The 113,765-nt window shown below is 51.2% G+C and overlaps 4 protein-coding genes across 16 annotated transcripts; 2 read left to right on the top strand and 2 right to left on the bottom strand.

The window, feature by feature from the left end:
* The first annotated feature begins 353 nt into the window (after window positions 1-353).
* RUSC2 (RUN and SH3 domain containing 2) lies at window positions 354-53,778 on the top strand. 11 transcript variants are annotated; one of them, XM_085213219.1, is made up of 14 exons: window positions 354-438; window positions 20,535-20,640; window positions 32,923-32,992; window positions 37,215-39,292; window positions 41,180-41,962; window positions 42,452-42,652; window positions 43,823-43,966; window positions 44,962-45,038; window positions 47,599-47,773; window positions 48,158-48,263; window positions 49,275-49,321; window positions 50,813-51,785; window positions 52,072-52,242; window positions 52,418-53,778. In XM_085213219.1, the coding sequence occupies exons 4-14, from the start codon at window positions 37,321-37,323 to the stop codon at window positions 52,596-52,598; spliced, it is 4,830 nt and encodes a 1,609-aa protein (XP_085069345.1). In that variant the 5' UTR covers window positions 354-438; window positions 20,535-20,640; window positions 32,923-32,992; window positions 37,215-37,320; the 3' UTR covers window positions 52,599-53,778. The 11 variants fall into 11 exon arrangements, with proteins under 11 accessions (XP_085069345.1, XP_085069341.1, XP_085069346.1 ...); XM_085213218.1 differs by lacking the exon at window positions 354-438 and adding an exon at window positions 5,769-6,131; XM_085213216.1 differs by lacking the exon at window positions 354-438 and adding an exon at window positions 8,292-8,631.
* A 2,899-nt stretch (window positions 53,779-56,677) lies between these two features.
* LOC100551284 (uncharacterized) lies at window positions 56,678-95,318 on the top strand. 2 transcript variants are annotated; one of them, XM_085213359.1, is made up of 38 exons: window positions 56,678-56,869; window positions 59,527-59,769; window positions 62,817-63,050; window positions 63,463-63,705; window positions 66,754-66,987; window positions 67,400-67,642; window positions 70,690-70,923; window positions 71,336-71,578; window positions 74,626-74,859; window positions 75,272-75,514; window positions 78,562-78,795; window positions 79,208-79,450; window positions 80,105-80,338; window positions 82,827-83,063; window positions 83,878-84,168; window positions 84,540-84,637; window positions 85,302-85,488; window positions 85,571-85,673; window positions 85,982-86,228; window positions 86,374-86,413; window positions 86,980-87,085; window positions 87,236-87,303; window positions 87,548-87,690; window positions 87,825-87,912; window positions 88,194-88,264; window positions 88,355-88,391; window positions 89,114-89,211; window positions 89,371-89,487; window positions 90,508-90,665; window positions 90,741-90,876; window positions 91,576-91,725; window positions 91,883-91,982; window positions 92,702-92,781; window positions 93,165-93,299; window positions 93,656-93,781; window positions 94,194-94,351; window positions 94,595-94,730; window positions 95,120-95,318. In XM_085213359.1, the coding sequence occupies exons 1-38, from the start codon at window positions 56,767-56,769 to the stop codon at window positions 95,192-95,194; spliced, it is 6,150 nt and encodes a 2,049-aa protein (XP_085069485.1). In that variant the 5' UTR covers window positions 56,678-56,766; the 3' UTR covers window positions 95,195-95,318. The 2 variants fall into 2 exon arrangements, with proteins under 2 accessions (XP_085069485.1, XP_085069486.1); XM_085213360.1 differs by lacking the exon at window positions 59,527-59,769.
* Window positions 95,319-96,692: 1,374 nt separating this feature from the next.
* LOC104917176 (uncharacterized) lies at window positions 96,693-101,970 on the bottom strand. Of its 2 annotated transcripts, XM_085213361.1 has the most exons (10): window positions 101,723-101,970; window positions 100,831-101,073; window positions 99,994-100,284; window positions 99,525-99,622; window positions 98,674-98,860; window positions 98,489-98,591; window positions 97,801-98,047; window positions 97,616-97,655; window positions 96,943-97,048; window positions 96,693-96,857 (listed from the first exon to the last, which is right to left on the bottom strand). In XM_085213361.1, the coding sequence occupies exons 1-10, from the start codon at window positions 101,832-101,834 to the stop codon at window positions 96,815-96,817; spliced, it is 1,470 nt and encodes a 489-aa protein (XP_085069487.1). In that variant the 5' UTR covers window positions 101,835-101,970; the 3' UTR covers window positions 96,693-96,814. The 2 variants fall into 2 exon arrangements, with proteins under 2 accessions (XP_085069487.1, XP_085069488.1); XM_085213362.1 differs by lacking the exon at window positions 100,831-101,073 and having other exon boundaries at window positions 101,723-101,967.
* A 4,796-nt stretch (window positions 101,971-106,766) lies between these two features.
* LOC146542129 (uncharacterized) lies at window positions 106,767-113,479 on the bottom strand. The gene is made up of 11 exons (XM_085213489.1): window positions 113,305-113,479; window positions 111,441-111,677; window positions 110,897-111,163; window positions 110,386-110,622; window positions 109,632-109,922; window positions 109,452-109,549; window positions 109,141-109,333; window positions 107,993-108,095; window positions 107,571-107,617; window positions 107,368-107,439; window positions 106,767-107,221 (listed from the first exon to the last, which is right to left on the bottom strand). The coding sequence occupies exons 1-11, from the start codon at window positions 113,426-113,428 to the stop codon at window positions 107,100-107,102; spliced, it is 1,791 nt and encodes a 596-aa protein (XP_085069615.1). The 5' UTR covers window positions 113,429-113,479; the 3' UTR covers window positions 106,767-107,099.
* Between the last annotated feature and the right edge of the window lie 286 nt (window positions 113,480-113,765).

The following is a 113,765-nucleotide window of genomic DNA, read 5'->3' on the forward strand; positions in this document are numbered from 1 at the left end:
TAGGGAACCTGCTTTGGCAGGGGGGTTGGTCTCAATGATCTCTAGAGGTCCCTTCCAGCCCCTACAATTCTGTGATTCTGTGATACATGGAAGTGACATTTGGGTATGGGAAACTACCAGGAAAGAAAGTAAGCTGCATCTGACCACTCTGAGCAGCACAGTGCTAGGAAAAGCCGTGCAGGAGGTGGTTGTGCCGGAGCTTCAACTCTTCAATTTCCTCGACCTCCTCTAAGGATGCTCTCACCAGGCGTCCGTTCGACTCAGCCGCTCCTGTCAGAGCTTCGCCCACCTCCCCTCCGCACGGCGATCCACCGCCGCCGGGCTGCCCGGGGGAGGACCCCGGTGCGGGGGGCGGGCCGGACGGGCGGGGCGGGCCGTGGGGAGGACAGCGGTGAGGCTCCGCCTCGGCGCCCGGCTGTACACAGCGGCGCCGGTTCGGTAAGTGAGGAGGGGCGGTGGGCGGCAGGGGGAGAGCGGGGCGGTGGGGATGCTACGCGTGTGTGCCGGTGCCCGTAGAAAATGCTGACCTCCTTCTCGCCAGCGCCTGCTGGAGGCTGTTGCAATCCTCGCTGCGGCACAGGCGTGGAGGAATGTCCGAAAAGCGCTGATGGTGAACGGGGAAGCCCTGCGGGAATGATGGGCTGTGGCTCGAGCACGGACAGTGTTCTGCTCGGGGTCCGGCGCGGTGTCGTGACCTGCTGTGCAGCGTGCTTTCTGAAAGAGATGGCGGATGGGCATTCAGCCTTTTACGGAGCTCTTCTGTTCGATAGATACACGGAAAATTATTCCCTGGCTTTTTATTATTATTATTATTATTATTATTACTATGACACTATTCCATAATACAGTGGTCTGAACGGTGAGTTCTGTTGTAACACCTCCATACTTCCTGGCCCATCGCACAGCAGTTTTGGGGTCAGGAATAATTAGGCTTTGATGCTAACTATTGAAAATGGGAAAAAGAGCAGCCTCTGCCGCAGCAGATTGGTTGTGTTAGGGTATCTGGGGGTGTTTTATGTAACTCCCTGCACGTGCCTGGTGGCTGTCACCTCATCCATGTGCAGCCACACGAGGCTCTTCCAGTGACCTGTAGGCTGGCAGTCATTAATCATAAGCAGCTCCTGCGGCACAGGAGGCTGCTGGAGCACCACGTGTTGGCCCTAGGTTCTCTAACAGATGTGACTCTCAGCAAGGTCTGTGCAAGATAGGAGCCCTGTGCATTGTGACCCATGATAACTCCCAGCTGGGAACAAGGACAGGCACATAGGTGACTGTTTGGATACCTTTGGGCAGAGACCCTGCCCCTTCAGACCACTGATAAAACTTCATCCTAAAATCCTCCTGTGCCATCTGGAAGGCTTCCTCTTCTGATGACTGACTTTTTATTTTTTTTCCCCTTAGTGTGTTCACAGCACATTTTCTCTTGTTGTTGTGCCAGCATTATCCTTTTGCTTCAGCAGTTTTGTTTGTCTCCTGTGATATATTTAGAGAGCAATCCTATCCGCTCTCTGCCTACATTTGGCTAGGCTAAACAAGCCAGGCTCTTAAGTTTCTTCTTGTTTGATAGGTTTTCTGTTTCCCCCAGGCTCATTATGCACCTGTTCATTTGAGTTTATCATTTTTAAATGTGGATGAACAGATTTTTTTTTCTTCTGTGTGATGCTCTTGTCACCAGTGCCTGTATTATAGTGCTGATGGTTCACTGCCTTGTCTAGGTGGCATTTGCTTTTCTTAAGGCTGCGTCATCTCTGCAATTCCTTATGCACTGACAGAGACTGCTTTTCCAAACTTTGTTGTCAATATGCAGTTGTCCAGTTCTGTCCTTGCAGCCCAGCTATCAGCCTGGCAAACTAATGCCTCAGAACTTTGGGTGAATGAAGCTTGAAAATATGCCTTTCTGTCAACACAGACTTTCTGAATAGATATAAATCTTCCTATTTTGTCTTTGTAAATGTGTTGTTTACTGCAACGGGAAGAAAATTTTCTACAGTCCGTGCTGGTGCCTGTGTGGGGAGTCCTTGCCTGGGGCACAGCAGTAAAGAAACTGCCATTTGGGACAGCCTTCTGGTATGCAGGACTGGCTGCTTTGATCCCTATGTTACATTTCTGTGCACCAACTCCCCTGAGTACCCAGCATCCAAAGTTCCTTCATGTTTGTGTGAATCTATGGTAGGAGCTAAATAAATATTTCTTCTCTTACCACCTCATGCCTGATAACATGGGAGGGTGCTGAAGTCATCACAGTGTCAGTCTGTGCAAGCTTTAAACTGGTGTTTTTCTTGTCCTTAGGGGCATGTTTTCTCTGCAAGGGCTGTCAGGGGCTTCTTACTGCATCTCCTTTCCTTCCACCTTCTGTAAGCATGCTGGAGAGCTGCCATTCCTTCTCATGAAGACAAGTTCCTAGGCCTCAGCCTCCTGCCTGGGAGCCACCTCTACCCTTATTTCAGTAGTCAGGACTGTGTTTCTGAATGAGTGGAGGTGGTCCAGGGCTCAGAAGAAAGGTACAGAGCTTTTCTGACCGGGCTCCATCCGAGAACTGCTGCTCAGTTTTTCCAAAGCTAGCCTGCTGCTGCCCTACTTACTATAATTCGCTCTAAAGCAGAGGATGTTTTTCTCCACCTGGTGCTGGGAAGGAGCATCCTCTCTCCTGTGGCTCTCAGCAGGAAGGGCAGTGCTTCTGATAACCCCTGTGTCCCTGTCCAGCTGCTCGCACAGCACTGAGCCTTCAGCCAGGCTCTGGGGCTGTAAACGCTTCCAGCCTCTTCCACTCCCTCCGCCCTCCCAGCGTCATGAGACGCTTAGGAAAATCAGAGCATGGCCAGGCTTCCTCTGAATTAGGAAAACATGCCTTCCTACTGTTGCCTTTTAGTGGGCAGTCTGTGAGTTGTGTTAACAGGAGGCGCCTGGCTTTTGTACATTACAAACAACCCCATTTCCCTCCCCTAAAGTTGAGATTTTGGCTGGCGATCCTGGGGTTGTTGCCCCTTTCTGCATCCTCATATTGAGGATCAGCAGAAGCTGCGACCAGAAAAATGCAGAGCAAGATCATGCCGGGAGTCAGGAGCTGCCCTGAATTTTAGCCTTCCGTCAGCCCAAGTCTCCTAGTTCACATGCTGCAGAAAGACTGCCACGCAAGGTCCCCATTTGGTGGCCTTTCATGGGCAGTGGGTTTGCATCCTTTGGGCCTTGGGCAACATTTAAAACTGCTTCAGCAGCTTCCTTACCTGCTGGCTGCCTCAGAAACCTCTAAGCCATGCATAAGGGAGCACTGAATATTCAAAAGGTGTAAGCCTTGTCTGCAGTTGCCCAATATTTTGCCTGCAGTTCTGCTTCTGGTTCAGTTTTTGCTGTGGCAGCAGATGCTGTCTGACAGTGTTTGCTGTGCAGGGTGCCTGGCTTCCTATGTTTTCTCTGCAGCAGCAGCGTGGTCATGCTGCATATTGAGAGGGCTGGTGGAGCAGTTGGCTGGGCAGCGTGCAATGCGCAGTATGTCTGCTCTGATTTTAAGTGTGCTAGAAAATGTAACATCCAAGGCTGTTCACAGGGGTTATGGATTATGAAAACCTCCCATTAATCTCTTTGCTGGGATGGCAATATTTTATATGAGTGCTTCTTTCACCCTTTTATTGCTCCATCAAGCTGCTGTGTGGCATGGGTAGCTCTGAGCTCAATGAAATGAAGTTATCGTGCATAGCTGCAACTGCCTGATGATGTTCCCATGTGGTTAGCTCTGCTGAGGCTGGGCCAGGCACCAGGTCCTGCTGCTTTGCCAGCTCGACTTGCAGTGCTTTGGGGTAAAGTTGGCTGGGAGGAGTTCTGCTCACTCTGACTCTCCCAGATGTTGAGAGAGGCTGAACGTCTGCCTCACGCAGCCTGCCTTCTACTGAACACTTAATTCCCTGCTCTTTGCCAAAGAACATGTATACAAGGGTGTTTCCTGAGGACAGATTACTGTAGCTCTGTTCTGGAACATGAAGCCTGGTGGGGTTCTACTTGTGACAGCTGTTCACCTAAGCCCACAGTTTCTCCCCCCACTTCTCATTTTTGTATGTGTGTGCCTGGACTGGGAGCCTTGGTTTCCATGAGTAACATCTGTTATGCCCCACATTGGTATTTTCTGAAGTCTTATGCTAGACTCTGTGCTTCCTATGGAGTGCTCAGTGGAGGATATCCAAGCTTTCAGCTGTGAACAAATGCCCTGCTGACACTTGTATTTGACTGGGCCAGGCTATGAAGTTTTTTGTTGAACACTGCCTTTGGATGCTGTCAACTTGTCTGCTAATTCAGATGCTTTATCAGAGGAAGGGCAGTGCCTGTCTGTGCCCTTTCTGTCACTGAGAGAAGGCAGAAGCAAATGATGTGGATGTATGAAGAGTTTTCTGGCTGTGCTGCTGGTGGAATTCGTGGTGGCTTTGGCTGGAAGGGAGCATGGTAACACAGGCAGCCTTTGCGTGGGTCCCAGTTTGCGCTGCAGCACAGCAATGCTTTTCCCATGGAAGGGGCTTGAATAGATTTGTTAACACTGTCTCAGCCCAGCCAAGCTGATGTCTGCAGAGCAGTGTTTCTCCATGAGGAGCTGTGTCTCAGCAGGGAGATGTAGCACGCCATCATAATGCAGCTGCCTTGGTTTCCTCCCTCCCTTCCTCCTCCCCCAGGAGGGACCTCACGCCACACATTCTCTTATTTTTTTTTTTAAAGCAGATCTGAAAGCGCTTGCAGAAGGAGAATGGTGCAGGCACAGCAGTGCAGAGTGCCAGGCACAGCTGTGCCTGTTGCAGACAGCATACAGCCAGCAGGGTGAGATGTGCAGTGCCAGATATCTGCTCCTACCTCTACTCCTCTTGGCTCATGATAAGGAGCTGATTTATGTCATTCTATGATTCTATGATTCCGTGTCCCAATGGAACAAAATCTGGATGCTTCAAGCCTCCTCATCATGCAAGTGTGGGTGTTTGAGTTATCCAACCAAATATCTAGCTGTGCAGAAGGGCAAATTTTAGGCTTGCACTGTGAATTCCTCCATCCTTTACAGGTTTTCTGTTATAATTTCCTCCACTTTCTAAGCAGTAAATATCTGCATTTTCCCTCCGCTGAGAACTGGGAAGAGCTGGATCTGCACTGCCTGGAAAAGTGTATTTGCTGATTGTAGATTGCCTTAGATGCTCCTATTAGGAGCTGCAGCAGGAGTCATTGTTATTTGCTGCTCACACCACTTGTCAAACCAATGGGTTTTCCTGGAGCTGGCTGAGGCTGTAGCAAAAGCAACCAGACAGTAATGCCATGTGATTTTTGTCTGCCATTCAGGTTGTTGCAGGTAGATTCTTAACTGTGGAAACCCGAGTCAGGCATCTCAGCAAGACAGACATTTTGGGACCACCTAGCTTGGAACTGAGTCATAGTGTAACGTCTGTGTCATTCCCATGTTGCACTGAACACCAGTTTACGCACTCATGAGCTCCAATGTTTTGTGCCTCTTTCAGCAGGGCAAATAAAGAATTTAAAGACCCTGTAGCACTGCCCAGTTCCCTGCTCCCTGCTGAGGAAAAAAAAAAAAAGAAAGAAAAAGCCTCTTGGCAGCCTCAAGCTGTTTTTAAACGAGACAAATGCCTCGGGTGCCTGTCTGCCAGAGCCTCCAGCTTGCACATCGAGTCCCTTTTTAGCATGCTTCTCCATGCATCTATATCTGGCTCTGGCTTCTTGCTCAGGGAACGTGACCTCATCATTGTTTTGGTATTTCCAGTGATTCAGCCCCGGTCCAGGGCAGGGAGGAGTCGTTCCTGGTGCGGACGGACGGGTGTTTGTGCGTTGCTGGAATTCCAGCATGGTGCAGCCCCAGCCCTTCCGCTGTCTTGACAGCTCTCCTGCAACCCTTAGCTGATGCACTGCATTCCTGCCTGGCAGATGGCCTGGGCACAGCTGGGAGAGGGACATGAGCTCCTGTGTTGGGGGCTGGTAGGGATCACCATCTTTGCAGCGTACCTGCCTTGGTGAGGGTGAAACAGAGAGCAGTGTGCCTGGGGAAGCCACAAGGATCTCTGTTTTATGGGTGGAAAATGCACAATGCTTATTACTATTGCCAGACCGTCAGCGTCTCTTAAGGACCTGAACTTCACCACAGCTTCAAAAAATTGGTGAGCATAATGATGCTTGTTTCACAAGTGGGGGAACTGAGGCAAGGGGCTGGGTGCTGGGCTGCTGGAGGTTATTTAAACCTAACTTGGGGAAGTGATGCTGATGCTGCTTGTCATCTCTTGTATTGGCTGAGTTTTCCACTGAGTGTGGACAGCAGGTCAGGCAAATTTTTTAGAAGGGCAGTAAAGCTGGTGAGGGGTCTGGAGCACAGTCTTATGGGGAGCAGCTGAGGGACCTAGGATTGTTCAGTCTGCAGAACAGGAGGCTCAGGAGAGACCTTATTGCTCTCCACAACTACCAGACAGGAGGTTGTGGTGAGCTGGGGGTCAGCCTCTTCTCCCAGGCAACTTGCAATAGGGCTAGAGGGAATGGCCTCAAGTTATGTCAGGGGAGATTCAGGAGAGATGTTGGGAAATACTTCTGTGAAAGAGTGGTCAGGTGCTGGAACGAGCTGCCCAAGGAGGTGATGGAGTCACCATCCCCAGAGGTGTTCAAGAAACATTTAGATGTTGTACTAAGGCACATGGTTTAGTGGGGAAACGGTGGTGGTAGGTAGACAGTTGGACTGCATGATTTTAGAGATCTTTTCCAACCTTGACGACTCTATGATTTGAAGTTGAATGGTGCTTCTAAAGCAAGACAAGGCCAGACTGTACACACATCTTCTGTTGTTACCACTTTCTTGCATCTCTCCAAGTGTAGTCAAGCATAGGGGACAGCTGCAGTTGGGATTCCTCAGCCAAATTCAGTGCTCATAGTCGGTTGGGGATGCTGTAGGGCTCTCTCTTGTGCCATGGGAAGATTGCAGTTGCTGCAGATGGGCTAAGCTTTACTGCAGCCATGATATGAATGCTCTCAGCTGCCTTATTTGAGCCTGGGTGGCTGTGAGTAGTTTTAAAGCTGTTCGGGATCATCTGGTGTTAGCTACCCCTGACTGAGGCCAGCTGGGCTGCAGAAGTCCAGCAGAGTTGAAGATATGACTTCTGTATTGTCTTGCTTCATAGTGAACCAGTCTGTCAACATGCAGAAATAAATTGCGAAGGCTCATCATGCTGGGAGAAGCAACTCCTGTTTGGAGCCCATATTGATGAACAGGGCTTTGGAGACTTAAGTTCTGGACAGATTTTGTCCCAGACAGATCTGAGGACTGGCACCTGGCATAATATTTTACTGTTGTTACATTGGGAAGTTTTCTCTTTGTTTTCGTACCCAAAGGCTAGGAGAGCTCATCCTGAACTCAGTTGTGAGGTGAGGGAAAATTTCTGCTCAGTGGAGGGAAAAAGCACAGAGCACTTTCACCTTCCTCACTGCAGCCTGAGGAAAGGGTATCAGCAGATGCTAGGAGTGTCTACAGCACAGAAGTCATTTGTTACCAAACTCTGTGAACTCCTTGTTCTTTGTCAGTGCTCTCCCAGGTCACTTATGCGAGCTGTATGCCTGTCTGGCACCAGGCATAATGAAAATAGGCCATGCTTGCCGTCATATGTATCCTGTAACAGCTCCTCAACCTCTCGATGAGATTTTTTCAGTGTTAGTTTAACGGGCAACGTCCAGAATGTGCTCAGTCTCTCTACTGCTGGTTCCAGCTGTGTGGGCAAAGCCCTCAAACCCTTCAACACAGTGCTTCTTTGCTGAACAAATCGCTATAGCCCTCTTTCCTTACTTGGTGTAAATCGAAGTGTGATCCAGTTGATATCCTGAGATGGGAGGGAAGCAGGAGGTGCCAGAGGTGGAGAACTGAAGGAAGATGACAAATCCCACTGACTACAGAGTCTGTGTGCATGTGGAGTGGCACTGAGAGTGGTCTGCTGGTCCTACATAAGGATGGAGCAGTGCTTTCCTTCCCAGCTATGATGGGCTGCTGAAACTCTATACACCAGAGAAGACGTAGGTCTGGTGTGTCTTATGTAGGTGGAAAATTACTTAGATCCAAGTTGCCTGGCATTGAAAGAGCTGCTGTGGAGCATGGAGGTGGGGTCCCCTTGCTCAGGGCTGCTTTGCTCCACGGCAGGCAGCTGCCCAACCACCCAGCTGCAGGAGCGCAGTCCCATCACAGTGCCTTCTTTCTGAGCTTGCTCTAAATGGCTTTCTGTAACATGAGCTGCATTTCTGCCATAGTCCCCTCCAGAGTGCATCTGTATTTACAGTGGGGCTTTCATTAGCAATCTGGCCCTTGCACTGCCAGCAGCCCACAGCTCTTGCTCGTCTCTCCTGCCCACACACTTGGTGAGCAGCCTGGCACTGCTGTCCCCAAGAAACCCCCAAGCCAGCTCCCATCTGGAAGAAGCACCGTGTCATTGTGCCCTGATATTCTACAGCAACAGGAGAGCTGCCTGCAGAGACCCTCACAGCCAGGCTTGCTGATTTCCTGATTTGCTTCAGGTTATCACCAGCTCTTCGTGCTGCATTCCTCCTGCTGCTCTCATGCAGTTGCTGCTTTGCCTGACTCCCAGCTGCTGCGCTCTGAGCCCACAATCTGGAGAGATTGTATCTGTCAAGGTAGGAGCTCATCCCTTCTGTTTGTTGTGCTAAAAGTGATGTGACCAGTCCTGCCCCATCTGTAGGGTGTGCTTCAATTCATAGCACCTGTCTGGTTTTATTCTCTGTTCGGTGGCTATGATGAACACGTAGCACGCTGCTACATGGAAAGGAAATGCATGTCTCTATTTTATTTTACCTGATATACTAGGAAATCGGCTCTGGCTCCCTTCTCCTCCAGCCTGGTGCTATGATACTCCAGAGCTCATTTCTCTTCTCTGCTCCTGTACAGCATCCTCTGCATTTTCTACAAGTCATGTGGTATCACTGCTTTCTCCAAATGACAGCAGGGTCACTTTGAAAGTAGAGGGCAATCAGAATGTAGAAGGAAAGGGAGGAGGAGAAGGAACTCACAGAAGGCAAAAATCAAGAAAGTTCAGTAGGCACAGAAGTGGTGTGAGAGAAGGCATCCTTACCCTAGCAGATGCAGGGAAGATATTCCGAATAGTCTCAAAAGGCTGTTGTTTTTTCTTCCTTCAGCCCCTCAGGACAAGCTGTTTTGCTGTGGTAGGGCTTGAGGCTGTTGTTGTCCATGTGGTGGAGGACAGTCAGCTTGTTGGTCTGGTGCCCTCTCCCCAGCCATCCTTGCTGGCATTTAGTGTCCACCACTGTACTCCTTCATTGGGGGTCACCAAAGAACTGTTTCTCTACAGGAGCCCGGGATAGAAAAAAATGGGAGGGCAACATTTTCTTCTGTCCTGGATGTATCTGAGTACAGCTGTTCCCTTTTTTATCTTCAAGGCAGCTGATGTGTGCCTACCAGTATGTGCACAAGTCATTCATCTTCCCCATAGCCCTTGTACCTGGGCTTCCATACCATCTTGGGGAGAGTCTCCTAGAGAGGATAGACTAAGTTTTCAGGCCTCTGCAGGCAGTGCTTTCCTTCTGAGAACTGATCCGAAGAACAGACCCTGTTTTATGGCCCCTAGCATCTGCAGTTCTTGAGCACTGAAGAAAGAAGAGGGTCCTCCTCAGCACACCCCACCCTGCTGCCAGTGGTGTATAAATAGTGCCCACAGCATACTATTTTGGGGACAAGCTCTTCCCAGGATTCATCCAAAGAGTTATGTGAACAAATGTTAAAAATAACGCTGAGCCCTGCCCAAATGCTGGCGTCGGCTCAGGCAGAGTGCTGGGGGCTCCTGACTGGGGGCTGCAGGATGGGGTCCAGAGGGCCTTCCAGTGCTTTCTGCCTTGCTAACCACAGAAAACCCTGACCATCAGCAGATCTGCTGGTCACCAAGAAGATGTGGGGCTTTCACTTCTATTTAGGTTATTTGCGCCTGAGCTTTCTCTGCACATTCTGACCATTATCTCTGGCCCGATAGGAGGTATGCAAGATGCCAGGAGGGCTTCGCCTGCTGCCAGCTCCCTGCCACTGGACAGATCTGATGCCCTCCAAAAAGTCTTCTGCTGTAGCAAGAGCATGTGTGGAAATGCTGGCTCTAGAGTTAGTTTATCCTGAGTTGGTTATGGAAAACGTGCAGATTTAATAATATCTATGATGGATTAATGCCTACTGCTCCAGACATCCTTGCTAACCGTATAATCACAAATGTATCTTTTAATGATGTGGTTGGTGGCTATATCTAAAAAACCCACTGCAGACTGGGATACATGTTCCTTGGGCAGCCAGCATAGTCTGCACCTTCCTGCTGAGGAGCTAGAAGCTGTAGTTTGTTGTCCTCAGGCCTGTTGCTGGTCAGATCCTATACCAGGTGTGTAATTCTTCTGCTCTTGTGCTGCTGGAGCATTGGCCTCTGCTGTTTTCAGGCAATGGGCCAGAGTGGCAGACCCCACTGTGCCACTGTATATGGATCCCAGAGCTCGCTTAGGAACGCTTCTTTAAGCATCTTGTGCTCAGCGAAGCACCGTCAGAAGAAGTCAGAGATGCTGCATCATGTCTATTCTTCTGCTCTAATATGAGAGGTAGAAGTTACCCTCTGTGGGACTGCAGCCATCATTGCTGTTATGTGGCTTAATGCGTGGAGCTCTGCATACAGAAAGAGGAAAAGAGCTGAGTTGTCTCCTGGCTGCAAGCTTAGGGCTTAGTACTTGGGCTTATCTATTGGCTCTGAGTTGAAGGCAGTAGTGTCATGGACAGGAGTGATCGTGCTTCTGTTTCAGATACTGGGGTTCAGAACTACAGCATCAATCCCTCTTGAAAGCTCCTTGGCCTTCACTGCTGCACGTCCAAATGTATCTGTGCTAGTTTTGTCTTTGTAGGGGAATGGTCAGACATGCCTGTAGTCTCCGAGTACTTTCCTTTCTGAGGGGCTTGGTTTATATTAAACTAATATGGAAAATTGCTATGAAAGCAGTGGGCGTGCAAAAACTGCTGAGAAGATCATTGCTCCTGGGCCCTCCATGCTTCACCTCCTCCAATATGGAAACGCTAGCACTGGCAGATGTTCCCAGGAATGGGGTACAATGTTATAACATGGTGGCTGGGAGTTTTCCGTTGCACTCATAACTGGTGAGAGTACAGCAGATGCTCATGTTCTGGTTTTGACTGTATTATCTACCTTCTGCAGCTCTCACTTGCCATCTTCCTTTTCTGGCCATTTAGCTGCGCTTCTCTTTTCTTTACTGTGTGTTGAAAGCCTCTTGCTGAAATTATGCACAGTTTGGACTATTTTCTTAAGTGCATATTGAAACTACAGGCTTCAGAATTGTCTGGATACACACAGAGATTAAAAACACATTTCTGTTTTTTCATGTATTGTGAGGGAAAATAACCTTTCTGGGCAGCCAGTCCTTCATCAGGGACTTCTTGCTCCTCTGCCATGTCCAGCCAACATATGAAATCTCTGAATCATCATCACTGATGTTTATTATTAGGCCTGGGTCAAGGCTCTGTGATGAAGCTCCTGAGGGCTCTTTCAGGTCTCTTTCCACTCTGGTATGCTCTTGGTCTCATAGCTGGAATGCATCTGGGATGCATGGAGACACATGATTTTGTTTGCCATCTTTAAGCACCTCTTTGCTATCTGTGCCAGAGCCTCACTCCATGGCTTCCAACATGGATACTTCCACTTTTCTGAAGTGCTGAGATTTATCCACAGAGAACATCACAAAGCATTGTGCCCTGCCTGTTCAGTCTGTCTCACTTTAGGATTGAGACCCATTTCAGTCTGTCCAAAGCAGCCTAATCTTGATGTGTTTCTCAGGAGTCTCCTGTGACCAGGTCACGGGCAGTGTGTGTGCCTAGGCGTTGCCTCCACTAACTTTTGCTTTCTATTTTAAAGAACATATCAGGGTTTCCTCCCAAATACAAGTCTCTTTTACCACCCAGTATTTCCTTTGCTATGGGACTCTTTCCATTCTGAGCGGAATTTTTGTGCAGTGTGTGGAAAGTTTCTTCCCAGTTTTGGCTCTACGTGATGGGTAAAATGAGTCTGTGGAGGAGGTAGACCTCGCACAGTTGGCCACACTGCAGCCAAATGCTGCAGATTGGACTCTTCCTCCTGATTTAGCATATACCTGTAAGCACACAAAACCACAGGGTTGTTTAGTATTGGGCTGACCTGACATGGAGTCCTGTGGTACAGCTTGTTGACTGTCCAGTGCAGCCTGCTCTCTTAGATGGGAAGAGGTCATAATCACCAAAGAGAAAGTGAGGAGAGTTATCAGCTCTGGTCATGGGTCATCTTCAACAGGACAACAAGTTCATGAGGAAAGCTAATCCAACCAGTGAATTAGCTACTGGATCTGCTGGCATGGGATGCCTTTATCTGGTCCATCTTCACTTGTGGAGTTGCTGCATCTTTCCAGAAGTAAATTTCTGTTTCTCCAGGGATTCTGCCTGAGTAAACTGATCTGGGCTTTTAATCCTGCATTAGAGGCTTCCTCTTTCTCTGAGTCAAATAGAAATCATACAAGAATAAATCCTCCAGATGCAAGTCCATCTCCCTAACATGGCATAGTTGATTCAGGCAGTGCCATTCTTCATGTTTCTTTGTTTCATCTCTCGAGAACCTCCCAGTGATTGGAATATTATTGCTGCATCCCGTATACTTTCAGCCCAATCTTTTCTCTTCTTCAGTGTATCCTGATGTCATGGCACACTGGATTGGCCAAGATCCTAAGATGGACATTTCTTTGTCAGAGAACCCAGGAAAATAAATTATTTCCAATTTGTCATACTAAGTGCCTGCAAAAACTGTCAGGAACGCATGCCTCTAAATAAGTAAAGCAAAGAGCTTCTGAGACATACAGCGCCAAGCTGTAATAAGTTGTAATAAGAAAACTGTGCTTATCTTCTGACTGCTGTGGTGTTCTGGGTTGGGTTTTTTTGTTTGCTTGTTTTTTGTAAAATAATAAATGTTTTATCTGTAATACCTGCTGTTTGACCTAAACTTGCCTAAGGGGCAGCCCCTATTCTTGTTGCCCTGGGATATGGAGCATGGCTTATTAACTTCTTCTTGGCAGCAGCCTTTTATGCATTTCAGAACTGCCTTTTTGTATCCTGTAGTTTTCTACAGACGACTTAACTGCTTGCTTTGCATTTTACTTCTTTTATTCATTATCCTGCTGTCTTTGCACCTTCTACAGTTTGTCCATATCTTTGCCAGACTGATACAGAGCTGGGGCACATACCAGTGTAGGGTAGAGAGGAAGGATTACTCCATGCCTTGCATATGTCATGTACTCATACAGCCCTACATACTGTTTGTCTACTTCAAAGCAAAATGCCACTATTACTCAAGTTCAGCCTGTGATCTATGGTAACCACAAATCCCTTCTTAATGAGCAGGTCATGCATGATGATTATGGGTGAGGATGTGCCGGCTGTGCTGCGTAAGGTGTCATGGTAATGGTTATAATTTATGTTAATTTGCTGTTTATGTGTTGACCTTACCCTTCAGCTAACAGTATTGGTACCATGGTACAGATAAAAAGACATACACTCTGTTTCAGATCCAGTGGGTATGATGCACAAGAGGTAGATGGAGGTCTGCAGGATTTAGCTGCAAGCCTGCAATATGTAGACTTTTTAGCATATGTTTTCAGTAGCACTCTGTTTGCAGATCTGTTCCCTCTCTCCTTTACAACATTTCAAAGTACTGGTGAACAGCCTTTGAATATACCTTCCATGGTCTCTTTTAATCAGAAGGTGGTTTGCAAAAGCCAGCAGTTACTTAGAGATTGTTTTGCTTGCCGCTAAAACATAGCAGTCTGGGGCAGGTAACACTGCAGAACAGCACTGCACCTTCAGTTTGGGTGGGAAATGTACAAACTTAGGACAAAAAGCAGTATAACCAACCATAATTAGTATCATGCGTCTGTAATAAATCAGCTAGTGGTTATGTGCTCCCCGGGTTCTGTGGTAAGGGTGGGAAGTTCTGAGAATGGGGAGATCTGCCGGCAAGCTTTGTGTTGAGCTGGCAGCTCTGATTGCGTCTTTTGCTGTAGCTCTGAGCAGCAATAGCAGAGAAGTGCCTAGGCATGCGCAGAGGGAGGTGAGTGTGGGTTTTCTGTGTGAAGCCGAGAGCATTCTTTGTGCTTGCTGTTGCCTTGGAAAACTGGAATATTTATGACTCAGTACTAAAAGAGGCTTTTTCCATTCTTGGATGTGGCCTCTTCCTGCATCCAACAGGGTTGTTTTTCTCCTTTCCTGCTTGCCATGCTGCATCCCACCCATTTATAGTCTCTGAGCTGACTTGTTTGCAGTACAGTCACCCTCACTTGGAGTCATCCCCTGTGGAGGGAAGAGAATGTCACTTCAGTTTACATCACAGGAACCAGAAGCAGTCACCTTTCTCCAGCAATGCCCGCTGTGTACACAGCTTAATATGGTTGTGCTCAGTATGTAGACAGTGAACCATCTTAGAACTGCACAGATTCAGCTCAGCCTTGTAACTCCTCAGCTGCACAGTTGGAAATAATACCATTTTAATTTGATGTCAGGATACAGACCAATGTATGCAGCAGAAGTGAGGCTACCAAATTCCCCAGCTTCAACATGTGATGTAGTATGGCAGCTTAAGGTCTTCCTCATGGTACTGAGAAAGTACTAGGTTACATTGAAAATGTACTATTTAAAATTCATAAGGTATATTTTACTGTAGAAACAATTGTTCTTATTTTTGAAAATTGATTCTAACAGAAGTCAATCCACTAACACCTTCATATCTGTGGTTCCCAGGGCTGCTCAGAACAAGCAATTGATTGCCAGATATGAAAATATATATGTTTTTGTAACAATACTCTTTATAGTTCCTTTTGTCAATGCTTTCATTGGTCAGAATTCATATTCCACTCAGTGTATCATGAATACTTGAGTGCTTGAAGAAAGAGGGTTGCTGTTACAGCTCGGCTCCTGCTTCAGACACTTTGAAATCTCCAGGCTGCTTCAGTTACATCCAAGCTTTGCTTTAATCCAAGGTTTACAGTCTAGCTTTATGAGCTTTGTTTATCGGATTGAAGCTGAGACTTCAGACAACAATTCAGGAGCAGCTCTACTGTTTCCCTGCCCTGATTTCCCTCTGTCTAAAAATGTTCACCTATTTCCTTGTGCTTCTGCATGGGGATTCCTGTGTATCAGGGCTGAAAGACGGACACTGGCATTCTTGAATCAATTCTTCCTCCTTCAGCTTTCAGAGAGATTTGTACCTCCCTCTTGCTCCAGAGTCCTTTGTGTAAGATGTTGATAGCAGCCATTTCCTGGAAGAACAGTATGAACATCCTGGATTTTTGGCCTGGAAGGGACTGGAGACAGACAAGCTGATTGTGGGCTGGGTTTGGATTTCCGTAGCCATCTCAGTATTGTTATGTGGAACTCAGCCCAGCCCTGTGGGAGCCATGCCAGAACTAGCCCTGTCTGGTAGTTGTGACTTTTTATGGAGCTTGTGACTACCTCTGTGACTGGGCAGTAAAGCATCAGCCACTAGCAATATGAAGGGTTTGACCTTAAAACAAAAAAGACAAAAATCGCTTTAGTAACTTGGATGAAGGATCCACCTTAGCCCAGTATTTATTTACAAAGAGGTTGCAGGTTGTCAGCTAGGCAAGCAGACAGGGTATCTTCTTTTTCTGTTTTTTTTTTTTTTTTCTTTTTTTTGGGGGGGGGGGGGGAGAGAGGTGAGGGAGACAGTAGGATTTGATAAGTCTGTTGTATTTTGTCAGTTTGGTTACCTGAAATGCATCCCTCAAGTGCTTGCCGTGCCTCCCACTGAATCTGTGTGGAATTTTCCATAATTCCCTTTGCTGAGAGGTAAGGAGCAGCACATAGGCTAAAGGGAGATTAACAAGAATGTTGAATGGGGATCTGCTGGTCTGAACGGAAGTTGCTGGTAGGACGTAGCCTTTCATTACATGAGATAATGCTCTGGGCTCTGGAAAGTAATATTGCTGATGTTTCCTAAGGACAAAAAGCCAAGAAGGATCATCAATTCAAAGGCCGTTTAGGGCTATTCAGCAGAAAAGGCTTTGAAGTCCTTAAGGAATAATACAGATGAGAACTGGATAGTTCAAATTAGATGACTGTGTGCATGAGAAATAAGCAAAAAGTTCAGCTTTGTCTGGGAGCTCCCTGGGGAAAGTAAGGGAAGCAAAGGAAAATCCAGGGCCTGTCAGTGATGTGGAGGATAACTGAGAGCATCAGTAAAAAGGTACATGTTATCTATTGTGACATATTGGATAAAATATTTTTAGCAGCAATTGGGGAATCTTGGGGGTTTAAGGCATGGTGATGGCTGGCTTGGAAGACTGTCTGTATTTCTAGTCACTCTCTGAAGGATGTATTCAAAATGGGTCATGTCCACAGAAGGGTTACTGGTATGATCAAAGAGATGGAGAGCCTGCCTCGTGCTAAGTGATTAAAGAACTCAGATGATGTAACTTTAAACACAGACTGGATAAATAGTGACATTAAAGACCATTTTTGGAACAGGAGTGAATTGGGATGAGCTATGCATGGATAAAGATAAGCTGTAAATTCAGAGAAGATTCTTAAACATCAGAGTAATGAAGTTGGGAATTAATTCTGTTAGAAAATAGCTAGTATCAAGAGATGTCTATTTCTGAGAGTAAAAACCAACAGCAGTTTTCTCATTCCGAGCCACCTTCTTGTTTGCCTGGGTTTGCTAAGCCCTAAAGAAACTAGTACTGCTATTCTGGGCCATAGGCAGTGCTTGTTGGGGCAGGATGACCATGGGGTTCCTGATGAAGCCTGCTGTTAGAAACGTGTCTGCAGCCTGCATGGCCTCGCAGGCTCTTGTGTCTGTCCTTGGACATGCTCCAAAGGCAGGCTTAGTGGGAATCAATAGATGACCCTCTGGGGAGAATGTGGGGACTGAGGGCAGGCAATAGCACAACATTACCATGTGTGTTCCTCAATCTGGTTGAAGTTTTGACCTCTCATTTGAGAACTCCTATGTTCCCACTTCCCAGCAAATAAAAAAGTTGTCAGGTACGGATTGGTAATGATCAACCAGTATTGATTTCTGTGTATTCATGAGGGATGTTGATTGACCTTGAAAGCTGGAGTTTGCAGGCATGGGGAATGTTTTGTTTTTTTTTCTTCTTGTTGAGAACATTTATAAATTTTGCAGCACCTCCTTCTTTCCTATTAGTCTTTGTATCCTGGTCCTCTTTGCTCCCACAGAGCAGAAGCATACTATTGGCTTTGCTGTGACCAGCATCCCTGAAAGAGCCTGTGCTGGATGGGTTGCTTTGTCTTGGGAACTCAGATTTCTGCCTTGAGCAATCACTGAGCAAGGTAGAAAGTCCACTCCTGAATTGTCCGCCAACTGGAAAGATGTGGTAGTATCTGTCATTCCTGTGTCTGTGCTATAAGCAGGGCTATAACGATCCAAAAGATGTGGCCTAGGCATGTCCTCACTGCATCACCCACCGATAGCTAGGCAGAGACACAGGTGCACTGGAAGCAATAAGGGTAGACTCAACAACCATCCTTTAGCAGAAGGAGGCAGGCAGCTCCCTTTGCTGGATTATACTAATGTGCTGCTGTGGCCCTGGGGCTGTTGGTGTGTGGCAAGGGTGGGCAGGTTGTGCACAATGCCTGGTGTGATGAAAACCTTTTTCCTGACCGGCGTGTGGTATCACAGCTGCAGCGCAGGTGGCCAGCTGGGCTGTGGGTCTGGGCTGTTTCCACTTCACTGATCAGAGCAGATTTGCAGCACATTGGTGGGAGGCTTGGGCTCTTTGTGTTGATTTTGCTGTATAATTGCAGTGAAAGCGGGAAGGTTTCAGCCAGCCTTAGCAGCCAGTGCCGATAGAGCACCTAAAGGCAGAAGAAAGTAATGCTGCCAAGATAGAATAGAATTAGGAAGCTTTTTACCACCAAGCTATACAGCGTGATACTGGTCTCCTGGCTCACAGGCCAGGCAGAAGGGAGCCAGGTTATGGTGGGGACAAGCATGTCCTGTCCTACCATCTCCCTCCCCTCTCCTCCCCGAGGAGCACAGCCACCAGCCTGCACTGTCCCCATTCCCAGCGCCAGCCACGCTCCCCTTCCCACACTGACTCATCTCTGTGATCAGAGAGCAGTCATCTCCTAGAATACAATCCTCCAGAAAGAGCTTTCTTCTTCCTCGCTAGTGCCTGTACTGTCTTGCCATCTACAAAGCTGCAGGACAGCCTGTCAGTGGTAGAGAGGAGCAGGTCCAGGCAGGGAGATGCACCAAAGGGCCCTTCATCACAGCAGTGAAGGCTGTGTGAGTCTGTGAAAGGCTGAGTAACGCACCAGGGAGGATGACATGCATGTCAGCATTGGGGTGCGGATGTGCTGAAAAGCGTTTTTTCCAAAGGAGCCCTTTGCCTGCTGCAGAACAGCACCACACTCCACCTGCACCAGGATGTGGGTCTGGTTCGTGTCAGTGAAGCAGTTAACACAGTGGTGGGGACAAGGAGGCAGCAGCTTGTGCCTCCTCCCTCAGTGCTGGCAAGGCCTGTGGAGGGTTGAGAGGGCACCGACATAGTTTCCATTCTCCTCTCTGCTGTGGGAATGAGTCTCCTGGGTAACAAGCGTGCCTTGTTCTGCTTCAAGCTGGCGGCTGGGCCTGGCTGCCTCCTCCCCCCATGTTTTGCTAGCCTGCGGTCTGTCCCTGTGCCCTACATCATCTCTTGGGCTCATCGCTGTTGCTTGAAGGGGCTCAGGTGGCAGTGTGAGGGCTGAGAGTGGGCTGGGAAGCGTGATAAGGTGCCTTGCATGGAGCAGCAGCCCCAGGCCTCGAGGAGGATCCAGCTATGGTGCTGTGGCCTCACGGGCTGTCCTGGGGGTGAGTAGCACCCGTAGGGCTGGAGCTGGCCCCCAGCGTTTGCACTATCCTGGTGGGGATAGGCACTGGGCTTTCAGTCAGAGATCTAGCTTGAATGTTACCTAAGTAGCTGTTTTAAAGGGTTCTGGTGTTCAGGGATCCAAGATCAACAGGCAGCTGCTTCCAGTAATAGTTCCTAACAGGCCTTTCTGGCATAGCTTTTTTGTGTGCCTCTCCAGACTGAGAAGCTTTTGCAAAGTGCTGTGCTCCCTTGCTTTATTTATTTGGTTGTTCCTTTGAGCGTGTCATGGTGTAGAGCAAAAATACTCAGCCATGTGATGATTCTTTGTTTCTTTGCCCTGTGTATCCGTGTTTACCTCTTCTCTGATTTGCCCAGTCCTCCTGGAAGCCTCAGTTTCAGAGGTGGGTTTTGGCTTGCAGATGTGGAGCTTCTTGCTCCATGAGGCCTTGGTTCACAGCACGGTATTTCTGGGAGCAGTGATGGCAGCAGCCCTCTGGGCAGGGGTAAATGGATGCAGTGGGCTGTTGTCCTTGCAGGATGGCTGTCTCAGGGAACCACTCCAGTGCTGCAAACACCAACCTTGGGACAGCTGTGAACATAGCTGTGGACCAGGTGGTTGTGCCCAGACTGAGACAAATATAAAACAAAACACACAACAAACAAAAAAAAGCACGAATTACTGCACTGAGGAAGGAGAGAGCTCAGGGTGAAAAGAAATGATGAAAAAAATCCCCCTATATTTTCCTAGGATAACGGAAGAGCCTGGCTTTTTGTAGGTGGCAATCCTTTGTTTCAGGAAGGAGGATCTGCTGTGGATTGTTTTGTACGTGTGCATGGGTTTGGCCCAGGTTATGGCCAGCACTGTAATCACAAGCTTGGGTCTTTGAGATTCCCCATGACAGGTGAACTGCAGAATCCATGTCATTGTGTGCAGTTCAACACTGACTGACATGCTTGTGGCTGCATCTCACTCTCAGGCTGGCTGTATTTGGGGGCACTGTATAGATGCTGTTGATGAATCTCTTTAGTACAAATCACTACAGAAATGTAAAAGAAGCTTCAAGAAGCTTCTTGTTGTTTTCCTGATTATTCTGTTTCCTCCCAGCCTCCTCCGGCTGTGCATTACTTTGCAGATAAATGTTTTTTCTTCAATGGCTCTCTCTGCCATGATCAACGGTGGGAACGCGTTACTCCAGTGCCCTTTGCTTTCCTTTACAAAACCAGACAAAATCAATCAGTTACAACATCTGAGACCCAAGCTCATCACAGAATAAGGTGCTGCAGCTCTATCCTATGATGTAGTTACTCATCTTTATGCTTTTCTTCATACTATCTTCCTGATTTCCCGATTCCTGTAAAAATCAATCCTCCATCTTCCAGCCTGATTTGTTCTCTCCCTTTCTCTCTTTCTTTGCTCCCTCCCATCTCCTGCCTTGTCTGAGGTCCCGCAGGGACTGGTTGCAAGCCGGAGCAGCTCTGCTGTGGGCATGCTTGCTCCTTCACACGCAGCAACGTCACAGCAGCAGCAGCAGAAGCATTGGAGATGTGATTGCGCAGACCCTCTGCATTGCCAGGGATGCAGCTGTGAATAAAAAAAATTGATTCTGTGTTTCCCACAGCATCCTGGTGAGAGAGCACAGAGCCTGCTGGAATCAGTGTGTTCAGCATTGCCGGAGCAGAGCATGTGCAGGGAGCGGAGACAGGCAGCAGAGGATCTGCAGAAAGGTGAGATGGAGAAATTAGTGGGGTGAGTGTTTGCCCTACTGTTGGATTTCAGTCCGTTCACTGTCCTGCAAAACGGCTGGCTTGTTTTTGCAGAGACTGCCAGCTTCCCAGTGAAGCTTAAAGATTTTATGACTGCTTTATCTGCTCAGAGACTGCATTGCTTTGGGGCTGTTGTGATTATAATTGATGCAAGAAAGTGAAGAGGCTGGTACTGCTGTGCAGAATGCGTGTTTGTCCATTGTGGCTAGGAAATAACGATTGTCATGTCTGGGGCTGGTTGAGCAGAGGCGAGCTTGCCTTGACAGAGCTTTCTTGGTGCAATCGCACAGCTCTCCATTGTGTCTGCCATGACAGCCGAGCCCACACGGATTGTTGTGATCCCACGAGCTGTCACACTCTCTGTCCATCCCCAGTGGTGATGCTGCTATGCCGCTCAAAAGCTGTTTTGACAGGCAGCGCTTCCATAAAAAGACAAACAAAGGACAAGGCAGAGGAAGGACTGTTGTCATTATGGCTTTTGGCTTTTACCGTTTTTATTTTTATTTTTTTAACACTAGTAATGCCTGAAAAAGCACAGGCCATTAGGATAAAATACTGTGGCAGGTAAAGCTTTGTTGCTGTGCAAAATGATGCACTGGGATCTGTGCAGACTGGAGTCCTTTGTGTCGCCAAGGGTGTGTCTGTGCTGGCTATGTAAATGAATGCTTTCTCCCTGCCTCTTTCTGTAGATTAGATGAGAAAGGTTATTTCATAATGGAGGAATTACTATTTTTAATTACTGGGATGAGTGGTCCAGGCTGGGTACCAGTTACCAGAGCTTAATTACATGCTCCTGTTATAACCAAATCCCTCTTTTCCCCCCTCCCTGCTTTCCTTCTTCTTCCCTCCCCCATCCCCTGCACAAATCCTTCCATCAAACTGCTGCCGCAAATGCAAAAGGAGAAGAGCTTGAACAAAGAGAAGGATGTATATCAGAAAGACAATGGTGAGAATGACAGAGATAACAATAAAGGAAAAATATAAAATAGTGGGATTTAGATATTTGTGATGCATTGATGTGACTGCAGACAAATGTATACATGGGAGCTTAGTAATGTTAAGTAAATAAGCAAACAGTGGCGCTATGGAAAATGCTGAGAATGTGTGGTTGCAGTTGTAGGTATCAGAGGAATGTGATCTTAATGGAGCCCTACCTCCTGGTGCTGCTAATGAGTGAGCTTGGCATGTCCGACCTCTTCACAAAACCCTTCTGCAGTGTGCCAGCTTGGCAGCTGCCTGGGGGCAACTGAGCATTGAAATAAGTTGAAGATAGCTCAGATAAAGCATGTCTAGGCATGTTAAGAACCACAGGACGATAGAAGTGAAGTGGTGAGAATCTGGCATGGCTATAGAGGAATCTTGAAGCAGAAGAGGCAGATGTGAGGAACATTACAGAGCTAGAAGAATAGAGAATTGAGGGTCAGAAACCAGTGGTAGAGGTCACAGGGAAGGATATGTGGGTTGTCATGGTTAGGGAGTGTAAATATGTGGTTGGTAATATCATTCTCCAGCCTCTCTCCCTGTGTTCCCTGAGATGGTCAGTGCATCATGAATCCCCCGCAGCTTTGCTGAGATTAGGCGCAATCCTCCGCACAGCCTTTTGTACAGCACTTGTCTGAAGGAACCATTTTGCTGCTGTGGTTTCTAGGCAGTTGCTCCCTTTCCATCCCCGTGGAGCGGCAAGGCTCTTCAGCCTCCAGCCTTTAGTACTCAGTGGAGAAGATGCACCCCGATTTACAGTTTAGACTACTAGGTGTGAAGTGTGGGATTTCATGGTGCAAAATGAATTCTGCTCACAGCTCTGTGACGATGTCCTGGAAGTGCTATAGGTCTTCCTTAACTGCTGTTCCTTCTCACCCCTGCCTGAAACCTTGCCTTATGATTTGGGAGCAGAATAGGCTCCCACAGAAGAGTGCTGGGGGCAAGGACAACATGTGTGCATTTGTAGATGCATCATGGTCCAGAGTTCAGGTTGTGATACAGAATATATGTATGCAGCATACGCGTACTTGTGTTGTAGAAGAAAATTTGTGTATGGTGTGTTTACAGTGTTTATCTAACAATAAAAATGTGATGCTGCATTCTTTGCTACATGGAAGGGAATGCTCCTCAAGATACACACGATGTGCCTAGCTGGAAGGTGTCACACTTACAGTAACATCTGTTAAGCAGTGAGAGTGCACAGAGATTATCTGTCTTGAGATGGCTTGAGCCTAAAAGATGGGCAAGAGCTTCTAGTGATTGGAGCTAGCTGAACGGATTCACAGCAGGGAGATCAGGTTGCTGTTGTGTGCCTCCTCTACTGCCTAGATGCAAAATGCTGGGATGAAGTATAGTTGGATCCAAGGCATCTGGACCTGCATTGCAGAATGTGCAGGTGCTTAGGAGTGTATGCGGTAGACTTGGAAATGGCCAGCTCCATTGTTGCCTGTCAGTGTGTCTGGGGCTTTAACAGCAATCAAGAAACGATTTCTCTGTCCCAGAGATGGCTTTAGTCCCAGTCTGCTGTTCCTGGTGAGCTCACTCTGGTGTTGTACCTGATAACCAAATGTTGACACACCTCTGGCAAACCAATATTGTGTTTTGCCCCGTTTTTCATTTATTTCCCAGTTTCATTAATGTTTTCCAATTTTTTTTGGAATGCCTTCTGTATTGTGTTTGAAGGGCAGGTTGATTGATCTCAGGTGGGTCAGTTCCCTTCCTCTTTCAGAACAGGTAAGGCTTACCTTGATTATTTTCCAGGGACGCAGATTTGACTCATTCCTCTTTTTCCTCATGGGTATTTTTGTTGAAAGCCCTGTTGTCAGTGGTGGTCATGTGATGATTCCTCATTGTTCTGGGATCAAGAATATTTTGTCCTCTGACTGGAGTGCCTTTGTCTGCTCAAATTTGTTTCCACTTCAAATGATTATTTCCTTTTCTGTGCCCTTTTTTCCTTGTATTGTCAACATGTCATTGACACAGCTTTCATATTCTTCTTCATGCCAAAACAGTATCAAAGACGATGTTTCTACTGAGCTCTAATATAATTCTCAGTGTGTTTATTCATTCCGTTTGGTCAGGAACCCTGCTAATTTCCTCACCTTGCTTGGTGATTCCAGGTGTTTTTCAATTATGATGTATGATCAAAGTCTTTCCTGCAGTACTTCTCTGAGCTCTTTGCTGGTTATGGTTTTATAACTGTTTTTCCTGATATGCAAAAGATCTGCTAATTACAAATAAAATTTAAAAAGAAAAAAAAATAAGATTTCATTACAGAGCTATTTGCTTTTTACCCTTCTGTTGGATGTAAACTGGACAAGCTTAAGATATTTAGTCCAAAGTTATAGGTTCTGGGGTGTAATTCATCTTAATAGGCAAGGTGCTGATGGACCTGAGCACAAATTAAACCCAAGAAAAGCAAACAAAATGTGAGAGATGTGATTTCTATGGGTAGGTGAGACACTGATCTGAGGAAGAGATGCCTCCCTGTCAGCCTTGGACATACTTGCATGAGAAAATTTTGTCCCCAGACTTGTGGAAGCCCTTAAAATCCATCTGGAAATAAGAAAGCTCACTTATCTGCTACGTTTGCTACTTTGTGCAAAGAGTCCTGATGGGGGCAAAGAGCTTGTGGCAGTCTGGTCTGTAGATCCAAATGAGCCAGAAGGTTGCACCATTCCAGAGCTGTGCAAAAGGCTTCAGGATAAGGCTTGAAGGAGCTGAGAGAACTGGTCTGGCAAGGGGTGAAATTTATAGTAATGATCAGCTATCAGTTACAGCTGCACTGGCAACTGGTCTTAGGGATTTATCATGTTGTCTGATGAGCAGGTTCCCTGCATGCCCCAGCATTCATCTGAAAGTTGGTTAGTCTCCAAAATGAAAGTAACAGGCTGTCAAAATGGCTCTGGTCCCTGATTCTGCTCCAGTTGTATCTCTTAATGAAGATTATTTTAGTGTTCATTTTCTGAAAGAAGTGGTGCACACTTCTTTCAGGGCCAGGGCACACTTGTTAAAAGGAGAGCAAGAGCAGGTCTATTCATAAACTCTTTCTTTCCCCACCACCATTGTGTTGTAGCCTCAGAAACACATAGATAATGTATTTTCTATATCCATCTGACACATGCAAATATTTCTTGCTGGACAAGGCTGCTGGTGGTTCAGCAGTAGTGACAGTCATGCTGCAGGGTTTTTTTTTCCCATGACATTCACATCAAGAAACTGCAGTGGAGGCCAGGCACTGTGCTTAGTACTCATTCTCGATAAGTGATGGGAAACCAGCACTACCACCAGGCCATCCCTCTCTCTCCAGCACAAGATACTCTCTGGAAGCAGAGACTGAGCGTCACTGCCATTTTGCACTCTGTGCGCTGGTGGCACAGCTATCACAGAGTGGTGGGAGCTCACAGGTCTTTCTGTCAAGAGGGGATTTGCTCCTCTGTAAATTATAGGGAAAAAAAAATCAGAACCTGTAGGGAAAATCTTAGCAAATATGCAGCAGATTTTTGCCCAGTACTTCCCTGGGACCTGCCATTACCTCAGGCTAGCATGTACTCTGTTCTTGAGGAAAGAATGGAACACGTGGACAGGAGGTGGGCGTTGGGCTGGGAGAGTCTGCTTTCTTGCTGGTTCTCAATTGCAAGAGACTCCTCTGTGCATCTGTGGCTCTCTTTATTCAGCAGCATTCCTTCATTCTGGTACCAGTTAAATCAAACAGTAGCAGGATTTTTTATTTTATTTATGTATTTATTTATTTTGCAAGAAGTCAAGTTATCATGTGATGTTTGAGCTAATGAGCTGCTCAACCATGATGCGATCAACCCAGAAGAAAAGTTCTTGTGCTTCTAAATGTTGTCTAACACAGACTGTCATTCAATGAGGTCATTTCTCTGCTTCCTTTGGCCCTCATGGAAGCATGCTTCCTGAAGGGAGCTAGGAGTCTTTTCTTCCTACATAGTTAGACTAGCCATATCAATTTGTTTTAACTGCTTCCTGTTTATCAGGGCCCCTTCTTTTGGTCTCTCTGGGTTCCCATGGCAAAGAGCAGGGATTTGCCACGTTTTCTGTTTACCTCAAATAGTGTAGTTGTCCTCACAGATGTCCTTCTCTGCAGGGAGAATGGCCTATCTGCACCACTGTTAGTGCAATTTGCTGTTCTTAGTAGTTAGACTTTTTCCAGTGCCTGCTTGCAGTGCATTTTTCCCTGTAGACCAATGCTAGGATCTTTCCCAAGTGGTACAGTCAGCAGTCGTCCTATGCAAAGGTCCCACAGAGCTGTAAATTTCTGGTCCTAAGACACTGCTAGCAGGCACTGAGCATCTTCCCTGGCTTTGCCTAGTTCCTTCTTGTGGTCCGTGGCTATAGTGACACATCTACCCCGAGGTTTGGCTTGCTGTGGTTGTACTGTCCTTCACCACTTGTTAGCATGTGAATAGCTGTAGTCACTTTTGAGGGATGTATTTTGCCTGGATGTAACTTATCGTGAGCAGTGACTGTAGCTTGACCCTTCAGAAGGACAGCAAATGGATTTCAGCATGCATCTGCACTCTGACATTTTCTGTAGCCAGCAAATTGTTCTTTCATCTACCTTCAGTGTCATCTTACTTAACCTACTGCTAAAACTTATCCTCCAGCTGCAGATCTTGGTGTTTGAAATGGCCACTGAGGAGAGCATCTTCCTCACCCAGATGTCTCCTCTGTGCCTCCGTTCCATGTTGTTTGCCTCATTTTCATTTCTGCAAACACTATTTATAATTACTGTAGTAATAACACTCTGAAAGTGGTGATTACTTCTTGTTACTGTAAGCCTGACAGCCTTCTTGTTCCCATTTGCTTTCCTTCTTTGTTTCCTTTCTTCTCTGCCTTTCAGAGAGGACTGGGGGAGAAGAAAGGCGAGACTTCACAAACACAGAGACCTTGCATTCCTTGAAATCTCAGCTCTCAGTACAGTAGAACTAGACAGTTTGTGGCACAATAACAGAGGAGGAAGAAGGGAACTGTCGGAAACAGCTATGTCCCAGCTGACTAGCAGCAGACATGAGGGTAGTTAAGACACAAAGGTGGCAACACTCATCGTATGTTGTTCAGTGTGCTTTTCACCGTATCTTATTGAGTCACCAATAGTAGTCAGTAATGTACTGAGTTATCTATTCTCTCTATTTCGGCTGGTGACTGCACAATCCTTGCAGACCCTAAGGAGAGCAACTGTCCTCTACCAGGCTTTGTGCTACTGACACGATTTGGTACTGCAAGGTGGAGAAATACTTTCATATGAAGCAATGTATTTGTACTTGTCCTGGAGTTACAGAAGGGTGATTTCCCTCTTTAACAGAGGATATTCCACAGACAGTGTTTTGATCTCCTGCCTTGTTGAGTGTTTCCCCCTTGGCAGAAATTGAGGTTGAAAAGGAAGCACTACAAAAACCTCTTGACCTGCTGATAAAAAGCAAAAGGAGCAAGCTACCAGACCTCCCTGGTTAAATAAGGCAAATTCACCAGACAGTATTTCTTTCAGCACAGACATGAGCTGAGGACCCAGTTCTCTCTCCAGGGCCCACAAGGAGAATTTGTATGAAGATAAGCAAAATTTCCCACACACCTACTCCAACAGTCTGTGGGCAAAACCCCACAAACTACAGACAGAAATGAAACTCCTTTCCTCAGAGAAAACCTGCAGAAAAAAAAGTGCCCTTGTTTCTTGTAGGCAAGTCTTTTTGTAAGCCTTGAGTTTTTGAGCTTGATGCTAACTTAAATAAGTGTGTATAAAGCTGTAACGTAATAGTCACAAAAATACACTTTGACAGGTTCCAAATGATCTGGCATTAAACTACAGAAAGTACTTGGAAGTAACACTGGTCATGAGAAATCTTATTTGTGAACAGCTGTATTTTAACATTAGGGTACATAAGGTAGAAATGGAAAGTTATGGTACAGTGTTTTTTAGTGTTGCTATGTAAAGCGGAGGACATCTCACTATTGACTTGGAAAGTGTGTGTAATTAGTCACCCCAGCTCAGAGTGATGACTGCAGGCTTGGAGAGAAATGAGAAACTTACCAGAAACCTGCACAAAGTCCTGGAAAATTCTCATAAAAGGAATAAAAAAATTCTCATAAAAGGAAGAAACTGGAATTATTGTATCAAATGAGAAAATGCAGAGTTCATTATAAGAAAAGATGAATCTTACAGAGAAGGAAGATAATGATTTATGTGCTGCCCAGCTTGCAACATGGAAATATTCCAGGGAGTTAAGGAAAATTATTTGAAATTAATAATAGAAATAATTTTCATGTATACTGTGATTAACTAGCCCATGAATCTTGCTGTTAAACTTCAAAGCCCAGCAATATTCCCTTGTTTGTGAATAACAAGACTACCTAGTTTATTTATAATACGTGCTCAAGAGAGAGGTTGCTGAGTTTTGAAACCTGGATGACTTGAAGCCCATCTCATTGTGAGGGTTCAACTGAGACAAGTTCTTTCTCACTGCTTGTTGTAGATGCTTCTTCTTTGACATCTGGTACAGAAACGACACAGCAGCTTCAAGAAAAATTTTCAAAAGTGAGCATGTCCTGTCTGGAAAGGTTTGGGAGCCTACAGTCTTGAGGTGTCTCCTTCGCCCTCTTGAGTGTCCTTGAAGTGGTTTAAAACAGAGTAATCAACTCTGATGCATCCCTAGGAACTCCAAACTGCTCCTCCAGTACAGCACCAAGGATTGTCCCTGTTTACTCTCCTTTTTCTCCAGAAGAGTATGTCTGTGCATCCTCTGCAGCCCAGCTTGACTTTCCTTAGCAGAAGACCTTGGTTAATCTAGGGTTATCAGATTTAGTTCATTAGACCCTTAATGCTCTGTTGAGCCCAATCATTCCAAGCCAAATTAGCACATGAGCTGTCTTCTAGAGTGTTATCTTAAAATAAATGTCTGACTCATGGCAGCTGATAGCTGTCTGTCCTGGCTGGAGCTTTACGTGCCGTGTTTGGTTTGTGTTGCCAGTCCCTGTAAGGGATAAGTTTCTTCTCTCAGAAGAAAAGTATGTGTAATCATTATTTGTGACTGGTCTGCTTCGTAAGTATTTTATGAAGGTCTGGCTTGCCTTTTATTAGTTCCATGGAAAATATTCTCTTACATAAATTAATGCTGTGGTTTCATCCAGATCCTCTGAGTTCTGCCTCATCCTTTGCAAATGAACATACAAGTATAGGGAGACCAGTGTCTGGTCAGAGGAAGTCTGAATAGTTTGGGATTGCTCAGAGGGGTGACAAATGCAAAAAATGTCACGCTCTCCTTGTCCTAAACAAGTATAAATAATGAAGATAAATGTTGGTATGCTCAAAAGAACTAACAGATAGCAACGGCTATGCTGTGTAATTAGCTGTGAAGATCACTAGTTCAGGACATTACAGGGCCCAAAGGTTGCAAGAGTTCAGAAAAAAATCAGGTGTTATCAGAGATGTCAACATGCAGCATTATGATTGTATAAGTACCCAGCTGTCTATGGAAAGGTTATGAAATCTGCTTCTTGACATAAGGCATTCTCTAATGGAGGCTGCCTGTGTTGGGGTTGAAAATGGAGCAGATGATCACTGATTTGCCCGCTTTCAGGTTATTATACCTAATGCAGAACTTCTGAACATTGCTAACCAAGGTGAAAGACTAGGCTGAACTGGTCATCTTATTCAGTCCACAGACTTCTGTGTGTTCCCATGCTGAAACAAAACCTCCCTGGGGCTCTTGATCTACGAAGGCTAAATATGTTCATCATTCTTTCTCCACTGTTTCTGAGCTACTGGCAAGAGTTGCCCTAGATTTTGTATTTCTTGGAAAAAAAAAGCCCCAACGTTCTTGGTAGACTTGTTTTCACCAGGAAGGTCGTACCAAGGCCTGCTCTGCAGTGCAGAGAGCAGCTTTTAATCTCACACAGTCTCACTTTGCAGCTAGAGCTAGGAAGGGTTAAAGCTTTCTGCAGTCTTGGCAGGAGTCAGCTGTTGGATGGAGCTGCTGTTTGAGAAACCATTTAGATATGCAGTGTGAAGAGAAGCATCTGATAAAACCAGCCTGCTGCTAGGATGCTTTTCTGTTTGTGTTTTCTTTTGGGGCTTCTGATCTGGTTGCGCACTGTACGTACTAAATTCTTTGTAAGACTGCATTTTAAAATAGCGACTCTCTGCAGATGCAGACAATCTGGCTGGCTGGTAGAACTGGTCCCCATCACTGTGAGGAAATGCCATACCTGCCTTGCTTCTCCTTTTCACTTGAATACTTCAGTCTTTGTAGCAAACCATCATGCTATGCTGTGTCTAATTCTGAAGATAATCCTGTGAGAGCTTCCTGACATCTGTAGCTGTTTTATATAAGGAGAGTTGGGGTGGGATGATACCTCAGTTATTTCAAGAACTTGTTTCCCTTGAAGTCCTTTGTTGCCCATTCTGCTTTTGCTCTTTTATCTCTGCAGCACACACCTGAGCAAGAATGGCTGCCTGATCACGTTTGCACATAGCAAGATAACAAATATGTTGGGAACAGCCATGTTATCTTGACATAAACAGTGCAATTGAATGTGTTCTCGGCAAATTTTCTGATGACATCAAGCTGATGAGATCTTCCATCAGAAGAGGGGTGGCCAGTAAGTACAGAGAGGTGATTGTCCCCCTCTACTCTGCTTTTGTGAAGCCCCATCTGGAGTACTGTGCCAGATCTGGAACCCCCAGACAGACAGAGAGCTTTTGGAGAGAGTCCAGAGGAGAGCCACAAAGATGATCAGGGGGCTGGAGCACCTCCCCTAAAGACAGGCTGAGGGAGCTGGGCTTGTTCAGCCTGGAGAAAAGAAGGCTGCGGGTGACCTCATTGCAGCCTTTCAGTACCTAAAGGGAGCCTACAAACAGGAGGGGAATCAACTCTTTGAAAGGGTAGATAACAGCAGGACAAGGGGAAATGATTTTAAGTTGAGGGAGGGAAGATTTAGGATGGATGTCAGGGGGAAGTTCTTTACAGAGAGAGTGGTGAGGTGCTGGAACAGGCTGCCCAGAGAGGTTGTGGATGCCCCGTCCGTGGAGTGTTCAAGGCCAGATTGGATGAGGCCTTGGGCAGCCTGGTCTAGTATTAAATGGGGAGGTTGGTGGCCCTGCCTGTGGCAGGGGGGTTGGAGATTCATGATCCTTGAGGTCCCTTCCAACCTTGGCCATTCAGTGATTCTGTGATTCTGTGAGTGGTGCAGATGACAGTAATAGAAGGAGGAGATGCCATCCAGAGGACCTTGACTTGCTCAAAAAGTGGGCACACGAGAATGTAATGAAGTTGAACAAGGCCAAACCACATGGGTTGGTATGTGTGCAGACTGGAAAAAGAACTCTTTGAGAGCAGCCCTGCAGAGAAGGACTTGGGGGTCCTGATGGACAAGAAGCTGTACATGAGGCAGCAGGGCATGCTTGCAACCCTTAAGGCCAATGGTATCCTGGGCTGCATTAACAGAGAGGTGGCAGGGACAGGGAGGGGACTGTCCCCCTCTGCTCTGCCCTCCCAAGACCTCTTCTGGAGTACTGCATCCAGGTCTGGGGCCCTCAGTACAGAAGGGATGTGGAGCTGTTGGAGTGGGTCCAGAGGAGGACCATGAAGAAGCTCAGAGGATGGAGCACCTCTCTGAAAACAAGTTGAAGGAGCAGGGCTTGCTCAGCCTGGAGAAGACAAGGCTCCAGGGACACGTCATTGTGGCCTTCCAGTACTTTTTACACAGTCTGGTAGTGATAGAGGAAGGGGGAATGGCTTTAAAAAAAGAGGAGAGAGTTTGGTTAGATATTAGAAAGAAATTATTTACTCTGAGGGCGGTGAGGCGCTGGCACTGCTGCCCAGAGAGCTGTGGTGCCCCATCCCTGGAGGTGCTCAAGGCCAAGTTGGATGGGGCCCTGGGCAGCTGAGCTGGTGGGGTCAACCAGCCCATGGCAGGAAGTTGGAACTGGGTGATCTTTAAGGTCTCTTCCTCCTGAGGTCATTCTCTGATTCTTTGATCTTACATGCTTCCAGGCATTGGTCAGACAGCAGCTCTCTGCATAAAACTGCAGACATGGTCTTCAGTCCTTCATGTCTATACAAGGAGCATGTTCTTGAGGCTGCCAGCTGATAGCAACAGCCCTAGTTCATGGCTAAACCCTGGGGAAAGTGCAGCCAAGGAGGAGTTAAGCCTGGTATTTTTGCTACTGAGTCTGCCTAGCAGTTTTGTTTGCTGATAGGATTTTTTCTTATCTGAATGGGTTCTTGAATACTTTGGGAATCACATAACAGCCAGGCTCCAGTGCCTAAATGGATCCATTCACGAAGGAATTGTGTAATTTCTGCTTTTGTAAAATCCTAGATATGCTTTTATAGTACTCATAATTTGAAGATGCTATGCAAATATGGTCCCTCCTCCCTGCTGCCACTAGAGCATGATATAAAGGATATACTGTGTTCAGAGACTAATGCAGCAGCAATTTCAGTGCAATACTAAAAGCTAGCAACATTAGAGTCTTTTCTCCTCTGTGGATTTGCATATGCTAATTAGGAGCATATGCAGTGGGGGTTGGGGCAGAGGATGGGCTGTTGGAGGAGGAGGGGCAGATTCCAACCCAGATCACCCTACTACTTCTTAAGTTGGGCCCTGCAAGTGTCTCCTGCTGAATGCCACATGCCAGCTGGTGAGTCACGAGCAGAAGAGCGCAGACTTGGGAGAGTCGGGTTTGGTCTCTGTCCAGCCCCATGGCTGCTGGTATAGAGCTGCTGCATGAGCTGTTTCTAATGGCTTCTGTAACTCAAAGTGCCCAATGCAACTGGGTCTTATTTTCCTCTGACTAGGAGGCAGTACCTGTTCATCCTTAGTTGTGTGTTTGTTAGGCATGCATGTATCTACTATTTACTTTCATCTCACTCACCCTGTCATCCCTGCTGGCAGGCTCCTCACCGCTGACCACCACATGCTGCTGTTTCTGTTTTGAACACAACATAATCCTATGTATTTTTGGGATGTGATGATAGTGAGCTGAGTCAGGCTGTCATGAAAACCTCTGAAAAAAAAGCTGAGGCCCAAGCAGCACCTTGATGTGGAAAGGGAAGTGATTCTCTTCTGGGGGTTTGCTCAAAATGACAGAGGAACCACCCTGAGCTAAGGCAGAAACTTAGGAATCATCAAATCCTTGTATCTTGCAGCAGCCCCCACTGTTAGCACTGGGTCCTGGAGTATTCACCCAGGGCCACCCAGAAAAGCTACCCTCATTCTTCTGTCTGTTCTCTGAGGCAGGAAAAAAGCAGTGGAGGCTTACGAAGAGTTCCTTCCGGTTGCACTGTTCTTCCAGCCCTTTTGCCTGGAGGTAAGCTGACAGAGAATGAACTGGATCTCTCTCCCCCCATAGAGCAATGAGAAGACGTCTGTATTGTGCCTTTGTCTGCAAGCTCACAAACTGTTTGTTTTGTAGATCTGTATAATTTCTTCAGCCATCTTAATGCAGATGCCATGTAGGAGTCAGGGATTCACATGAAACCATAACAAAAGAACAAGCAGCTCTAATAGTAAAGAATTTTGGCTAACTCATCTATTAAACCAGATGCCCAGCTCCTAACCCTGTTTTTCCATCTTTCACCTTTCAGTGTCTTGTTTTATCTGAGGTAAGATGATGATGACTGAAACCAAAGCCATTCAGAAAGACGCAGCAAGAACCCTCACAGTTAAAGGCTTACACGGAGCATTCAAGTTTGTAGATTAAGTGGCAGAGATCTGTAGAAATAGTAGTCTGTTCAGAAAAGCCAGCCTCCAAACAGCCAGCATCTCCTCCAGCTGGGAGTTCTGATCATCTCTTCTTCTTTCATGTTATATATGCAGACTCTGTGTATTGAAATTATATTTATTTCTAAATTCTCTGCATGCTTCTCTGCTATTGCATTACCTATTCTGAGAAAACCTGTATCGCTGTCTGTTGAACCCAGCCACACCTTGCGGGCAGCTGCCAGCAAACTCCAGAAGTGTAACCAGAGAGATAATAATGGAGTATGCCTGGAGCTCTGTGACTGCCACATCTAGCACATCGGGATTTGCAGGCAAGGCTCTGATGGCTCTTGCACTTTCTCAGTGCAAGAAGTACTTAAGAAGCCAAGGAGCTGCACTGACCACCCTCAAATTAGCACAGCATCTTCAGACTTGTGGATGGGGAAAAACTGGGGGCCTTGCAGAAGCCTTGCAAGGAGAGAGGTGTGGAGCCTGAGCAGTGCTGTGTTGTCTGTTATCTGCAATGTGCTGTATCCTTTCTGAAGCATAATGCATCTTGGCAGGCAGCTCTCAGGTCAGTGCTAAACCACCCCTTTGTTGCTCAGCACTTCTCTTTCTCTGCTTACCTAGAGCTTTGCTGCAACTTAGAATTTTTTCTTTTTGTATAATGAAGGGTACAAGCATTGATAATTCTCCACCACATCATAGATATCTCATGAAAAGCTGTTCTCTGCTTTGCATTAGCTTAATTCATGAAAGGCATCTCCAGATAATGAGATGTCTGAGCTGACAGAATAGACAACCCATATTTCCCCTTCAGCAGCAGATGGTGTCAGTATGGAGTAGGTTAAGAATTTTGACATTTGCAATCAAAATGGCTGTTGCATCTAGAGTCACGGTGCTTCTTGCATGCCTCCCTGCCTTGCTCTGCCATGACACAGTTTTCCAGACAGAGATTGTTGCTGGATAATGCTATGTATGCTATTATGTGCATAGGATTAAGCAGGTTTCAGCACTGTGTGCTTCTGCTATGATAATTAAGAAAAATGAACTGACTGGGCTAAAAGTGTCTGGATGCAAACTGTGTATCCCTCCTTCTGAAATCCCCCACTTGCAAAGGAGTGGGATTGCTTTATAAAGAGCTTATCAACCCCAGTAGAATGTGAAACTACTGTGCCTGCTGGATTTTACAACCCAGCACAGATCTCAGCCTATCACACCCTAAAGAGAAGAGAGTGGATCCTTCTGCAGTCTTTCAGAATTGGAAGGAGAACCAGTGGATAGTATGGCCAGGGAGGACGGGGTTGGGAAATTAATGATCCTTGTGCTGACAGTGCCACTGTCTAACTTCCCTGCATCCCTGAGACATGAGAATATCTTAAGGGAGACTTGTGATACCTAGGGCACAAAAAAGTCGTGCATATCCCTAAGGAAGCTATCAAAATGGCTCCTGTCAGGAGCTGGCAGCATTTTTTGTATGATACTGGCCTTTGGAACCATGTGCTGTAGGTGCGGGCAGCATTCATCCGCTGCAGCACATGTGACAGTCAGTGATTCACAGTCTGCCTGGGCAGCCTGTGCTGCCATCAAAACCAAAGAGCTGGGCTGAGCTGCGGAGAGACAGCTGGGAAATGGCTGTATGTCGCCTCGCCTGACATTTTGCTGTCAAATGTCAGTGTGTGCCTATGCAAACCTTGTCCTCCCACAGCAGCATCTGCAGCAATGTGAGGTGTGCACTACTTGGCAGGGCTGGGCAGCAGATGGGTGCTGGTGCTCTAAGCAGCCATTTCCCAGAGGCAGTAAAGATGTGCTTTAGCAATGAAGCGTTTGGTTGTCACCGCTTGTATCCGAAAAATGATGCTTTTCAAGCTGTTGCATTGTGGCGACACTCAGAACACAGCAAAACCTTATGGAGAGGCATGATGTAAGTGTTACAACCATCTACCAGGGTAGTAACAAGGGAAGGAGAGGTCCCAATGAGCAAATAAGCACTGCAGAACCAGAGCTAGCTCTTCCCACAGTGCTGGGGAATAAGTGAGGATTTGTGCTGCTATGTGCATCATCAGTGATGCACAAAGTTCAAAATGGGGCAGAAACACAGCTCTAGCTGTTGAACACCATTTTCGGCATGTTTGCGTTAGGCGTAGAGCCAGAAGCTGTTGTTACCAGTAGTGGTTCTTGAACGATGTAATCGTGGGAATCCCTAACATGCAAAATCTACTCTCAGGAACCAGATGGAGAACATAATCATTCCTTTCAGTCAATATGGCAGAGACTGTGGGAAAGGAGCAGGGCCTTGTGAGACAGAGGAGTCAGTGAAGGGAGAGGGAAGGGTGATATAAGCACCAAGAAGTCTACTGGCAGGGCTGGTTTAGGGTCGCCTGGTAGGTCCCTGGGTGTGGTCCAGGTGACTTTTCTTTTTCAGAGCCTAATTCTGGGTGTATCATTTGCCCCACACATGGGTCTCTGGTAGAGTCTAGCCTGATCCACAAGGCTTGTCAGCTCACTAACACCACTGTTAGCATCAACTTCTACATCAGTGGGTGTTTGCTGTAAACCCTAGGTCTGTTTCCATCTTTCTGGGTTTTTTTTCTTCTGCCAAAACATCCTGTATCTGTGAGAATCGCTATTATGCGTGGGAGAAAGTTTGATCAGCTTTATTTTAGCATCTTTTAATTGCTATTCTTATGCCATGAAGCTGACAGAACTGAAGCTCTTGATCTTTCTGTAGAGCTGTCTCACTGCTTGCAGTGTTCTGATTTCATTTATCCCACATTTCTTAATTTCCTCTCTGCACTCCTGTATTCCTTTGCAGCTCTGTTCCAAATCCATTGTCATTTCATAGTCATGAGCACTGGGTTTATGTAGATAAAGACTCAGATACTGTTAGTGTCACTTTGAAGCCTAATAGTGATGGAAGCCTAATAGTGACCAGAGATTGCAGTGTGCAGTGCCAGGATGCTGTGAGCACTGAGGATGCTGAGGGATATGAGCACTGAGGATGGAATATGGGATATGAATTGCTGACCTAGGATGTTCAGACCAGGGTTTCCAAAACAAGGAATTGATATGTAAGACCCTTAATTTAGTTTTGAATTCCTTGGGATCACCGTGGGTCAGTGGGGTTTTTTTGAGATTTCTCCTTGACCACAGTGCCTTAGCTGCCCTTCCCCAATCTTCTCTGCATTGTTTTCTCTGAAATGCAGAAGAGAATGCAAAAAGGAAAACTCTCCAGACTGCTCTGAAAGCTCTTGCTGTTTGGTCCTCAAGGACAGCTGGGGAAAGAGAAATGAATATGTTCCCTGCTCTCCTATGTCTCATGCTGATGAACATCTTCCTCTAGCTTTATGACAGACTGTTATTTACTGAACATGAGGTGCTGGCCTCTTAGTGTCCTGGTTGTGTGAATCCTGGGTCTGTGCATTGTAACAGCAGTCCTGTTGTGAAATACATTAAATAACTGAATGAGGAGGTAAGTGTCAGGTTTTCCTGTGCATGTGCAATGGGCGCCATCAGCATTGAGGGTTTCCTTTGACCCAAAGCCTGTGCAGTTCTTTGGCTACTTGAGTGAAATAAGTTCCCTCAGAGAAGTTTGAGAAGTGTCAGCTGGAAGCACAAGGATTGTCCCAGGAGACTGGAATGGAAGGGGCATTTCTGTCTTGTCTTGTAATGCTTTCCCTGAGGAAAGGTTGCTCGGAGCCTTACACTGGGATCTTGTACTGACAAAGAACACCACTTAGACCTTGAAGTCTTTGATCAAACAAGGGAGGCTTCAAATATTCATGCCTTAATTGAGAAGTGACTTTCTTTGCATTTCTGTCTCTGTCTAGGTATCTGAATTCCCTCATGAGAAGTGTCCTACCAGTTTCTCATGTGCAGCCGCACCGTCCATGGGTAGCAACAGTTTAACTGATGTCCTGAAGAGCATTCCTCACCATGGATAGTCCACCAAAGCTGACTGGCGAGACTCTGATTGTCCATCACATTCCTCTTGTGCATTGCCAGGTCCCGGATAGGCAGTGCTGCTCTGTGAACAAAAGGACCAACCCCTTCTGTCAGCCAGATCTTGGCATTACACGCACCTCTACCCTTCCAGAAAGAGACCTTTCACAGACCGACTCCTTGGTGTACAGCAGCTTTCTCCAGGCCTCTGAATCCTCAGCAGAGGCCTCAGACAACAAAGAAGGCAAAGTAAGGGACTTGGTTGTCCCTAGTGCCAGTAAGCGACACAACCCTTTCTTACTGACTGAGGGTGAAGATCTCAGCATCTTTGGGGATGACTTGGGTCAAAAGTCTTTCCACCTTCACAACTCCCTTGTGGGTGGCAAACCTCCCTTTCATCTGCATGAGCTGACGTTGCACCCTTTCCACCTCCACGACTCCAACCAGATTGTGAAATCCTGGAACATGGCAAGCCGATCCAGTGTGGTAGATGGGCAAGAGGACAAAATCAGCAGTGATGACATCCAGAAGAGGAACAATGCGAACCGGTGCCACCAGGCCACAGAACGCATGGAGCTTGATGAATGCAGCTGCAATCGTGGCAGCTCCTCCAGCTTCTCCTTCGATGGTGGTGACCAGGAGTGGAATCAAAATACAGGTGAATCACTGGGGAACCATGATGCCCTGCATAGCCGGACGTGCAGCTGTTCCAGCTCAGACCTCCAACACTGTCGCTGCTACAGTTCATCAAGTCAGTCTGAAGTGATTGACCAGCAGATGGGCTACATCAGTGACTCTTCTTGCAACAGCTCTGATGGGGTGCTGGTGAACTTCAGTGCTCTCTACAATAAAATGAATGGCCATTCTCGATCTAACCTGAATTCAGCCAACCTGTCCTGTGACTCTTCCTTCTGCAGCCACTCAGACACAGGGGCTTTTTACTTGGATTTGCATTCGTCACCCACAGAGTCCAAGATGTCTTGTGAGTCTCATCACCCGGAGAGTTCAGGGAAGACATGTGAGTGTCACCGTTCTTCCTCACCAGTTCTTGATGCTAACTGCAACTCCTACCACCTCCACTGTGAGCCTTGCACTTCAGAGAGCTCAGACCTCACTGCCTGCTTCCAGAGCCAAGCACGGCTTGTTGTGGCTACTCAGAATTATTATAAGCTAGTCACATGTGACTTGTCTTCCCAGTCATCTCCCAGCCCCGCAGGATCTTCCATAACTAGTTGCTCAGAAGACCAGACCAAAGGTAGCCCAGCTCAGCCCACTGAATACTATCTTTTTAGAAGGCCTGACCTAAGAGAAGAAGAAGGCAATGTGGAGTGCAGTGAAGAGGAGACAAAGGGAGAAACCACAGAGAACATGATTGAAGGCCAGGTCTATGTAAACGTATCGCCACCTAACCTCAACACAAACCGGCAGCGCTCCAGAAGCTATGATCAGAACCTGGACAGGAGTCCTGGCAACAGGCTGGGGTCTTTGGAGCGTATGGTGAGCTGTCCAATTAAGTTGAGTGAAAGTCCAGCAATACCCATTCAGAGCTCCCCACCAAAGCGAGTGACATCTTTTGCTGAACTTGCTAAAGGCAGGAAAAAGAACAGCACCTCGCCACCACTTCGGTGCAGTGGAGATTCCTCCTTGGAGTTCTCCCCTATCCCTGAGGCACAACGGGACTGCCCAACCTTCCTTGAAGAAAGAGCTCACCGCAGCCAGAGTCTTCCACCCATGCCCTTCATCCATGGCCTGAACCGAAGCTGCGAGGGCTTCTGTTTGAATCACCCTTTTGGGGACAGACAGGCTTTGTGTTCCACCAAAGACTCAGGACCCAATGAGACCGTCCCCAGTGGGCATGGGGCAGGTGAGCAAGCCTCTCTCACCCTGCTGACGGAGGCAGATGCCAACTTCTCAGGTAGTTCTACCAGTGGCCATGGACAAAGAGATGTTAGAGCTCGAGCAGACGGTAAGGAGTCAAACTAGACAGAATGGAGAAGTAATAAAAAAAAAAGACTACTCTTTGGGACTAGAGGGAAGCAGCAGAGGAACCTGCATAGTAGTGAGAGACCAGAGTATGTGCAGTTTGTTTCCAAGCCTGCTAAGTCTCTGGGACAAAGTTCTGATATGCTTATTTCAGACCCAGCTTGTCCTTGTGTTTCTTTAGAAAATTGAGGTTTTCTGCAAACCTGTAATATCATGTAAGGGAGGAAATTACATTAGCACTTAGGGAGTTTGCAGCTTGGATGTTTATTTCATTCTGACTTCTTTCTAGGGCATGGTATTCCCTCAGTCTATGACCTCCCCTTAGCTCCCAAGACAGAGATTCACAGGTACTTGGCAGAGCTGACTTCCAAGCAGACAAAGAGAAGGGAAACCATTGAGTACTTTTTCAGTCTTTCTTTTTTGAATCTGTTTGAGATAGAGCTGGGGAGGGAAGTGGCACAGCCAATCATCTCCTCTTGATGTGTGGCTCAGAGAGCTTGCACAGTCTCTGCCAGCACTTACAGTATGAGTCCTAAAGGGATGAGAGAATCTGTGTGTCCTTGCCTGTAATGTTCTGGCTACGTCTCACAGAACTGCAGCAGAGGTTCTTCTGGAAGGGCACATGACCATTGCCAGGGCAGTTTTCCCTGCACCTTCTGTGGAAAGCTTGTAGTACCTGATTTGCTTTTCACATTGATCTTGACGTTATGTGTCCTGGTGAGAAAGCTGTGTAACAGTTCTATAAGTTGTTGAGGTACGGCCATTTCTCCAGCATGGCAGGAGTCCCCTCTCTCTCTGCTCTAGACAGTTATTGTATTTGTTTCACAAGTAAAAGCCAATCCAAAATGGATCTCTGACCAGGCTGCTGCAGTAAATAGCCTCTGATATGCTAAGGATGTGCCATTTGATGCGCTGCAGATTTCTAGCAGGAGACTGAAAGAGCACTTAAGTGCAGGTATGAAAGAGATTTTGACCTTTGGAGCAAGATATTTCTTTTGGTCATTATCCTGGCTTGATTTTTTTGAGCCTTTAGCTTGCACTTAGTGCAGGATGGCAGGGAGAGAAGGCAGCCATGGGAGCAGCAGAGTTGCAGAGACAATGCTTGGACGGAGCAGGAGCTACTTAGGGAGTGGGAGGAACAGGCAAGCAGAAGCTCTCAGAGCAGTATAGCCTACATCCCTGGCTGCACTACATTCCCGTGCAAAACAGCAAGGCTGTAATTAGAGCTGTGCTGAGAACTGCTGCCAGCAGTTGGAGAAGAGCTGCCTCCAGATCAAAGCAGCATGCAAACCTAGGTGGTCTGATAAGGAACCAGAGAGAAAGCAAGCCCTGCTAAATGCTAGCTATAGGGAAGGAGGGCAAGCATACCCCAAGGAGAGCGGGGAATGGTTGGATTAAGACCTGTGGTGCTCATAATACTTGCGGCAAGTTGGGTGAGTTCACAGCACTTGTGAGAGGAAGCAGTCCTTTGATATATAAAATTTTGTAGTACTGCAGTGCATTAGGCTCTGTCTTTGGGCATTGTCTGGGCAGAGGCAGGTGTCTGAGGCCATGGCTTTTGCTGTTCTGGGATGAAGGAATGTGGAAAGGGTGGGAAGCTGGACCAGGAGAGAGAAACCCCCAGTACAACACCTTACTCTTCAAGACAGCTGTCAACAGCTGGAAACTTCATTTGAAGGCACTTGCCCTCACCCTACCAGTTCATGTGTGTAACTGGTTCTTGAACCACTCATTTTTTGGCACTGGTCTCTAGCTCATCCTCTTCCTCCAGTAGCTGAGAGCACGTTCTCTTTTTCCAGTGATCCACCATATTCATGACTACTGTCATTTTGCCTGCCCTCACATACGGTCCCCTTTTCTCTCCCTAAAGGTGGAGGCACAGAGAGCAAGCCTGTGGTACGCTACAGCAAGGACCAGCGTCCCACAACACTGCCCATCCAACCGTTCGTTTTTCAGCACCATTTCAGCAAGCCACCCAAGACTCGTGCTCTGCACAGCCATTTTGCCTCCAGTCTTTCCCAACTTTACAGCTTATCCAGCAACCGACCTGCAAGCCAGCAGATCTCTTCGAGTTCCCAGAACTCTGCTGCCCTGGCAGAGCAGTCAGCAATGGCTGGAGGCCAAGCCCATGGCATGCTCCTGACCCAGCGTTCAGCAGATGGAGCTGCCTCTCTTAATGATGGGTGCATCAAGAAGACGGCCCCGGAGACAACCCGGCCATCCCCACTGGGCAGTTACTCTCCTGTGCGATGCAACGTGCCTTTCTTTCAGAGCATGGACTCCTCTTCCTCGCCCACCACTGAGCGAGCTGGAGAAAGCCAGCCTCCCAGGAGCAGGTCCTGCCCCATCTCTGCCAGCCTGCTTCCAACCAGGTCTTCCCCTGCTGTCAGCGCCATGCAGCCCACTCAAGTCACCAAAGTTGATGCCCCGAGGCAAAATGAGAACCTCAGGCCTGTTCCCAAGAAAGAGGCACCTCTGGAGCCAAGCCCACCGTTCTCTGAGTACCGACTCCACAGCAGGTCCCTCCTGCCCCTTTCTCTGAGTAGTGTGCCGATGAGCCGAGTGGGAGCCCAGGCAGATCCCCACTGGAGGCGTGGCAGTGAGACCAGCAGCTCTGGTCCACTGAGCAGCATGGGAGGACGGCCCCTCAATGGTAGGTACCCATCCACTGGTATGTGCTGATGAAGAACATCTCCAGTTCCTTGATGATGGATGCTCCCCATAACACTACCCTTCCTACAGCCACAACCTGGACCAAAATTGAGTCTGGGTGCTGTGGTGGCACCCAATAGCTCCCCTCATCACTCTGCCTGTGTGTTCCTTCAGTTCTGCCTCCTACACAGCATTTCCAGAGGGGGATACTGATCCTCACATTCCTCATGCCAGGTGCTGGCACCCTGAATCTGCCCTCCCTGTGCCTACAGCCCCCAGGTTACTCAGGCTCCTACTGTGCCTGGCTATGGCCACCACCTCCCTCTGTATGTATGTGCTAATGTCCTGAAATGCCACTGGACTTCAACTAACTTGCTGTCTCTCTTTCTCTGTTTTTCTTCCTTCTCATCCTTCTCTCCCTGTTTGCCCTCCACGCCCTCCTGTCTGCTCATGTCCTTCCACCTGGTGCACGCTGCCTGCGGCATTGTAGCGAACCACCTCTCCCCTCAAGCGCTGAAGTGGCGAGAGTACAGGCGGAGGAATCCCCTGGGCCTGGACCGTGTTTCAGGGCTGCCCAGCTTAGCCAGCAACCTAGACAGGAGACAGCAAGAGCCCCGGCTGAACCGAGGGAATCCCATCTTTGAGTTCCCTGGCTCTCTCAACACCAGCCATTTCCACTGCAAGCTGAATGGTGCGCACTGCCCTTCTGCTGTTGGGTCTGGGGGTGACCTCAGGGCTCCTGTTCAGTGTCCCAGCTATGCCTGGCCTCGTCACCAGTCTGCATGCTGTGAGAAGTAGTGTTGATGCTTCTACTCACAGTGCGGCTGTAGTGTACAAGAGGAAGGTGAAAATTGTTTACTGGTGGGTACAACTCCTGGAGCCTCTCTTCTTCTCCATGAGCTGAGAGCGGTTAGGTCTGGCTCTGGGCTGGACTGAAGGGACAGCTCAAACCTCAGCAAGTGCTCCAGGGCTGTTTCCAGCTTATAGTTCATGTCTCATACTGCAGTTGTGGCCCTTGAAGATCTTGTGTCTGTGCCCTGCAGTGTCTGCTCATCTGCACCAGCCACATCAGCATGCTAGATGCTGGGTTGTAGCTCTCATGGGGCAGCTTGTCCATGCTTTGCCATTAAGGTCTTCCATGTTCTCCAGAGACAGTGCGAGAAAGACAGAGGGGACTGATCTGCTTTTGGTTGAAGCTTTGAGAGTCCTCCAGGAGAAGCAGGAGGGTATGTCAGAGGGAGAGTATTCTTGTGATCAGATCCAAAGCTCTACACCTCCCTCTCCCAACCCAAACAGCTTCTCCACCCCTCTTTTGTGGGAGAATGCCTGGCATGGAACTGAGGAAACAGTCTGTAGGAAAATAAAGCTGTATGAAAGAGCATTCATAGAAGTCTCCCCTTGAAAACAGAGTCTCTCCCAGGGGTTAAGCAGAAGGCATGTTGTTTATTGCCTGTGAATGTCTGTGTCCCACATAGGGATTCTCTGTGTGCTCCTTCTGATCAGCTTATATCCCTGCTGCAGCTACCTGCACTGCAGCCCTATGTACCAGTATGGTACGCTGAGATTTTCTTCAGCACAGCCCCATAAGGGTGAACATCCTTCAGCATCTTCCAGTGCCCACACATTCCCAGCCAAGCTGGAGCTACATGCTGGGTCAGTTTTGGGGTTCAGCTCTGAGGCTGAACATGCATACTGTTTCTGGGGGAGTAACAAACTTGTAGCCTTGCTGGTCCAGTCTTGGTCAGACAGGAGGGAAGACTCCTGGTGCAGCTTGCTTCTGGGAAAAGCAAACTATATGGGAGAGGCTTTGGTATAATTTAATTGAATTTAACTCTTTTTTCCCCTTGTCTTGGCCATGCAGGACAGTCTATGAGGCAACTCCAACTTACCTACACTGACTTCTTCCCTGACTACTTCTCACTAGCTGAGAAACCCCCTGCTGAGTTCTGTCTCTCCCCAGATGGCAACACAGAGTCCATCTCTATCGACTTGCTGCAGAAGAAGGGTGAGTCCATGTATCTCTTGTGGCAGTGGAGAATGGAGTGTAGCACAGCATAAGGTGAACAGTGCTTCTCTCTGTCTCTGTAGGCATAATGATTTCTTTCCTGCCCTCTTCTGCTGTAGAATCGTAACTAGATGTTCCCCTGAACAGCCAGCACATGTTCATTTTCCTTTGCACCATACCATATGCTGAAAAATACGTTCCATCTACTTTACCAGGAAGTATGATGAGAAGAAACCACAAGAAAGTGTAAAGAGAGCAGGCTGGCAGAGGAGCATGAACTGATGGCACAGTATGCTGCAATCCCATTTCAGTATACAAGCATAGACCTGTGGATCTGTGTGGTGTTGCAGATGGGCTAGCCTGAGTTTTAGTCATTTAGGTCTTTTGGGTCTGTAGGTGAATATAGTGTATATGACAGGGTGGGCAAAAGAATTTCAAAGCAGGCCAAGATGTGACTGTGATGACTGCTGACAGCTGCTTCTGTGTCTTGTCAGAGACGAGGGATGTGCAGAAAGGTTCCTGTGCCTTTACCAGTTATGTGTTGGTGACTCCTACATGGCAGCTTCTCCCCTATCCCACTACTATTCTTGAATCATGCTGATGCAGATGCATATCCACTACTGCTTTCTTAGTGATCATCATTACATAGCTGCTAAATATGTTGTTTCTGCCCTGTCTTTGCCTCAGAACCTGTCCCTGGTCCCACAAGAGGTGGTGTGTGGAGGTAATGTTTCCACCTCCTGTGCTGTGGGAATATCCACACGGTGTCTTGTCCTTCAGCCTCTTCTAAAGATTGTTGAACTGTCAGGCTGATACGTGAGTGTTGGGACCAACACAGATATATTTGCTGAGGATTCAGGAGGGGTTCTGCATGTTTTTGGCAGAGGAGGGACCTGTGCGAACATGGCTTGGAAATGCTGTATCTAATGCCTGATTTCTTTGTGTTTGGTCTGGGTCTGTCCTAGAAGCAGCTCTGACTCTGTATTTCCCTCTAGGCCTGGTGAAGGCAATCAACACTGCTGTTGACCTGATTGTGGCTCACTTTGGAACCAGCAGGGATCCAGGGGTGAAGGTAAGTCTTGTTTTTCTTATGGCTTTTTTACCATCATAAGTGATAGGGACAGGATGGAAAAAGGCTGTTTCTCCATTCTCTTCCAGTTAAAAAATTAAGAGGCATCAGATAAAGCTAGTAGGAGCAACAAAACAAAAGCAGTTGATGGTGCCTCATGCGGTAGACAGTAAATGTGTGACAGTTCTTTCTCCGTGATGTTGAGGATGCTAATGCTACACGTGTTTAAGGAAAGATTGGAAAAATGAAGGGAAGGGAAATTTGCTAATGTGTACTAAACACACAGGAATGATGTCTGCCTTAGGTAGTTCCTGAATTGTAATTCGCTATAGGCAAGGAGAGCATTAGCATTACTCTTCTGAGAGTGTCTCTTGTTGTGGTTTAACCCAGCAGGCAGCTAAGTACCTTATTCACTCACTCCCCTCTCCCAATGGGATGAGAGAGAACTGGGGGAAAAAAAATGAAAAAAACCCACAAAGTAGAACTTATGGGTTGAGATAAAATATAACCACTGCTGTTTACTGAGGCAGAAGAGGAAGAGAAATGGAAAATAATAATATTAATTGAAATTATATATACATTTACAAAACAGGTGATGCACAATGCAACTGCTCATCACCTCCTGAGCAATGCCTTCCTGGTTCCTGAACAGCAGCTGTCAATCCCCTTCAGTTTTGAAATTTATTTGCCTGATGTCATGTAGTATGAAATATCCCTTTAGCCAGTTCGGGTCAGCTGTTCTGGTTCTGTCCCCTCACAGCTCCCTCCTCAGCCCCTTCACTGTACGACAGTACAAGAAGCTGAAACATCCTTAGCTCTGAGCACTGCTCAGCAACAACCAAAACATCAGTGTGTTATCAAAAGCCAAAATACAGCATCGTACCAGATGCTTTGAAGAAAAAAAACCCAAAACTCTATCACAGCTGAAATCAGGACACTTAAGGACTTACAAATGGTCCTTAAGAAGAGAGAATACCAAGCTATCTGGACTTACGGTATAATGAAGTACCACAACTCTTTTTTCTCATACTCTGGAGAGTTATGTCTCCCTACTCCATCTGTCCTCTGATTCTGTTCTGACATCTGTAGCAGAGCATAACACAGTGTCTCCAGTCCCTTGATGTATGACAGGGCTTCATAATAATAAAAAAATGCATCAGTCATTGCCCAGCTAGAGTAGATGATCTTTTCCTAAGGCCATTACCACAAACCCACTAACATCAGAGTGTATTTAGGTTGCCCATGGGACTGACTGTCTTTGCTTGTGTCTCTCACCTCCCATTTCTGGAATAACACAGGCAGAACGAAGTTGCTTGTTTGTCCCAAAAATGTTTTCTGTTGTGTGATACTCAGCATTGTTTGTGCTGCCTCCTCTCAAAGCTGAATAGTCTCCTTCAGTCAGGAACTCTGGGGCAGCAGTGTGACTGTTTGGAGATGACAACTGCCCTGGAGTGCCATCCCCAAGGAGAAACCTCACTAGAACAGGTTCCAAGCTCATTCAGTCTTATCACAGAGCCCAGGGTAATTTGCCCCTCATTACAATGTTGCTGATGCAGAGATTGCTGTGAAGTGTAACTGGAGCTAGTTAGATTTCCAGTTTTTGAAAACTTCACAGTGTTTTTCCTCTACCTGCTGTGTTGGTTTGGGGAATAATGGCAATATTAACCCATTACTTTACCTGCTGGACAACGCTATGGTTTTTATCTGAGTTTTCCTTATCCATTCAGTCTGCCAAAGGCTGAGCATTCACCTGTCAAAAGGCAGCACACATCCCTGATGCTCTGATGCTCAGTGGATCTGGCAGGATTATTCCTGACGAAGAAGTTCAGTTTGAGTTCAGGACCTTTGTGGACCCATGCCAACTGGACAGTGTAATTCCTGCTCAGCTGGTAAAATCTGTGCCCTGAACACAACTGCCTGGGACCACCAATATGTGCAAGGTCCAGGGCTGACGTCTTTGGCTTGACCTTTGGCAGCTAAAGGATTTCATGAAGCAGAATATCTCCCCATTCTGCTGAAGCTTGGCTTTTAGATGCTTCTTCACCTCATCTTGGGCTCTGTCCAGCTCTTTTGCCCTCACTCTGTTTATTTATAGTAATCCTCAGGAATTATAGCTCAGCTTGTCACTGTTAAGTGTTTCTTAACCCCTCAGTGCTGGAAGTTTGCTACTTCCTACTTCTAAAATAGCAACATGAAAATCTTCTGTGGCAGCAGAAAAATCCCCATCTCTTTCCTTCCTCCAGCTGTAGCTTTGTTAGACCTGTGGGGAGAACTAGGCATCCCATCAAAACAGGAACATCCTCTTTCCAAGTGAGATATTCTTTTCCCAAGCTGTTGCCTCATCTCAGCCTGGGGTAGACCTTGCAGAGAGTAAACCAGAATTGGTGTCTGAGGCAGCAGGGGTAAAGAGAAAGCTCCTGTTCAAGGAGCTGCTGAATTTCTTCATGACTTGCATATTGCCTCCTGGGTGTCTGTGTGGACAGGTGGGTGTGTGGACTGTTTGCATATGTTTTACCATGCAGAGCAATTACCAGCCCTGTCCTTATTGTCTCTTCTCCCTTAGGCTAAACTTGGGAACAGCTCTGTGAGCCCCAACGTGGGGCATCTCATACTGAAATACCTGTGCCCAGCTGTCCGGGACATCCTGAGTGATGGGCTCAAGGCCTACGTCCTGGACATGATCATTGGCCAGAGGAGGAACATACCCTGGAGCGTGGTGGAAGCATCCACCCAACTAGGTAAAAAAAAAAAAAAAAAAAAAGGACAAAACAAAAAAGAATTTCCTTTCTGGGGGAAGGAGGTTGAGTTTCCAGGTTGTTTCTATACCTTCATCTTTAGCTCTGCACAGCTACAGGTATAAGGCAGAGCTAGCCAATGTGTAAGAAAATGTGCACACACTACTTGTTGTTGCTCTCAGGTATGCCCATGACACCCACACCCTCTGCTAGTATCACCCTGGATTTTGACCCATCTCCCATGTAGAGCTGGGATGTTGGAATGGAATGAACTTATCCTGATGACTGGTGGAGGGCTGTCGGTCTTGGCCTGAATGCTGCACCTCATGATGCTATTTTGGCTTTTTTGACCACAACAAATCCTAATGTTTCACTTTTTTACCATAGGCCCCTCTACCAAGTTGCTACACAGCCTCTATAGCAAGATCAGCCAGTACACGGAGCTCACCAACCACACCATGCGGTTCAATGCGTTCATCTTTGGCCTCCTCAAGTAAGCATACTTCTGGGCTGACTGCATGGCACTGACCAGGGCTGGCAGCAGGTGCTGCTCTTTAACTGCAAGCAGGCAGAGTTGCCAGTGAAAAGATTTAGGAAACCTGGGAAGCAGCTCTTCAAGGTGTAAATTAGAGAAGTTAGAAGCTGTGAGCCTCAGGGAGCTCCAAAGAGATTAAAATTTACCCTAACTAGGCCGAGGCTGAGATGGGCTGGCTGTAGCCCACTGAATAACGTTGTCAGCTTGTTCTGGCCCCAAAAGGTTAGATGCAAAGAGTCTCTCAGGCTTCACATAAGGATAAACATAACGTATGCATAAATTGATCCTGAAAATCCCTGTGTTGCTGCTTCTTGAGGTTGCAGTGAATCCCAATGCATAACTCTCTGAAAGCCCTGGTACAGGACTCAACTCTGATCCTTCTTGACTGGATGAGGAGTGTAACATAACACTCAGTTTTAAAGACAAAAAGTCAGTGGAGTTCTGTCTCTGTACCTGTGTCATGGTAAGCCCTGTTAGGATAGGATTTCCTTGCTTGTCTGCAATGATAAGAAAGACTTTTGGCACTGGCAACAGAGCCCCTAACATCTCCAAATGTTGGCAGGTCCCTAAGGGCAAGCTTTGCCCTGCTCACCCCACCCAAGCTTGCCCAGCTCTCCTGGCACAGGTCACCAGCATATTTTGGTTCAAGCTTGATGCAGTGATCTCATATTTGTAGTTGGTTTGTCCCTTCTATGTGAACGCTTCTCATAAAACTTAACTCTGCCAAGGCACAGAAGCAAAGTGGTGTGGAAGCTTGTCTGTTAGGTGTTACATTTGCATGGTGTCTTATTGCAAAGCAAATAGGATGTGGACAGGCTGGGTGGTCAGTCATTTCTGTAGGTCTTAATGTTCCCAGGGCTATGCTGTGTAAATGCCGTTTTCCAGCCACACTTCTAGAACAGCAAGGATGAAGGGGTTGAGTCGAGTTATGCTTTTTTCTCCTTCCCTGACTGTGTGTTCTTCCTACAGTATCCGGTCATTGGAGTTCTGGTTCAACCATCTCTATAACCATGAAGGTAAGAGGCTGTGCGCTGCAGGAAGGACCAAAACATCACGCAGCAGAGATCTAAGCTCTGTGTCGTGTTTGTCTCCTGCTGGCTTCTCAGCCCGTGCTGCTCCCTCCTGCTCTGAACTGAAGGAATATACTGTATGCTGTCCTGGTGCAGATATTGCTGGAGGGCTGCCTAGCTAAAGGGAGGAAGGTGGAAGTCAAATCTCCATGCAGTTTCCTCCACCTGAGTTGTGGAGAATCTGGTAACTGTGTCCTTTCCTGATGCAGCCGATACACAGGGTTACCGCCTACAATACAGATTGCTCATTCTACTCTCAAGATCAGTCTAGCCCTACCAAGTGTCCCCTGCCAAGTGCTTGAGAGTACTGAGTAGGGATGAAGCTGCAAGCATTTAACTTGAAACCCTTCAAGCATGGGAAATAGAAAGGAAAACCTTCTGTCAAAGAAAAAGCAGTTTTTCCTCGATGTATTTGTTGTCTGGGAGGTGTTTTCGTTTTGGGTTTTGTTGTTGTTTTTTTCTAACCGGAAGTGTTTCTGAAGTATGTAGATGCGTGAAGCCTAGAGGCAGCACGAGTGCACAGTGAAGCAGAAACCCTTGACATGCTGAATTCCCTGAGAGTGCTGCTGGCTCAGTGCATGCTCAGCCCAGGCATTAACTCCAGTCCAGTATTTTCTGTCAGGTTTGGGGGCTGACAGCAGACATTGTTCAGATCTGTTCGTGTAGTCAGTGCTTCTCTTTGGATCAGTACTTTTTGTATGAGCAGTGTAACAAGAGAAGGTGCTTTGATTTTCTGAAGCAGAATACTACCCTTGCAAATCTTCTGGGTTAGTCTCATGCAAGCCACATTAAGAGCTGAAGTGTGAGGTAGGGCTACTAGGTTGCTGAAGGCTAGGCGCAGGGTGTGCAGATAAGCTGCAAATCTTGTCTGCAGTGCACGTTTGTCGTCTCGCTGCAAACAAATGTACACAAATCCTGTGCCAAACTCTGTTTCTAGGAATGATGGTTGACAATAAAGCTAGTGGCACAGCAGTGTGGAAGCAGCCAAAAGAAGTGTAGGATGATAGCTGCAAATATAAATACTAGTCCATTTTCTGTTAGGATCCACAGCTGAGCACTGCTAGATCCCTGGAAAGGCTGCATTCTGCTGTCCCCAGCACCTTTCTCTATACAGGACACTGGTACTGACACACATCTGCAGTTTCTCTTTCATATCCAGGAGGTGGAAGAAGAGAATCTTAGTGTGCAGACTCTCTTTGGTGCTTTTTGTTTGCACCCTATGACAGCATGATTGTTCCAATGGGTCACCTGGCAGGCAGATACTGGCTGCAGGAAGCAGGATCTTAACTGGTTTGCTCCCTGACCCAGTATTGAGTCTCACACTGCAGGCACGGATGCGATCAGAAACCAGAGCTCAGCTCCTTTGCTCAGTAGCTTCTTGGTGGCTTGGCAAAGTCTTGAGGGCCTCTCATCTAATCATTGTCTGTTGCCCCACAGATATCATCCTGGCGCACTACCAACCGGTGGGCTTCTTATGCCTGTCTCATAATGTGTGCCAGCCTCTTTTTGAGGAGCTCCTGCTCCTGCTGCAGCCTCTCTCACTGCTGCCCTTCAACCTGGACCTCCTTTTTGAGCACCACCTGATGCAGATGGGCAAAGAGCAACAGCAGCAAAAGGAGCTGCTGCGTGTGAAGCAGGACCTGCTGCTTTCTGCACACTCCACCCTGCAGCTGATGAGGACACGAGGCAGCAGCGAGGATCCCGATGGCTGCAGCACTGCCCCTGAAGCATGCAAAGTTGGTGGCAGAGATGGTGGCACATCACCAGGCCACAGCCCTGAGCGAGCTGCAAGTGAGAGGGTCAAGGGAGTGGGAGCCTCTTGTGGAGATGGGGACAGAGAGGAAGAACGAAGGAAGGTGCAAGAGAGCATGTGGGAAGGGAAGAAGGACAAGCAGGCGGGCTGGTGGTACCAGCTCATGCAGAGCTCTCAGATTTACATTGAAGGCTCAACTGAAGGCTCGAAGTTCATCCGTTATGAAAAGAAGAAGGCTTTGAGCGGCGTGCCTGGTTCAGCTGAGTCCCATGAGACACCACCCCCGCGTGAAGGGGTAGTGGAGGGAGCAGAAGCGTGCCACATTGCTGAGGGCAGCTTGGAGGAGAAGCCCAAGGCTGCCAGAAGGCCAAGCCCTGAAACTATGGAAGAGCCACCGGAGAAGCCCCAGCATGTGCCAGGGGGTGAAGAGGTTAAGGAACGGAGCTGGCCCTTCTGGATGGGCAGCCCCCCAGACTCAGTGGTTACAGAGCTGAAGCGCAGCAAGGAGAAAGAGATGGGGACTCAGCTAAAAGTGGGAGCAGCAGCAGCCCCCCAAGAAGAGAGCAGCGCCAGTGCGTCAGAGGGCAGCCAGCCCATCAAGTGGGGACACTTGTTTGGATCCAGGAAGGTGCAGAAAGAGCCCAGGCAACCTAACAGGTAGGAACACAGGTGGCTTGGGACTGGAGGGGCTGGTTAAACTGGAGCTGCAGCAGTATGGTTGGGAGTCAGGCAAATAGCCTACTGCTGGGCTACACATCAAAGGTAGTGTGTGAATAGAGAGATCTGTAACACCTCGTGTATCTAGAGGTTGCTGGATCTCCTGGAATGAAAAAAGCCTGGGGACTGCAGTGTATGTTGTGTGTGATCCAGATCCCTTAAGGCATGACTTTACCATGAGACACTGGCTTCCTCACCACAACCTGCTTCTGTCTCATCCTTGCAGGTTGCCCTCCGGCTGGCTGAGCCTGGACAAGTCTGTGTTCCAGCTGGTGGCCCAGGTCGGAGCAAGCATGTGGCGAGAAACAGCCCCTGAGCCAGAACCCACCCAGCCAGAGCCTCCTGAAGTGTCACCTGCACCACAGCCAGCCCGGGGACTGTGTGCCAGTCCTCCCTGGTGAGTGGTGGCATGTGACTGGGGCCGTAATGGGATGAAGTTGTCATAGCTCTGCCTGTTGTTGCAGAGGGGAGGGAGGCAGAGGGTTATTTTTGATCCCACTGTGGTCCCTGGACTCCAGTGGGGTGAGCATGCTGTGATGATCTCACCCTTTCTCCCTTCCTCTTGCCCGCAGTGAGGTGAAAGCTCTTTGCCATCACATTGCCACCGAGGAAGGACAGCTGAGCTTCAACAAAGGGGATATCCTGCAGGTCATCTCCAAGGTGGATGGTGACTGGCTGCAGTGCAGTCTCGGCTCCGAGAAGGGACTCGTGCCCATCATGTACGTGACCCACCCGGAGGACGAGGACTATTAATGTGGCTGACAGGCCAAGCACAGTACCATGGGCTGCTGAGGCTCCTCTGAGGATGCCCAGAGAAGCAAACACAGCTTCTTGCTAGTTTCTTACCTTTCTTGCCATTACAGAATACAGTAACCGTAGGTGGTTCCTTCTTGCTCCTCCTTGTGCAGCTGCCAAAGGCCAAACTGGCCCATGGAGCCTTCTGCAAGCTGTACCTCGTATTGCCAGGCATTGCCGTGCATGCAGCCACACCAGGGACCGTTAGAGTCCCCTCCACCCCACGCCATTTCCAGCACCCATAGGTGGTGGGTTTGTATGTAGCAGGAATCGAAACAATCCCTGCCAGAGCAGCACTGGCTCAGTTTCACACTGCAGGGTGCAGGAGAATGGCCCCTCCCAGGGGTGGCCGTGCAGCTTCCAGCACCCCAGTGTTATTGGGGTGGGAGCACCGTGCACTGCCAATGCTGCCCGGCCTCGGCCTTGGGAGGGAAGGGGTGTGTGTGTGTGTGCAGAGCGAGGGTGCGTGGGGTTGTGAGGAAGGCACGTGGATGTTCGGTGTGATGTAGGTCCAGGTGAGGTAGTGCCACCCTGTGCAGAGATAGGTGATGTGGGGATGTGCCCTCCATGCTGAGCAGGTCACCTCAGATGCCCTGAGGTGCTCAGTGGAGGGAAAGTGGGAGGGGAGGGTAAGGGGGGCGAGGGCAGGGTCCCTGACAGGGCTAGGGATGGGATGCTTTTGGGGTTTGGGAGCCATGCTCCCAGCAGAAACAGCGGGGGAGATGGGGATAGGAAATGCTCCCCGTGGTGTGAGTTTGGGGGATAAGTGTTGCGTGTGAACACAAGGGGCTGCTGGGAGTCCAGGGCTCCTCAGCAGAGGCAATGTCAGTCAGTCCCTGCCTTGCCATGCTCTTGGGGTGGTGTGGGGATCCTCACCTGCCACTGGGTGAGTGACAGTGTTAGCGAAAGTCCGTGCCAGTATTTGGTGCCTTGGCCAGGCGGATGCTGCTCATGGTGTCTTGCCTGGGCTGGCTTCCCCATGGCGAGGGGCCCTGGTCTTGCAAGGTTACCTCCTGCTTGTACATCGCTTAGCGGACGTTGCACCATATTTAATTTGTATTTCCCTGTTAGAACGAGGTGTCTCGCCTTTATTTATTTCTTTATTTATGATGCATATTAATAAAAAGGTGCTGATTGAGCTCCCTTGTTTTGCAGCCTTGTCATTTCACCCTGTTTACAAGAAGGGAATGAAGGGTACCTATGCTTTGTCCTGTCTCCAGCCACAGCCAGCACCTGACCTTCAGAGTAAGACAGATTGCTCCCCTAGGAGATAGGTCACTGCCCGAGGCTGGCATGCCTTCCTCCTCCTACCTATATACCCAGGGATGGCGATGCAGCTGGATGTCCCCCCCAGCCAGCATGCAGCCCAGGAGAGTTCTTACCCTGGCAGCACAAGTGATTCAGCTGTGGCTGGTGGGAGCTTCAGCCATGGGGCTGTGGAAGAGCTGGGACTTCTGCTCCTTATATGGCTTCCTTGTGCTCAACCTGCAGCATGGGCAGAGAGCATCATAGCTATGATCATAGCATCAATGGAAGAGCAAAGAGAGGGCAGAAGGTAGTTTCCCTCATGCAGGTTGGGGCTAGCGAGCAGCACCCTGCAGTGCTGAGAACTGGGATGTCCCCATGGCTGTGATGCCCTGCGCTGGGCTGCTCCCTTGTGTGGCCATGGCTGGGCAGGGTTTTGATGGATTCCTCATGCACAGCATTCTGAGAGCTGAAGCTCATTCTCAGACCAACACCATGGGGTCTGGAGTTTGTGCAGGAAAGAAAGCAGCAGCAGAGTCCTGTGGGGATGGAAAAGGGTGGATGGCTGAGAAGGCCTCCCGCTGGTGGGTCAGCCTGGACAGGGAGCCATGCACAAAGACACTGACCCAAGAGTGACTGTGTCCTCTGCAGCCAGTGCTTATCCCAGGAAGGAGTCATGGTCTGGGGCCATCAGGATGCAGCTTATCTGTGTGGCAGAGGCTGTGGCCACAGCTGGATCCCTGCTGCTGGGAACAATGCAGCAGCTCCCTGGGGTGGCTGCAGGATCCTGGGAAGAGAGGAGGCATCCAGTCCCAGCACCCTATGGGCTGGAATGCTCACAGGGCAGGGTGGACAGTCCCAGTGCTGAGCACACGGCTGCCATGTGGCTATCTTTCATCGGGCCCTTCACAGACTGCCTCAATGTCCCCATTAGTACAACGAGGCTCAGGAGGTTTCTTCTGTGGTAGCATGGCCCATGGGAGGCTGCCACAACCCAGCACTGCTTCCCCTTTCCACCACGCTTGAGGGGACACATTACTGCAGGGCAGAGTTGTGAGCATCCTGAAGTCCCCACACAGGCACAGTGTCCTTGAGAGCATCCTGCAGGGAAGCTTGGGAGGAAAATGAGGAGCTGAGGTCTGGTCTCCACTGAGAGCTGCCCAGCAGTGAGCTCTGTACCCCTGACCCTGCATCATCTCAGTGTTTGAACAGTCCAGTGGCTTCTTGCTCAGCTTCAGAAAGGGGAAATGCATGCAGTGAGGAAACTCAGGCAAGATCTCCCTAAAGGAAGCAATGTGGTCACAGAATGTCCAGCAGCCTACAAAGATGTAGGGCAGCCTTTCTGAGTTCCTGGTAGCAAAAGGCAGAGGGGAGCCAGCAAGACAGTCTGCCAGGGCAAGAGGCTATTCAAAACAGAGAGTGATCTTCTAAGGGCAAAGGTCACAGCCGAGTGGCACAAAATAGCATCAAGCAGATAGGATGTCAAAGCTCAGTAAGATAATAGAGCAAGGAACCTGCAGGAACAGCCAGCAATCCTTTAGCAGACACTCTGAGAGCTGTAAATCTGTCGCCCCAAAAAAGACTGTAGCGTTACTGGGAACTCAGAGCATGAAGAATGGGGAGAAGACATCATCCTCAACGAAAAGCAACGGGGCTCTTTGAGTTGACCTCATAGTGGAAGGCTCTGGTGCCAGGCTGCAGCTGCTGTATATGCTAAGATATATGCAGTCCCCATGTCAGCTCCAGTGCGTGGGGAGGCACCTGGGGCTGGTATCATGGGAAGGGGATTTGCCAGCCCAACAAAGCAGGGCTGCTTGTGTCCCAGGTGCTGAAATCAGTCCACACATTGCCTTGGCACCATGGACTTTGCCTTGTGTGTCCATAACACGCAGCTGCAGCCCATGGTGGGAGGAAGGGAAGCAGTGCACAGTTGTGCTCAAGTTCAGAATTTTCCCAATTCTGTAGCAAGAAGTGCTGTGATGAGAGAGTGAATGAGCAAGTAGAGAACTTCCTGATAGCGTGAGCCATGTTTCCTCCGTGGCACGTGAGGTTTCAGATGGGGTAATGAAGGGCTTTTGGAGAGGCTGAGCTGTAGCACAATGATGGGCTGATGAATCGTGCTGGGAGCAACATGAGGATGTGGTTTTTGGGGGACCTTTCTGATATGTGGAATTTCCCTCGTTATTTTCCAATGATTCCCCAAATGAGGAACTTATGCCAACTGATGCCATCTGCTTTTGCATCTCTACGCTGAAAATGCCCGGAGCACCAGCAGACAGATAGGGGTGAAGTCTGGGCTGCTGCCAGAGGTGGAACAGCCACTCTTCAGGATTATTTAGAGGACTGCACACTGCTGGGAAACAGCAGACATGATCTCGGAGCCTGAATCACTCTGCTTTGTGCCCCTGGGGCTGTCACCTGTTTCCAGCCCACACTCTAGCACCCAGACAGTGCCTCAGCTCTCCAGCCCGTGGGATCAGAGCCAGCTCACTGCTCATCCTGTGTCCTTTTTCCTCAGTTTGTCCCAAACTGACAGACACTGAAAGGAGGGCTGTCCTGATGCAGTCTCCACATGGCTTCACTGCTAGAATGGAATCCAGGAACCAGCGCTGTTCACATGTCCTCCTGCATGCCCAGGTTCTGTGAGAGCAGCTGCTCCCACCACAGCACCTAAAATCTGTTCTCAGGGAGCAACGAGGTTGCAAAAGGGGCATGCAGCCTGCCCAGAAAGCAGTTCTGGCACTGGCAGAGCTTCCTTCTATGATGAGGAAGCTTCTTGCACCACAAGCAACTGCTCTGCCCAGCTGTTTCCTTCCAGTGCATACACATCGTGCAGTCAGGCGGGTGCACTGAGAGGTGCTGCCTGTGGGGAGGAGGGAGCATGGCCCCGCAGTGGGCCCTTCTCCTGGTCCTAGTGACTCTGCTGGCAGAGCTGGGGACGGAACAACATGCCCCCAACAACAGAGGATATTCCTGGTATCCAGGTAAGGGATGGCCGCTCTCCCCCGGCAAAAGGAGGTTTCACTGCTCGCTTGCTGTGCGTTTGCTGCATATTTTTACCATGAGCAGCACGCAGAAGGGCCAGAGGTGTTATTCACAGCAGGACCTGTGATACATGGGCATCAGTTGGGGTCGAGCTGCCGTGAGCTGTGTGCTGCTATCTTTAGGAGACCACATAAATGCTTTTCCCTGTGCCATTCCCCCTGCGCAGTGACATCCCCTAAAGGCTGCTCTTAGTACAGGCTACGGGGTGCCCAAGCCGTGATCTGGGGACCCTTCAGGGAAACCCAGGAGAGGGGGCTCTCCAGGTCCATGAGACAGAGTCACGGTGCCCACCCCCAGCTCTGCAGCCTGGCATGGGGGGGAAATGCGGAGCACCACACACAGCTCACTTTCTATGAGCGGATCAGGGTTGTTCTGTTGTTTCCAACATCTGCCAGCAAAGCTGGGATGTGAGGCTGATATTTAGTCTCAGCAGAGACCTTCAAGTTGTCTCTGTAGTTCAGGAGCAATCTGAGTTCCCAGGAGGTGGAGGACCCATCCAGAGGCTAGGCCAGGGGCCATCATCCTGCTTTCTGCATCTGTCTGACCTGGAGACTCATTCTGTACAGACCTTGCCAGAGCTGGATGACAAAAAAATGTTAAATGAGCACGTTGTCCCACCCTGCTGTGCGGCACAGAGGAACTGCAATGGAGGAGTGCCCTATGCTTGCAGGGAGCAGAGCACAGCACGCTGTCACTGCAACACTGGGGGTAAAGTCGGTGGCAGTGAATGTTCCCTGCCTGCAATGCCCAAACCCCATGCTCAAACTGTCCTGGTGGGCCAGAGAGTGTAACTATGCCCATATGTGGTTTTCCAGCTCATTTGCCCAGCTCATAAGGGCAGGTAGAGTCCGGGTCACAGCTGTGGGACACAGTGGGGACATGGTGGCTGGTGACTGCATGGCGTGCTCTGCACATCTACGTCACCTGCCTGTCCCAGGAGCTGCCTGTGGTGAGGATGGTGTTTGCTGAGTTTGCACCTCTGTGTTTGTGAAGAAGAGGAACTGAGACACGAGTGCTCAGCAGCCAAACACAGCAGCTCTGCCTGCATCCTCAGTTTGTGCACATCCACATCCAGTGCCACGGTCCCCCTGGTGTCAGGATCCTTGCATCACAGAGGACCAGGAGAGGGGGATGGTCAGGATGGGGCCCTGCTGGAGCCATCTTACATGTGGTGGCCAGAGGTAGTGGAGTAGGGCAGACCCTCTGGGAAGAGATAGAGAACAAAGGGAGCATAGGTCCCTGCACATCCCCCCTAACCATGGAGGGTACAATGAAAGAGTGGGGAACAACCTCGGGCCACAGTTTTTGGGTAGTGTGGAGGAAACGAAATGACATAAGGAGCATCCCAATGCTGGGGTGAGGCAGCCCCACAGCCAGCACTGCCAGCACCGTGAGCAGCTGCCAGCAGAGGATGTGGTCGGGGTGTGTGGTGCATTGTGTGCACCGAGCTGCACTGTTCCTTTGTCCTGTTGTCTCCTGACTGCCCTCCTGCACTGCTTTTGTGGGGTTTTAATACCTCAGAAGGGATGTGGGCAAGCCTGTAGAGGGTGTTTTCCTGCAGAGCTTGATGATACGCAGTGACTTACAGGCAGACATGTGAGAGCTGTAGCAGCAGTGCCTGGTGCCACTGTAGATGTGAGTAAGGGAGACCTGGATTTCAAACAGGGCCTCGAGTAAATCCTGGGGGGAGTACAGACTCCAGGGGACACCATGGAAGCTGTGAACCCTGTGCTACTCTCTGCTGATCCCTCCTGCCATCCACACCAAGGGCAAGCCAGGCTCTGCTTTGCCACACTCCTGGAACGTCCTGCAGCAGGAACAGGTGCTCCATATGACTGCTGTAAAACACCTGCTGCATTTGTGTCTGGGGAGCAGAGGCAACAAGGGGTTAATCACTGCATGAAAACCGGCACAGTACTGTGTGTCTGGTGATGCAAAAACACACAGACCAACCATTCTGCAGTCAGCAGTCTGCATCACATGTTGAGTGCAGCCTCTTTGTCACACCTGAACCATATTTTCCATGCTGAACCATCACCCAGGCTCCTTCCTGTACTCTGTACAGGGCCTGTAGGCAGTTATCTGTGCAGTAAGGATGTGAAAAACAGCCTACAAAGGTAGTTTCTCTGTTCACAGGATGCTGTCAGTTCCTACCAGGCTGGGAGCTGTGTGTTTCTCTCCATCCTCTCTTTGAGCTCCATCCTAGTGATACAGGGCCAACCAGATGTGCTGAGACTCACTTGAGCCCTTGTGTTCTGGCAGGCATCCCAAAGCAGGCAATTGGGTTGGAGATTTTTGCCCCAAAACCCCTAATCGGGATTTTATATCACTGAAGACGTGACAGCTCTCTGAGCACCTTCCATCCACACCATGCTCCACTCCTGCTCCCAAGATCCCACATCTCCTCAAGCTGTCTATTGATGACACCACAAACAGCCGTGGCCGAGCCTCAGCTCTCCTCTTTTTATTCCTTCCATGATGTAGACCAGGGTTTTTTGGCCAGTATTTTTTTTGTTTGTTTTTTGCTGGTACCCACCGTGCTCTGTCCCGCCTCACCAGCTCCCACCCTAACTGAACCCGTTTTCACCTCTGCCAGAAACGTGCCAAAGGCCCCAGTGGGATACACGACTCCATCTGGCACCAGATCTGGAGGAGTACAGCAAGAACGAAGAAGTGATGCTGAGCTGCCCCGAGGGTTTACAGCCATCCTACACCCGTGTCAGATGCGCAGGGGGAAATGGGGCTTTGCATTATGCTGGATCTGTATACAGAGACACGTGGCAGGGGACGAAGAGCTTTGGTGCCTGGCTCCCCATTGAGGGGACTGTGCAGTGCCTTGGTAAGTGGAGTGGCAGGAGGTGCCTCCTCTGCAGCCCCGTGCTCAGACTTTCCACCCTCTCCCCTCTCTGAGTTTCCCACCTCAAAACTGACTGCGGGAACATCATCCTGGTGCCTGTTCGGGCTCACAAGTGAGCCAGGCTCTCTCTGCAACAGGAAGCCACTTCCCCAGACTGATTCTTGGTTCGTGCCAGGCACTCAGCCATGTCGACTGCGGCACACAGCTGGGTGTGATCTGCAAACCGCTGAGGGCACACTCCATCCCACTGTCCGTGTCACTGATGGTGATATCAAAGAGTCGGCAGGCCCAGTACTGAGCCCTGTGGGACGCCACTCATCGCTGGTCTCCCTCCGGACATTCAGCCATTGACCTCCACTCCCTGGGTACGCTCTGGCAATCAATTGACAGTCCATCAAAAAATTCACCCATGACATCTGTATCTTTCTCTTTGGAGAGAAGGATGTGACGAGGGACCGTCAATCCAAGTCCAGATTACATCCACGAATCTTTCCTTCTCCTCCCATGCAGTTACACCCTCACAAAAAGCTACCAGGTTGGTCAGGCAGGACCCGTCCTTGGTGAAGCCACGCTGGTTCTCCCATTTCACCTCCCTGTCTTCCATGTGTCTTAGCACAGCTTCCAGGAGGAGCTGCTCCACAGTCTTCCCTGGCACGCAGGAGACGCTGACAGGTCCGTAGTTCCCTGGGTCCCCTTCTTAAAAGTGGACACAACGTTGCCTTTTCTTCCAGTCACCACAGGCTATCCTGACCACCGTGGCTTTTCGCATATCATTGAGTGTGACTTGGCAACTACATCAGCCAGTTCCCCAGGACTCAGGAATGCACCCCGCTGGGACCCATAGGCTTACGGACGTTAAGCTTCCTCACCTGGTTGCAATCCTGATCTTTGCTTACAGTGGGAGCGATGTTGCTCCCCCAGGTCCCACCTTCTGAACCATCTGCTCAAGAGCTCTGTGTAGAGCAGTCGGTAGTGGAGACCGAGGCAAGAAGTTGTTGAGTGCCTCAACTTTCTCCTTGCCTGTTGTTACCAACCTGCCTGTGTTGTTCACCTGGACTTATGCACTCCTGGTCTTTGCTTTTCCAGCTGATGTACATACAGAAGCCTTCTTTATTCTTCCTTGTGCCCCTTGACTAGTCCATTTCCAGGTGGGTCTTGGCCTTCCTGACCTCATCCCTGCACAGCCCAGCAGCATTCCTATATACTCCTCCTCTCTTGTGGTACATGCCCCTGCTCCCTCTGCCTCTGCGTTTTCTTCTTGCTGCCCAGTTGGACCGGCAGTTCCCAGTTCAGCCATACTGGGGTCTCCTTCATTCCTGACATCCCACACCAGGGAATGAAGAGCTCTTGTGTACAAAGAAAACTTCCTTGGAGATCTGCCAGCTCCACTCCATTTCTTAGTTCTTGTGGACAGATTCCCAGGGTTTTTTTGGCCGACTCCCTGAAGATCCTGAAGTTGCCTTTCCTGAAATCAAGCTTCCTGGTTTTACTCTTTCTCTGCCTGATATCCCTCAGGAGTGTGAGCTCGATCACTGCATGGTCATGACAGCCCCAGCAGCCTCCAATCACGATGTCACCGATCAGTTCAGTGTCACTGGTGAGCAACCAGCCCAGCACCGCATCCTCCTGGTGGGGCTATCTGTTACCTGGCTCAAGAAGTTGTCCTCTGTGCATTCCGGGTGCTCCAGCATCACCTGCAGCTCACTGTGCTACTTTTCCAGCAGGTGTCAGGGTGCTAGAAGTGCCCCGGCAGGACGAGAGCCTGTGATCACAACAGCTCCTGTAGCTGGAGGGAGAACGCTTCATCAACAGGCACCCCTTCGTCAGTCGCCCTGTACTGATCACCTACCACAAGGCTCCCTTTGCTGCTTCCACCTTAACTCTCACCACTAAGCTTTCAGCTTGCTCGGGGCCGTTCTGCAGGGACCAATCTCCACTTTTTATTCCTTCCTTGACGTAGAGGGCAATGCCTCCTCCCCTCCTTCCTCGCCTGTCCATTCTGAACTGCTCGTAGCCACCGATACCCGCACTCCGGTCATGGGAAATGTTTCACCAGGTTTTGGTGACGACGACTGCATCACTTCAGGTAGCACAGTGCTTTCCATCTCCTCGTGCTTGCTTCCCAAGCTGCGTGTGTTGGCATAGAGACACTTTGGGCAGCTGGGCAGCTGGTCTTCTTATCTTCTTGGAGGATAACTCCTTAATTTCTGTTATGTATTTACCTTTGCACTCCCTGTGGCTTTCATCATCGTAGGATTTCAGGTGTGCAGCAGATTCAGGCTACCTACTAGCACCCTGTCCCTCCAACTTAGCTATGTCGTCCCACGCCTCATTCTGGGCAGGCTCTTTATCACCTCCTTCCCCCTCCAAGCCTAGTTTAAAGCCATGCCCATGAGCCCAGACAACTCCTGGGCCAGAATTCCACGCAGCCAGAGACCTGCCTGCACCAGCAGACATGCCTCACCCTGCCTGTGCCAACACCAACATGTTGCATTTGGGTTGGGGGCAATCCCAGATGCGTGCACAGACTGGGAGAAGAGCTCTGAGAGCAGCCCTGAAGAGAAGGACTTGGGGGTTCTGGTGGGCAAGAAGCTGCACACAAGGCAGCAGTGTGCACAGGTGCTGTTGGAAGGCCAGCAGTATCCTGGGCTGCATCAGCAGAGGGGTGGCAGCAGGGACAGGGAGGGGACTGTCCCCTCTGCTCTGCCCACGTCAGGTCCCACCTGCGCCCAGGTCTGGGCCTCCAGTACAGGAGGGAAGAGGAGCTGTTGCAGGTCCACGAAGATGCTCAGAGGATAGAGTATCTCTTCTCTGTAGACAAGATGAAGGAGAGGTGTGAGGACGGCAGATCCTGCCCTCAGCTCAGCTCTCTGAGCACCTTCCATCCACACTGTGCTCCTCTCCTGCCCCCAAGATCCCACATCTCCTCATGCCATCCATTGCTGACACTACAGCCAGCCGTGGCCGAGCCTCAGCCCTCCTCTTGTGCCCCTGTCCCCGAGACGGACTGTCACACTTTGTCCCAACAGGGCAGTGCCTCAAGCCGCGGTGGGACTGGAGACTTCAGTTTACACCAGACAGAAGCAGTTATGGAATGGATGAGGAGCTGCAGCTGACCTGCCCTAGGCATCTCAAGCCCTCCTTCAGCAGCGTCAAATGTGCAAAGCAATTCCAAGAATCAAGTTCTATTACACAGTACGTCTGGATGGGGAGGAGCAGCACAGGTGCCTGGATCCACACTGAAGGGGACGTTAATTGTGTTGGTAAGTGAGAGCAGCACACAGTGTGGGGGCAACGCGCAGCAGGAGGGGCCGGGTCCTGTGCCCCAGGCCTTGGGGGTCGGACCAAGGAGTGGATGGAGAGGACAGTCCTGGGGAAATCCCGACTACGGGCTGTGAGGAGGGTGAAGGGGATGGCGGGGAGGGGGGTGGAGTGGGACACTTTGTGACTCTGTGGGTCACTGGGACATACAAGGTGTGAATGAGAGGTCACTGGCACGTACAAAGCGAGCCCCTTCCCAAGAACTATTCCAGGGGTCACATCATGGCAGATGGACACGTCACTTTCTGTGTCCCTCCAGGGACTGGAGGGCTGCAGGCGTTTGCTGGTACCCACCGTGCTCTGTCCCGCCTCACCAGCTCCCACCCTAACTGAACCCGTTTTCACCTCTGCCAGAAACGTGCCAAAGGCCCCAGTGGGATACACGACTCCATCTGGCACCAGATCTGGAGGAGTACAGCAAGAACGAAGAAGTGATGCTGAGCTGCCCCGAGGGTTTACAGCCATCCTACACCCGTGTCAGATGCGCAGGGGGAAATGGGGCTTTGCATTATGCTGGATCTGTATACAGAGACACGTGGCAGGGGATGAAGAGCTCTGGTGCCTGGCTCCCCATTGAGGGGACTGTGCAGTGCCTTGGTAAGTGGAGTGGCAGGAGGTGCCTCCTCTGCAGCCCCGTGCTCAGACTTTCCACCCTCTCCCCTCTCTGAGTTTCCCACCTCAAAACTGACTGCGGGAACATCATCCTGGTGCCTGTTCGGGCTCACAAGTGAGCCAGGCTCTCTCTGCAACAGGAAGCCACTTCCCCAGACTGATTCTTGGTCCGTGCCAGGCACTCAGCCATGTCGACTGCGGCACACAGCTGGGTGTGATCTGCAAACCGCTGAGGGCACACTCCATCCCACTGTCCGTGTCACTGATGGTGATATCAAAGAGTCGGCAGGCCCAGTACTGAGCCCTGTGGGACGCCACTCATCGCTGGTCTCCCTCCGGACATTCAGCCATTGACCTCCACTCCCTGGGTACGCTCTGGCAATCAATTGACAGTCCATCAAAAAATTCACCCATGACATCTGTATCTTTCCAATTTGCAGAGAAGGATGTGACGAGGGACCGTCAATCCAAGTCCAGATTACATCCACGAATCTTTCCTTCTCCTCCCATGCAGTTACACCCTCACAAAAAGCTACCAGGTTGGTCAGGCAGGACCCGTCCTTGGTGAAGCCACGCTGGTTCTCCCATTTCACCTCCCTGTCTTCCATGTGTCTTAGCACAGCTTCCAGGAGGAGCTGCTCCACAGTCTTCCCTGGCACGCAGGAGACGCTGACAGGTCCGTAGTTCCCTGGGTCCCCTTCTTAAAAGTGGACACAACGTTGCCTTTTCTTCCAGTCACCACAGGCTATCCTGACCACCGTGGCTTTTCGCATATCATTGAGTGTGACTTGGCAACTACATCAGCCAGTTCCCCAGGACTCAGGAATGCACCCCGCTGGGACCCATAGGCTTACGGACGTTAAGCTTCCTCACCTGGTTGCAATCCTGATCTTTGCTTACAGTGGGAGCGATGTTGCTCCCCCAGGTCCCACCTTCTGAACCATCTGCTCAAGAGCTCTGTGTAGAGCAGTCGGTAGTGGAGACCGAGGCAAGAAGTTGTTGAGTGCCTCAACTTTCTCCTTGCCTGTTGTTACCAACCTGCCTGTGTTGTTCACCTGGACTTATGCACTCCTGGTCTTTGCTTTTCCAGCTGATGTACATACAGAAGCCTTCTTTATTCTTCCTTGTGCCCCTTGACTAGTCCATTTCCAGGTGGGTCTTGGCCTTCCTGACCTCATCCCTGCACAGCCCAGCAGCATTCCTATATACTCCTCCTCTCTTGTGGTACATGCCCCTGCTCCCTCTGCCTCTGCGTTTTCTTCTTGCTGCCCAGTTGGACCGGCAGTTCCCAGTTCAGCCATACTGGGGTCTCCTTCATTCCTGACATCCCACACCAGGGAATGAAGAGCTCTTGTGTACAAAGAAAACTTCCTTGGAGATCTGCCAGCTCCACTCCATTTCTTAGTTCTTGTGGACAGATTCCCAGGGTTTTTTTGGCCGACTCCCTGAAGATCCTGAAGTTGCCTTTCCTGAAATCAAGCTTCCTGGTTTTACTCTTTCTCTGCCTGATATCCCTCAGGAGTGTGAGCTCGATCACTGCATGGTCATGACAGCCCCAGCAGCCTCCAATCACGATGTCACCGATCAGTTCAGTGTCACTGGTGAGCAACCAGCCCAGCACCGCATCCTCCTGGTGGGGCTATCTGTTACCTGGCTCAAGAAGTTGTCCTCCGTGCATTCCGGGTGCTCCAGCATCACCTGCAGCTCACTGTGCTACTTTTCCAGCAGGTGTCAGGGTGCTAGAAGTGCCCCGGCAGGACGAGAGCCTGTGATCACAACAGCTCCTGTAGCTGGAGGGAGAACGCTTCATCAACAGGCACCCCTTCGTCAGTCGCCCTGTACTGATCACCTACCACAAGGCTCCCTTTGCTGCTTCCACCTTAACTCTCACCACTAAGCTTTCAGCTTGCTCGGGGCCGTTCTGCAGGGACCAATCTCCACTTTTTATTCCTTCCTTGACGTAGAGGGCAATGCCTCCTCCCCTCCTTCCTCGCCTGTCCATTCTGAACTGCTCGTAGCCACCGATACCCGCACTCCGGTCATGGGAAATGTTTCACCAGGTTTTGGTGACGACGACTGCATCACTTCAGGTAGCACAGTGCTTTCCATCTCCTCGTGCTTGCTTCCCAAGCTGCGTGTGTTGGCATAGAGACACTTTGGGCAGCTGGGCAGCTGGTCTTCTTATCTTCTTGGAGGATAACTCCTTAATTTCTGTTATGTATTTACCTTTACACTCCCTGTGGCTTTCATCATCGTAGGATTTCAGGTGTGCAGCAGATTCAGGCTACCTACTAGCACCCTGTCCCTCCAACTTAGCTATGTCGTCCCACGCCTCATTCTGGGCAGGCTCTTTATCACCTCCTTCCCCCTCCAAGCCTAGTTTAAAGCCATGCCCATGAGCCCAGACAACTCCTGGGCCAGAATTCCACGCAGCCAGAGACCTGCCTGCACCAGCAGACATGCCTCACCCTGCCTGTGCCAACACCAACATGTTGCATTTGGGTTGGGGGCAATCCCAGATGCGTGCACAGACTGGGAGAAGAGCTCTGAGAGCAGCCCTGAAGAGAAGGACTTGGGGGTTCTGGTGGGCAAGAAGCTGCACACAAGGCAGCAGTGTGCACAGGTGCTGTTGGAAGGCCAGCAGTATCCTGGGCTGCATCAGCAGAGGGGTGGCAGCAGGGACAGGGAGGGGACTGTCCCCTCTGCTCTGCCCACGTCAGGTCCCACCTGCGCCCAGGTCTGGGCCTCCAGTACAGGAGGGAAGAGGAGCTGTTGCAGGTCCACGAAGATGCTCAGAGGATAGAGTATCTCTTCTCTGTAGACAAGATGAAGGAGAGGTGTGAGGACGGCAGATCCTGCCCTCAGCTCAGCTCTCTGAGCACCTTCCATCCACACTGTGCTCCTCTCCTGCCCCCAAGATCCCACATCTCCTCATGCCATCCATTGCTGACACTACAGCCAGCCGTGGCTGAGCCTCAGCCCTCCTCTTGTGCCCCTGTCCCCGAGACGGACTGTCACACTTTGTCCCAACAGGGCAGTGCCTCAAGCCGCGGTGGGACTGGAAACTTCAGTTTACACCAGACAGAAGCAGTTATGGAATGGATGAGGAGCTGCAGCTGACCTGCCCTAGGCATCTCAAGCCCTCCTTCAGCAGCGTCAAATGTGCAAAGCAATTCCAAGAATCAAGTTCTATTACACAGTACGTCTGGATGGGGAGGAGCAGCACAGGTGCCTGGATCCACACTGAAGGGGACGTTAGTTGTGTTGGTAAGTGAGAGCAGCACACAGTGTGGGGGCAACGCGCAGCAGGAGGGGCCGGGTCCTGTGCCCCAGGCCTTGGGGGTCGGACCAAGGAGTGGATGGAGAGGACAGTCCTGGGGAAATCCCGACTACGGGCTGTGAGGAGGGTGAAGGGGATGGCGGGGAGGGGGGTGGAGTGGGACACTTTGTGACTCTGTGGGTCACTGGGACATACAAGGTGTGAATGAGAGGCCACTGGCACGTACAAAGCGAGCCCCTTCCCAAGAACTATTCCAGGGGTCACATCATGGCAGATGGACACGTCACTTTCTGTGTCCCTCCAGGGACTGGAGGGCTGCAGGCGTTTGCTGGTACCCACCGTGCTCTGTCCCGCCTCACCAGCTCCCACCCTAACTGAACCCGTTTTCACCTCTGCCAGAAACGTGCCAAAGGCCCCAGTGGGATACACGACTCCATCTGGCACCAGATCTGGAGGAGTACAGCAAGAACGAAGAAGTGATGCTGAGCTGCCCCGAGGGTTTACAGCCATCCTACACCCGTGTCAGATGCGCAGGGGGAAATGGGGCTTTGCATTATGCTGCATCTGTATACAGAGACACGTGGCAGGGGATGAAGAGCTCTGGTGCCTGGCTCCCCATTGAGGGGACTGTGCAGTGCCTTGGTAAGTGGAGTGGCAGGAGGTGCCTCCTCTGCAGCCCCGTGCTCAGACTTTCCACCCTCTCCCCTCTCTGAGTTTCCCACCTCAAAACTGACTGCGGGAACATCATCCTGGTGCCTGTTCGGGCTCACAAGTGAGCCAGGCTCTCTCTGCAACAGGAAGCCACTTCCCCAGACTGATTCTTGGTTCGTGCCAGGCACTCAGCCATGTCGACTGCGGCACACAGCTGGGTGTGATCTGCAAACCGCTGAGGGCACACTCCATCCCACTGTCCGTGTCACTGATGGTGATATCAAAGAGTCGGCAGGCCCAGTACTGAGCCCTGTGGGACGCCACTCATCGCTGGTCTCCCTCCGGACATTCAGCCATTGACCTCCACTCCCTGGGTACGCTCTGGCAATCAATTGACAGTCCATCAAAAAATTCACCCATGACATCTGTATCTTTCTCTTTGGAGAGAAGGATGTGACGAGGGACCGTCAATCCAAGTCCAGATTACATCCACGAATCTTTCCTTCTCCTCCCATGCAGTTACACCCTCACAAAAAGCTACCAGGTTGGTCAGGCAGGACCCGTCCTTGGTGAAGCCACGCTGGTTCTCCCATTTCACCTCCCTGTCTTCCATGTGTCTTAGCACAGCTTCCAGGAGGATCTGCTCCACAGTCTTCCCTGGCACGCAGGAGACGCTGACAGGTCCGTAGTTCCCTGGGTCCCCTTCTTAAAAGTGGACACAACGTTGCCTTTTTTTCCAGTCACCACAGGCTATCCTGACCACCGTGGCTTTTCGCATATCATTGAGTGTGACTTGGCAACTACATCAGCCAGTTCCCCAGGACTCAGGAATGCACCCCGCTGGGACCCATAGGCTTACGGACGTTAAGCTTCCTCACCTGGTTGCAATCCTGATCTTTGCTTACAGTGGGAGCGATGTTGCTCCCCCAGGTCCCACCTTCTGAACCATCTGCTCAAGAGCTCTGTGTAGAGCAGTCGGTAGTGGAGACCGAGGCAAGAAGTTGTTGAGTGCCTCAACTTTCTCCTTGCCTGTTGTTACCAACCTGCCTGTGTTGTTCACCTGGACTTATGCACTCCTGGTCTTTGCTTTTCCAGCTGATGTACATACAGAAGCCTTCTTTATTCTTCCTTGTGCCCCTTGACTAGTCCATTTCCAGGTGGGTCTTGGCCTTCCTGACCTCATCCCTGCACAGCCCAGCAGCATTCCTATATACTCCTCCTCTCTTGTGGTACATGCCCCTGCTCCCTCTGCCTCTGCGTTTTCTTCTTGCTGCCCAGTTGGACCGGCAGTTCCCAGTTCAGCCATACTGGGGTCTCCTTCATTCCTGACATCCCACACCAGGGAATGAAGAGCTCTTGTGTACAAAGAAAACTTCCTTGGAGATCTGCCAGCTCCACTCCATTTCTTAGTTCTTGTGGACAGATTCCCAGGGTTTTTTTGGCCGACTCCCTGAAGATCCTGAAGTTGCCTTTCCTGAAATCAAGCTTCCTGGTTTTACTCTTTCTCTGCCTGATATCCCTCAGGAGTGTGAGCTCGATCACTGCATGGTCATGACAGCCCCAGCAGCCTCCAATCACGATGTCACCGATCAGTTCAGTGTCACTGATGAGCAACCAGCCCAGCACCGCATCCTCCTGGTGGGGCTATCTGTTACCTGGCTCAAGAAGTTGTCCTCCGTGCATTCCGGGTGCTCCAGCATCACCTGCAGCTCACTGTGCTACTTTTCCAGCAGGTGTCAGGGTGCTAGAAGTGCCCCGGCAGGACGAGAGCCTGTGATCACAACAGCTCCTGTAGCTGGAGGGAGAACGCTTCATCAACAGGCACCCCTTCGTCAGTCGCCCTGTACTGATCACCTACCACAAGGCTCCCTTTGCTGCTTCCACCTTAACTCTCACCACTAAGCTTTCAGCTTGCTCGGGGCCGTTCTGCAGGGACCAATCTCCACTTTTTATTCCTTCCTTGACGTAGAGGGCAATGCCTCCTCCCCTCCTTCCTCGCCTGTCCATTCTGAACTGCTCGTAGCCACCGATACCCGCACTCCGGTCATGGGAAATGTTTCACCAGGTTTTGGTGACGACGACTGCATCACTTCAGGTAGCACAGTGCTTTCCATCTCCTCGTGCTTGCTTCCCAAGCTGCGTGTGTTGGCATAGAGACACTTTGGGCAGCTGGGCAGCTGGTCTTCTTATCTTCTTGGAGGATAACTCCTTAATTTCTGTTATGTATTTACCTTTACACTCCCTGTGGCTTTCATCATCGTAGGATTTCAGGTGTGCAGCAGATTCAGGCTACCTACTAGCACCCTGTCCCTCCAACTTAGCTATGTCGTCCCACGCCTCATTCTGGGCAGGCTCTTTATCACCTCCTTCCCCCTCCAAGCCTAGTTTAAAGCCATGCCCATGAGCCCAGACAACTCCTGGGCCAGAATTCCACGCAGCCAGAGACCTGCCTGCACCAGCAGACATGCCTCACCCTGCCTGTGCCAACACCAACATGTTGCATTTGGGTTGGGGGCAATCCCAGATGCGTGCACAGACTGGGAGAAGAGCTCTGAGAGCAGCCCTGAAGAGAAGGACTTGGGGGTTCTGGTGGGCAAGAAGCTGCACACAAGGCAGCAGTGTGCACAGGTGCTGTTGGAAGGCCAGCAGTATCCTGGGCTGCATCAGCAGAGGGGTGGCAGCAGGGACAGGGAGGGGACTGTCCCCTCTGCTCTGCCCACGTCAGGTCCCACCTGCGCCCAGGTCTGGGCCTCCAGTACAGGAGGGAAGAGGAGCTGTTGCAGGTCCACGAAGATGCTCAGAGGATAGAGTATCTCTTCTCTGTAGACAAGATGAAGGAGAGGTGTGAGGACGGCAGATCCTGCCCTCAGCTCAGCTCTCTGAGCACCTTCCACCCACACTGTGCTCCTCTCCTGCCCCCAAGATCCCACATCTCCTCATGCCATCCATTGCTGACACTACAGCCAGCCGTGGCCGAGCCTCAGCCCTCCTCTTGTGCCCCTGTCCCCGAGACGGACTGTCACACTTTGTCCCAACAGGGCAGTGCCTCAAGCCGCGGTGGGACTGGAGACTTCAGTTTACACCAGACAGAAGCAGTTATGGAATGGATGAGGAGCTGCAGCTGACCTGCCCTAGGCATCTCAAGCCCTCCTTCAGCAGCGTCAAATGTGCAAAGCAATTCCAAGAATCAAGTTCTATTACACAGTACGTCTGGATGGGGAGGAGCAGCACAGGTGCCTGGATCCACACTGAAGGGGACGTTAGTTGTGTTGGTAAGTGAGAGCAGCACACAGTGTGGGGGCAACGCGCAGCAGGAGGGGCCGGGTCCTGTGCCCCAGGCCTTGGGGGTCGGACCAAGGAGTGGATGGAGAGGACAGTCCTGGGGAAATCCCGACTACGGGCTGTGAGGAGGGTGAAGGGGATGGCGGGGAGGGGGGTGGAGTGGGACACTTTGTGACTCTGTGGGTCACTGGGACATACAAGGTGTGAATGAGAGGCCACTGGCACGTACAAAGCGAGCCCCTTCCCAAGAACTATTCCAGGGGTCACATCATGGCAGATGGACACGTCACTTTCTGTGTCCCTCCAGGGACTGGAGGGCTGCAGGCGTTTGCTGGTACCCACCGTGCTCTGTCCCGCCTCACCAGCTCCCACCCTAACTGAACCCGTTTTCACCTCTGCCAGAAACGTGCCAAAGGCCCCAGTGGGATACACGACTCCATCTGGCACCAGATCTGGAGGAGTACAGCAAGAACGAAGAAGTGATGCTGAGCTGCCCCGAGGGTTTACAGCCATCCTACACCCGTGTCAGATGCGCAGGGGGAAATGGGGCTTTGCATTATGCTGCATCTGTATACAGAGACACGTGGCAGGGGATGAAGAGCTCTGGTGCCTGGCTCCCCATTGAGGGGACTGTGCAGTGCCTTGGTAAGTGGAGTGGCAGGAGGTGCCTCCTCTGCAGCCCCGTGCTCAGACTTTCCACCCTCTCCCCTCTCTGAGTTTCCCACCTCAAAACTGACTGCGGGAACATCATCCTGGTGCCTGTTCGGGCTCACAAGTGAGCCAGGCTCTCTCTGCAACAGGAAGCCACTTCCCCAGACTGATTCTTGGTTCGTGCCAGGCACTCAGCCATGTCGACTGCGGCACACAGCTGGGTGTGATCTGCAAACCGCTGAGGGCACACTCCATCCCACTGTCCGTGTCACTGATGGTGATATCAAAGAGTCGGCAGGCCCAGTACTGAGCCCTGTGGGACGCCACTCATCGCTGGTCTCCCTCCGGACATTCAGCCATTGACCTCCACTCCCTGGGTACGCTCTGGCAATCAATTGACAGTCCATCAAAAAATTCACCCATGACATCTGTATCTTTCTCTTTGGAGAGAAGGATGTGACGAGGGACCGTCAATCCAAGTCCAGATTACATCCACGAATCTTTCCTTCTCCTCCCATGCAGTTACACCCTCACAAAAAGCTACCAGGTTGGTCAGGCAGGACCCGTCCTTGGTGAAGCCACGCTGGTTCTCCCATTTCACCTCCCTGTCTTCCATGTGTCTTAGCACAGCTTCCAGGAGGATCTGCTCCACAGTCTTCCCTGGCACGCAGGAGACGCTGACAGGTCCGTAGTTCCCTGGGTCCCCTTCTTAAAAGTGGACACAACGTTGCCTTTTCTTCCAGTCACCACAGGCTATCCTGACCACCGTGGCTTTTCGCATATCATTGAGTGTGACTTGGCAACTACATCAGCCAGTTCCCCAGGACTCAGGAATGCACCCCGCTGGGACCCATAGGCTTACGGACGTTAAGCTTCCTCACCTGGTTGCAATCCTGATCTTTGCTTACAGTGGGAGCGATGTTGCTCCCCCAGGTCCCACCTTCTGAACCATCTGCTCAAGAGCTCTGTGTAGAGCAGTCGGTAGTGGAGACCGAGGCAAGAAGTTGTTGAGTGCCTCAACTTTCTCCTTGCCTGTTGTTACCAACCTGCCTGTGTTGTTCACCTGGACTTATGCACTCCTGGTCTTTGCTTTTCCAGCTGATGTACATACAGAAGCCTTCTTTATTCTTCCTTGTGCCCCTTGACTAGTCCATTTCCAGGTGGGTCTTGGCCTTCCTGACCTCATCCCTGCACAGCCCAGCAGCATTCCTATATACTCCTCCTCTCTTGTGGTACATGCCCCTGCTCCCTCTGCCTCTGCGTTTTCTTCTTGCTGCCCAGTTGGACCGGCAGTTCCCAGTTCAGCCATACTGGGGTCTCCTTCATTCCTGACATCCCACACCAGGGAATGAAGAGCTCTTGTGTACAAAGAAAACTTCCTTGGAGATCTGCCAGCTCCACTCCATTTCTTAGTTCTTGTGGACAGATTCCCAGGGTTTTTTTGGCCGACTCCCTGAAGATCCTGAAGTTGCCTTTCCTGAAATCAAGCTTCCTGGTTTTACTCTTTCTCTGCCTGATATCCCTCAGGAGTGTGAGCTCGATCACTGCATGGTCATGACAGCCCCAGCAGCCTCCAATCACGATGTCACCGATCAGTTCAGTGTCACTGATGAGCAACCAGCCCAGCACCGCATCCTCCTGGTGGGGCTATCTGTTACCTGGCTCAAGAAGTTGTCCTCCGTGCATTCCGGGTGCTCCAGCATCACCTGCAGCTCACTGTGCTACTTTTCCAGCAGGTGTCAGGGTGCTAGAAGTGCCCCGGCAGGACGAGAGCCTGTGATCACAACAGCTCCTGTAGCTGGAGGGAGAACGCTTCATCAACAGGCACCCCTTCGTCAGTCGCCCTGTACTGATCACCTACCACAAGGCTCCCTTTGCTGCTTCCACCTTAACTCTCACCACTAAGCTTTCAGCTTGCTCGGGGCCGTTCTGCAGGGACCAATCTCCACTTTTTATTCCTTCCTTGACGTAGAGGGCAATGCCTCCTCCCCTCCTTCCTCGCCTGTCCATTCTGAACTGCTCGTAGCCACCGATACCCGCACTCCGGTCATGGGAAATGTTTCACCAGGTTTTGGTGACGACGACTGCATCACTTCAGGTAGCACAGTGCTTTCCATCTCCTCGTGCTTGCTTCCCAAGCTGCGTGTGTTGGCATAGAGACACTTTGGGCAGCTGGGCAGCTGGTCTTCTTATCTTCTTGGAGGATAACTCCTTAATTTCTGTTATGTATTTACCTTTACACTCCCTGTGGCTTTCATCATCGTAGGATTTCAGGTGTGCAGCAGATTCAGGCTACCTACTAGCACCCTGTCCCTCCAACTTAGCTATGTCGTCCCACGCCTCATTCTGGGCAGGCTCTTTATCACCTCCTTCCCCCTCCAAGCCTAGTTTAAAGCCATGCCCATGAGCCCAGACAACTCCTGGGCCAGAATTCCACGCAGCCAGAGACCTGCCTGCACCAGCAGACATGCCTCACCCTGCCTGTGCCAACACCAACATGTTGCATTTGGGTTGGGGGCAATCCCAGATGCGTGCACAGACTGGGAGAAGAGCTCTGAGAGCAGCCCTGAAGAGAAGGACTTGGGGGTTCTGGTGGGCAAGAAGCTGCACACAAGGCAGCAGTGTGCACAGGTGCTGTTGGAAGGCCAGCAGTATCCTGGGCTGCATCAGCAGAGGGGTGGCAGCAGGGACAGGGAGGGGACTGTCCCCTCTGCTCTGCCCACGTCAGGTCCCACCTGCGCCCAGGTCTGGGCCTCCAGTACAGGAGGGAAGAGGAGCTGTTGCAGGTCCACGAAGATGCTCAGAGGATAGAGTATCTCTTCTCTGTAGACAAGATGAAGGAGAGGTGTGAGGACGGCAGATCCTGCCCTCAGCTCAGCTCTCTGAGCACCTTCCACCCACACTGTGCTCCTCTCCTGCCCCCAAGATCCCACATCTCCTCATGCCATCCATTGCTGACACTACAGCCAGCCGTGGCCGAGCCTCAGCCCTCCTCTTGTGCCCCTGTCCCCGAGACGGACTGTCACACTTTGTCCCAACAGGGCAGTGCCTCAAGCCGCGGTGGGACTGGAGACTTCAGTTTACACCAGACAGAAGCAGTTATGGAATGGATGAGGAGCTGCAGCTGACCTGCCCTAGGCATCTCAAGCCCTCCTTCAGCAGCGTCAAATGTGCAAAGCAATTCCAAGAATCAAGTTCTATTACACAGTACGTCTGGATGGGGAGGAGCAGCACAGGTGCCTGGATCCACACTGAAGGGGACGTTAGTTGTGTTGGTAAGTGAGAGCAGCACACAGTGTGGGGGCAACGCGCAGCAGGAGGGGCCGGGTCCTGTGCCCCAGGCCTTGGGGGTCGGACCAAGGAGTGGATGGAGAGGACAGTCCTGGGGAAATCCCGACTACGGGCTGTGAGGAGGGTGAAGGGGATGGCGGGGAGGGGGGTGGAGTGGGACACTTTGTGACTCTGTGGGTCACTGGGACATACAAGGTGTGAATGAGAGGCCACTGGCACGTACAAAGCGAGCCCCTTCCCAAGAACTATTCCAGGGGTCACATCATGGCAGATGGACACGTCACTTTCTGTGTCCCTCCAGGGACTGGAGGGCTGCAGGCGTTTGCTGGTACCCACCGTGCTCTGTCCCGCCTCACCAGCTCCCACCCTAACTGAACCCGTTTTCACCTCTGCCAGAAACGTGCCAAAGGCCCCAGTGGGATACACGACTCCATCTGGCACCAGATCTGGAGGAGTACAGCAAGAACGAAGAAGTGATGCTGAGCTGCCCCGAGGGTTTACAGCCATCCTACACCCGTGTCAGATGCGCAGGGGGAAATGGGGCTTTGCATTATGCTGCATCTGTATACAGAGACACGTGGCAGGGGATGAAGAGCTTTGGTGCCTGGCTCCCCATTGAGGGGACTGTGCAGTGCCTTGGTAAGTGGAGTGGCAGGAGGTGCCTCCTCTGCAGCCCCGTGCTCAGACTTTCCACCCTCTCCCCTCTCTGAGTTTCCCACCTCAAAACTGACTGCGGGAACATCATCCTGGTGCCTGTTCGGGCTCACAAGTGAGCCAGGCTCTCTCTGCAACAGGAAGCCACTTCCCCAGACTGATTCTTGGTTCGTGCCAGGCACTCAGCCATGTCGACTGCGGCACACAGCTGGGTGTGATCTGCAAACCGCTGAGGGCACACTCCATCCCACTGTCCGTGTCACTGATGGTGATATCAAAGAGTCGGCAGGCCCAGTACTGAGCCCTGTGGGACGCCACTCATCGCTGGTCTCCCTCCGGACATTCAGCCATTGACCTCCACTCCCTGGGTACGCTCTGGCAATCAATTGACAGTCCATCAAAAAATTCACCCATGACATCTGTATCTTTCTCTTTGGAGAGAAGGATGTGACGAGGGACCGTCAATCCAAGTCCAGATTACATCCACGAATCTTTCCTTCTCCTCCCATGCAGTTACACCCTCACAAAAAGCTACCAGGTTGGTCAGGCAGGACCCGTCCTTGGTGAAGCCACGCTGGTTCTCCCATTTCACCTCCCTGTCTTCCATGTGTCTTAGCACAGCTTCCAGGAGGATCTGCTCCACAGTCTTCCCTGGCACGCAGGAGACGCTGACAGGTCCGTAGTTCCCTGGGTCCCCTTCTTAAAAGTGGACACAACGTTGCCTTTTTTTCCAGTCACCACAGGCTATCCTGACCACCGTGGCTTTTCGCATATCATTGAGTGTGACTTGGCAACTACATCAGCCAGTTCCCCAGGACTCAGGAATGCACCCCGCTGGGACCCATAGGCTTACGGACGTTAAGCTTCCTCACCTGGTTGCAATCCTGATCTTTGCTTACAGTGGGAGCGATGTTGCTCCCCCAGGTCCCACCTTCTGAACCATCTGCTCAAGAGCTCTGTGTAGAGCAGTCGGTAGTGGAGACCGAGGCAAGAAGTTGTTGAGTGCCTCAACTTTCTCCTTGCCTGTTGTTACCAACCTGCCTGTGTTGTTCACCTGGACTTATGCACTCCTGGTCTTTGCTTTTCCAGCTGATGTACATACAGAAGCCTTCTTTATTCTTCCTTGTGCCCCTTGACTAGTCCATTTCCAGGTGGGTCTTGGCCTTCCTGACCTCATCCCTGCACAGCCCAGCAGCATTCCTATATACTCCTCCTCTCTTGTGGTACATGCCCCTGCTCCCTCTGCCTCTGCGTTTTCTTCTTGCTGCCCAGTTGGACCGGCAGTTCCCAGTTCAGCCATACTGGGGTCTCCTTCATTCCTGACATCCCACACCAGGGAATGAAGAGCTCTTGTGTACAAAGAAAACTTCCTTGGAGATCTGCCAGCTCCACTCCATTTCTTAGTTCTTGTGGACAGATTCCCAGGGTTTTTTTGGCCGACTCCCTGAAGATCCTGAAGTTGCCTTTCCTGAAATCAAGCTTCCTGGTTTTACTCTTTCTCTGCCTGATATCCCTCAGGAGTGTGAGCTCGATCACTGCATGGTCATGACAGCCCCAGCAGCCTCCAATCACGATGTCACCGATCAGTTCAGTGTCACTGATGAGCAACCAGCCCAGCACCGCATCCTCCTGGTGGGGCTATCTGTTACCTGGCTCAAGAAGTTGTCCTCCGTGCATTCCGGGTGCTCCAGCATCACCTGCAGCTCACTGTGCTACTTTTCCAGCAGGTGTCAGGGTGCTAGAAGTGCCCCGGCAGGACGAGAGCCTGTGATCACAACAGCTCCTGTAGCTGGAGGGAGAACGCTTCATCAACAGGCACCCCTTCGTCAGTCGCCCTGTACTGATCACCTACCACAAGGCTCCCTTTGCTGCTTCCACCTTAACTCTCACCACTAAGCTTTCAGCTTGCTCGGGGCCGTTCTGCAGGGACCAATCTCCACTTTTTATTCCTTCCTTGACGTAGAGGGCAATGCCTCCTCCCCTCCTTCCTCGCCTGTCCATTCTGAACTGCTCGTAGCCACCGATACCCGCACTCCGGTCATGGGAAATGTTTCACCAGGTTTTGGTGACGACGACTGCATCATTTCAGGTAGCACAGTGCTTTCCATCTCCTCGTGCTTGCTTCCCAAGCTGCGTGTGTTGGCATAGAGACACTTTGGGCAGCTGGGCAGCTGGTCTTCTTATCTTCTTGGAGGATAACTCCTTAATTTCTGTTATGTATTTACCTTTACACTCCCTGTGGCTTTCATCATCGTAGGATTTCAGGTGTGCAGCAGATTCAGGCTACCTACTAGCACCCTGTCCCTCCAACTTAGCTATGTCGTCCCACGCCTCATTCTGGGCAGGCTCTTTATCACCTCCTTCCCCCTCCAAGCCTAGTTTAAAGCCATGCCCATGAGCCCAGACAACTCCTGGGCCAGAATTCCACGCAGCCAGAGACCTGCCTGCACCAGCAGACATGCCTCACCCTGCCTGTGCCAACACCAACATGTTGCATTTGGGTTGGGGGCAATCCCAGATGCGTGCACAGACTGGGAGAAGAGCTCAGAGAGCAGCCCTGAAGAGAAGGACTTGGGGGTTCTGGTGGGCAAGAAGCTGCACACAAGGCAGCAGTGTGCACAGGTGCTGTTGGAAGGCCAGCAGTATCCTGGGCTGCATCAGCAGAGGGGTGGCAGCAGGGACAGGGAGGGGACTGTCCCTTCTGCTCTGCCCACGTCAGGTCCCACCTGCGCCCAGGTCTGGGCCTCCAGTACAGGAGGGAAGAGGAGCTGTTGCAGGTCCACGAAGATGCTCAGAGGATAGAGTATCTCTTCTCTGTAGACAAGATGAAGGAGAGGTGTGAGGACGGCAGATCCTGCCCTCAGCTCAGCTCTCTGAGCACCTTCCACCCACACTGTGCTCCTCTCCTGCTCCCAAGATCCCACATCTCCTCATGCCATCCATTGCTGACACTACAGCCAGCCGTGGCCGAGCCTCAGCCCTCCTCTTGTGCCCCTGTCCCCGAGACGGACTGTCACACTTTGTCCCAACAGGGCAGTGCCTCAAGCCGCGGTGGGACTGGAGACTTCAGTTTACACCAGACAGAAGCAGTTATGGAATGGATGAGGAGCTGCAGCTGACCTGCCCTAGGCATCTCAAGCCCTCCTTCAGCAGCGTCAAATGTGCAAAGCAATTCCAAGAATCAAGTTCTATTACACAGTACGTCTGGATGGGGAGGAGCAGCACAGGTGCCTGGATCCACACTGAAGGGGACGTTAGTTGTGTTGGTAAGTGAGAGCAGCACACAGTGTGGGGGCAACGCGCAGCAGGAGGGGCCGGGTCCTGTGCCCCAGGCCTTGGGGGTCGGACCAAGGAGTGGATGGAGAGGACAGTCCTGGGGAAATCCCGACTACGGGCTGTGAGGAGGGTGAAGGGGATGGCGGGGAGGGGGGTGGAGTGGGACACTTTGTGACTCTGTGGGTCACTGGGACATACAAGGTGTGAATGAGAGGCCACTGGCACGTACAAAGCGAGCCCCTTCCCAAGAACTATTCCAGGGGTCACATCATGGCAGATGGACACGTCACTTTCTGTGTCCCTCCAGGGACTGGAGGGCTGCAGGCGTTTGCTGGTACCCACCGTGCTCTGTCCCGCCTCACCAGCTCCCACCCTAACTGAACCCGTTTTCACCTCTGCCAGAAACGTGCCAAAGGCCCCAGTGGGATACACGACTCCATCTGGCACCAGATCTGGAGGAGTACAGCAAGAACGAAGAAGTGATGCTGAGCTGCCCCGAGGGTTTACAGCCATCCTACACCCGTGTCAGATGCGCAGGGGGAAATGGGGCTTTGCATTATGCTGCATCTGTATACAGAGACACGTGGCAGGGGATGAAGAGCTCTGGTGCCTGGCTCCCCATTGAGGGGACTGTGCAGTGCCTTGGTAAGTGGAGTGGCAGGAGGTGCCTCCTCTGCAGCCCCGTGCTCAGACTTTCCACCCTCTCCCCTCTCTGAGTTTCCCACCTCAAAACTGACTGCGGGAACATCATCCTGGTGCCTGTTCGGGCTCACAAGTGAGCCAGGCTCTCTCTGCAACAGGAAGCCACTTCCCCAGACTGATTCTTGGTTCGTGCCAGGCACTCAGCCATGTCGACTGCGGCACACAGCTGGGTGTGATCTGCAAACCGCTGAGGGCACACTCCATCCCACTGTCCGTGTCACTGATGGTGATATCAAAGAGTCGGCAGGCCCAGTACTGAGCCCTGTGGGACGCCACTCATCGCTGGTCTCCCTCCGGACATTCAGCCATTGACCTCCACTCCCTGGGTACGCTCTGGCAATCAATTGACAGTCCATCAAAAAATTCACCCATGACATCTGTATCTTTCTCTTTGGAGAGAAGGATGTGATGAGGGACCATTAGTCAAAGGCCTTACTGAAGTCCAGATTACATCCACACCGTGCTCCCCTCCTGCCCCTAGGGCCCCACATCTCCTCATGCTGTCTATTGATGACACGACAGTCAGCCATGGCCGAGCCTCAGCCCTCCTCTTGTGCCCCTGTCCCCGAGACAGATTGTCACACTTTGTCCCAACAGGGCAGTGCCCCAAGCCGGTGTGGGACCGGAGACTTCAATTTACACCAGACAGAAGCAGTTATGGAATGGATGAGGAGCTGCAGCTGACCTGCCCTAGGCATCTCAAGCCCACCTTCAGCAGCGTCAAATGTGTAAAGCAATTCCAAGAATCAAGTTCTATTACACAGTACGTCTGGATGGGGAGGAAGGTCTCTGGTACCTGGATTCACATTGAAAAGATCGTATCATGTAAAGGTAAGTGTGGCAGCAGAATTACTACTCATCCCCTCTCTACCTTCACACTCAAATGCCACTCACAGCATTGCCCAGCAGGCATAAGTCATAGGGCAGGGTGTGGGACCAGCTCTGAGAGGCTCCCGAGTCTGTCCTGGTCTTTGCTGTGCCTGCAAATGCCACCTTGTTGTGCACAGCTCTGCAAACCCTTGTTTCCTGTGCTGGGGAGGGTCCCCAGGACTCCTCCAGCAGCTGCAGGAGCTGCAGTGTGTGAGACAGAAGGGGTAAATGAGTGGGGGGTGTCGGGAGCATTGGGTACCTGGATGGGAGCCAGTGGGGATATGCCAGAGGGGAGGGCAGTGCCTTCCCACAGGACAGGGCTGTGCTACCTGTGCGAATGATTGCAGGGAGGTGGGCAGGGAGAGAGGTGCCATTCTTGCTTCCAGAGCTCATGCTCCCATGGCTAGAAAAGTGCATACAAGCCTTCTGCCTGCAAGTCAGGGCAGGCAGTGTGAGGAGAGAGAAAGAAGCAGGCTGTTACCAACCCCTGAGCAAGGAGGTTGCAGAAGATATTTGCTGGAGCCTAGGGAGGTCTGGAGCATCATAGGCACTCAGGGATTTCAGGGATGGAGGCAGGTTCGAAGGAAGGAAAAGAGATGTCTGCTTAGGAAGGGTCCAGGTTGTGTCTTGTGGGAGGCAATGGATGCCCCTGGCTGTGAGAGCAGAGCAGGTGTGTGGGGATCAGTTGTGGCTCCAGAGCAAGAGGCAAGGCTTCCATCTTTGGTCCTGGCAGAGGTGTCTGTGTTTTCCCATCTGTGTTTGGGATCCAGAAGACATTTCTGGGGATCCCTGCCAACCTCATCTTCAGGCACTGCCACTGCCATTTCCCACCTTAATTGAACCTGCTTCCACCTACGATAGAAATGTGCCAAAAGCCCTGCTGAGACCCTGCTCTCCATCTGGCACCAGATTTGGAAGAGTACAGGAAGAAGAAATGAGTGATGCTGAGCTGCCCTGAGGGTTTACAGCCATCCTACTCCCACTTCATACGTATACGTATTTGATACTGTCTCCCACGACATCCTTATAACAAAACTGAGGAAGTGTGGGATAGACGAGTGGACAGTGAGGTGGGTTAAGAACTGGCTGACTGGCAGAGCGCAGAGGGTCGTCATTGGTGGTGCAGAGTCTGGCTGGAGACCTGTAACCAGTGGTGTCCCCCAAGGGTCTGTGCTGGATCTGGTCTTGTTCAACATCTTCATCAATGACCTTGATGAGGGGATAGTGGCCACCCTCAGCAAGTTTGCTGATGATACGAAGTTGGGAGGATTGGCTGACACGCCTGAAGGCTGTGCTGCCATTCAGCGAGACCTGGACAGGCTGGAGAGCTGGGCAGTAAGAAACCGGATGAGGTTCAACAAAAGCAAGTGTAGGGTCTTACACCTAGGGAGGAATAATTGCATGCACCAATACAGGCTGGGGGATGAGCTGCTGGAGAGGAGCTCTGCAGAGAGGGATCTGGGCGTCCTGGTGGACGACAGGTTGGCCATGAGCCAGCAGTGTGCCCTCGTGGCCAAAAAGGCCAATGGCATTCTGGGGTGCATTAAGAAGAGCGTGTCCAGCAGGTCGAGGGAGGTGATCCTCCCCCTCTACTCTGCCCTGGTAAGGCCTCATCTGGAGTACTGTGTCCAGTTCTGGGCTCCCCGGTACAAAAAAGACAGGGATCTCTTGGAAAGAGTCCAGCGGAGGGCCACAAAGATGGTGAAGGGCCTGGAGCATCTCCCCTATGAAGAAAGGCTGAGTGAACTGGGTCTGTTTAGCCTTGAGAAAAGACGACTGAGAGGGGACCTGATCCAGGTTTATAAATATCTGAGGTGTGGCGGCCATAGCGGTGAGGCCAGTCTCTTTTCAGTGGTACGTGGAGACAGGATGAGGGGAAACGGACATCAGCTGCAGCACAGGAAGTTTCGCATGAATGTGCGTAAGAACTTCTTCACGGTGAGGTGACGGAGCACTGGAACAGACTGCCCAGGGAGGTTGTGGAGTCTCCTTCTCTGGAGATATTCAAGTCTCGCCTGGACGCCTACCTGTGCGACCTGGTGTAGGGAACCTGCTTTGGCAGGGGGGTTGGTCTCGATGATCTCTAGAGGTCCCTTCCAACCTCTACAATTCTGTGATTCTGTGTATGGGAAAAGTGAAGTCCCTCAGCAATGGGACATCCAAAAAAGTCTACAAGGCTTCCCTTGTATATCAGTAATGTCTGCAGCTGCATCTGGTCCAGTGTGGAGCTGTCCTGGGAGACCCACACTCCCCTTCATACACAGAGAAAGGCAAGCTGTGTGAGCATGAGAGGATTCAGGCTCTGTGTGTGCTGGGAAAGTGGGAGGTGCTGCTGAAGGGCTGTGGTGTAGGAAGGCTGATCCACATCATGACCAGAAACTCCATCCCTCACCACTGAGAACTAGGGCAGCAGCTCTTCTGCTAACATCTTCCCATGTTTTTGGTGCAGGGAAATGTCAGAAGCCACAGTGGGATTTCAAGATTCATTTTGACCCAGACCAGGAATCCTACAACTTCAATAAAACGGTGACACTGACATGCCCTAATGGGTACTGGCCTTCTGCCATGGAGATCATTTGTGTGAAGCCAAGACCACACGAAGGCCTCCCAGCTCCTCAGAACATCTGGTTTATGAAGAACAGCACAGGCTTATGGCCACTGGCAGTGGGATACATGAGATGTGTGGGTGAGTGGGGACCTTCATGAGTGAGGGAAGGTGAGCATGACGGAGGTGTCCTGCATTTCTGCTGGCCCCGCTATGTAGGCACACGTGGATATTGTCTCTCCCTCTGGAGCAGCTGAGCAGGGTTACGGTGCCAGGAGCCTGAGCAGCAGCATGGCTCTGCCCTTGTCTCTTGCTGGTGGAAACAGTTGTCACTGAAAGCACTGGAGGGACGTGTCCCTGCTTCCTCCAATTTCTGGGCTATCGTGCCCATGGACAGCTCACTGTTTGCAGGAACATCATCCTGATGCCTGACAACGTTCCTTATATTACCCTGGGGTCGATATCTAAGTGCACTCCCCCAGTGAATGGCGGCACACCCTAATCCATCCCACCTTTGCAGCCCCATGCCCAGCTGGCACTATGCCCCTACCACCTCTGCCAGGAACATGCCAAATGCCCTGCCGAGAGCCGGGTCTGCTGGTGAAGCTGTCATTGGGCAGCCAGGGGAGATGATGGGCAGGTGTGCCCATTGGTTGTGTCAGCAGCTACAGGGCCTGTGGACACATCCTGATGAGTGGTGGGAGCCTGAAACGTGCCTGAAGTGTACAGTTGCCTCCAGCAGTGACTACCAACCCAGAGTTCATGTCCAGCTTCTAAAAACGCTGTGGTCTAAAACTCCTCCAGCTTCTCCATCCAGAGACGTGAATGAGCTGTTACACCCTCCTGCTTCCCCTTCGTGTAGCTAGTCTGGGAGCAGGGTTGTGTGTCAGAATCACCATTACAAGGGTGGAGCAGAAGGAAAGGAACTGACCCTATTGCAATACTTCCTTCACAGAGGTGCTAGAAGTTGTCCCTGGCACACTGGATGTTTCCAGCACCAGCATCAAACTGAACTGGACCTGCAGATTCCCTGATGCCTGCCAGCACTTGCAGGCCACATGCCGGCTGGCAGGGCCTTCCTCACCTCCTTGTAAGGCTGAGGAGGTCACTGGAGTGGAGCTCCTACACGGCCAGATGGGAACATTCACCTGTCCTCCCCTGCAGCCCTTCACTGACTACACTGTCACCATCTCAGTGCCCCCCAGCACAGTCCTGTTTTCATGGGTGATCAGGACAAAAGAAACAGGTAGGTGTCCAAGGGATAGTACAGGAGGGAAGGGACATTCCTGGGCTGGTTCACCAGCAGAGAGGCAGAGAAAGGCGTCCCTTCTGCTCATTCTGAGCATCCCCTCCCTGCTCTGATGGTCCAGGCATTGGGGCTGCATGCAGAAGGGCTTGTGCAGAGTCCTGGAGCAGAGCTCTTTCCTTCCTACCCCTTCCTTCCTCACCACACCATCGCTGCTCCTGCTGTTGTGAAATGCACGCTCCTTTTGTGGCACAAACCGTGCTTGGGCTTGCTGCACAGCCTGCCCCTGGGCAGTAGCTGAGGGCATCCTGCTGTGGGCTCAGACCTTCTCTGCCAGCCCCACTTGTGACTCCATCTTCCTGTGCTTCCAGTGCCGCAGAAGCCAGAGCAGCTGCAGCTGGATGCCAGCACGGGGACCCTCAGGTGGAAGGCGCTGCCCTCCTGTCGAGGGGAGATCATTGGGTACCAGGTACCGTGGGCCCCCCCCCAGTCCCTCCCCGCTGACAGCTCTGTACAGGCAGGTGTGCAGACCATGGAAAGCCCTGAGGACCAGCAGTCACCCATCCACGTCAGCTGAATTTCTGGCTGTGATGAATTGGAGCGTTTCTGACTTCCTCTCAGTGTTCCTCAGTCTCCAATGATGTATCTGGCGGGGTGGCCTTACAGGATTTCCTGCACCTCTTGCATTCCCATTTTTGGCTCTGGCCATGAGAAAGGCTGTGGTTTGCAGTGCTAGAAGCAGGGCTGAGGGAGGAGAGCGCTGCACCCAGCTTGTAGCCACCTCAATTTGTGACGTGATTCACAAATCAGTGAGGATGCTTTGCAAATCCGTCCAGCTCAGAGAGCTTGGAGAGCAAAGGCACAGTCTAAGCAAGTCCATTTTCTGCAGCTGCTCTGCTGCTATCTAGAGTGTTAGCTCCAAAGTCTTTCCTGCCCTCCTCTGCTCAGCGCTGACGCTTTGCTCACACACACACAGGGCCGAGGCTCCTGGCGAGCTCCCTGGGCACCTCCAAGTGCTGGGATAGGAACAGGGGCAGGAGGAGCAGAGCAATGTGTTGCTGTCTGGCTGCGGTGTGCAGGCTCTTCCTGCAGGATCGTGGCCGCTGCCCTCCAGCTCCGTGTCCTGTCCCCAGCTGAACATCACGGCCAGGGCCTCGCAGGACGGCGGCTTCCTGCAGATCGAGCGGCTGAGGCTGAGCAGCCAGACCACGGAGCACCCGCTGCCCACATACGGCCCTGGCACCACATATGTGGTGGCCGTGCGGGGCCTCACAGCCGCGGGTCCCGGAGCTGCAGCACAGTTTCACACCAACGGCTCAGGTGAGGGTCTCTGCACACAGCTCCTCCTCCTGCCCCTCCGTGCCAGTCCTCTGATGCTCATCATGGGGATCTTCCTCCGCAGAGACGCCCGATGGCTGCTCCCGCCTCGTGCTCAATACCTCTCTGTCTCAGGGGACAGCCGTGCTTCCCCTGCACCCCATCTCCTGGCGCCCTGAGGCAGCAAGGTGAGCACAGCCCCGGCTGCTCTGCTCTTGCAGCCCTGAGCAGTGCTGCCCCCCTTAAGTTGCCTCTGTCCACCTCTCTCCATTCCCATATCTTCACTTTCTGCATCCTCATCCCCATCTCGCTGCCCTATCTCCATCTCCACCCTCATTCCCATCCCCATCCTTATCACCCATCCACATTCCTTCTCTCATCCCCACCCCCATTCAAAACACTCGTCCCTGCCTCCATCCCAATTTCCATCTCTATTCTTGTTCCCATTCCCTTCCCATCCCCATCCCCATCCCCATCTCACAGCCCTGCCTTGCAGTGAGCACCAGCTGCTCGTGGCAGTGACACACAACAGCACGGTGCTGGAAGACGCCTGCTCGGGGGAGCTGCAGCCCTCCAACCACAGCCACCCTGCCGACCCCTACGTGGCCGCCGTGCTCAACCTCAGCGCACCCACGGACTTCGTGCTGGGTGACGGGACCCGCGGGCACGGCTTCCACAACGCTCCCCTGCACCCGGGATGGGATTACACCGCCCTTCTGCGCCTCGCCCGGCGCTCAGCACAGGTACCCGTGCCGGGGGCTCTTGTGGACGGGGCAGGGCAGCGACCGCCGTGTCCTCAGCCACAGCTGGGGCCTTTGGTGGCCCTGGGTGCCGTGACGTGGGTGATGTGGGATTGCTCTGAGCTCTCCGTCCTGTGCCCTTCAACAGGCGGAGACATTCACCTGCGTCTGCTACAGCTTCTCCATGGGTAAGTGGTTCCTCTGCCCCGCACCTATGCCTGAGGGTCTTTCTGTATCCCCTCCTTTTCCCATCCCAAATCCTTGCAAGGAGAGGAGCTGGGGAGTCCAGGAGCTCTTCTGTTTCCCAGATACTGGGAGTATTTATCTGCTATAACCAGTTCCTACCTCCATCTTCTTGGATGTTCTCTGGATCCTGAGGCTCTCTGTGGGTCAACAGGCTTTGGTACCTTGGCCTTTTGGGCAGGTGTGCATGGCTGGCAGCTGGACCCCCTGCAGCTTCCAGGCCATCATCTCTCCTCACATCCCAGTCCTAATACCGCCCAGTCCACATGCAACCCCAGAAACACTAACACCTTGCCCAGCTCTGTGCTGAGGGAAAGGCATGGAGATATGCCCATGCCGAAGGGCATCGCACCCAGCATCACCCCTCCTTCTGCAGTTGCATGACTGCTTCCCAGTACAGAACCTGTGCAAGGAAATGAGGGGAGCTCTTTTCCTCCCCACACCATAGTGGGGTCTCCTTCCACTGGGTTTGGTTTATGTGGAGCATGATCCTGGGCTGTGCTTATTGCAGGGCAGGAATCAATTCCTCTGCTGCAGCGACTGCCTGTGCTGATGGCATTTGTGCTGGCTGCAGTAGTCTTGGCACTGGGGATTTTCCTGCTCCCCCTGTTCATCAGGTCAGTACATGTCTCTCCTCTCCTGCTCTTTGTTCTGTCCAGGGGCTGCCTGGTATGGACACTGAAATAAAGCAGGACATGTTGCCATGTGGGCATCCCCCTCTGCTCTCCACCTCCTGCTGATCTTTGGGCTGACTTGCTGTCTTGCAGGCAAAAGTGCAACAGATCAAACGCCTCTGAGATCAACAGCAGTATCCCCCTCCAAAAGTGTCGCAGAGGTGTGGTATGAGCAGTCTGAACAGGCTGTTTTGTTAGAAAAATGAGCAGGGTGCTCCCAGGCACTGTGAGGTTCCTTGCAGAACAAAGTGGGGCAGAGCTGGCTGGTGTGGGGTAAGAGACACCTCACAGAGAGGGAGACATGCATGGGGAGGGATGAAGCTGGGTTTGGTAGGGTTCTGCTCAATGAAATGCCAGCTCACTCCCATCAGCTCATGCTGACCTCCTGTCCTGACGTTCCCATAGGTGCCAGTAATCTGAACACACTGATTCTCGTGGAGGAATTGCTGGATGCTCTGAAAAGGCTTCAAAGGGCAGAGATAGAGGCAGAGCAGATGGAGGATGAATCAGTTGACAGGCACGAGGCAGGGCGTCTGGGCGAGTACCAGGTCTGTGCTAGGTGTTCCTTCCCATCTGGTTGCACCATCCATCCAGCCCCAGCCCCTCCTCGGGTGTGTGAAGCACTCAGCCTCACACCTGCCAGCAGCTGGACTAATGCAGAGCTCCTCTTCCTCCTGTGCAGAAACTGGCTTCCTCTCTGTGCCATTCCTGCAGTGCTGGGAAGGAGCTGTGCAACGAGGGCAAGAACCGCTACAAGAGCATCATTCCATGTAAGCAACGCTCTCCTGGGGCTCAAAGCTCCTCTGTGGATGCAGTGTGGACATTTGCCACTTCGCTAATGGTCTTCTCTCAAAACACATTGTATCTTCTTCCTGTGCCGTGTCCCCTGTTGTTTTGTTAGCTCTTCTTTCCTTCTGAACTTGTCCCAAGGCTTGGAAAGCTGAGCAGAGATCAAACAGAGCTCTCCTAAAAGATACCCCCTTCCTTAGACAGTCATTTCAGTGCTGCCCCAAAAGGACAGCCCACTGACTCCCACCTTCCTCTCTCCCAGATGATCACTGCCGTGTGGTGCTACAGCCCTCTGACACGGGGAATGATTACATCAATGCCAGCTACGTGGATGTAGGTAGCGAGGAGGATGGCTCCTCTATTTCTTGCCTTATTAAACGTTTAACATGGTTGACTGGAGCTGTTTGAAACTCTCCCCCACAGAGCTACCGGAGCCCGCATTTCTTCATTGCTGCTCAAGGTGGGTGCTCCCAGCCCTGGGAGCTGCCCAGAGCTGGCACAAGTCCTCAGGAGCTGCCAAACTCTCTCCTGAGTCCCTTTGGAGTCCTTTTGGGATGGGTTGCTTTGCTCTGTGCAGAGAGCAGAGGGGGTTCTCAGGGTCCTTACAAAGCTGCTGAATCATTTTGGGTAAATAGGACTCTAAATGTGTAAACTCAGGTTGAATATTAGGGAAAAAATCTTCTCAGAAACAATGGTGAGGCACTGGAACAGGCTGCCCAGGGAGTGAGCAGAGTCTTAAGGTGTCCAAGAAACATGTGGATGTGGCACTGAGGGATATGGTTAGTGGACATGAGGGAGTGGGCTGGAGTTGGATTAGGTGATTTTAGAGGCCTTTTCCAACCTCGTGATTCTATAATTCTATGATCATTCTGGGGACATAGGTGGGACAGGCACTCATTTTCAGATGAGTAGGCAGCAGCTCTCTTTCAGGCTTGGTGCAGTGACCACTGCCCTGTGCCAGTACCCATCAGTATGGGTGCACTCTGGGCTCATCCAACCTCCCTTTTGCTGGTCCCTTTTTCTCAAATGGGTGCCAAAGTACGGGTGCCCAGGACCTGCGGCCATGTGCTGCCATGCCCAGGTTGTGTCACATCAGCCCTGGGAAGAGGGACTGCCGCAAGGAGCCTGGGGGCACCTCCATGGTTTGGGCTCTGACACAGGGCTCTCTTCTTCCTTCCCAAGGCCCTTTGCCTGGGACAGTGGTGGATTTCTGGCAGATGGTCTGGCAGGAGAAAACTTCGGTCATTGTGATGCTGACAGGCTTGGTGGAGCACAACAGGGTAAGCATCCCAGCCTGTGCTCAGCTCTGGTCTACCAGTGCCCAGTCTTCCTTGCTTTGCTTTGTTCAGCACAACCCTCAGTGAGGTCACGAAGCATCTCCACACCACCTCTGGCTTGCAAAGCTCTCCTAATGAAATTGTTGGTGCTGCCATTGACAGATCAAGTGCGAGCAGTACTGGCCAGAGCAGCAGCAAGTATATGGGGACTTCACTGTAACTCTCAACAACACCAGGACCACCATGGGCATTATTACACGTGTCTTCTGCCTGCAGAAGGTAAGGCTGTCATGCAGCTGTGATGGGGTTGCAGGGCTCTTCGGGGGTTATCAGCTGGCATTCAGTCTTGCTTGGAGTCAGCCTTGTTGTCACTAAGCATTATTCCAGAGCATCACCCCTGGGTTTCTGTGCAAGGCAAAGACAAGCAGTCAGCTCCAGTGATCATGCTGACTGAGTCTGGACTATGTACCTGGGCAGATCCTGCACTCCCAAGGGCCTGGGAGAGGTGATCACAAAAGGTAGAAAAGTAGCTAAAGGATATAAAAGGGCATTTTTCCACACCCAGGCTTTCCAGAGTGATGAGACAGGTATTTGCCATCTGGGTCAACTTGCAGAAGATCCACATGAAAGCATTGTGGTGCCTCGAGGCTTCTGAACTTGAACAGAGAGATTATGGTTTAAGGTAGCTTACCTGAAGAAATTTCTCAGGATGGGTACTTCTACTGAGGGTTGTATTTCGGATAATAAGCAGAAACCAAAAGAGTTGCAAGGAGAGGAAAATGAGTATAGCTGCAGATGTTACACATGTTCCTGTCTTGCCTAGAACAAAGTCCACCTGAAAGATAAGACTCCAAGAGCACCTGATGGTAGGACATGGCAGTTCATTAGTTCAAGACAAGTGAATACAGGATGGCCTGGTACCAAAGTGGCTACATGCATATCAGTGTAGTATCAGTCTTTGGAAATGCCTTATTTGGGAAAGCTATGGTTTTCCAAAGACTATGGAGAGACTTAACACCGTGATATTTCTTTCCCCTGAGATACAGGCTGCGTTTACTGCTCTGAGTGTGCAGAGGCGGAGAATAAAGCAAATTATGTGATATGGTGAATTTGCACAAAGTCCTCGTGGTGCCCTTTGCTGTCTGATCAGCTACAGTGGAGCAGCCATTGTATGGGTGGTCGCTGTGGGAGGGCTGGGTGCTGGTGCATCCCTGCCATGCTTTTCCTCTATTTGTTGACAAGTACTTCACATAACTTCTCAGGCTGGTTCCTGCTCCAGCCACATCTCCCTCCTTGCAGGCAGGATACGCTCTCCCAAGAACAGTGGAGCAGTTTCACTACATGCAGTGGCCAGACCATGAGGTGCCCAGGAACCCTGCCCAGCTGCTGTGCCTAGTGGAAATGGTGAACAAAAGTGGGTCAGAATCTCCTGCGGGCCCTGTGCTGGTACACTGCAGGTACTGGGAGGGGAGTGCTCATGTGCCGGAGCAAGGCTGGCCAGGGCAGTACCAACCCCTCTTCTGTGTCCTTAGTGCAGGGATCGGGCGGACAGGCACCTTCATTGCCCTGGACTTCCTCCTGAAGATGGCAAAGACTGAGGGAAAGGTGGATGTGTTTCACTGCGTGCAGAGGCTGCGGGAGCAGCGGGTCTGTATGGTACAGACCAAGGTGAGGGGAATCACCTGCTGCCCATATGCTGTGGGACTGCAGATCTGCCTCCCCACTGTGGTGTGAAAAGCCACATCAGCTGTGATCTGTCCCATGGTCCCATCACCAGGACTGGAGCTGCCAGGAGATAGAGACTGCAGGATCTTGTTATCATTGTGCTGTCCAAACCTAGGGACCCTCTGAGACTCTCTGAAGCGGCATCAGCATGCATGTGCACCAACAGTCCTGGCATGGAAGGGCAGGTCCTTGCTCTTATAGGCAAGGAGCATGCACGTGTCCTTCAGGCTTTCAGGATATTTGCCCACATGGCATCATCTGGGCAGATGTGTCCTGGCCAAGATACTATGTTCCCACAGCCTGCTCACGGCTGTGTCCCTATGGAGGAAGACGTAGGTTGGGAGGACCTGTCCAACTGCTCGCAGGACGAATGGTTCACTGGTTTTCTGGACTTCCTTCCTGAGAGCAGGGGTCTGGTTTGAGAGGGAGCAGAGGTCTTGTCTGGGTGGTTGCAGTTGCTGGCTGCTTCTCAGAGTAAGGCTGCTTGCCCCAAGGTATCTGGCAGGGAGGTTAAGGGTGGACCTGGCACAATCCTAATGCAGGTCAGTGTTAGTATGTTGCAGTCTGTGGGAAGTAGTCTGGAGTCCCAGTGCTGCCCAAGGAGCTGCTGCAGATGGTACGCTAACTCCCATCTCCATGCAGGAGCAGTATGCCTTTTTGTATGAGGTGCTGCTAGAAGGCTTGCTCTGTGGCTGCACTGCGGTGCCAGTGGAGAGAGTTGTCAGTCACATCAGCTGCCTCCAAGGAGCTGAGATCCAGAGCCAGAACAGCATCCTGGAGAAGGAGTTCAAGGTACCACCAGGACCTGGTGCAGCAGGTCTGCTGCCTCCTGCCACAACTCTTACCCAGCTGTGGGTGAGAGGGGGGGGGAATGTTTCTTTGTGGTTTATCTGGAGATGGAAAGGGAGCTGAACAGGAAGCGCTTGCTTAAGTGAATCATCCCTTACAGGCAGTGCAGAAGTTTTCTGAGTTGTTCCAGCTTCTGCCGTGCAGAGAAGCGGAGAAACCCAGCAACCAGCCCAAGAACCGCAAGCCAGGGATCCTGCCAGGTACTGCAGGGCTGGGCAGCTCCTTGCTCCACGATCCAGCTCCTGAGAGCATCGAGGGGGAGGATGCTGTTGCCAGCACTGCTTCCCTCCCCAGCACCATGACAGAAAAATGGGACCAACCATTCTTCCATTGGGACCAAATACCAGTTTCTGGTTGGTGTTGCATAGTATCATAGAATCACACAGATTGGAAAAGGTCTTCAAAACCACCAAACCCAACCATAAACCTGACTTTTCAAGGCCAATCACTAAACCACGTCCCTCAGTGTCACATCGTAGCATCTCTTAAACACCTCCAAGGATGGGGACTCTACCACTTTCCTGGGCAGCCTGTTCTAATTCTTCACCACCCTCTCCATGCAGAAATTCTTCCTAAAGTCCCATTTAAACATCTCCTTGTACAAACTGAGACTGTTATTAATATAGGCAAAGCATTCCCTCCATGTGAACCACACCTCATACCCACCTCCTTCTGTGCTTTCACAGCTGAACCTAACCTTCTCCATCCTAACTCTAACCACAGCCTTAACTCTAAGCCTAACCCTTACCCTAATCCCAACCTTAACTCTAGCCTCAACCCTCACTGTCACTGCAGAGGAGCCCAGATCAGGCACCAGATAGCGTGAGCTGGGGTTCACAGCTGCTTCAGTGCCTTCCCCCTCACTCCCCTCTGTGCAGGCAGAGGATGGCTCAGCCCTTCTCTGCCCTTGCCTCCACAGCGGACTCCTTCCGGCCCATCCTGATGTCCTCGCTGAACTCTGACGGTTCGCCGGGTTACATCAACGCCGTGTTTGCCAATGTAAGGCTGCAGCCAAGCGGGGCTTGGGGCTGCAGGGAGCAGCAGAGGCTCCAGGAGCACCTAGAGCAGGGCTGGGCTGTGCCGCCCAGCTTCGGGCACCCCAGGCCGAGTGCTCCATCCTGGTGACGGTTCCCAGTGCCTGGGGCCCTGCTGCCAGGAGATGGCCCCCGAGTTCAGCCGAAGCCCTGACAGCGCGCAGCTCAGCGGGCTGCTGCACGGCCGCTGCCTTTTGCCCGCGATGAGCTGCCCTGCAACTCGGTGTGCTCTGCCCAGCCCTTGACCGCATGGAGGCTGCTGGAGTAGCTGTGGTTGTCACAGACATGGCCATGTCTGTGCGTTGTGTCACCTCTTAATTTCCTCCTCCCGACTGCTCTGTTTTGCAGACATACAGCAAGGAGGACAGGTTGATCATCACCCAGCTGCCCTTCTCCAGCACGCTGGTGGATTTTTGGGCTCTGGTCTGGGATTACACCTGCACCTCGGTGGTTGTGCTGAACCAGCTCCAGGAGCTGGACAAGGTCAGCTGCCTGCTCTTCTTCTGACAGCCTGTTTTCTGCCTTTCCCTTACGCATCTCTTCACTGGGGCCCTGCTTGCTATGGGGGTCAGCTGCAAGCTTGTAGGTTCCACTTTGCCTTGCAGAGTCCCATGGCATTGCAGTAGTGGGGGGAACCTGCAGGAACAAGGGTGGCCCTTGGATTTACTTCCTCTAACCCAGTAGGGATGCTGTTTTTCTGTCTGCTGTCCTGCAGATCAGCCCCAAGCACAGAGCAGGCAGAGCACCCATATGCATGCTGTGGTTGAGGGGTTGGGCCAAGTGTACCCACGTGAGGCATTGAATTGCTCTGTGCCACCATGCATTTTATCTCCCTCCAGACATATGTGGAGGTCTGGCCCACCCAGGGCAAAGCCATCCACGGCCATTTTCACATCCAGTGGATCTCTGAGGAGGCTGGAGCTGGTTTCACAGTCTGGACACTTGCACTCACCAATAGGCAGCAGGTGGGTTTTTGGCACTGCAGTGACAAAGTGCTTTGAGAACAGCCTTTGACAGAGCTGAGAGCCACTGCAGGCTTTGGTTTAGGCCAAAGTCACAGCTAGAAATGTCAGAGGCTGTGAAGGGAGCTGACGGCTTCCTTGAATGACACTGGTCAAAGCAGGGCCTTCCCCCTGGGAGCTTTGTCCCAGGAGGGTAAAGCTGTATGCAGTGGTACAAGGCAAAGCACAGATACGTGTGCACACCTTTCCAACCTGGAGAACACCAGCCATGAATAGTCTGTGCATCTCAATGGTTGTTTATGGATGGTGATAGCTATTATAAGCTTCTGGACCAGATCCATACTTTCTGGCCTTCCTCTCCATGAAGCCAGTGGGTTACTTGTCTGCCCAACCCAACTTCTTTCTTCCTTGCTAGCCCAAGAAGTCTGCAATGAAAGTCCACTTCTGGCAGCTGGAGGACTGGCCCATGCAGCACCGTCTTCCCCCACACCCCACCACCATCATCAACCTGCTAGGGAAGGTGGAGACACACCAGCGGCAGAGCCAGGATGGACACATCCTCATCACTTGCTGGTAAGCAATATGTCTTTGAGAGGAGCAGCTGTGGCACAGAGATGGCTCATTCTGAGTTACATCAGTGAGCTCAGGTACCAGCTCCAGTCTCAGCTCATTGTGGACACGTTCAGCTATGTTCAGAGGGAAAGCCTTCCCCGTGGAGGCTGGCTTGATGCAGGACCATCCCAAGAGCCCCAGGTCTGTGTGGCTGGTGGGACACCTCTGGGGATCAGCACCACTAAATCATGCTGCCCTCCACAGGGATGGTGCCAGTCGGAGTGGGATCTTCTGTGCTGCCAGCTTCCTGTGCGAGCAGATCCAAAGTGAGGGGCTGGTTGATGTATCCCAGGCTGTGAGGATGCTGAAGAGGCGGCGGAGGCAGCTGATTAAAGATGTGGTAGGTGTTGATTTCATACTCATCTGGGAACTGGAGCAGTACTGGAGCACTGGTGGGAAGAACTGATGGGTGCCCAGATGCCTGCCCTGCACCCACCTCACCACCAGCTCTAGGTCCTTGAGGCTATCATACCACTCCCATCTGGGAGTGAATATCAGATATTGTGCCACAAGCACTGGCACTCCTCCCAAACCCATACGGCCACAGCATTGGGATAGCCTAACTCTCAGCCACTGGAGCACACATTCCTCACTAGGGGAAGCAAACTGTGACTGAGAGATGGGGATGTACCTACCCCTGACTTTCTCTTGGAGATTGTGTCAACCATGCTGGCCTTCCTCAGAAGGTATTCTGGCATCAGGTGCTCATCTGAATCCTTCTGTCCACAGGAGCAGTATGGGCTGTGCTATAAACTAGCCCTCAGTTACTTGAACTCATTTGAAACCTATGGCAATTTCAAGTAAGAGACGTGGTCACAGCCCACATCTGGCCAGGACTTCAACCTTCTTGAGGAAGCAATGGAAATCAGAGGAGATGTGCGCAGCCTCAGGATCACAAAATCATTAAAGTTGGAAAGACCACTGAAATCACCTAGTCCAACCATGCTTTACTCTTCTCATAAGCCACCCTAAGGGCCATCTGCAGCTAGACAACACAGGCTGGACTGTTTCCAAATTTGAAACATGAACATGGCTCTTTGCCCAGAATTTTGGCAGGATTTTACTTGGCACCACAACATGAGTATGCTGAGCAGAGCATAGGCACCAGGCCTTGATGTGTCCATGCCAAGGATGCAAAGAACTAACTGTCCCATCCAGTCTCCCCTTCAGACATCCTCAGTGAAAGTGGGGTAGCTGCACCAACGCCCCAGTTGTGCTCAGTCAGGAGCACTAAACCACCGTGAGGTCTCCTCCAGGGCTGGAGCACAGGCCATCTGTCCTGCTTTGGGGGAAGCAGCAAGCTTGTGTCCAAGAAGAGCCAGGGAAGGGATAATCCATAGCCCCACAGGGATGACCTATTCCTTCCCACACCACACAGTCCATTCCTGCTGCTCCATCTTCCTGATGCTGGCCCAGATGCCACAGCCCTGACAGTGCCAGAGAGGCTCCCTTACAAACCTGCCTGCCCCACCACGGAAATCCGAGTTGAATGTTCATACTTTGAACGTTGTCCAGGAGAAGCTGCTGCACCACAATGTAGAATGTCTGTCAGGACTCACCCCATAGCTCTATCTGTGTATCACCAATAGAGGCTCTGTGATGGCTTCAGTGGTGGTGGTGAACTCTGATCTTCACTTTTCTTCCAGGTTTGATCTGACATGGGGGCTACAAAGAAATACAGGCCCCTCAGCTAAACCCACAGTGTTTGCACAGGACACACTTCCACCCAAGATGTGTCCTGGCATCATCTCAACAAGACACAGTCCTATCAGCACCCCACAGGGAGCACAGCTCCCTATGGACTATGAGCGGACCAGGCAGGAGCTGTAGTACGGCAGGCAGCCACCTCCGAACTTCATTTATTGGTTTTCAGGACAGGACAGACAGGTTGGCAAGGGCAATGCAGTCACATCAGGCTCAAGCAGAGCACTGGGTTCAAGTGGATTTCAGCACAGGGGAGAGATTGAGTGAGGAACCCAGGACATGGCAGAAGCACAAACCATCCTTCAGCCAGAGCCCTTCTGAGGCAAAGACTGAGAATTCCTTTGTACAATTCTCACATTCAAGAAAGCAAAAGCAAAGTCTAAAAAACAGAACTGCAGAAAATCCCATTGAAAAGTTCCAGAACTTACAAGGGTAAATAAAAGCTGGGAATAAAAAGTTTATGACCCTCCTTGGCTTCCTGCTTTCCACCTGCTCTGCTGAAATGGATGGGACACTTAGTCTGGTGATAGTCACAAGAGAGCCAGTGTTGATTCAGGTACAACCACATCTTCTCTGTATCACTGCTATTACTGTTCCAAGAACTAGAGGTGGGAGCTGGGAGAGCCTGGCTGGGGCACAAGGGGATGTGTCCAAGAAGAAGATGAGCATATGGTTCTCCCAAATGTCAGGATCTGCTGATTCCAACTTTTCTCTATCTTTTTAATTACCCTCCTTAGCTTTGATGGACACAGCCTTCCTTCTCCTGCAAAGGCAAAGGGCAGTCCTAAGAGAAGGGCCGGTTGTGAGTGAAGGTTGTTCTGCTGAACCACATTCCCCATCCTACTTACCTGGACTGCACAAACCACACGATACCTGCAAACAGGAGGACCAGCACCAAAAGAACAGACACTCCAATCACAATCCCTGGCCATGGGTGCAGTGGCTGCCCTGAAACTAACACAAAACCAGGAGTGAGTGCCACAGCCAGGGCCACATGTCTGCACAGACACTGACCGTAAAAATAGATGCATGCAAGTGTGTAGAGGATCGGGAAGTGTGCAGGATCGGGATACTTGTGTAATTAAGGATCAAATATGAGAAAGGAGATGCTGGGTGCGATGCCCTTCGGCATGGGCATATTTCCATGCCTTTTCCTCAGCACAGAGCTGGGCAAGGTGTTAGTGTTTCTGGGGTTGCATGTGGACTGGGCGGTATTAGGACTGGGATGTGAGGAGAGATGATGGCCTGGAAGCTGCAGGGGGTCCAGCTGCCAGCCATGCACACCTGCCCAAAAGGCCACAGGTACCAAAGCCTGCTGACCCACAGAGAGCCTCAGGATCCAGAGAACATCCAAGAAGATGGAGGTAGGAACTGGTTATAGCAGATAAATACTCCCAGTATCTGGGAAACAGAAGAGCTCCTGGACTCCCCAGCTCCTCTCCTTGCAAGGATTTGGGATGGGAAAAGGGGGGGATACAGAAAGACCCTCAGGCATAGGTGCGGGGCAGAGGAACCACTTACCCATGGAGAAGCTGTAGCAGACGCAGGTGAATGTCTCCGCCTGTTGAAGGGCACAGGACGGAGAGCTCAGAGCAATCCCACATCACCCACGTCACGGCACCCAGGGCCACCAAAGGCCCCAGCTGTGGCTGAGGACACGGCGGTCGCTGCCCTGCCCCGTCCACAAGAGCCCCCGGCACGGGTACCTGTGCTGAGCGCCGGGCGAGGCGCAGAAGGGCGGTGTAATCCCATCCCGGGTGCAGGGGAGCGTTGTGGAAGCCGTGCCCGCGGGTCCCGTCACCCAGCACGAAGTCCGTGGGTGCGCTGAGGTTGAGCACGGCGGCCACGTAGGGGTCGGCAGGGTGGCTGTGGTTGGAGGGCTGCAGCTCCCCCGAGCAGGCGTCTTCCAGCACCGTGCTGTTGTGTGTCACTGCCACGAGCAGCTGGTGCTCACTGCAAGGCAGGGCTGTGAGATGGGGATGGGGATGGGGATTAGGGGGCACGGGGAACGGGATGAGACCAACATGGGGATGAGCTCGGGAACAGGGACAGGGATAGGAATGCGGACAGGAATGAGGACAGACGGGTAAGGGGATGAGGATGGGGATGGGAAGGGAATGGGAACAAGAATAGAGATGGAAATTGGGATGGAGGCAGGGACGAGTGTTTTGAATGGGGGTGGGGATGAGAGAAGGAATGTGGATGGGTGATAAGGATGGGGATGGGAATGAGGGTGGAGATGGAGATAGGGCAGCGAGATGGGGATGAGGATGCAGAAAGTGAAGATATGGGGGTAGCAATAGATATGGGAATGGAGAGAGGTGGACAGAGGCAACTTAAGGGGGGCAGCACTGCTCAGGGCTGCAAGAGCAGAGCAGCCGGGGCTGTGCTCACCTTGCTGCCTCAGGGCGCCAGGAGATGGGGTGCAGGGGAAGCACGGCTGTCCCCTGAGACAGAGAGGTATCGAGCACGAGGCGGGAGCAGCCATCGGGCGTCTCTGCGGAGGAAGATCCCCATGATGAGCATCAGAGGACTGGCACGGAGGGGCAGGAGGAGGAGCTGTGTGCAGAGACCCTCACCTGAGCCGTTGGTGTGAAACTGTGCTGCAGCTCCGGGACCCGCGGCTGTGAGGCCCCGCACGGCCACCACATATGTGGTGCCAGGGCCGTATGTGGGCAGCGGGTGCTCCGTGGTCTGGCTGCTCAGCCTCAGCCGCTCGATCTGCAGGAAGCCGCCGTCCTGCGAGGCCCTGGCCGTGATGTTCAGCTGGGGACAGGACACGGAGCTGGAGGGCAGCGGCCACGATCCTGCAGGAAGAGCCTGCACACCGCAGCCAGACAGCAACACATTGCTCTGCTCCTCCTGCCCCTGTTCCTATCCCAGCACTTGGAGGTGCCCAGGGAGCTCGCCAGGAGCCTCGGCCCTGTGTGTGTGTGAGCAAAGCGTCAGCGCTGAGCAGAGGAGGGCAGGAAAGACTTTGGAGCTAACACTCTAGATAGCAGCAGAGCAGCTGCAGAAAATGGACTTGCTTAGACTGTGCCTTTGCTCTCCAAGCTCTCTGAGCTGGACGGATTTGCAAAGCATCCTCACTGATTTGTGAATCACGTCACAAATTGAGGTGGCTACAAGCTGGGTGCAGCGCTCTCCTCCCTCAGCCCTGCTTCTAGCACTGCAAACCACAGCCTTTCTCATGGCCAGAGCCAAAAATAGGAATGCAAGAGGTGCAGGAAATCCTGTAAGGCCACCCCGCCAGATACATCATTGGAGACTGAGGAACACTGAGAGGAAGTCAGAAACGCTCCAATTCATCACAGCCAGAAATTCAGCTGACGTGGATGGGTGACTGCTGGTCCTCAGGGCTTTCCATGGTCTGCACACCTGCCTGTACAGAGCTGTCAGCGGGGAGGGGCTGGGTGGGGGCCCACGGTACCTGGTACCCAGTGATCTCCCCTCGACAGGAGGGCAGCGCCTTCCACCTGAGGGTCCCCGTGCTGGCATCCAGCTGCAGCTGCTCTGGCTTCTGCGGCACTGGAAGCACAGGAAGATGGAGTCACAAGTGGGGCTGGCAGAGAAGGTCTGAGCCCACAGCAGGATGCCCTCAGCTACTGCCCAGGGGCAGGCTGTGCAGCAAGCCCAAGCACGGTTTGTGCCACAAAAGGAGCGTGCATTTCACAACAGCAGGAGCAGCGATGGTGTGGTGAGGAAGGAAGGGGTAGGAAGGAAAGAGCTCTGCTCCAGGACTCTGCACAAGCCCTTCTGCATGCAGCCCCAACGCCTGGACCATCAGAGCAGGGAGGGGATGCTCAGAATGAGCAGAAGGGACGCCTTTCTCTGCCTCTCTGCTGGTGAACCAGCCCAGGAATGTCCCTTCCCTCCTGTACTATCCCTTGGACACCTACCTGTTTCTTTTGTCCTGATCACCCATGAAAACAGGACTGTGCTGGGGGGCACTGAGATGGTGACAGTGTAGTCAGTGAAGGGCTGCAGGGGAGGACAGGTGAATGTTCCCATCTGGCCGTGTAGGAGCTCCACTCCAGTGACCTCCTCAGCCTTACAAGGAGGTGAGGAAGGCCCTGCCAGCCGGCATGTGGCCTGCACGTGCTGGCAGGCATCAGGGAATCTGCAGGTCCAGTTCAGTTTGATGCTGGTGCTGGAAACATCCAGTGCGCCAGGGACAACTTCTAGCACCTCTGTGAAGGAAGTATTGCAATAGGGTCAGTTCCTTTCCTTCTCCTCCACCCTTGCAAATATGCTTCAGTTACACAACTCTACTGCCAGCCCAGCTGAAGGGAGGGGAAGCCAGAGGATGAAACTACTTATGTCAGATCTCTGGATGGAGAAGCAGGTGAAGTTTGGATGGAAGTGAATGTGGCTGTGTGTGCACTTCCACTGCCCAAGGCAGTTTTCCTTACTTAATCACAACCCAAAGTTGTCAGAGGCAGCCAGTATCTCACCTTTCAATCAGTATCTGCTTTATGCCCAGTCCTACTCTTCACAGACCTCTGTAGAGAGTTTCTTTTTCCTCAGTTTTTTGGAATGGTGAGGTAACGAGCTCTGGGTCACAATGCAAAAGTGCTTTTCTGTACCACAGTCCCAGGAAGATCTTGTGGGGAATAAGGGCCCTATGCTTCTTTCAGAACACCCAGGAGATCTTAAGGAGCAGTAGCTCCAGAGACTCCAGGATCCTGCAGCTGCACCTCCTGGCTCCCCATCGCACAGCCTGAAGCCTTCCTTACCCACGCACTCCACTCTGGACCGAATGCGGATCCAGGAACCACTGCTGGCTCTTCCCAGCCAAACTTCCCTATATACAGGCTTCCCATTAAAGATGATCTGCACTTCTCTTGAACATCTGATTTGGGTGTAGGATGGCTGTAAACCCTCAGGGCAGCTCAGCATCACTTCTTCATTTTTCTTATACTCCTGCAGATCTGGTTCCAGATGGAGTCCTGGGTCCCACCGGGGCCTTTGGCATGTTACTGGCAGAGGTGGAAATTGGTTTAGTTGGGGCATGAAACAACGAGATGGCACAGAGAGCAATAGCACAATGTCAGCAAGCAGAAATGGTCCTTCCAGAGACTCAAGGGAGCAAGAAGGTGACAAATCTGTCTGCCATGAGTTGGCCAGGACAATTATGCCTGCTGAGTCCTCCTCTGCCTGCTGGTTTGGACTTGATCCCAGCTAGGACTGCCTATTATCTTACTGAGCATGGCACTGCCAGTCCTATAGGGGTGAGGAGTCTTCAAACTGCTCAGAATAGGGAGCCCCTTGTCCTAAAGAGTCAGAGAAGTTGTCCCAGAAGTTCTGTATCATCTGCTCAACAGCCACGAAGAAGGGACATGTGGCTGAATAACCACATTAATGCAATGTTATGAGAACTGCCCACCTCCTGCTCCCAGGGACACTGCCCTGTACATTGAAGTGTGTTGCATCCCAGCACTCACTGAGGCTTTCCAGCACATGGAGCCTCACACCCTCCATCCCCAAATTCACTCCAGAAAATCCCTGGCATGGACATCACCTCCACCCTCTGTGATGCCATGCTGCATCTGGTAAAGATGCACAGCAAATACGAGAGGAAGAGCAGAAATATGTTCACTTGTGAACAGAGTGGTGTCAAATTCTTACCTGTTCCTTGGGGTGCTCCTTGGACCAGGGAATCAGGTTCTTCCTGGCTCTGTGCTGCAGGCAGAGGAAAAAGGACCAGGGGAAAGGTCAGAGCCAGAAACTGCAGGGCCATGCCAGCATCCAGTCCTGGGCACAGATCAGATTTCAGTCGCACTTGCTGCCTCTGAGCACTGGCATCTGTGGCTGCAAGAATTGGAAGGAAACAGCCACATGAACATATTGCTTGCGATGAATAAGCCTTCCTCTTTTGAGAGGGAACCTCCCACTAGTGTCATTGCTGCTGCCTTTTGCTGCTTTGTTTTCCTCGTGCATCCTGGCAATGGCACACAACAGAACAACCCCCGTCACCAGCACAAGATTTGCATCCCAAAATGCTCCTTTCTAACAGAGGGCGCTTAAGAAATGCTGCTCCCATCTCTAAGACTTCTGCCACAGGCTTCCCAAAGCCACTGCCTGCAAACATGGCTCCTGGAGAGACATTCAGGACTTCTGGTTCCTCAAGTGCATGTGGTAAAACTAGAGAGTCTGCAGAAAGGCCCCACAAAACAGTAGCTGGCTCCTTCAACGAGTAAACACCAGTCAAGCAACTAGCGGAGAAATACCACCTAATCATGAGGTCACTTCCCAGAATTGACAACTCAGGTGTCCTCAGACTGAAGCCCAGAACTACACACAATACATAAGAGGAGGCTGCACCAACTCTAAATATAACAATAGTGTTGCTTCTTTGGACCTGCTGACTGTGCTGTGTTCAATGCACTTGATAACGTGGCTTGTCCCCCTGGCTGCCTGGGCACACTGCTGCCTCATGCTGAGCTGCTCCCTAGGAATTCTGCTGGTCTAAACCTAAATGTTAACGTAACAGTAAAAGGAAACTGAAGCCAATGTTTGGCCCCCTATTTGTAGATGAGATGAAGCTGCGGTGCAGTTGGTGTAACAGAAGGAAGAAATACCATCCAAAGGGATCTGGACAAGCTTGCAAAATGGGCTCACATGGACCCACAGCAAGGTCAAGTGCAAGGTGCTACACTTTGGGCAGGGCAGTCTCAGATATGTGTACAAACTGGGAGAAGAACTCATTGAGTTCTCACTAAGCCCTGTGGAAAAAGACCTCATGGTTCTGGCAGGAGCCAGCAGGAGAAATGTGTTGTCCATCACCATCGTGCAGGCAAGCAGGCAACCTGGGAACCTGCAGCTGGGCAGACGCTGCTCACCCTCTTCCAGCCCACCAGCCCAGAGCATGGCTGATACTGGGACCTTCCCGCATGGGAACCTACCTGCATGGTCCATCCTACTTCCATGCTGCCTGGCTCCCTGCATGCATTCCTTTGCCCGCATCAAGAGCAGGACATTTAGGGAAGGCTGTAAGGTGCAAGGAGGTCTTGCTGGCCTGCCAGACTGACCATGCCTGAGGGCAATCACAAAAAAGGGCATCTTTGTGCAGAGGCAGCAGCACAGGGAAGACCACTGGCTACTGAGACATGGGGGCTGTGGAGGAGCAAAGAGCATGCTTGGCCTTCCACCTTGCCCAGTTAGCTCAGCTCCCAAAAGGAGAGGAGGGGGTGGGGGTGTAACTGGAGTCACTAACGTAACGCCTGAACGTAACACCTGAACGTAACATCCCTGTGCTTGCAGGAGAGGGATGTGCTTGTAAGACCCCATGGTCTTGTGCCTTGTTGGAAGAGGAGGATGACTCACCCCTTTGTAGGAAGAACACGAGGGCAGGTGGGAGGTTGGTGGCTGTGGAAACACCGGAGTGTGGTCATGAGGGTACTAGGGTTACTGCCATTCGCAAGGAGACCAAGCTCAGGTGTCTTTATACTAATGCACGCAGCATGGGTAATAAACAAGAGGAGCTGGAGGTCACTGTGTGTTCGGAAAGTCACTATATAGTTGCCATCACAGAAACGTGGTGGAACAACTCCCACAGCTGGAGCACAGTGAAGGAGGGCTACTGGCCTTTCAAAAGAGACAGGCCGGGTAGGAAAGGCAGTGGTGTAGCTCTCTATGTTCAAAAAGACTATGAACGTGTGGAAATTAATAATGTTGATGTACGGTTGAGAGCATATGGATCAGAATAAAAGCAAAGGCCAACAAGACTGACATTACTGTGGGAGTCTGCTACAGGCCACCCACCCAGGATGAAGAGGTGGACGAGATGCTTTATAAACAGCTGGGTGAGGTCTCCAGGTCACTCCCCCTTGTTCTGGTGGGGGACTTCAACTTCCCAGACATCTGCTGGAACTATAATGCAGCTGGCAGGGAACAGTCCCGGAGGTTCCTAAAGTGTGTGGGAGGTAACTTCCTGACACAGCTGGTGAGGGAGCTGACGAGGGGAAGCAATATCATGGACCTGCTGTTTGTTAACAGAAAAGGTGTGGTGGGGGATGTAAAGGTTGGAGGCTGTCTGGGGCAAAGTGATCATGAGATGCTAGACTTCTCTATCCTTGTTGAACCACAAAGGGGAGTCAGCAGGACTGCCACCTTGGACTTCCGGAGGGCGGGCTTCAACCTCTTTAGGACCATGGTTGAGAGGGTCCCTTGGGAGGTAGTTTTGGAGAGCGTGGGAGCCCAGGAAGGCTGGGAATATTTTAAGGAAATTGTTTTAAAGGTGCAGAACCTGACCATCCCCATGTCACGGAAGACGAGCCGACGGGCAAGGAGGCTGGGCTGGCTGAACAGAGACCTTTGGCTGGAACTCAAGAACAAAAGGAAAGTTTGTGGTTTCTGGAAGAGTGGGCAAGCTACTTATGAGGATTACAGGTATGTAGTGAAGCTGTGCAGGGAGAAAATTAGAAAAGCCAAAGCGCAGTTAGAACTGAGCTTGGCCACTAAGGTATAGGAAAACAGTAAATGCTTTTATAAACACATTAATAGCAAAAGGAAGGCTAGGGAGAATCTCTATCCCTTGCTGGATGTCGAGGGCAACCTGGTCACAAAGGACAGGGATAAGGCTGAGGTACTTAATGCCTTCTTTGCCTCAGTCTTTAATAGTAAGACTTGTTACTCCCTGGGAACACAGCCCCCTGCGCTGGTGGGTAGGGATGGGAACAGAATAAGCCCTTCATGATCCATGACAAGATAGTTTTGGACCTGCTGCGAAAGCTGGATGCTTACAAGTCCATGGGACCAGATGGACTGCACCCTGGAGTGCTGAGGGAGTTGGCAGATGTGATTGCCAAGCCACTGTCCATCATTTTTCAGCAGTCCTGTCTAACCGGGGATGTCCCGGAATGTGACGCCCATCTTCAAAAAGGGCCGGAAAGATAATCCTGGTAGCTACAGGCCTATCAGTCTCACCTCGGTGCCCGGGAAGGTTATGGAACGAATAATCTCGGGAACCATCACGGACCAATTAAAGGTCAGCCAGGGGATCAGGCCCAGTCAGCACGGGTTTACGAATGGTAGATCCTGTCTGACAAACCTGATTTCATTCTATGACAAAGTGACCCGCTTAGTGGATGAGGGTCAGGCTGTCGATGTGGTCTACCTGGACTTCAGTAAGGCCTTTGGTGTACGCCCTGCTGGGTGAAGCACTGGCTGGATGGCTGGGCCCAAAGAGTCGTGGTCAATGTGTTGGATCAAGTTGGCGGCCGGTCACGAGCGGTGTCCCCCAAGGCTCAGTACTGGGGCCGCTTCTGTTTAACATCTTCATTGATGATCTTGATGAGGGGATTGAGTGCACCCACCCTCAGTAAGTTTGCAGACGACACCAAGCTGGGAGGGAGCGTTGATCTGCCAGAGGGAAGAAGGGCACTGCAGAGGGACCTGGACAGACTGGATCGATGGGCCAAGATTAATGGCATGAGTTTCAACAGGGCCAAGTGTCGGGTCCTGCATTTTGGTCACAACAACCCCAGGCAACCCTACAGGCTTGGGGAGGTGTGGCTGGAAAGCTGTCTGATGGAAAGGGACCTTGGTGTTCTGATGGACAGTCGGCTGAACATGAGCCAGCAGTGTGCCCTGGTGGCCAAGAAAGCCAATGGCATCCTGGCTTGTATCAGGAACGGTGGTGAGCAGGACGAGGGAAGTCATCCTGCCCCTGTACTCGGCATTGGTGAGGCCTCACCTCGAGTACTGTGTTCAGTTTTGGGCACCTCTGTACAGAAAGGACTTCGAGGTACTGGAGCAGGTCCAGAGAAGGGCAATGAGGCTAGTGAAGGGCTTGGAAAATCAGCCCTGTGAGGAGAGGCTGAGGGAGCTGGGGCTGTTTAGTCTGGGGAAAAGGCGGCTGAGGGGAGACCTTATTGCTCTCTTCCAGTACCTGAAAGGTGCTTACAGTGAGAGTGGGATAGGTCTCTTCTCACTGGTGACAGGTGACAGGACAAGGGGAAATGGCCTCAAGTTGCGCCAGGGGAGGTTTAGGTTGGACATTAGGAAACACTTCTTTACAGAAAGGGTGGTTAAACATTGGAATAGGCTCCCCAGGGAGGTGGTTGAGTCACCGTCCCTGGATGTGTTTAAGAGCTGTTTGGATGTGGTGCTCAGAGATATGATTTAGCAGAGGGTTGTTAGAGTTAGGGTACTATTGTTAGGCTGCAGTTGGACTTGATGATCCTTGAGGTCCCTTCCAACTTGAGTAACTCTATGATTCTATGATTCTATGAGAGAAAAGAGGGGACCAGAAGCTGGAATGGGGATGATATGCTGTGTATTGATTGTGTCCATTTAAGGGCCATGGACTGTGTGAGACCTTGAGTGACTCCTTGCAGCTCTCCTCTCCTTCCTCCCGAGTCCTGCCAGCAGACCTGACCAACTACACCCTGGGTCACATAAAGAGAAGCATGACCAGCAGGACAAGAGAGGTGATGCTGCCCCTTTACTCTGCTCCTGTGAGATCACACGTATGCCATTTGATGGTATTCTCGTGAAGGAAGGAGGAACAGCACCCCCATCACTGTGCTGGGGGCACAGGGCTTCTCGGGATTCTTCCTCAGAACTGCTGGGACTGCACAAGCCCCAACCTCCCATGAAGAGAAGAACTTTCACACCCAGTAGGAAAGAACCCCAACCACATAGATGCAGTAAGGAGCAGGCAGCCCTCTGAAAACCAAAACATTTTATTGGCTCTTGAGACAAAGCAGCACAGCTGTGAGGGCAGCGCACTTGGGCCGAACTCTAGCAGAATTCTGGAGCTTGATGGGTGCTGGTGCAGAAGGTGGAGAGGGGCTGGGAAGCCCTGTGTCAGGGCTGGGCAGTGCTGACCTTGGCCAGCATGAACAGCTCATCCCAGGCCTTGGGCTGCTCCTGCTCTGTGGTGCAGGATGCAGGAGCTTACTGAAAACATGAGTGGGAGCAATAATGCAGCAAAGATACATGCAGTTCCACTTCCAGCTGTGCAGGACCAAGACTCAAGAAGAAGCAGCAGGACGTGTCGTCACCACTGACCCAGGGATGTTCTCCCCATCTTCTCCACTCTCACACTGCTTGGTGAGTCTCCTGAGGACTCCAGGATGGGCAGATGTAGGGATGTTGGCTCTCTGTCCTGACCACCTGCACCTGCGGACACCAATAGCACCTGTTTAGAGCCTCCTGCAAGCCCTGGGCAGTGCAGGGAGTCTGGCAGCTCTGGTACAGGCTGGGGCACCGGGCAATACCTGCCCCTGTTGTCTCAGGGAATACAGGAACAGCATCCCACCTCCTACCTGCCTCTTCTTCTGACAGAGATCTCCCCTTGATCACAGAGTAAATATCTGAGTTTTCATATGGCTGCAGCTCTGCAGGGACAGAAAGAGCAGGAGGATGTGTGGAAGGAGAGAGGCAGATTTGGACAGCAGCTCGGGCATTGATCTGCTCTCTCCCCACCCACCACTCCAACCCCGCAGTTGTCCCTGTGCTGGACCCCTACCTACATAATGGTCCTCCTCAGCTTTGGTGGGCACAGCCTTCCTTCTCCTGGGAAGACAAAGGGATGGTCTGAATTTGGGAAGAGGCTGACATGGCCCAGAGCCCTGCTGAACCCAGTGGCAGTGGAAGAAGCGCTCTGCATGCTCTGTGCCCCAGCCTCTCCCCCACTGGCTGGCACCAGTGGCCACAGGGGATGGGGTCTTCCAGCACACACACTCCCTGCCCCAATCCTGAGGATGACGCTCTGATGACCCCATTAGCAGCCCTACAGCTGAACCATGGTGGCACCAACCAGCCAGCACCATCCCTGTTGCTTGAAAGCAGTGGGAGCAGAGCAGGAAGCCCTCTTTGTCACCAGCCACCCCAGTACCAGAGTGTGGCCGGAGAGGCAGAACAGCAGCTCCAAGTCCCACGACTACTCACCTGGACAGCACGAACCACACGATCACCACAGAGAGAGTGACCATCACTGAGAGCACAACCACCACTGTCACCGCTGTCCATGGCCAGGAGCCCAGAAACTGCCCTGAAACTAACACACAGCCAGCAGTGGGTGTCACAGCCTGGGATGAGTGCCCAGGCCTTGGCACCAAGTGTGCGCACACGTGCAGGTGTGTTTGTCCAGTATCCACAGCTCTCTGGGGACAGACAGCAAGTCACAACATGTGCTGCCTTCAGCTCTAATGGGCAGAGAAGAAGCAGGGAGGCTTTGGATTATGAGGAAGAGTTCCATTTCCATAAACTGCACAGTGCAGCCTGGCTTGTGAGAGGATTCACAGCCCCAAGGGCTGCAGCCATGCTTCTGCTCAACATGAGCCAGCAGCACATGCTGGCCACCCAGAAAGCCAACCCTATCCTGGGCTGCATCAAGAGAAGCATGACCAGCGGGGCAAGGAAGGTGATTCTGCCCTTTTACTCTGCTCCCATGAGACCACAGCTGGAGCACAGTGTCCAGCTCTGTAGCCCCAACACAAGAAGGATGTGGAGTTGTTGGAGCAGGTCCAATGGAAGGCCACAAAGATGATCAGAGGGCTGGAGCATTTCCACTATGGGACAGGCTGAGAGAGCTGGGGCTGTATGGCCTGGAGAAGAGAAGGCTCCAGGGGGACCTTATAGCAGCTTTCCAGTACCTCAAGGGGCCTATGGGGAAACTGGAGATGGACTTTTTATTAGGGCATGTAGTGATAGGATGAGAGGAAGTGGTCTTAAACTGGAAGAGAGTAGACTACATATTTAGACTAGATACTAGGAAGAAATTTTTTACTGTGAGGGAGGTGAGACACTGGATGTGTCCACCCAGTGAGCTTGTATGCCTTCCCCCGGAGGCACAGAAGGCCAGGCTGGATGGGGCCATGAGCAACCTGCTCTGGAGAGAGGTGTCCCTCCCTGCTGCAGGTGATTGGAACTAAATGATCTTAAAGATCCCTTCCGACCCAAACTTTATTATGATTCTATGATTCCTTGCCCAGTTAGAGAAGGACAGGATGGGCACACAGCGACTCAGGACCTGCTCGTACCTCATGCTTGCCCCATGACCCCACCGGGCCGACGCATGGCACAGAAGCCATTACCTGAGATGTAGGCTTGGAACTCCAGGCTGGATGCATCCCCAGCACCAGCTGCCGTCAGGCCCTGGACCGTCACTGTGTATTTGCTGCCTGGGCTCTGGGGAGGCGGCGTGTACTGGGTAACAGAGTGGTTCACTGTTACCTGCTGGAAGTTCAGGAAGGTGCCATCGTGCGCTCTCCTGGCAGTGAAGTTCAACTAGAGGGAGGAGAGGTGCTGAGGGGAGCAGTACCCATCTCCTGCTCAAGCCCAGGGCAGCTCTGCATAGAGCAGCTGCTGCTCTGCTGCCTGGGTACAGAAGGCTCTACTCCGGTACCTGGTACCCAATGATCTCCCCTCTACAGGAGGGCAGCGCCTTCCACCTGAGAGTCCCTGTGCTGGCATCCAGCTGCAGCTGCTCTGGCTTCTGCGGCACTGGAAGCACAGGAAGATGAAGTCACAAGTGGGGATTTGGGGTGAAGAGCAAACTTTACATTACATATAGGAGGGCAGTTACCCGTTGCTTTTGTCCTAAGGTGTTGTGTGAACAGGATTGTGCTGGGTGGCACTGAAATAGTGATGCTGTAAACAGTGAAGGGCTGCAAAGGAGGACAGGCGAATGTTCCTTTCTGACCATGTAGAATCTCCTGTTCCGTGACTTTCTCAGCCTTACAAGGAGGTGAGGAAGGCCCTGCCAGCCGGCATGTGGCCTGCATGTGCTGGCAGGCATCAGGGAATCTGCAGGTCCAGTTCAGTTTGATGCTGGTGCTGGAAACCACTAGGGACCCAGGGACAACCTGGAAGACCTCTATGAAGGAAGCATGCAGAAGAGTCACTTTCTTCCTATCCCCTCCCAACCTGCAGCAGATCTCTATTAGTCCCACTTTTGCTGGCATTTACCCAGGACTTTGTGGCCAGTGCCATCCTGCTTTCTTTCACACAGTACTTAGGCAATGAGTGCACATTTCTTGTGGCCTGGACCACTCTAAGGGCATGGTGCTGCAGTGATTCAGGCCTGGGGATGGGAATGGCAAAAACTAATTGGCAAGTTTGTGATCCCTCTGCTTTCAACACTAGGGGGCTAGCAGCTGATCTGGTAACTGCTAGGAGGACAGACACAACCCTGGGCTGCATTAGCAGCTCTTTTCTCTGTAGTGCACACCCACGGCATTCCCTGACCACCCAGAACCCACGGTGTTGAGGCTGCACACTGCATCTGGCACCATTTCCCTTGCTGGAGTGAGCAGACTGAGATTGGCAGCTTCACTCACCCACACAGATCATGTTCTTCTCTACAGGCTGCCAGCGTCCTCTGCCGTTCTTCTCATGCCAGATGCTCTGAGAAGCTGTGGAGCCTTGTCTAGGGTTTTGTTTCATGCAGGAAACCTCTGTGTGGGACAACCAGTACCCTACTGGGCATGTCAAAATCACTGTCTCGTTGAGATCGTAGGACCCCTTGTCTGGGACAAAGAGAATCCTGGGGTCCCACTGGGGCTTCTGACATTTCCCTGCAGCAACCAGATGGAAAAGCATTAGCAGAACAGAGGCTGTCTGTGCAGGACAGGGCAGGGGAGAGGGAAGATGTTCCCTGCTCTGATACACAGTGGTGAGCGATGGAGGCATGATACGGATCAGCCTTCCTACACCACAGCCCTTTGGCAGCACCTCCCACTTCCCCAATACACAGAGAGTCTGAAACCTCTCGTGCTCACACAGCCTGCCTTCCTACGGGCAGGAAGGACAGCGCGGGACTCCCAGGACAGCTTCTGTTGCCTCCCTTACCTACACACTTCACACTGGACCGAATATGGGTCCAGGCATCGCTGCTATCCCTTCCCAGCCATAATCCCCCGTTTACAGGTTTCCCACGGTTGATGGTCTGCTCTTCTCTTGAACATCTGATGTGTGTGTAGGATGGCTGTAAACCCTCAGGGCAGCGCAGCTTCACTTCTTCATTCTTTTTGTACTCCTCCTGGTCTGGTGCCAGATGGAGTCTTGGGTCCCACTGGGGCCTTTGACAAGTTTCTGGCAAAGGTGAAAGAAGTTTCACTTATGGTGGGAGGTGGTGAGCTGTCCATGGGCACAATAGCCCAGAAATTGGAGGAAGCAGGGACACGTCCCTCCAGTGCTTTCAGTGACAACTGTTTCCACCAGCAAGAGACAAGGGCAGAGCCATGCTGCTGCTCAGGCTCCTGGCACCGTAACCCTGCTCAGCTGCTCCAGAGGGAGAGACAATATCCACGTGTGCCTACATAGCGGGGCCAGCAGAAATGCAGGACACCTCTGTCATGCTCACCTTCCCTCACTCATGAAGGTCCCCACTCACCCACACATCTCATGTATCCCACTGCCAGTGGCCATAAGCCTGTGCTGTTCTTCATAAACCAGATGTTCTGAGGAGCTGGGAGGCCTTCGTGTGGTCTTGGCTTCACACAAATGATCTCCATGGCAGAAGGCCAGTACCCATTAGGGCATGTCAACATCAAACTTGTATTGACATCGTAGAATTCCTGGTCTGGGACAAAGTGAATCCTGGGACCCAACTGTGGCTTCATGCATTTCTCTGCACCAAAAACATGGGAAGATATTAAACAGAAGAGAGGTTGCCCAAGCAGGGGACAGGGACGGCATTCCCTGCTCTGGTACATAGTGGTGAGGGATGGAGTTTCTGGTCATGATGTGGATCAGCCTTCCTACACCATAGCCCTTCAGCAGCATCTCCCACTTCCCCAGCACATCCAGAGCCTGGATCCTCTCGTACTCACGCAGCCTGCCTTCCCCTGGGCAGGAAGGGCAGCACAGAGCTGGTGTAAGCTGGAGCCTTTATCACACTGGGATTTGGGGCATTCTCCTTTTGGGGACAAAGTGTGACAGTCCTACTCCAGGCGAGGGGCTTGTCTGGTAATGGAGGACAAGGAGGAGAGCTTTGTGCCACCTCTTCTCTGAACCCATGAAAGCACTGTGCTGGGATGCTAGCAGAGTGGAGGCAGATGTTAGCACACTGGGAACCGACTTATGACATGTCTGCAGCTCCAAGGACATCACCCCAGCAAGGCTATGTCCTGTGGGTGTTTGGAGCCCATTTGTTTATCCAGAGATCCCCTAGAGAACGGGCAAGAGACAAGGGTCTGGTTGGAGCCTGTGAATCAGGACCAGGAGACAAGCCAAAAAGGGTAACACCATGGTGATCACTGTCCCCTCCCAGCCATGTCCAAGTTGTCTGAGTCCCAAAAGATGAACAGAACTGGTGTGCTGGACAGGAAAGTTGAGGTTGAGATAATTGGGCTTATTTAGCTGGCAGGAGAGGAAGCTTAGAGAAAGATTAGCAGGAAACAAGAGGAAGCAGCCCCCTTACACAGATTCCCATTCACCTCTGCAGACTTGCAAGCATTCTCTATCAAGTCTCACTTTCATAGAATCAAAAATTATCCTAAGTCTGAAGGGACCAATAGGATCATCCAGTTCCAGTCAGTGACAGTGGTGTCCCAACACTTCTTGAGCCCCAGCAGCTTAGGGCCTTGTCCACTGCCCTGGGGAGCCTGCTTCATGCCCACAGTTCTCTAGTGCAGCACCTCTTCCCAACCTCACTTCTCTTGTAGTGGGTTTCATACCATCATTGCACTCTTGTGTCCTGCAGTGTACTGTAAAGGACAGTGATCACCACCCTATTCTTTGGAGCCACATATGCTGCCCAGATAGGAAACTTTGTCCCTCTGCCCATCGCTAAAAAGTCAGCACTTCCTTCCAAACACCAGAGATGGGCAACGTGATTCACAACCCACAGGACAACTTGGCAAGCCACTTCTGCTCCCATTTCTCCGCAGAGATAATGTCTCACACCTCAGGGTCCCCAAGCCCTGCTGCAACAAGCAGCTACTCCAGGGCACCACAAAAGTCAAAGCACACCATCTCCATACAAAGAGCCAAACAGAGAACTCGGAGGTGTCCCCATCCTTCCCGCTGTGCCAAGGCATTCCCAGCACACTGAGGCTTGCTGTCCTTCATCTCCTAATGCAGATTCAATCTGACACAACCCAATGATGTCTGAGAGCCTCGGGATTGGTGGACACCATCTTCAGCCCTCTCCAACACGTTGCCATCAGTCAAAAGAGGGAAAGATGCAGAACCAGCTTGCAGGGAGAGGAACAGCAAAAGCTTCTTTTGAAGAGAAAGGAGCAACCAGTGCTTACCTTCTTCCCTTTTTTCTCCCTCAGTATTTCCTGAAACTGCTCCTGCTCCTGCAGACTCTCTATGTTTCCCCAGCTGAGGCAGGAGGACCAGCAAGAAAGCCAGCACCTGCCCTCGTATGGCCATGCTGCTGCCAGATCACAGCCTATGCCCCACTCAGCACTGCTGGGAAAAGGTGTCTGCACTGGTGGGAGAGGTGCAAACACAGAAATGAAACAACAACCAGGGAAAATCACGCGTGGAGTGAGGAGCTTCCTCTTTGGGCAGTCAGCACCCACAGAGCTGCTCCATGCCCACACACACTGAGACACCTCCAAAGACTCCTCAGAGCCACTCCACTGCCTCAGGGAGAACATGAGGGGAAAAACACTGCCTGAGGGTGGGGACAGAGGAGAAAAGGGAGAAACTGCATGCAGAAGGTGCTGCAGCATCCAGACAGGTTCTTGCCTGCAGCTGGTGAGAA

Source organism: Meleagris gallopavo, chromosome Z (assembly GCF_905368555.1).
Source record: "Meleagris gallopavo chromosome Z, MGAL_WU_HG_1.1, whole genome shotgun sequence".
NCBI classification, from domain to species: domain Eukaryota; kingdom Metazoa; phylum Chordata; class Aves; order Galliformes; family Phasianidae; genus Meleagris; species Meleagris gallopavo.

Bases quoted from the DNA above. Each gene is read 5' to 3' on its own strand.
- RUSC2 (XM_085213219.1), top strand. From the start codon at position 37,321: ATGGATAGTCCACCAAAGCTGACTGGCGAGACTCTGATTGTCCATCAC. The intron at 49,322-50,812 runs GTAAGAGGCTGT...GTTGCCCCACAG, and splicing joins CCATCTCTATAACCATGAAG to ATATCATCCTGGCGCACTAC. The intron at 51,786-52,071 runs GTAGGAACACAG...TCATCCTTGCAG, and splicing joins GAGCCCAGGCAACCTAACAG to GTTGCCCTCCGGCTGGCTGA.
- LOC100551284 (XM_085213359.1), top strand. From the start codon at position 56,767: ATGGCCCCGCAGTGGGCCCTTCTCCTGGTCCTAGTGACTCTGCTGGCA. The intron at 75,515-78,561 runs GTAAGTGGAGTG...TTGTCCCAACAG, and splicing joins GGGGACTGTGCAGTGCCTTG to GGCAGTGCCTCAAGCCGCGG. The intron at 92,782-93,164 runs GTAAGGCTGCAG...TCTGTTTTGCAG, and splicing joins TCAACGCCGTGTTTGCCAAT to ACATACAGCAAGGAGGACAG.
- LOC104917176 (XM_085213361.1), bottom strand. From the start codon at position 101,834: ATGGCCCTGCAGTTTCTGGCTCTGACCTTTCCCCTGGTCCTTTTTCCT. The intron at 100,285-100,830 runs GTAAGGAAGGCT...CTTCCTTCACAG, and splicing joins GTCCAGAGTGGAGTGCGTGG to AGGTGCTAGAAGTTGTCCCT. The intron at 97,049-97,615 runs GTAAGTGGTTCC...GTTTTGTGTTAG, and splicing joins CTGCTACAGCTTCTCCATGG to TTTCAGGGCAGCCACTGCAC.
- LOC146542129 (XM_085213489.1), bottom strand. From the start codon at position 113,428: ATGGCCATACGAGGGCAGGTGCTGGCTTTCTTGCTGGTCCTCCTGCCT. The intron at 109,334-109,451 runs GTACCGGAGTAG...TCCTCCCTCTAG, and splicing joins GGGAGATCATTGGGTACCAG to TTGAACTTCACTGCCAGGAG. The intron at 107,618-107,992 runs GTGAGTAGTCGT...TTGTCTTCCCAG, and splicing joins GTGTGGTTCGTGCTGTCCAG to GAGAAGGAAGGCTGTGCCCA.